The following is a 108,709-nucleotide window of genomic DNA, read 5'->3' on the forward strand; positions in this document are numbered from 1 at the left end:
GTGCTCAGGATTGCAAGGCTGGCTCGAGCGCAATCGACTCATGCGCTCCTGAAGTTTGCTAAACCTGCACCCATTGTAATGTTAACGGGCACGTGCGTTTTAAGACGGCTTTGCTTATATGTTAATAAATGTTATGTCCGCAATTGGCTCTGTCTTCTCATTCATATATATATATATATATATATATCATAGCTGTCAACTTTTCCCTTTTCTTGCGAGGAATCCTATTCGGAATAAGGGAATTTCCCTTGAAAAAAGGGGAAAGTTGACAGCTATGATATATATATTTATAAATCTGCGTCTTTTAACGTGGAATTTTATTACGTAGATGCGTTTTAAAACTGCTGGTTGCATTTTAATAAATTTTATGCTGACTTGCTTTTAATGTGTGGTTTTACCGGGGTTAAATGAATATTCCTTATTGTTTTATATAAACGGGTTAGAGGCTTTTGTTGATTAAGAGGTATGTACAGATTTTTAAATGGATAAATATGCACAATTAAAAAACATTCTAAAAGTGGGGAGGAGGAACAATGCATGCCAGTGTGGCAGCACCTCTTCATCTTAGCAGAGGCATTTCCCTGTTTCTCAAAGTGTTGGTGCTGATTTTTAAAGCCCTAAACGGCCTCATCTCCCTGTACAGTATATACCTGGAGGAGTGTATTCACCTCCATCATGTAGCCCAGACACTAAGGTCCAGCTCCAAGGGCCTTCTAGCAGTTCCCTCACTGCAAGAAGTGAAGTTACAGGGAACCAGACAGAGGGCCTTCTCGGTGGTGGCCCCTGTGGAACGCCCTCCCTTCCGATGTCACAACAATAAACAACTATCTGACTTTCAGAAGACATCTGAAGGCAGTCCTGTATAGGTAAGTTTTAATACTGCTTCTTGTTGTTTTTCCTGTGTTTTTGTTGGCAACCCAGTCAGATGGGTGGGGTATGAGAAATAACTTTTAAAATTAATATTACCCATGGTTTTTATGTTGGGGAAAGTCCTGTGAACACACCATTGCATGGTTGGTGGTGTCCCCAACCCTGAGCTCTGTATGGTTAACAGATGGGGCTTCATGTGGCCATCTGCTTGTGTACTGGATCCACTGGATTGGTGCCAAAACATTTAACCCATTGTGTGAAATTAAACCTGCATTTAATTTTTCATCTGCTGTGCTCCTGTGTAGCCAAAGGATGTGCATGTTCTTTAAAAAGCAGTGTGCCCATAAGGGAGTGAGGAACCTATGGTCCTCCAGATGTTGGTGGACTTCAATTCCCATCAGCCCCAGCCAGCATGGCCGATGGTCAGGCATGGAATTTGTAGTTCCAGCAACATTTGGAAGGCCACTACCTCCCCACTGTTGGCTTACATGAACAGATGTTGTAGAGGAAATTCAAAAGGACGAGGCTGCACTAAGAAGAGCACTAAGCAAAAGCCTATCAAAGTCCAGCATCCTGTTCCCCCTAGTGGACAAGCAAGTGCCTATGGAAAGCCACAAGCAGGACCTGAGTGTCCTGTTCCTCTCTGACTGCTGCTCCCCAACAGCAGCTATTCAGAGGCATCTGATCCTGGAGGTAACATAATACAGCTCCTGTGACCAGCATCCATTGATAGCCAATGGATTTACCCAATCTGCTTTTAAAAGCCACGTAAGTTGGCCATCAACACACCTGTGGTAGCAAATTACAATGTTCAACTGTGCAGTGGCTAGCCAGATGGGATGCTCCATTCTATCTCTCCCCAACCGTCCACCCGATTGACTGTGGTTTTTTTTCTCGTCTAGCAGCTAGCCATTAATCTGCCCTGCTTCACATACCCTACATAAGTGCACACCTACAAAGACTATTAGCTTAGTGGGCACATGGAACAGGGCCTTCTCAGCAGAGGCCCTACAATTATGGCACTCAATTTTGCACAAAGTTAGGCAGGCTCCATTCCTTAACATGTTTAAAAGGGCGTGAAGACCTACCTTTTTAATGTTGCTTTTAATCGTTAGTCTGGTGCTAGTTGTTCTGTACCTTAGTCATGTTCTGTAACAGTTAAAATGCAATGACATGTCTGTTTTTAATCTGATTTTAAAATTATATTATGGTTTGCTTGTATGCATTATTATTATTATCAATTAAATTTGTATACTGCCCTTCATCCGAAGATCTCATGGTGTGGTTCATGGCATCAAAATACAAAATAAACACACAAAATACGTATTAAAACAAAGAACAAACAAAACCAAAAACCAAACCCAACACATTTAAAAGGCCATAGAATGCTAACCAGCCCAAGGCCTGGTTGAAGAGGAACGTTTTCACCTGGTGCCTAAATAGGTATAATGAAGGGGCAAGGTGAGCCTCCCTGGGGAGAGCATTGTACAAACAAGGCGCCACTGCAGGAAAGGCCCTTTCTCATGTTGCCATCCTCCAGATCTCTCATGAAGGCACATGAAGAAGGGGTCTCAGATGATGGTCGCAGGGTCCAGGTAGGTTCATAAGGAGAGGGAGTCCTTGAAGTATTGCAGTACTGAGCCATTGAATTGGGCCTGGAAACTAATTGGCAGTCAGGCCAGGATTGGTGTAATATGCTCAAACTATCTTGCCCCAGTGAGCAACCTGGCCGCTGAATATTGCACCAGCTGAGGTTTCTAAACTGTCTTCAGACGCACACATAATGCATTACAGTACTCTAACCTAGAGGTTTCAGAGCGTAGACAGCAGAAATTAGGCTGTCCCTGTCCAGATAGGGGCACAGCTGGGCTAAAGCTGATGGGAGGCGCACTGAGGCCACCTGAGCCTCAAGAGACAGCAATGGATCCAGAAGTACCCCCAAGCTACGTATCTTCTCCTTCAGAGGGAGTGTAACCCAGGCACAGGCAAATTTGGCCCTCCAGATGTTTTGAGACTACAGTTCCTATCATCCTGACCACTGGTCCTGTTAGCTAGGAATGATGGGAATTGTAGTCCCAAAACATCTGGAGGGCTGAGTTTACCTATGCCTGGTGTAACCCCATCAAGAGCAAGCAAACCTCCCATCCATCTGATCTCGGGAACCACCCACCAACAGTGCCTCATCTTATCCGGGCTGAGCTTTAGCTTGTTATAAACAACATGTTTGTAAATCACTTTGGGAAGCATTTTGTTTGAAAAGTGGTCTATGAATCTATGAAATAATACGTGTTTCTCATAGTGACTCTCTTATTGTTATCAGGTTTCTGTGTTAAAAGAGATTTGATTTCTTAAATTAGGATCATTGCTTTGTTTGGGGTAGCTGTTTTATCCCCGAGAAGTGCCTCATTGTACACACTAATTACATCCTGTTCGTTAACAGCCTTTGCTTGAAATTAAAAAAACTGCCAGAAATAAGCTAACGAAAAGCACAGCGGAGCTGCTGCCACCGTTTATTGAGCTATAACCTGGTCCTTGGTGGGTAACTGAGGGTTATTGCCGAGAGTTACTATCAAAAAGACTGCTGGCCCAATTAATTTCAAACACTGCTCCTTGTGCCAGCATCTAGGTCAAAAAGACAACAGTGGAACTTCCAAATGGCTCTCTGGAGAAGCAGGATGCCATCGCAAGGAAGGAGAGGCAAAGTTCAGATTTGTTTAGGTGTTGTAGGCAATGCATCAATCAATCAAGAAACGATTGCATCACTTCTGTGTGGTTAACAGGGGAGCTGCTTTAGATACATTGAGGGTTTTCTCTACTGGGTGTGGCCTGGCTCTCTTCTGGGAGTCACCTTCATTATTGACCTAGCCACATATTCCATTCAACTCTTCCTGCCAGTACAGCCGACATTTCCAGGAGCTGTATTTGCCAATGTGGTAATCTCTCTTTTTTGTGGGGAGGTAAGTAGCAGTTCGAAAGCACATCAAAGTGCAAGTAGATAAATAGGGACCACTCCAGCGGGAAGGTAAACGACGTTTCCGTGCCCTGCTCTGGTTCGCCAGAAGTGGCTTTGTCATGCTGGCCCACATGACCCGGAAGCTGTCTGCGGACAAACGCCGGCTCCCTCGGCCTATAGAGCGAGATGAGCACCACAACCCCAGAGTCGGACACGACTGGACCTGATGGTCAGGGGGTCCCTTTACGTTTACCTAAGTTTAGAAGACAGGATACAGTACGCTGTATTCATTCAAATACCTGCATTATTATAAAGTACCAGATACTTTGCATTAAATATATGACAAAGGAACACATTTGCCCTATAATCTGTTATAAACCAACATTGCAAATGAGATGCCAGAGTGCACTCTAGCATTCTTCACATTTGGACTCCACACTCTTTCTCCATTGAGCTCACACAGCAAAGATGAATGTTAGGTTACTTCGTTTTCTCATGAATACAATCCTGCAAGGGCCTCCAAACAGTGACCTGGCCCAAGGTCAGCCAGTGAACATGGCAGAAACTAATGCCACCCTGTGACAGCAGTGGCCCAGACTTGCTGGTGGATAGTTTTCTTTGGAGTATGCCATGCTTACTACCAAAATTGTGAGGGGTCTGCAGAGTCATATGAAATTGTTTTGCAGGGGCCACACCAGGTCCCTGGGCTAGGACTTGGGTACCCCTGGTATACATCCACTAGTATAAATGTCATACTATGAAGCTTGTAGGACAGGGTGCAGAGTAAATATGCATTTCAACACCTCTTAGGAAGGACAAAACCATAAAGTTTCCCTTTTTGCAAGATGACAGTGAGGGAGAACGAGGAGCAGCGACTGAGGTGTGGAGTAAGGGAGACGAGAAAAAAAGCAGGATCCTGAGAGAGTAGTTTGCCCCAAGCAAATCCCAAAGGTTCCCTGATACCATAAACCAGGGTCCTTTTCCCCTTCAAGGTGTGTGTGTGTGGGATTCTTGAATATGTTGGCTGAGGGAAGTGCCATCTAAGTTACACCAGGTACTCTGGAGAAGAGCTGAAGAAAGTTCTCCTATGAGTATCTTCTTTGTTTGATCCCCAGGATGAGATGAGTAACTACGTATCAGAGACCTTTGTTTCCTTACCTGCTAATGTTTACATTTTATATGCTCTTTCATCACATTATGTAAAAGCCACTTCTGGAAATGTAGCAGAATTTGAGGAGGTTTACTACCGCTCATTTCTATGCCGTTTCCAGAAAAATCGCAGGAGATTTGCACTGCCATTTTCACATGGTTTTTCATGATTACAACTTAGCTGCTCCTGCGATGAAATCTGAAGCGGTATGCCAACATGCAGTTCTTTCCTGATGTTTAAAATTTAGTGCGGAATTCTGGCACAGTATTTTTCCGCTCCATAAGACGCACCTAGCTTTTTGAGGGGGAAAGCCTCCCCTTTTGAGGATCAGTTCAAAGTTGTGCTGCTGCTTTTGCAAAGAAAAGCCCCATTTGCAAAAGGAGCAGCTCAAAGCCCTTTCTACAGTTTCCAGACAGATCATCTAATCAGCCAGTCACATGTCGCTGGGGAAACCAACAGCCTCCTCGGCTGCTGATCAGCTGTAAAGCGGCAGCCTTTCAACACCCCCTTCTCTCTTTGTAAAAGAAAAAGCTCGATCTTCTTTTGGTCCCTAGGCAATTCAGCTCCAGGGACCATGCATTTGCTCCATAAGATGCACAGACATTTCCCCCTTACTTTTCAGGAGGAAAAAAGTGCATCTTATGGAGCGAAAAATACGGTAAATTAATCAGAAAACCTAAGTTCTGTAACGCAACAGGTATTTGCAGTGTAAAAGGAACATTGCAAATTGGGACAGAAGCTCTTTCATTATAACCAGTAAAAACGAATGCAATAAACCCCATCTATGAATGCAGCTTTAGTTTCTTTTTACAGGAATTATGTATATTATAATATGCTTGCAAGCTTCCCATAAGCATATGTTTGACCACTGTGAGAACAGGACGCTAGGCTAAATTGTCCTTTGGCCTACCTGATCTAACAGGGTCATCTTATGTTCTTATTAATGTACAGTACTGCAAGACATCCAGTATGGATCTCCAATGCTGTATAGAACAACCCTTGCCCTTGAAATACAGCAAGAACATTAAATATGTATTCTTTAATACAAGCATTCCCAAAAGGTCTCAAGTAGCGTATGCATAATCGCTTTCTTAATATTTGTTTTCTACAAAATTAGAACAAAATATACAAAGCAAATGGTGTAACATCTGTGAAATCCACAAGAATTACTATGTTCTTTAATGATACACTCACCTTTGCCCCCCCCCCCCAGTTTAGGGAGCCATTTAAAACAGATGGCAATGTTAATTTTAATTGCCTTGAATTTTCTTTCAGAAACAACGCAACAGGTATTAAAATTGCCCCTGGGGGAAAGGTACAGGATTTATACGGCTGCACTGCATTTGGGCTTCTGCATTAAGAGATGTACTTTGGCCTTTGAATCACTGTCAGTGGACTCTCTGTGTTCAATTATCTCCTATGTCCACAATGTTTTCCGCAAATGGAAACGCCAGGTGGGTGTTTGGCATTGCCCCTCCTTTGCCATAGATGAACCAAGGAGGGCACTGAGATTCCATGAGAGTTAAGTGATAGAATTCAAGCACACCAACCTTGGCAGCCACTGTGTAGAGTTCAAATTGCTAGTAAATAATAATGCTGCAACTAAAAAGAGGAATTAAAAAAAAATCCTAAATTTTTAAAAATTTTATTTTTCAATTATAATTTTTGGATAACCAAGCAGCTTTATATAGAGAAAGCACAGAAGTGTTTATCTGGCACTTTTGGATAGTACATAATAACTTTTGCCCGAACTCTCTAAAACACACATTCAGTCCACTTGCTTGGTCCATAGTCCATGTTACTTCAGCCTATATACACCATATTTACAGTCATTGCAACTATCTTCTTGGCTACTTTGGGGGTTTTTGTTTTTCCAAAGATGTCCTCTAGCCTATCTTTGCTAAACAGAATCCACAGTACACACCATAACTAGAGAACACACTGCGGTGAAATGAGGAAAGTCCCATCAGTACAGACATTTGATGGCATGCAGTTCTTAAAAGAAAATGTAAAGCTTTAGAAAGAGAAAGAAATCTGAATATTCAAGGCGCTAGCAAAAAGAAGGGGCTGTTCATTGTTTCTGTAAAAAAGGCACTTGGGAGTGGGGGAATGGAACCAGAGGAATCGCAGCTGACTTTAAAATTCAGTTTGGCTTCATTAAAAAAAAGGCTCTTCAAAATACCAAGAGATTCTACTCAGGCTTTTGTGTAGATAAAAATCAGTTGCTGAGCAGACTTAACGTCAAGGACATAAAATGTTTAACAACTACCTTGTACATAAGTAAGAAAAGCATAGTTTACGCAAAAAAAGGTTACTAAAAAGCAGCAATGCATAGCCTTCCTTGGAAATAATGCATATCGGTAGACGTCAAGTGTCAAAGTCTAATAATGAAAGATACCCTTTCAGTAGCACTGTCATGATACAATTGAATTTAAGAAAATGCAATGAAGTTTCACATAGATCCCTTTTCGGGGAAATCTGAGGTCATAATCCGCCATACCACATGCCAAACATGTCCAAATGTCCTTGATGGCTGCTGTCAAGTAAATGGAATCAAGAGTCACACTCTTAAAAGCTCTCTTGTAGGAAGCGTCCCTCGCGCGGCCTCTTCAGAGCAACTATCTGAATCTGCACAGTAATTCTTTGCACTTCCTCCATTGCCCCACCCTGAGGGTTCTCCCCCCCCTCCTTTTTCTTCCCCCTTCCACAGACAAACTGAGAACATCCGCCGAAAGAAGTATTTGGCAACTTTAATACTCGGTGGGGGGGGGGAGAAAGATGAATGGACCACAGCTCACTTTAGGTTGAACGTCATCAGTGGCCTCTCCTCTCGCTTTTGCCAAGGACTCTTTTTATCTTCTCCTTGATCGTCGTCGTCGTCATCATCCTCGTCGTCTTCATCATCTTCAGCTTCGTTATGGACAGTCATTCCGTGCTCTGGGCTCGTTAAAGGCTCTGGTGAACTTTCCACTGTTCGTTTTAGCGTCTCCTCCTGCAGGCTGGGCAGCTGGCTGCCCGTCCTTCTGCTCCCTGCCTCCAACAGGCACCTCAGAGCACTGTCTTCCGGGCTGCAAACGGCAGTACCGCATTCGCTGCCACTTTGGTCCATATCATCCAAATACACAAGCTGCGTGTAAGCTGTGCTGTCGGGGGCTTTCTGCTCCTTTTGTGGATGTACCTGAACTTGCAGGTGGGTTTGGTGCAGGGACAAATGATCTCCCCTTCCCCTTCGGGCGGATTTGGGCTCGTTCATGTCCACCCCAGAATCCAAGCTGGCGTCGTTGCTTCCGTTCCTCCCAGCTCTTTGAAGATCGATGTACGAATGTCTAACGTGAGCGTTGGAGCGCCCGTCTAGAGAAACAAACCATGCCCGAGGATGAGGTAAAGGCTTGCCTCCTCCTAACTCCATGAGAGCTTTCTCTGTAAGAAGCTGCACTTCGCTATTCATCTGCGCCAAAGAGGCGTCGTTGAGCGATGCCGGAATGGATACAGATTCAGACATGGAGACATTCTGGGTGCTCCATTCACTTGCTCCAGCTTCTTGCAAATGCTGCTGAGATATTGCTTGAGCGGCCAGCTGCTGGGGCTGCATCTGCTGCTGCGAGTGTGGGAAGAGCTGTGAATGAGGGCTCGACAGTTCCGCCTGGAGTCTTTCTATGTCGATCTGCTGATCGGTGGGGACAACCAGAGGCTGGCTAATGTAAGGATGTTCTCCAGGAAGTTTCATATAATGGCCTGGAATAACCAGCGTAGGCAATACTTTTCTGTAAACACTGTCATTAACCTGATCAACAGAATTACAGCAGACCAGCTGACCTGGCCGAGGGAAGGAAGTGGGTCTCTCGAGGTGGTCAACAGAGCGAGACATCATACATTCACTGGGCCTGCAGTCTAACAGTTCTGTTTCGGGTGCTGAAGGGATGGGGTACAGTTGCTCCTGAAGATTGTATTTGCTTCCTGTAGAAATATGGTTCATGGAGGCCTGCTCCGGCTTCTCAAATAAAGGCCGAGTCAACATTGCACTGTAACTCCTCCTGTGATCTTCTTTGTCAGGGGAGTCGTATCCTTCTGATGCCTCCATAGATTTCCTGGGGTTTATAGGAAAGCTATCCACTGATTTAAGGTAGTCTTTTCGCAGAGTGTCGCTAGAGGCCATGTTCTCTAGAGACATACGGCTCTGATCCTTCTCCTTATGGGAAAGCAACTCCTCCCGGGAACTAAACTCTTGCGAGGTGCTGTATGTGTGCTTGAGCATGGGAGTGCGCATATCTGCTTCTCCTCCCGAACACACTTTCTCCATGCGCACAGCCCCCATCAGCTCCTTGTGGCCGGAGGATTCTGTGTGTCCATTGCTGGCAACAGACAACCCGCCAGGAAATTCTGACTCACGGCGCGAAAATATCAAGTTGAGGTGGGACATAGAGGTTGACTGGTCCTTCTTAGCGCCACTAAGCGTTGAGGACAGCTGCAGTTTCTTATGACGTGGTTTCAGACACTTTCGCCTATCGTAAAAAGAGAACAAAAATAGTTAGCACCTGCAACAAGATATTGCCTTTTGTTAAGTGAATGCTCCTATTCAGTGTTCCAACCTGACAGCTCTGCAAAGAACAGGTTTTCTTAGTGGTAACTCACCGTTCATTGAATGTTCTCCTTAGAGAACGATGCCCATCACCATCTTTATCTGTTTTTGGTTGCCAGGCAGAAACATTTTGGCCCTTAATTTGTATATTTGTGGCCTACTGTATTTTTGCGCTCATCTTTTTAGTGGGGCAGGTGAGGCTGGATTTGCCTGTACATTTTACTTCTATATACAGTGGTACCTCAAATCTTCCTTCAAACGAAATCCTTTTTCTTCCACTGCTGTTCTTCCCTTTGAAAACGAGGCCCTCATTTTGACTAGGTGGATATCACATGTGGTTCCCTCGCTGCGAGAAGTGAGGTTACAGGGAACCAGGCAGAGGGCCTTCTCGGTAGTGGCGCCCTCCCACCAGATGTCAAGGAAATAAACAACTATCTGACTTTTAGAAGACACCTGAAGGCAGCCCTGTATCGGGAAGTTTTTAATGTTTGATGTGTTACAATTTTTTACGTGTTGTAAGCTGCCCAGAGTGGCTGGGGGAAATGCAATCAGATGGGTGGGATATGAATAAAGAATGCCTGAACAGAGCTCATAACAGGGAACTGAAATCCAAAGGTGTTCTTTGTTTGACTATTATGGCAGCTGGTATACCTATCAGAGCACCAACTGCAAGTGTTTGTGGGAAAGCACCATTTCCCCTCCACTTGCTAGTTCTTTGAAACCAGGACCGGTGCTAGGGCTTCTTGCGCCCTAGGTGAACCACCTTCTGGTGCTTCCCGCCAAAGCCTGCTTTAGCAGGAAGTGGGGGGGGTGGAGAGGCAAGCAGCAGTTTCTCCGCTGTAGCGGAGAGCTGCTGCTCGCCCACCCCGCCGCCCGCCCCCTGCCAAAGCCTGCTTTAGCGGGATGGTGGAGAGGCAAGCAGCAGTTTCTCCGCTGTAGCGGAGAAGCTGCTGCTCGCCCATCCCACCCCCTGCCAAAGCCTGCTTTAGTGGGAGCCGGGGTGGTGGTGTAGGGGGCAAGCAGCACCTCTCCGCTACAGCGGAGAAGCTGCTGCTAGCCCGTCCCGCCCAAGCCTGGCCAGCGCCCCCTCCATTTTGGCGCCCTAGGTAATTGCCTAGTTCACCTAAATGGACGCGCCGGCCCTGTTTGAAACCAACCCCACCAGGATGACAAAATGAAATGGCAAACAATAGACATTAAGTTGATGACTTTGGAGTGCCTCTCCTCCAGTTATACTACGATGCCTGTCACCTTAAGCAACTGAAACAGGTCGTACGGGGAGATCAGGATGTGGACTCCTGAACTGGTACCAAGATCACTATTACAAAGTGCTTCCCTTTCTAAAGATAACTGCACATGGTTTAAACGAAACTGATAACCCCCTTTTGTAAAGCTACCCTTTTGGGGGAAACGGGCGTGACTCCTAGTTCCCCATTGTGCCCCTTTTTATACCACAGAGGAAAGCAATTTTAGGCAATTTAAGAAATGGGCAACTAGAGGGTTGTACAAAATACACAATCTATTCAAACTGATCAGTTACTGGCTCAACTAGGGGACATCGGTCCGAATTAGTTTCAGATGGTTCAGAACCAATCATTCAGTTCTTGTTTTTTATCTCACTCAAGGTGCTCCTAGAGATCCAGTGGTTTTTTCCTTTTTCCTTTTTGAGAGCTTCTGTGCCAAGAGAGAGAAAATTTAAAGGATCACCCATCAGGATGGAATGTTTTTTTCCCCTCCTAGTATTAAAGCAAAATGGGAAGATGATCTCTGTACACAAACTGAGGAAACACAGTGGAGAGTATAGACTTAATTTCCTCCCTATTGGCGGCCTGCAGGCTTTGAGACAGCAGAACACTTGCGCCACAAATCCCCATCCATGCTGCAAGGGTGGTGGTTCAAAGGTACGAGAATAAGCTTTAGCAGAAAAGCTATCAGAAGTGAGTCGAGTTAGAAGGGCAGCAGAATCGATACACTTTCATAGGGACTTCATATCCCTTAGACTAAGTTGAACTGTGAAACTTCCAGAGGTCCCCAAATCATTTTGACATGACCTACTGCCTAAACATCTGTGGTCCCGATATTGTGACTTACTGCTATGGACCGTAATATGCTCAGTATACGAAGACCCTTTTAGGAAGTATGAGATGGACAATGTAGTTACACTGCAGTTTTAGGTTGCGTTTTTTTTTTTTTAAATGGATGCTTGGAATGTAGGATGGAAAATTTACTGGGAAACTCAATTTAAATCTTAATTGGTTAAAAAGAAGAAAGAGTTGCGGGGTATTGTTTAAAATATTTGGCCCTGTTTAAAGCACCTTAATACTCTGTATTATTCAATGCATTTCAGCGTCCTCTACTGTTTTGGAGGCTAATCTGGCTCAGTATTGCGATACTTAGTGCATTTTATCATTCTGCACTGCCAGGTACAGCTTAAAGTGCTTAAAGTGCTTTGCCTTGCTTAGAACACTTTACTATTCTGTACTACTTAAAGCACTTAGCGCCTCTTACAACTTGGGAGGCTATTGGGACAAACAAAACTACAAAGACTATAAAAGCTATACTGAGACATACATCGGGACACTGAACTGAGATATAAATTGAGAGACATATCCAGCCCGTTTTGCGAGAGATGGCAAGTTATAAACTGGACCTCTTAAATGAGGATAATTAAGAAGAACTACGACCCTAACGGTGGGAGAATCAGACCAACAAGCGATTTAATTGAAGACAGGACTCGGGATCAAAGATATTGAAGATTGATTTAATAGACGTACAGAGGCCTTTTCACTGTTGCCGTGGGGTCGGAGGCTTATGACCAAAGAGACGATATAGACTTCTTGGAAAAACAGATAAAGGGCGTCCATGAATTGATATAGAGCAAATTGTTATTTGGCAACCCTGGCACTGTGCTCTTTCCTAATAAGACCCTCCCCCTTCTCTACCTTTCCCACACCCACCAATTGTTTTTTTTTCCTTTCCCCTTTTTCTTTTATTTCTCCCTCTTCCCCTTTCCCCCCCCTGTTTCTCTTCTCTTCTTTCCTTTTGCTCTTCTTCTTTCTCTTTCGTTTTTTTTCTCTCCTCTTTTTTTTTCTCCTTTCTTTCTTTTTCTTTTGCTTCTGCTTAATACACATATTCCCTTTTTATTTTTTTCCCATTCCCCCCCCTCTTATCTTTTCTTTTTCTTTTTTTGGGGTGGGAGAGAGAAAGGTGCTCTTAATTTAAATCGAATGGTCTACTACAATGTCAAACAAAAAAAATTCTGTACCAATTCAGAACAGAAGAGGATCAATAATTGATTCCGACTCCGCAATGGATATTAAGGAGTTGATGTTAAATTTAAGAAAAGATATATTAGATCTAAAGCAGGAATTAAAGCAAGAAATTGGAGAAAATACCAAAAAAAATGAAGAACAATTCCAAAAAATGGGGGAAAAATTAGACCAGAATGTGAAGGCAACCGAATCCCTATCTAAACAGGTGGAGGATTTGGCAAAAAAAAATATGGAATTGAACACAACGGTACAGGATTTAAAAGGGAGGATGCACAGCGCGGAGGAAACCACAAAAAAACTGGTTCGGGAAGGAAAAGAAGTTAAAAAAGAGGTAAATAAGACCAAGAAAGAAGTCCTAAGCTTAAGATCGGAACAGGAAGCTATTCTAGACTCTTTAGCCATATTACAGATGCAAAGAAAAGAAAAAACTTTGCGTCTGAGAGGTATAGTAGAGGAAGTAGACGAGAAGCTAGAGGGGAAAATAGTGCCTATACTTGCAAACTGGTTGGACATGCAGGAACAAGAACTAGCTCTTAGCATTGAATCCATGTATAGAACTAATTCAAAAATTGCAAAAGCGAATAAATGGCCATCAGATTGTTTGATTAACTTCAGAGCAATGGATGTTAGAAATAGGATTTTACAAACTAGTAATAGAAAAAAACTGGAAATTGCGGGGAAAGAAATATCGATATATAAGTTTATCCCGAATAGACTATTAAAAAAAAGAGAAATATATAAACCCCTGGTGGAAGCATTAAAAAAAAAAGATATAAAACATAAATGGGAGTACCCAGAGGGGATATCTTTTTTCTACAAAGGTATGAGAAAGAAATGTTTGACTGGGGCGGATATGGAAAGATTCCGGAGAACTTATAAGGGGGATTTTGGAGATAATAACCAACAAGATGTGGAAGTAGGAGAGTTAGTTGATGAAGAAGAATCCAACTAAAATGTATTTTATGATAAGTATTATTATTAAGTGAAAAATAAATGATGGAACTGAAAATAGTATCTTGGAATATAAATGGATTGAATGAAAAAACAAAAAGGAATAAAATATTTCATGTGTTAGAAAAACAAAAAAATGATATCATATGTTTGCAGGAAACACATGTTTTACCAAATCATCAAAAAATCTTGATAAATAGAAAACTGGGCCAAGAATTTATCGCCTCATATAAAAAGAAAAAAAGAGGAGTGATAATGTATATACATCCAAGACTTGAGCCAAAATTTATATACAAAGACGACCAAGGAAGAACTTTAATGGTAGAAATTCAATTCAAGGGAGAAAGACTGATTCTAATAGGAATATATGCTCCAAATGAAAAGAAGAAAGAATTTTATCAGGAATTGCAAGAAAAACTACATGAATATATAGGGGAGAGACTTATTATGATGGGAGACCTAAATGGGGTAGTGGAGCCCAAGGTAGATAGATCCAAAAAAAGATCTGACATCAAACAAAGTAGGCTACCCAATACATTTTTCCAAATGGTGGATATTATGGGACTATACGATTCGTGGAGATTCAAACATCCTTCAGATAAAGAGTATACATTCTATTCACATTCAAAGAAATCTGCCGGGAGAATAGATGCAATATGGACATCAAAGGACATACTCGGGGAGATCCATAAGGCAGAAATACATCCTAATATCTTATCTGATCATAATTTACTTCAATTAGATATAAGAGGGAGGCAAATAGGGGGTAGGAGATGGAAACTGAACGAAAATCTACTGAAGGATGACAAGATCTTATCACTGGCTAGAAAAACATTAAAAGAATATTTCCAAATAAACAACAACAATGAAGTCAACATTATGACCGTTTGGGAGGCAAGCAAAGCCGTCCTTAGGGGCTTCTTCATACAGCAGAATTCATATCAGAGGAAAATAAAAGAAGGGAAAAAAATAAAATTATGGGAAGAAATAAAAAGCCATGAAAGAGAATTATTTAATGACCCAGAGAATGAGACCATCAAAGATAAAATAAAGCTCCTACAGACTCAGTTTGAGATGATAATAAACGATGAGATAGAATGGAAAATTAAATCTACAAAGCAAAGATTTTTTGAATATGGAAACAAACCAGGTAGATTACTGGCCTGGCAACTGAAGGAAAAGAAAAATCAACGAATCATAAATAGAATTAAAATAGGAGAGAATTGGATCACTGAACAAGCAAAAGTAAATAAATGCTTTATAGAATATTATACTGACTTATATAAAAAGGAGGAGGAGGAAGGGGAAAAAATCAACACATATATTAATAAAAATAAATTAAAAGCGATACCTAAGGAAAAACTGGACAGTCTAAACCTATTAGTATCAGACATGGAAATTCAACAGGCCATTAAAAAATTACAACAAGGAAAATCACCCGGTCCTGATGGACTCACGGCCCTTTATTATAAAAAACTAGAAGAAGAGCTAATTCTACCATTAAAAAATACAATTAATGAAATCCTGCTTACTGGAGAGATACCAAACACATGGAAAGACAGTTTCATAACGTTAATACTTAAACCAGATACAGACCCTACTTCAATGGCAAACTACAGACCTATCGCACTTCTAAACACCGATTATAAATTATTTGCAGACATAATAGCCCAAAGACTTAAAATAGTGCTTCAAGATACAATTCATAAAGACCAGACAGGGTTTTTACCCAAGCGCCATCTAAACAACAACGTGAGGCACATTATCAATATTATCGAATATTTAGATTATAAGATAAACAAACCAGCGGCATTAATGCTTTTGGATGCCGAAAAAGCATTCGATAAAATATCTTGGGCATTTATGTTAGAACTGATGAGGCAGATGGAAATGGGAGATAGATTTTGTAAAGGAATTAATGCCATTTATAAGGAACAAAGGGCCAACCTTATAATAAATGGGACAATAACAGGAAGCCTTCCTATATGCAAGGGGACACGACAGGGGTGCCCACTTTCCCCCCTAATCTTCATTATGGTAATGGAGATATTAAACAACCAGCTTAGAGAAGATCCAGGTATTACAGGGATTAAAAAACAAGAGAGATCGTACAAAATAAAAGCATTCGCGGACGACCTAATCCTGACGACAGAAGATCCTCAAAAAAGCATTGTGCGAGCCATCGAAATAATCGAAGAATATGGAGGCCTGGCAGGTTTTAAACTGAATAAAGCTAAAACGAAGCTATTAGTAAAAAACATGTCAGAGAAAGAGGTCGAACTGTTGGAAAAGAGCACAGGCTTAAAGGTATGTCATAAAGTCAAATATTTAGGGATATGGATCAGTCCAAAGAATATAAATTTATTTCAAGATAACTATACACCTACCTGGAATACAATAAAACTCAACATGGAAAAGTGGAATAAACTTAAATTGTCTTTATTGGGAAGAGTGGCTACAATAAAAATGATGGTGCTTCCAAAGCTCCTATTCCTTTTTCAGACAATACCGATACTGGGGGGGGAAGATAAAATAAAAGAATGGCAGAGACACATAACGAAATATTTATGGCAGGGTCAGCGTCCTCGAATAAAGCACCTCAATATGATAGATATCAAGATAAGAGGAGGACTGGCCCAGCCAGATATAATATTATACTATGACGCTGCCTGTCTAACATGGATTGCTGATTGGTGTAGGCTTGATAACCCAGAATTGTTGGACCTTGAAGGTTTCAACCTAAGGTTTGGTTGGCATGCTTACCTAAACTACGAAAAGTACAAAGTACATAAAGATTTCTCTAGTCATATTATAAGAGGCTCTTTGCTGAAAGTTTGGCAAAAACACAAACATCTTTTAGAGCAAAGGATGCCATGGTGGAACTCCCCCCTGGAGGCTCAAGCATTAAGGCGTGGAAATACGAAGTCCAGCTGGTTGACATATCAGGACTTATTAGAGGAAAAAAATAACAAATTAGAATTAAAACCATATGAGAATCTAAAAGACACAGTAAATGATTGGTTTACATATTACCAACTTTTTGAAAGGTATAAAATGGACAGTAAATTAGGTTTTGAAAAAGGGCCATCTAAATTTCAATTAGAAGTAGTAAATTCTAAAACTAAAACCCTTTCAAAAGCATATAAGTTATTATTGGACTGGACAGTAATGGACGAGCAAGTTAAGTCCACTATGACGCACTGGGCTCAGGATGTAGGCCACAACATAATGATGGTAAGATGGGAAAATCTATGGAGATCTAGTTGGAGTTTCACAACATGTAATGTAATTAGAGAGAATATGATAAAGATGTTTTATAGATGGCATCTCACTCCTTATAAACTCTCAAAAATGTTTAAAAATGTGAGCAACATCTGTTGGAGGTGTAAGGAAGTTGGAAACTGGTACCATATCTGGTGGGAGTGTGGTAAAATAGCAAATTTCTGGAATGAAATACATTCAGAAATAGAAGAAATCTTTGGAACCAAATTCCCCAAAACTCCAGAGGCCTACCTCATAGGCATAACTATACCAGACATACCGAGAAAAATGAGGAATTTTTTCTTATATGCCTCAACTGCAGCAAAAATCTTAATTGGGACTAAGTGGAAAAGTGCAATAATACCATCCAGGAGGGAATGGTTATACAAAATTTTAGAATACATAGAACTTGCATATCTCTCAGAAAAGATAAAAGATAACCCGAGAGAAAAGTTCACTGAAGAATGGAGCAGATTTATGCAATACCTAAAGGAAAAATGCAGTATTAACACAGTACTAGCTTTGGAATAACCCCTGTTATCTGGAAAACGACACAGGAATTAAAAAAGCACACAAGATTAAACCACCAAGAAATATAAGAAATAAAGTAAAAGAGGTCGGTGTCATAATTTTATTTATGATGATCAATTTTCTTACTTATTTTGATGAAGAGATTGACAGGGAAGTCAAAGAACGATATTGTTTGGCAATCTGGTCTTACCGTGGTAGGCGGAAGGCTAGGAAGAACAAGTTTATATATATATTTTAAAAAAAAAACAACAACAACAACAACTTATGTAATAAAAATATAATTGATTGAAAATGAGTTTGGAAGATGTTAAATTATTTGGATATATGTATATGTATTGGTATAAGGTATTGTAATTGTATTATTGTAACTGTAATTGTATGAATGTAACTGGATGTGTATATGTGTATGTGTGAATTATGTGTAAATGGAATTGTATAATGTATCACAATAAAAAAAAAAAAAAGAAGAAGAAAGAGTTGTTTTACCTGCAGTAGTACAAGAGGAGGCACAGTAAAACCAGAAGTATCAGAGCCATCCCTCCTAAAATAGCCAAAAGAAACACTGTGTGGTAAGTGCTTATGTCCTGGGTTACAACGGGACCTAGAAGAGAAAAAGTTGAAAAGGATGAAGAAAAGCAACCCAACCAATACAGAGCTTTCCAAATCCCCTCTGAGTGCATATTTAAGGGACTGGCTGGCTCTGGGTCCAAGTGTGCACCCCTCCCTGCCTTGGAACAGGGGTAGTTTTTGGTCTCTCAAATTTCAGTGGCTCCCTCTGTGACGCTAAAATTCAGTGCCCCCAACTCTTGCACCCCATTCTACATTATTGTTGCGGCGCCGGCACCCAGCACAGCTGAACCAATCATGCTATCCTAAAACAGTGTGGTGTAGTGGTTAAGAGCAGTAGTCTTGTAATCTGGTGAACTGGGTTCGCGTCTCCGCTCCTCCACATGCAGCTGCTGGGTGACCTTGGGCTAGTCACACTTCTTTGAAGTCTCTCAGCCCCACTCACCTCACAGAGTGTTTGTTGTGGGGGAGGAAGGGAAAGGAGAATGTTAGCTGCTTTGAGACTCCTTAGGGTAGTGATATAGCGGGATATCAAATCCAAACTCCTCCTCCTCCTCCTCCTCCTCCTCTTCTTCTTCCCTTGTAGGTGCTTCTGCAGGCAGCAGGAGTGATGCCACCCGTGCCAGACAGTGACAAGTGACCCACCATTTATACTTCCCACAATGCCCCAGAGCCAGGACCGGTGCTAGGGTTTCTGGCGCCCTAGGCAGACCACCTTCTGGCGCCCCCCGCCAAAGCCTGCTTTAGCGGGAGGTGGGGGGTGGGGTGGAGAGGCAAGCAGCAGTTTCTCTGCTGAAAGGAGAAGCTGCTGCTCCCCCGTCCCACCTCCCGCCCCCCGCCAAAGCCTGCTTTAGCGGGAGCCGGGGGGTGGTGTAGGGGGCAAGCAGCAACTCTCCGCTACAGCGGAGAAGCTGCTGCTAGCCCCCCCCCGCCCAAGCCTGGCCAGCGCTCCCTCCATTTTGGCGCCCTAGGCAATTGCCTAGTTCGCCTTAATGGACGCGCAGGCCCTGCCCAGAGCAGTAGCACATTGGGAGGGCCTTGTGGGTAATTAAAATGGCAGGTGCACTGATACTATAGTGAAACACACAGGCCCTTTCACAGCATAGTGGGCAGATATTTATGGAGCGAAGAAAAGAAAACTCTCATTTCACCTGGATTTGTGGGGGACATGGCTGCAACCCAGTATCCCAGCTGTGGGGCAATATACGTCCAGGTCATCTCATTTCCTTCTCGTTCTACGATGCCCAAGCTGCTTTTCAACCATGTTCCTGTAACACAGGGATTCAAAATGCATTTAGCAACACCATACAAGTAAGGCTTAACAACTCTGTGTACTGACACAAGTCACCTTGTGGCGAAAGGCCTCTTTTGAGATGGTTTTCGCTTTGTTTTAAAATAACAAGAGAGACCAGGGCTGCAGTTGCGTTTATCTTTTAAGTGGCCCTTCAGCCCCAATGAAAACAGTGTGACTTGCTTCTGAGTAAGAATGCAGAGGATTGTGCTATGAAGAAAAAAGTTGGCCGTGATGCTAAACGAGTCACATGGAAACACGTTAGCTGAAGAACAAGACTCGAGTTAACAGAAAATGAAGGGGGCTGAGCTGGGAGGCAAGATTAGACCCTTTCCTTGGTTCCAACCAAAATCCCAACAAAGATGGTATTGTCCAGGGAGAGACGGTCCCCAATGGCCCACACTGAAGTTTAGCAGCATTATAATCTCAATGTTTGGAGTTTATGATAGGGGCTGTAGATGCAGTTCTGGTACAAACATTTAGATGCTGGGCTGTCACGGATGCAGCGAGTGATTTTCTAGGAAGGAATTCATGGAGGAAAAGAGCAGCCCCAGTTATCAAAATCCACGTTAGCACAGGTCATTAAGGCTGCAATCTTATGCACAGTTACCTGGAAGTAAGCACAAATAAGACACAATCTGGCTTATGGGTATAAGTGTGTTCTGCTGGTGTCCCTCAAACCTCTGGAGCTACATGTTTATCACATATGAGCAACAGCAGCAAGCTTTTAGCAAAGGGAGGGTGTGCGCACGCGTCCCATTGTTTTCAATTTAAAGAATGTCTATGTGCCCATCCTAGTACAAATCAACCATCGTGACTTTTAGGCAGTGTTATTAAACGAGCGCAAGCAGTTTTGCTTTCCACCAGCAGTGGGCGCCAAAAGTAACAAATAAGGAGGGAAGCAGGCAAAGTACCTGGAGAGGAGCTCAATTCAAGTTCTGTTGTATTCATTACCCTAGTCATTCTGCTTGATTTGGTGGCACAACTCCTGCTCACTTCTCAAAAATCATATAAATGGGGGCTGTGCCGCCACCACAATCACTTGAAATTAGAATTCTATCCTGTGCTGCAATTGTATTTCAGATGGATTAACGTTACCATCCACAAAACCAGGGATATTTGAGTAACTTGGGAATGGAAAGCCAGCCTGTGCCCAGCTCCTCACACTGAATGCTGATAAGATCTCCTGGACAACCAAAGGGAATCATTAATTTTACAGCCCGGGCAAAATCTGAGTTTACGGCAGGACTGATATTCCGCCAGCGGGGGTGGGGGGTGGGGGAAGACTTGCACCCTCCCTGACTCACGTTACACTTCATTAATACAAACAAAATCCTTCCCAAGTCTCTTTTAAAAGTTCTTTGTTGCTCCCGCTGAGTGAATTTTGTCCCTGAGCAGCGCAGCCATCAAAGGAGCCAGGCGGAGGTCACACACACAAGCTTTCTTAGGTAGAGTTCAGCCGTGGTTCCAGCTGAATTAAGGAAAGGCTCAGATCACTTTGCATTTTTTGCCAACAAAAGGAAATACTGTACCCGTGGAGGAAGGAGGTAGCCAACAAAAGAGGCTGTCTTCCTGCATGTACAATGCTCATTTATTCCGCCCGCCTGCTGTTGCTCCTTAACATTTGGGCTGCTGTCAGGAACACCCCTCAGAACACAAAGCAGTCCTGGTTAGGGCAGCGCTTTCTCTGTGGGAGAGGGATTGCGGTGGGTGGGGCTGCAGCCCCCCAGGTGTTGCTAGAGTGAAACTCTCATCGTCCCTGACTATTGGCCATGTGGGCTCGGGCTCATGGGATCATGGGAGCTGGAGTCCAGCAACTGCTCTAAAATATAGAATTGTTTTCCTGCAGAGAGGGGTGAATTTTGCTTTTGCTCAAGTTTCTCATTCCCTCCCCCCCTTTAGTTCACTTTGCCACGTTTCTGCACCGGTTTGTGGATTTTTAAAAAGCAAGTCCTTGTGAAAATCCAGCAGCGTTTTAGTGTTCGTTTCTCCCAATATGCACATCTTTTTATGTAGTTTTGGTCAACATAAACATTTTGGCAGAACCATTTCCCCTTAACAAACACATTTCTGCAGGTGATTTTCACCAATCCATGCATTTTCATACAGGCTTTTATGTATTTTTTGGTACACATTCCTTGGCTTGGGAAAGTGAAAATTAAATGTCAGCTGAATTGAATTTTCCCTCCAACCCTACTTCCTTCCATCACAAAAGCTGCCTCTGTTCTTATCTAGGTATCTCTGCTGGATGCATGGAGGAGGAGACGGCAAGAGCTGGCGAGTGGCTTCCTCCCAGCTCCCAGAGAGCCCCACAATCAGTCATCCCAATTAAATCTCTCTAAGTTCCTGTAGGGAGCCACCTCCTGCCAAAAACCTAAGATGGAATCTTTTATTGTCGCCATGTTTATCTTTGAACATGCCAGAAAATGGGTCCAAAGTATAAATAGAATACAGTGAGGAGAGGGGAGGCATATTTATTTATTTATTATTATTATTATTTATTATTATTATTTTTTAAAAAACCCTTTAAATCTCTGCCTGACAGTTTTGTATGAACTAAGACACAGCTCTGGTCGTTTTATCATAATAACGCTGGTCTAAAAAAAACACACACCACCTAGTCACTCAAAATATACATTTTTATCCACATAGACAACGGAACATAAAAAAAAACACACACACACTAGAATTTTCCATGGAAGTACTGCAGCTGGTTTTTATAGGCCAATATCAATGATCATTTGGCTCCAGCAAAACCCAGATGAGATAATGCTTTCTGATTCTGCTCCAAACATATGCTATCAATATTATAATACTTTTTTGAAAAGAAAAGAAAAGTGATGTAATTGTTTGTGAGGGGACAGAGTTAGCAGGTAACATCCAACCAAGGTACTTTCCTTTTCCTGCCAAGGAAGACATTATTTGTCTCAGCAAGCCTACCCAAGCATGTAATATCAACATGCAATTTTAATGGGTATATTTTTCTTTAAATGCTGCTTTTATTTATATTTAATCTTTCTAATGTTAACTTTTTTAAATGTTTGCTTTTAATTTTTTTTTTTTAAAGTCGCATCTCATATTCTTCTTTGTAATCCGTTTACAGGTCTTCTGTTGAGATTGTGGCATATAAATCTTGTTAAATGAATAAGGGAATGCTGCTCTTGCTGCAGAGAGGAAGGAAGATTATGCAGCACCTAGGTAAACTATGGCACTTGCTCCCAGAGGAAGCAGTGATGGCCCCCAACCTAGATGGCATTAAAAGAAGATGATACAAACTCACAGAGGAGATGACTATCAATGGCTACTAGCTAGGATGGTTATGCTCTGCCTCCACAAATTGAGATAGCAATGCTTCTGAATAAAGGTTAAAAAAAAAGGTAAAGGACCCCTGGATGGTTACTGTAAGTCCAGTCAAAGTCAACTATGGGGTTGCGGCGCTCATCTCACTTTCAGGCCAAGGGAGCCGGCGTTTGTCCGCAGACAGCTTTCCGGGTCATGTGGCCAGCATGACCCAACCGCTTCTGGTGCAACGGAACACCGTGACGGAAACCAGAGCACACAGAAACACCGTTTACCTTCCCGCCACAGCGGTACCTATTTATCTACTTGCACTGGTGTGCTTTCGAACTGCTAGGTGGGCAGGAGCTGGGACAGAGCAATGGGAGCTCACCCCGTTGTGGGGATTCGAACCACCAACCTTCTGATTGGCAAAAGCCCAAGAGGCTCAGTGGTTTAGACCACAGGGCCAACTGCGTTCCACCGGCTGTTGGAAACCACAGAAGGAGAGAGTGCTCTTGTACATGAATCCTGCTTGCAGATTTCCCACAGGCATGTGGTTGGCCGCTGTGAGAACAGAATGCCAGCAGGCCCTTCTTATGTTTTTAAGAATAGCAATTTTTCTATACTGGTATTTTTCACTGGTATATTCTGCCACACATCATTGACCCAATAATGGTGCATTAAGGGTGGGTTTATATTACATATTATTCTGTTTTATTAGTTGTTCTGCAATGCTTTTCCAATGTTACCACACGGTTGCTGTTTGGAGGGAGCCCCTTGCATTATACAGTGCAGCTGGGGCTGAAAAATAAACAAGTGGGAATATTTGTGGTATAACAAGCTACAGGATTTCAGCAGGAAGTTACGGGACATGCGCTGATAGGAAACAAGCTAATGTGTCCACCCCAAAACATTTGAAGGCACAAGCAGTATTGAAAGTGGGATTGTGTAGAACAGGGACCAGCAAACTTTTTCAGCAGGGGGCCGGTCCACTGTCCCTCAGACCTTGTGGGGGGCCAGACTATATTTTGAAAAAATATATACATATGAACGAATTCCTATGCCCCACAAATAACCCAGAGATGCATTTTAAATAAAAGGACACATTCTACTCATGTAAAAACACGCTGATTCCCGGACCATCCGCGGACCAGATTTAGAAGGCGATTGGGCCACATCTGGCCCCTGGACCTTAGTTTGGGGACCCCTGGTGTAGAACCACCATGAAACCACAAGCACAAGGCATAATGACTATGTAATAAAAATGTGTGTCTGGAGGGGCTGTACATCTACATTGAGTGACTACGAAGCCCCCTGACACATTCAACAAATGTTTAACCAATGTACAAGTGATGCCTCATGGCCTCAAAAATAAAATAAAATAATAAATAAATAAATAAATAACTTGTACCCTGCCCATCTGGCCAGGCTGCCCCAGTCACTCTGAGCAGCTTCCAACAGAACATAACACACAATACACTAGACGTTAAAAGCTTCCCGATACAGGGCTGTCTTCAGGTCTTCAGATTAAGTGTGTTTGTGTCCGGGGGGGGGGGGAGGCCAATGCACACATGCATCTATGACTGTGCTATACAACAGGACTATGTACCCAGATCTTTAAACCATCTTCAGAGGCCCTTCTTCAGCAGCATGCTACCCAACAATGTGTAATGGGTGAATACTACACAGAGGGCCTTTTTGGTGGTGGCACGCTGGTTACGGAATACCTTTCCCAGACAGATTTACCTGGCACACACATTATGGATGTTTGGGCGCCAGGGAAGAGATTTTTATTTTATTTTCCAAGGTTTGTTAAAATCTTGCTGCTGGTTTTTAAATAACCTTACTTTACATTGGTTTGGCTTTATTTGTTTTGGCTTTGTTTTGTTTTTTTGTTTAAATCTTTATGGCTTAACGTTGTATTGAAAACAGCCCAAATAATTACAGTTATTGGGTGGCATATGAAAACTGTTAGTAGAAAGAAAGAAAGAAAGAAAGAAAGAAAGAAAGAAAGAAAGAGGCAATGTCCTCTCTTCTGAAAACAGATGAGCATGAATGAGGTCTTCAGGAAAGCACATAGGAAAAACTACCAAGGACATCTACGGCATAAGAACCCCAAAGGAATTGCAGAGGAGACTCTGTAGATCATGCTACCTTTCCCCAGGAATTCAGATAGAGATTCTTAGTTCTCAGAGTGGGAGGCAGGCCTCCCTAAGGAGATGTTTATAACTGCTACAGAAAGTCTGAACAAAACCGAAGAATTAAAATAGCAAAGGAGTGGGGGAGAAGAGGAAGAAGGGAAGAGGCAGGAAAAAAGATAAAGCCATTGTTAAATGCACAATTGAATGTCACTTTAAAAAATGATCGCTATGATTTTGGCCTTGTCAAAGAGCCCCACCAACCACATGTAAAAATGCCTAGGGCACAATCTTGCCAACCTCCTGGTCCCATTTATCTTGGTGGCGCAGATCATGCCCAAAGTAAATGCAAGCCTCTTGTTTTGAGAGTGGCCACATTTGCACATAATGATAAGCCGGGAAAATTGGCTTGCCTTGTGATCCTAAGACTGGCCTGGGAAACAACGAGAAGGTAGTTCATCTGCCCTGTCCGAAGCCCTACTGGTCTCTCTCCAGGATTAGAGGATCCAATCAGAAAAATCTTTATTATTTGTGTTAGCCACTAGCCATAGCAATAAAACACAATAAAATGTACTGAAGATAGAGGCGAAAACTTAACTATACAAAATACGTTTTGGGGGTTTACATCAGTAATCAAATAATAGATTTTATTCTAATTGCCCCAGTTAAAAACCTTGCGGTTTTTGCTGTCACCTGATCATCTTGATCTGTTAGAAGAAAGGGCACAGTAGCAATGCTTGAGCAACCCGGCATGGACAATAACAGAGGGGCAACAACCTCACTCCTCAAATCTTTATAAAGACTGCAAGCCAGAAGCACATGAGCCACTGACTCAATACTGCCATCTCCACACGGGCATAACCATTTTCCCAGCAGAATTTTTTGAAATTGACCCTCAAGTAGAGCCGATGGCAGTATATTCAATGTTGTGTTAGTGAAAGCATGTCTGTATTTTGGAAATGTTAAATTTTGCAAACAGGGTGCCAAAGTGTCAAAATGACTAGGTGGAAAATAAACATACCATGGACAAAATTTCCTTACTGTGGCCAAATGATTCCAGGCTTAGAGGAATGTTCTCCTGCCTCACCATAATTTTTCAGCCCAGGACTAAACCCCCCCCCCCCAAATCTCTATTCAAAGTACAGTGGCCCCTTGGTTTAAGAACAGCTTAGTTTATGAACAACTTGGATTAAGAACACTGCAAACCTGGAAGTAGGTGTTTTGGTTTGTGAACTTTGCCTTGGAAGAAGAACACATTTCGCTTCCTGTTAAGTGTGTTCCATTTGTAAATTGAGTCCCCCGCTGCTATGGAAAAGCACGCCTTGGTTTAAGCATACCTGAAGGAGCGTCTCCACCCCATCATTCTGCCCGGACACTGAAGTCCAGCACTGAGGGCCTTCTGGTGGTTCCCTCACTGCGAGAAGCCAAGTTACAGGGAACCAGGCAGAGGGCCTTCTTGGTAGTGGCACCCGCCCTGTGGAACGCCCTCCCACCAGATGCCAAAGAGAAAAACAACTACCAGACGTTTAGAAGACATCTGAAGGCAGCCCTGTTTAGGGAAGCTTTTAATGTTTAATAGACTATTGCATTTTAATATTCTGTTGGAAGCCAGCCAGAGTGGCTGGGGAAACCCAGCCAGATGGGCGGGATATAAATATATTATTGTTGTTGTTGTTGTTGTTGTTGTTGTTGTTGTTGTTGTTGTTAACACTTTGGTTTAAGAACGGACTTGCAGAACGGATTAAGTTCATAAACCAAGGTACCACTGTATTTCCCTCTCCATATTGAAAATAAAGAGGACTTCCGGCGGCGACGCAATCGCCGGGTGGTTGAGGGCTGCTTCGGGTCCGAAGCGCCCTGTCCATCCCGGGGGTTAGGAGCCCCGCTACCGCAAAGCGGGGCTCCGGTTGGGGTGCGGGAAGAGCGTCCCGCACCCTGGGCTCCCCGGCAGCGCCCGCGGAGGCTCCGAACCCTTCCCTCGCTCCCCCTGTAAAGGGGGAGTGGGGGTGAAGGGACAACGGAGCCGGGCTTCGGGGACATGCCCCAACCGGGATGCAAATGCGGCGACAAAGCCCGCGGTGAGCGTCTAAGTTCTACCTTTGAAGAATGGAGCTAAAGGAACCCGGTGGTCGTGAGTAAAGAATCTGATTAGAAATCGTGGTTTTGGAACGATCCGGGGGGAAGGAGAAAGGCAGCCTGCCTCCCTCCCTTCGAGCTTAAGAAACCAACCAATTTGAGTGACTACTGCTACAGAATTGGCTACAAAGTATTTAAAATTGACACATGAGACTGGCAAACTCTTTTTCTGGGAAGTTAACTAGAGGAAAATATCTCCATTTAAAGTTGCGGTATTTGTGCTCCAGTTCAGGAAAATGGCGACGAACAAAGAGGCAGGAGTAGAAATATGATACCCACTTCCTCCTCCTCTGCCAGTATGCTGGGCTTCGTCCTTGAACTGGTATTGAACTCTGGACTAACGGATGAACAGAGACTCACTGCCTTGAAGGTGGAACTGCTTTGTAGAAAAGTCAAAGTCTTGTGTGGGGGTCTGAAATGGAACCAATTGCCCACAGAGGAGGCTTTTAAAACTTTTGACACTTTGGAAGAAAGCCTTGCCAAGGAGCTGAGAGGGTGGATGGAAAGATGGAGAGAAATGAGTGAGCTACTTCGGAGAAGAAATTCGCTTTTTGGGGGTGGCAGCCCCAAGGCGACGTCAAGATTTCTTATATCCAGTCCCCGAGGTGTGAGCTCGGGGGCCAGGGACAGAGAATTAAGGTATTTACAAGAAGAAAAGGAATGTTACAAAGAACCGAAGAAGCTGAGAGATGATGAGATGGACACCTCTGAACTCGTGGCAAGGAGAGGTTTGGACTGTGCCTGGATCTGTGGACGTTTGGAGAGGGAAGCTACATGGAAGTTTAGTGCTGATGCCACCAGGAGAAGAATAATGGACAGAGGGGGTGTGGGGTGAAGCATTAAGTAAAACCTAAAGTAGCCTGATATGGTAAATTGAAATCGGAGGGTGAATACTGTCAACAATATTTTGTTATATTTTTTATTCGAACATGAAAGGAGATATTCCAAGCTTTTATGTTACTAGCAGTAGTCTTAAGGATAGAAGAGATAGATTTGATGCGAATGATTTGTGAAGATCTGTGAGGTGGAGTATGAGTAAAGTGAATTTAAGTGGATTAAGTTTATGGATTAAGAGGATTAAGATTAAGATGTAGATTAAGATAAGCAATCGATAAGAATAAATGAAGAAGAATTACGACGAGGTATTATTATGGCGATGCATTCTTAGTAAAATTTTGAAGATATAAGTTGAATGTAACTATACAATTGAATTTAATTTTCTTTTTTTTTTCTTAGGAGAAATGGTTATAAAGTAGATTAAGGATACAAATTCGAAGGTGAAAAGGCAGGGGAAGTCAATGGTCAAGATATGGAAATAGAAATTTTTTTTTTTTCTTTTTAGAAAGATGCAATAAGAAAACTTGACATTGTTTGTATTTGTTTTATTTGTTTTGCATTTGTTTAATTGTAGGTGTGGGTGTGGGTATATGTTGTTATAGAAAAATGCCAACAAAAAAAAAAAAAAGAAAATAAAGAGAATTGTGCTACACCAGCTCCATGAATGGTGTAGTTCAATCTCTGGTTTGTGCATGTGCTGGGGGACTTTGGACCCATGTCTTCTCCTGATCCTCCACCTGCATGCTTCCAATCCACCCCGAACACCCCCCATTTTTGCCCTTACCAATGTTGGAGCTCTAGCATTGCCAGGACTGTGGAACTTTCCACAGTAGCTGGGAGGGGGAATCCAACACCAGAGCTTCTGACCTCAGAGAAGGAGATCTGGCACATCCTACAGCCCCTGGGATGCCCATAAACGATACTGTGACTGAGGTGCATGATGTTGTATGCAGTCTGATTTTGCTCAGAAAGCAGGAAGAGGGCAGCCTTCACCAACCTGGTGCCCTCCAGCTGGAAGCTGTGGTCCAACCTCATCTGGAGGGCACCAGGTTGGCGAAGACTGGCTTAGCATTACATCTGAATCCAGGACTGCAGTTTGTTTCTCTCTAGTCAGGATTCTTAAGCCAACAGCAAAGCACGGCGTGTTGGATGTAACACTGAACTGCCCTCTTACTGTTTTGCTTACCAGCTCGTAAACAGCTATGGTTTATTATGCCAAAGTTCTTGGCTTATTGTTGCATGCAAAATGTGGCCAAATTATGTCATGCTTTTAAACAAGCTTAATGTTTATATAAATTATTAAACCTGCTGCACCTTCTTTTCTATCCGAAAAAGTTTATTTCAGCCACTGATCAAAACAATAAACCATTTTAACTTTTAGGATAAATACTGAACCCCCCACTATCATGGGCATTTAGCTGCTGTGGTATAGTTGCGATAATTGGATCACATCCAAGTTAAGTCTTAGAGCAGACAAATTAAAATGAAAGAATTTGACTAAGTTAGGCCCATTAATTTTAATGGGTCTATTCTGAGCAAAAGTTGCCTAAATACAACCCACAGCCATCAGTTTCTGCTCCTGGGACCACAGGTTATCTCACCTTCTCCCACACTGGCAGCTAGAGAGGGTGCCCACCTTTATTAGCAAGGCCTGCAAGGCAATGGCTGCAGGAGGCAGAAGTTAACAGCCTGGAAATCCAATGTTCTCTGAATGCACGAGTTCAAATCCCATTCTTCTGTGGTTTACAGAACGGGCCAGAGCTCAACAGCAGAGCACACTTAGCATGAAGAAGTTCCAAAGTTTAATTTCTGACATAATTGCAAAGGTACACATTTAGCAGGATTGGGAATATATCCTTGGGAGCTACAGCCAAGTCAGAGTAGCACCAGGGGTGGGGAAACTGCAGTCTTTCCGATGCTGCCAACGGCCAATGTTCAGGAAATATAGGAGATGTAGCCCAAAAGCATTAGATTTAGGGGGCCTAGGCCAGATATTCCTCCACATGTTTGCATGGGCAGCTGTAAGAATTCATTTTTGTCCACCTCCTGCTCCACTTTGGTGGTAGCCAGCACAACGTTTCTAGGAAACACACACAGGTACGGAGGGAACAAAAACAGAACGATCTAGCATGCAGCACTTCAAACGTTAACTCTCCACTTCAAAGTCATCTCCCCACCTTATAGGGATTAACATTATGGTCAACTTTTCTTTCATCTTTTAATTACATTTTTTTTTAAAAGAAGAAGCTTAGCACAGAGAATTCCTCCAATGCGCGTAAATTACCTTCCCCATGAAGAGTTAAACATTTATCCTCAGACCAGGCAAAACAATGCCTTGCCATCAATCAGCCGGAGAAAGCTTTCCTCAAAAAATATATATATAGGGGGTTTGTTTAGAGTAGAAAGCTATCAGTGGAGAACATAAAACACTTCAGAAGTTCCTCCTGGGCAATTACAACAGCGGCAACAGTTCAGGCCTAAAGGTTCTCCCCCTTCCCCCCCGCTCCTGTAATACATAGGGGGCTCTGACCATTGTTCTGAAGTTACCAAGCAACAGAAGAAATAAGCATATATGGTCTGAGATCATACCTTCATTACTCCCGCCTTTCATTGAGTATTTTTTCCTAAAGGCTTCCAGCCAGTTGAACCGTTTTACCTTCAGCCTGCTACCCTTTTTATAGCAGAAATATCATGGCTTGGCAAACAACAAACATAGGAAGCTGCCTTGTACCAAGTCATGGAGGAAGGGCTATCAGTGGCTACCAGTCATGATGGCTATGCTCTGCCTCAAATCACTTTTACATATCACTTGGGAAGACAGGCAAACTAATGCCAGTGTACTGGAAGAAGCAAAGATCACCAGTGTCAAAGCAATGATTCTTCAACATCAACTTCGTTGGGCTGGTCATGTTGTGTGGAAGCCTGATTATCGTCTTCCAAAGCAACTACTCTATTCCGAACTTGAAAATGGAAAGCGTAATGCTGGTGGTCAACAAAAGCGGTTTAAAGGCTCTCTCGAGGCAAATCTTTAAAAATGTAGCATAAACACAGACAACTGGGAAACACTGGCCTGCGGGCGCTCCAATGGGAGAACAGCCTTTACCAAAGGTGTCATGGACTTTGAAGACACTTGAACTCAGGACGAAAGGGAGAAATGTGCTAAAAGGAAGGAAGGCACACTTAGCAAACCATCACCGTGATCAACACCTGCCCAGAAACCAATGTCCCCACTGTGGAAGCACGTGTGGATCCAGAATTGGCCTCCACAGTCACTTGCGGACTCACTGTTAAAACCGTGTTTATGGAAGACAATCTTACTCGACTACGAAGGATCGCCAAAGAAGAAGAAGAAGCTCTGTCTCTACAGCTTGGAGGCAGCAGTGCTTCTGAATGCCATTTTCTGGAAGCCACAGGAAGGGAGCTTGCTCTTGTGCTCATGTTCTGCTTGTTGAATTCCCACAGTTCAGCCCCTGTGAGAATAGGATGATGGATGGGCCATTGGCCTGATCTACCAAGCTCTCCTTATGTTCTTAATAGATCCATCAAGCTCAGCATTGTCTACATGGACCGGCAGCAGACCTCCTGCCCTACTTGGAGATGCCGGAGTCTGAACATGGGACCTTTTGCGATTATTAATATAATATAATATAATATAATATAATATAATATAATATTTATATCCCACCCATCTGGATGGGTTTCCCCAGCCACTCTGGGCGGCTCCCAAGAGATTATTAAAAACAGAATAAAACATCAAACATTAAAAAATTCCCTAAACAGGGCTGCCTTCACATGTCTTCTAAAAATCAGATAGTTGTTTATTTCTTTGACTTCTGATGGGAGGGCGTTCCACAGGGCGGGCGCCACTCCCAAGAAGGCCCTCTGCTTGGTTCCTTATAACCTCACTTCTCGCAGGGAGGGAACCACCAAAAGGCCCTCGGAGCTGGACCTCAGTGTCCGGGCTGAACGATAGAGGTGGCAACGCTCATTCAGGTATACTTCAGATGCTCTACAACTTATCTATGGGCTTCCCTACTTTGCGTGCTTTAGGATAACCAAATTAAAAATCACACATGTACCCTTGTTCTGACACGCAATCTATATGATTTTTGCTAAGTGCAGGAAAAGATATCCCTCCCCGCAAAGGATAACCGCTTGATTCATTACTAAAATCCAAGTTGAACTTTTCATTTCCCCCCCTCCTTTGTTACCGCTGTCATTTTAAGTCTGCATTTCCGTTGTATGTTTAAATTACCTGTCTAATACTGAACAAAAGAACACAGCTCTTCCCTGCACTTAGCAATTCTAATTACATCTGAAGGAGGAGGGAGGGCAAATTATGCACACAGGTAGCTTTCCATTGTTTTTGCTCCCTAAATGCTTTTTTTGTTTTCAGGGGTGTTGGGGGGGGGGAAACTACGAAGGAAGAACTCCAGGGACTTTATATATTATACTGCAAATTACTGCTTCACGGTTGGCATAGACTATACTGCTTCCTTCTCTAGTGAAAAGAGAGAGAGAGAGAGAGAGAGAGAGAGAGAGAAGAAAATATAAATGCAAAGGATTCTTTCTCAGTTGTAACACTCTTCACGGTTAGCATTCAGGCACCACGTCACAGCCACCACCCCAGTTCACAATTCACACTGTTTTGATTAGAAGCGAAACCTATAAAGAAAGGCAGCCTCCTGGGAGATCATCTGATTTGCCTGGCAGAGGCCATAGATGCAAATCATGGGCAGGGAGTGACCGTAGCTCAGAGGAAAGGGACATGCTTTGCATACAGAAGGGCCCAAATTCAATCCCTGCCGCCGAAAAGATCTGGTAGCGAGGGATCAGCCCGTTGGTGCCAGAGTAGGCAATATTGCTAGAATTGACAAGTGAGTAGTTTGGCCTGCTAATAAGGCAGCTTCCAAAGCTTATACCCATCACTCAGGTGTACCTGAACTAATTTGTATGAAAACACCAACCTCCTCCAACCTGGTGCCTCCAGGTGTTTTACTCACATCAGTCTCAGGCAGCATGGCCAATGGACAAGGGTGATGTTGTCCGCAAAACCTGGAGGGCACCAGGTAGGAGGAGGCTTTGTTTTGCAGTGGGGAGATCCCTGTATATGCATACATATCAAAATTAAGATTTTTCAGGATCTCAGGACTGAGGAAATATTTCTGCCTGAAACCCCTGAGAGCTGTTGCCAGAGACATACTGAAATCTGACTGAAAACAGGGGGACCCGTCCATTGTAGGCTTCAGTCCCAATGCAGCATAGACATGCCTTATTTCACCTACAGCACCAGCCTCTCCAAGGCTGTTTTCTTTGTGGTGGCTGTCTACAGTCTCTGGCTCAGCTCACACCATGGTTTGCGCTAACCACGGTTTACAACCCGATGCCATGGTTTGAACTTTGAAACGTTCAACAGGCAAACCATGAGTCAGAGCTGCTATTTTGTTTTCTGTTCTTCAGCACTCAGTGTGTTATGTGAATACATTCCCTCTGCTACCATCTCCATTGTAGGAGTAGTCATAGTTGTAACTATGGTTTGTCAATTCCGAAAGAATGCCAGACTACAGTTAGCACAAACCTTGGTGCACAAATCCACTCCAACTCATGGCTTCCAGTTATAGTTTGCCAGTCAATCATAAACCAGAGTATTGTGGGATGTAAAAGGACAGGGGCAGTCAAACCCAACTTCCTTATATGGAACTCTACAGTTGGGGGTGAACTCTACAGTTGGGAGCTTCCAACTGTAGTGTATATGCCGAGTCTCCATGTCGCTGGTCAGTTGTGTTAATCTCTAAGACAGTTTAAAAGTAGCATTATTAAAATGCACCGTTGGCACTAGGCCAAAAGTAAAAAGAGGGACTTTCTCTCAAAAGGAGAAAGTCACCATATGTATGTTATTTAGTAACTTTTAAGCCTGCCTCTAGGATCCTTGTGTGACTAGATGATTACTTGTAAGTAAACGTTTTACACTTTACCAAAGACTGTGAAGTGTCTTATTGAAAGAGGGATAAAAAGGGGAAGACACCAGGACAATATTTTTAAGACTCTAGCGAGTCTATGCAAACTTTCTGCTGCGCATATGAAGTAAAAAGGGAATGTTAGCTCTGCTGATATTATCAAGCTTGTAAACGCAAGTTGGGATAGGATATCTAAAACAATATATCCTCTCCCACATCCCTCAACATTCCCACAAAGGGTTAGCGGGCCCAGAATTGCATATTTTTGTGTATTTTTAAAGGATTGCATCGGATTGCAATTTTGAGTTGAGTGGATTTTCCTGGTGAGCACAAGGCCTAAAGCATCCATTGTGCTGAAAAGGGGAATTAACTACCCCTCCCCTCCCTCAGTGTTCACAGTAATCCAAGGCAGTGAAGATTTGTTTAGAGATTTTTGCATTTTGAGATTTTTGAACATTTTTCAAAAATTTTGGATTTTAAGATGGCTAGTGCAAATTTTGATAGTGATACAAAACTAGGGATGATTGTGCTGAGTGAGAATAATTTTATGCACTGGAAGCAGCGCTTAATAGCATATCTAGATGCAAAGCATGTTTTGGAGGCTGTTGAAGATCCCATGCCTACTGGCACAAGTAGAGAGGATTTAGCCAAGATAGCAGCTTGGAAGCGCAAGAACAGTGAAGCTAGGCATATAATTCTATGTGCACTTCGCAATGAGCATCTATCATTAATAAATAGTAAAGATGATGCATCTCAGATCCTAAAAGACATTGAACGCATGTATGGAGAATCTTCCAGGAACTCCTACAGAAGCTTGATGTATAAATTAACCAGATTGAGAATGAATTATAAAGGAGAATTCACAGCACACATCAGCAAATTTACTGAGATTATTCAAAAGATTGACCTCACTCCTAAGCCTTTTGATGAAGAAACAAAGGTATCATTTTTGCTAGCATCCCTAGGACCGTGTTTTGATCCATTTGTCAGTCTAATGGACCATAGAGAAGGTCTAACTTTCAAAGACCTGACCAGTCATTTAAGAGAAGAGTGTAGAGAGAGAGCAGAGTCTCCAGTAAGAAATGCCACAAGCAAGGACAGTAATTATGCGTCCAGGCAATTTACAAAGTCCAGAGAAATGCCCAAGAAAATAATTTGCTACAATTGCAACAAGGAAGGCCATATTTCTAGGAACTGTAAAGCTCCTCCTAAAGCAAAGAATTCCCAAACCTCTCAGCCAAAATGGCAAAAGAAGGGGAAATTTGAACGCACCATGCTACTTCAAGAAAGGAATTTAGCTGTTCATAACCGTGAAAATAAACGTAATATGTGGATTTTAGATTCAGGAGCCAGTTCACATTATTCATTTAAAAGAGAAAATTTTAATGAGATAAATGAAGATGAAGAATCTGAAATAGAGATAGCAGATGGCAGAGTTATTAAAGCAAAAGGTGCAGGTTCCATGGACTTGAAATTCAATATAAACAATGAACCTGTTAAGACCAAAGTGCTTAAAGTTTTGTACGTTCCAGAACTAAGTTGCAATTTACTCAGTGTGTCCAGTTTGGACAAGAAAGGTTTCCAAATCACATTTGGAAATGGAGAGTGTAATGTGACTAAAGATGGTGAACTGTATATTCAAGCAAAATTAATTAATGGTGTTTATGAGATTGATATTTCAGAGACCCAGTCTGCAAACGTCGCGCATTCTAGCCAGAAAGATGAAGCTGATATGCAACTATGGCATAGGAGACTAGGACACAGAGACACCACCACCATTATGAACCTACAAAAAGGTGATCTTGTAAGAGGTTTACAGGTAAAAGAAAGCAAAGAGGCTCTGACAAAATGCATAAGCTGCATTACTGAGAAGGCTGTGAAACCTTCTTTTCCACGTTGTGCAGAACAAAGAAGCACTAAAGTGCTTGATATCATATATTCGGATCTATGTGGTCCAATTAATGTTCCATCACTTGGCAACAACAAGTATATTCTAATTTTTATTGATGATTTTTCAAGATATTGTGTTGCATATTTCATCAGAGAGAAAAGTGAAACAGTGGAAATGTTCAAAGAATACATTGCCATGGTCAGAAACAAGTTCCAACGTGCTCCAGCTGTGTTGATGACTGACAATGGAGGTGAGTACTGCTCACGTGAAATGCAGACTCTCATGGCCAAGGAAGGAATTGTACACGTAACTACAATCGCTTTCACGCCTCAGCAGAACTCCATTGCAGAGAGAAAATTTAGATCCATTATGGAAATGACAAGGTGCATGCTAAAGGAAGCATCCTTGCCACAGAAGCTGTGGGGAAATGCAGCTGACACAGCAGTTTATTTGCAGAATAGATTGCCAACAAAAGGAGCAGAGCGTACACCATTTGAACTTTGGCATGGCAAAGTGCCTAATTTGTCACACATACGTGTGTTTGGAAGTCTGTGCTACTATCACGTGCCCAAAGAACACAGACAGAAGCTAGACTCCAGAGCACAAGCAGGTGTCTTTGTTGGATATGCATCTGGAGGGAAAGGCTACAGAGTATTGGACTTAAAAAGTGGCAAAACCAGTGCGCACCATGCAATTTATTTTGATGAGCATGCGATGGTTAACACAAAGAATACAGTTATTGACTGTTCCAAGGAGTCAGAATGGACTCAAGAACTTATTGACTTTCCTTCTGAAACCCCAAGAAGTGCTAATCTGCGTTCTAATGTCATAGCACCCCCTACAGGGAATGCACCAGAACATGCAGAGGATCAAATTCCTACTGGCTTCAGAGATGAAGAGGACGACTTAGACATGCCACCATTGGAGGAGGATGAGGATGTTGATGCGGTTCCAGAACCAGAGATCAGACGCTCATCCAGAACCAACAGGGGTGTTCCAGCACCACGGCTGTCCTATTTTGCAGGGTCGGCATCTCCACAGGAACCTTCCACATGGGAAGAGATACAGAAAATGCCACCTAAGGAAGCTAATCTCTGGAGGAAAGCCACGCAGGACGAAATGGATGCATTGCATCAAAACAAGACTTGGACCCTCACGGAACTACCTCCGGGTAAGAAAGCCATTGGCTGTAAATGGGTTTTCAAGATTAAGAAGGGGTCAGAAGGGGAAGTTCAACGCTACAAAGCTAGACTTGTGGCACAAGGATTTTCACAGAAATATGGTGAAGATTATGATGAAACGTTTGCACCAACTGTAAGATACAGTAGCGTGAGAATGCTTTTAAGCATTGCAGCATCCAAGCAGCTGAATGTAAAGCACATCGATATTGCCACTGCGTTTTTGCATGGACAGATTTCCGAGGAAATTTATATGAGACAACCCAAAGGTTTTGTGAAACCACATGAGGAACATTTAGTGTGCAAGTTGCAGAAGGGACTGTATGGTTTGAGACAGGCTGCTAGAGCCTGGAACCAGAAATTGCACAAAATGTTAACGCAACTTGGCTACAAGCAAGGAAACGCTGACAAATGCTTGTACAGTAAGTCAGGTAATGGACAATTCTCATATATTTTGGCTTTTGTTGATGACTTGATTATCGCGACATCAAATAACAGAGAATATGTGCAGATTGTGAAACACCTCAGCAAAGAGGTGGGAGTCAAAGAACTAGGAGATGTCAAGTACTACCTAGGAATCCAGGTGGAAAGAGAGGAAGACGGATCGTTCCTTCTCAGCCAGCGACAGAAAATAAATGAACTGATTGAATGCATGCAGATGCAAGACGCAAACCCAGTTGCAACGCCCATGGCCACAGACTTTCTGAAGAATCAGCAGGATTCGAAGCTGTTGCCAGATAACAGTGAATATAGGTCGGTAATTGGTAAACTTTTGTATTTAGTTACCACATGTAGACCTGACATAGCCAATGCAGTGGGGATTCTTAGCAGGAAAGTGAGTTCTCCCACTGAGCATGATTGGGCTGGTGTGAAGAGGGTGGTGCGTTATCTGAAGGGTACAGTGAACTGTAAATTAAGGCTACCAGCTGTCAGAAATCCTAAGTTAATTGGGTACACTGATGCTGATTGGGCTGGGGATAATGCTGACTATAAATCAACAAGTGGTTATGTTTTTATGTTTGGGGATGGACCTGTTGTATGGGGCAGTTATAAACAGAACTGTGTAGCATTATCTTCCACAGAAGCTGAATATATTTCTGCATCGGAAGCGTGCCGAGAGATTGCCTGGCTCGATGAACTCATCAAGGACTTTGGTTTGGTGAGAAAGCAAGCTGTCAGTTTGCTGGAGGACAATCAGAGTTGTATAAAACTGACACAAAGTGAAAAGTTCCTTGCCAGGACAAAACATATAGGTGTGAGATACCATTTTATACGTCAGGCAGTTCAGGATGGACTTGTGGAACTGTCGTACTGCTGCACCAATGAGATGGCTGCGGACATCCTGACAAAACCCTTGCCTAGAGAGAGTTTCCAGAATATACGAGTCAAGCTGGGACTCTGGGTGGTTGAATAAAGTTGAATTTGCCTGAGAAGGGGTATGTGGGATGTAAAAGGACAGGGGCAGTCAAACCCAACTTCCTTATATGGAACTCTACAGTTGGGGGTGAACTCTACAGTTGGGAGCTTCCAACTGTAGTGTATATGCCGAGTCTCCATGTCGCTGGTCAGTTGTGTTAATCTCTAAGACAGTTTAAAAGTAGCATTATTAAAATGCACCGTTGGCACTAGGCCAAAAGTAAAAAGAGGGACTTTCTCTCAAAAGGAGAAAGTCACCATATGTATGTTATTTAGTAACTTTTAAGCCTGCCTCTAGGATCCTTGTGTGACTAGATGATTACTTGTAAGTAAACGTTTTACACTTTACCAAAGACTGTGAAGTGTCTTATTGAAAGAGGGATAAAAAGGGGAAGACACCAGGACAATATTTTTAAGACTCTAGCGAGTCTATGCAAACTTTCTGCTGCGCATATGAAGTAAAAAGGGAATGTTAGCTCTGCTGATATTATCAAGCTTGTAAACGCAAGTTGGGATAGGATATCTAAAACAATATATCCTCTCCCACATCCCTCAACATTCCCACAAGTATATCAGCCCAAACTACACACTAAACCACATATAAGGTTCCTTAACCATAGTTTGGTATGACATCAGCATTGAATCCTCATAATGCTAAACCATACATCTAACCATGCTTTACTATGATCACACCTGTCTGTTTTGTCTCTCTCTGTTCTTACAAGGGCAAAAAAAGCCACAATCCCCTACTTAGTGTTATATCAGACTCAGAGATTGTGCTACAACAAACCACTATCAAAAAGTCAAGAACAAACATCAGCTACAGATCATAGTTTACTTGAAGCAGAACAAACTATGACCCCTAGTTCAGACATAATGCTAAGCCACTGCAGTTTGTTTCTTCTCAGCATGTGGAAAGGAGCAAAAGAACCCTCTTAGGTACATTGATGGTAAATCATTAACTATGGTTTACTGTGATGTCCAAACTGGACTGCTGTGTCTATAGGAGGAGGTTGAGCTGCAAGTGCTGTATGGAACTTTGGCATTTACACCTGCACTTCAGAAAATCAACGTGTCTGCACCCTTAGCTTTTAATTGCTCCTTTCCAGTAGAACCTAAACAGAATGCAAAGTATTCAACACAGCAGCAGATCTTTTCCTCTCTACACCACAGCATGTCTGCTACCATGCAATTATACTTGCCTCCATTGCATTATGTAGTTGCTGCAATTGATTTAAAACTATTTTTTTTGGGGGGGGGGGATTTCATTTCTATAGCAACCAGTGAATACCTCACTCTTTGGAAATGGTTAAATCATGTAATCCTTGGGCAGGGTAGTCTCTCTTTTATGTCAGAAAGAAGCACTTAACAAAAGATATTCTCTTAAGGCAGAAAAGGATGTCCGAAGCAAGTTATCAGCAACTGCCAAATAAAAAACAGCATGAGCTGTGAACTTTGCAGCGGCTCAACTTCCCCTCTGTAGCTTGAAAACAATAATTATATAACAAGCAATCTGGTGTTGTTAGCAATGTCGTTTGGGTAGGCACAACAATAAACGGCTCGGCTACAGTGACTGCAGTGGTACCTTGGTTTTCAAACAGCTTAGTTCTTGAACGTTTTGGCTCCCGAACGCCGCACACCCGGAAGTGATTGTTCCAGTTTGTGAACTATTTTTGGAGCTTCCCACAGCCAATCAGAAGCTGTGCTTTGGTTTCCGAACGTTTTGGAAGTCGACTGGACTTCCAGAATGGATTCCATTTGACTTCTAAGGTACGACTGTATGGATGAAAGATAATTTCTTAAGATGTGTTTTGTATGCTGCTGTGGTCTTTTACCACAGTTCTGCTGTTCATTTGCATACGTCTGCATACATTTGTGTAGCTGAAAACTTGAACACATTCACCACTGGGTAGGTGTACACATCTGACGATTTTGAGGCTGGAGACAAATGGGAAAAAATGAAAAGCGTTTTGGGAGAGGCAGGGCTTCTCTACTACCTCCCCAAATATTCCTTTTGTCCCCAAAGCTGATCAAACAAGCTTTGCACTCCCCCCCAAACCAATACAGAATCTTCCAAAGCCTGTTTACCAAAGGCAAAAGTGGGATGAGTTGTGCTCATCTGATTCTGGCCCTTCATTTGAAGGGTGCTGTTGTGGCCTCTTTTACTCAGGCTGGAGTTGTAGCCCTGCCCTTGTAGCTGCGTTTTTATTGTTGTTCTTGATTGGTTTTATCTTAAGCTGCTTTGGGTCACCCTGTGAGAAAAGCAACTAACAGAAAACAACATGTACACCACATGCTACCTTTGCCAAATTTTGGATCGGCCAATATAAAATGTATTTGTTCAACTGATTTATTCATTCAGTTTATATCCCGCTCCTCTTTTAAATCCAGTGGGCTGTAGGACTTCCCTTCTCCACCCTCTCCCCTCGCCACAGGAAGAGGAAGTATGAAAACATGAGGCCCATCTCCAATCTTTCCTGGTGAGAATCTCTGGGGAAAGCAATGCCTGATGTTTGTAGGTCATGTACATTCAGTCCTGAAGTGCCAACTGTGCGCATTGACTCGACATGTCAAAATATGTCAGGCACTTTCTGAGGATCACCTCCAAACACTTTGTGCCAAAGTGGTGCAGGAAAGCACCTTCACGTACACTAAGCAGGTGAGCAGCCCCTTGGCGTGCAAATGATCCATCACAATTACTATTGGATTAACTGGCGCTCGGTTTAGATTTACTCAGAGGGGGGTCACAGTGGTCTGCTTTGCATGAAATAAGAGCTAAAAACATGGTTATGGTCCAGGATGTCGGCTAAGTGTTCAGGAAAAGGAGGATGCGAGCCAAGAATGGTACACAAGGAGCTGCATCTCACGGAAACCGAAGAGGAAAGAGCGCACAAGAGCAATGCACGCAAATTCCCTTTCCTATCATGCAGATGAAGACAAGAAATGCTACTTCTGATACTGCTAAGTGCCTGCAAAAGTTTTGGAGTGGACGCACTGCTTCATTCTCAAGCAATGCATGTCCCAAAATGTCCTGCTGAAATCCTGTAACTCTTTTAATATTGCAAATGTTCTGGGGGAGTGGGTGGGCTGCTCCACTTTAGTTGTGCTGTAGTGCGAGGAGAGCGCCCCTCCAGACAACGGCAATGCAACAACACTGGGGAAGTGTCGCAGAACATCTAATAAAGCAGAGTGATGCGTGGACGGCCCAGTATAAATCACACCACTAAAGCTCTATTATCGTGTTGCAGAACACACCTGCCAAAAGCAACAGCAGTCTGGAGGGGCTCCTAATGATGCTGGCACAGAATGTATTCAGGGTGAGGCACAAGGAGCAAACCATTGTGCTTGGCATGTTTGCATATGAGGCACAGCAAACATTGGCAAAGCTGCTTGAGCAGGAAGAGGAAAGGGAACAAGTCAAAAGGCCACTACTGATGGACTTTTAACAAACATCAGAAATAATTCACATTGTGCTATAAGTCGGTGAATTTCATCGAGTCATGGGGAATCTGGCAGGCTCCCTTTCTATCTCCACCTGTACATTAACATCACAGGCTAATGGATGTATGCTTACTTTACACCCTAAAAATCTAGGGCTTCCTTCAAAGGCATGACAGTACATCCCACTAAAGCATCTCTCTGCCTGCCATCTCCAGTAGAGGCAACTGCTGCAGATTAAGACATGGAGTGTATCTCTAGTTCGCGGAATAAACTTAGAAATGTCTCCAGGGCACAATTAGGCTGTTTAATTTTATCAATTATTCAAAAGGTGCCAATCCTTTAATTTAGTATGCTTTGCATCCAAGGCAGTTACGTTTTGTTTGCAATGCTTCATTCTTGCTTGGAGTAATATGGCATATAAATGGATAATTGCAAAGTAAACAATCAGCGTGGTTTTTTTTCTTTTCATTTTTCTTTAATATAGCAGTTCTAAGGACATTTATGTGGAAGAAAGAGCTATCGGTTTCAGTGGATCTTCCTACATTGGGTTACAACACATGGCACTTTCTGAGCACAGCAGCCCTAGCGATATGTGCCAATGCATGTCAATGATGAAGTCAGCTGATTTCAGACTCTGGACTTAAGTGGTCTGTCAAGTTGCCCTTCCTCTTTAGATCAGGGGTGAGGAACCTCTGGCTCATGGGCTCAATTATACCCACCAAGTCTCCCCAATTAGCCTGTGAGGCCATTTTTGCCAAGTTACACCCACCTGCCCTAATCCTGATGTCACTCACATATGACATATAAGATGTCACACGCAGGTAAAGTCAAGGCTTGGCCGAATGGGTGTTTGCAGTCATTGCTGATATGCCGATACAGCACAGGGGAAGAAAGCACTTGGGGACGAGCTTGGCAAAAAACTGGGGTGGAATTGTGAGCTGGCACATTTAAGAGAATGGTACATGAAACTCTGCAATCTTGCAAAGTTAAATACAGTTATGCGGTCCATATGTGTTGGTGCTGGAGGAGACTCTTGAGAGTCCCATGGACTGCAAAAAGATCAAACTTATCCATCCTTAAAAGAAATCAGCCCTGAGCGCTCACTGGAAGGGCAGATCCTGAAGTTGAGACTCCAGTCCTTTGGCCACCTCATGAGAAGAGAAGACTCCCTGGAAAAGACCCTGATGTTGGGAAAGATGGAGGGCACAAGGAGAAGGGGACGACAGAGGATGAGATGGTTGGGCAGTGTTCTCGAAGCGACTGGCATGAGTTTGGCCAAACTGCGGGAGGCAGTGGAGGATAGGGGTGCCTGGCGTGCTCTGGTCCATGGGGTCACGAAGAGTCGGACTGAACGATTGAACAACAACATGTGTTGGACAAGGAAGATTTTAAGTGTTAAGAAATTTGAAGAAGATTTTGGAACGCTAAGCAGGATATTATATTAGGAAATCGCTCCCCCTGTTTATCAACATTGGTAATTTAACAGTATATCTGATATGGTCCTTTGTTTACTTCTGTGTATATGTACTGTTTTGTTTGCAAACTGAAAAATCAGCTTTATAAAATTTTCTAAAAATTACAAATATTGAATTTTATGTCCTAATTATTGAAATAAAATAATTTTATTCATAGCAAAGATGCTGTTCATCATCATCATTATTACTGCTGTTATTAAGAATATTACTTATAACTATTGTCAAGTTTAATACATTTATCATGATAAAATAAAAAGTGTCCCCATGCCATTGGAAACAAAGGCCCCAAACCAGGGATGGTGACTCTCCAGGTGTTGGACTTCAACTCCCATGAGCCTCAGTATGGTCAATGGTCAGGGATGATGGGTACTGAAGACCAGTATTACTGGTACTGAGGTTAGCCACCACTGCCCTAAATTAATGTGAATATGGCTAAATTTGCCAAGGACTGTTCTATCTGTATATGCTGAAACAGATGTTTAAATACCAGATGAGGAAATTCCCTTCATTCAGCTTACCAACTGCATACTATTTACAGCTGCAGATGTAGCATTTTAAAAAAATACTCAGCAGGGAGCAATATATAAAGCAGATAACCAGAAGAGCGAGAGATTTAAGTGCCTGGCCACTGTGACTTAATGATCTAATTCAGAAAGCCTCTTTCCTCGCAATCATTTGCAAACGTATGTGCCAACCTTTAAAACAGGATACAGGAAAAGGTGGACTGCTACTTGCAGGAAATAAACCAGGCAAGTGTGAGTCAATTTTCTGTATCCCTTCACAGAAGTAAAAATGACACAATCTTGAATCGTAAATGAAAACTGAAGTAAATGGGCTCTTGAATTAATGGATTCTACATACTGGAATTAAACTAAAAGACAGCCAAAATCCAACTGGCAAACAACAATAAAGGCAGTGTCACGCTTGGCTTTGTGAAACACAAAATGACAAGTCTCCCTTATCCAGGAGGCTCCCTTAAAAAATTCTACCCCAAATTGTAAAATAGGAACTGCAAAGGAGAATTCTCATAATCAAGCAACAAAAAAATCATTCTTGAACCATCATGAATAATTGCCTCTCATTACTCTTCAGCTGTGTTCCAATCTGAGGTTGTGAATTATCTAATGAAGTGTTTGAAAATTTAGGATTAGTGACAAAAGGCTCCTTACCAAATTTTTGGTCAAACCTCCAAGCGGGCACATGGGTGCTATGCTTCAAGTTGTTGGTTGTAGGGAGAGGCACTGTTACATAGATGGGTCCATTCACTGGAACTGGAGTCCCATCGCTTCTGAGTAAGTGAACACTAACTGCAGTGACAGGAGTAAGATCATACCTAGTGTTATTTCCTGTAAGCAAATGAACAACAGGATGAAAATGCATAAAATATAACTTTGAAAGCCAATTAATACACAGAATGATCACATGAACACCCACTATTTTTTTTTTATTAACGAATCAGCTTCCTGCTACCTAAGGGTGGCATGACCTGGGCACCACTTTGCAAAATTTAAAGCATATGAGGCCAGTTACAGGCAGTGGCAGAGCCAAAATGAATATTGTGATAATGGTGTGATTAACAATCACAATGTGGTTTATTAAAAATAAAGAAGGGCTTGTGAGCCATGTTCTTGGTAAAAATCCCCCTCTTCCCATGTGACATTAGAGTAAAAAAAACCCTCAAATTGGCTTCATGATTGCAGCTGGAGATGGAAGGCTTAAACACCCCTATCCATATGGCTGATGACTACCATCCCCACAATACCCAATTTTTACTTTTATTTTAGAAAGCCACAACGTGATTGCTAATCACACCATTAACTAATGTACAGTTTGGCCTTCAGCTCATTCCAATTCAACATTACTATCCTACAGAGGTTTTAACTTCCTTGTTTCAAATAGCTTAAGAGTTTGGCCACATGCCTCTCAAATGAAAGCATCACTGATTACATTGTCTTGCTACGTCCATCCCATACACTGACAGCTTGTTGGTGACAAAGGAAGCGGCAAGCGAAGGATGACAATGACAAGCAATTGTTGTTCCCGTCATCCTGCGGCGGCAATGCTTTCTCTGCATGTGGACATTTGGCAAATAAACCCAAGGTGTGAATTGAAAGTACTTTCATGCACATATGAATGGCCTGTCAGTTTCCCCGTTCAGCTGCATCCCTTCACACTGCCGTGATCCACGACCCAGAGACCATGCACTGTGCAACACAGGGGGTTCAGAGGATGATGAAGCTTCAGCTCTGGCCTTGGGGAAAGAACAGTTAGGACTGTCTTCCAGACCCCCCTGACTGAGACATGGCACCCCGTCTCACCAGCCAATCAGGATCCAAGGGCTGCAGAATATGGTGACGGCCCCTTAAAAGCCAGTCAGCTCATCTGGGATGGTGGGGTGTACCGCACGGCAGGTCCAGACCACAGTACTTATAAGGAATCAGTTGGAGCTAGATGCTTGCTAAGACATCAGCTTGCAAAGCTAGCTCAGCAGGACCCTGGGAGCTCTCCAAAGTCCTGTAGATACTTTGGGTGCCTTGCATTCCTGACTTGGCTTCTTGGCAGGACACTGTCCAGCTTCCCTGTGAGCCTCAAGCTCTCTTAGGACAAGACCCCTTGTTCCTACAATGGCAGGAGTGCCTGCTAGGTGCCCTATCATTCAAACACTGATGCAGATAACTAGTTGCAGGCAGCCTTGGGGAAGGGAAGGGGCACAGGTCATTCTGACCTTTTTATTTTTATCCTTTTGCACTTTAAAAGGCCATAAATCAGGCCAGCGCAGTCTGTGACCCATGAAGCAGAACAGCAGAGTCCCTGGAGGGTTGAGTTCAGTTTGGTGGGTCACAAGCCTCGTAGGACTGCCACAAATGATTTTGGGGGTTGGGGCATCCTTTTTTTAAATTCAGGAAAAGAGTTAAAACAGGAAGTAAATAACGGTACTACTGGCTACATAGAATTATTACTATTCTGGTAATACTCGAACTAAACTAGTCCGACAGAACTTAAAACATACTTTAATAATCACAAGAACGAAAGTTTACCAGTTCCATTGCCATCGTATCCTTGTAAATAAGGAAAACTATCCACTTCCCAAGGTGTACTAGCTGAAGTAAGAAATGCTGTGAGGTCGCTAAAGCTGGTATTCTCTGGCAGTTTCAAGGCTCGCCTTTGAAAATGAACTTTGGGCTGGATCCGTGCACCTAGCAATAAGCAAAGGAACAGAGCAACTAAGCCAATGAATGTGACAATAGCCATCAACATGAAGCAAGTTTTCTATCTATGCAATTATAACTTTAGTAGCAAAGCCATGATATTCCCCATATTCCCCACAGGATTATATTTATGATATCTATGGGAGATAGCCAGCATTCATTGTTTGCTTAATTTAATGGATCCCAGTGAAAGCAAACAACGCCAGCAGCAATTACCATTTGACAATTAAGCAAGCAATAAGTGATACAAGATCCCAATGGTTAATTCAGATGGGATGTTTGGCTATTTCATCTAAAAGGAACCCACCACCCCTCTTCAAAGTCAAAATGTACCTTTAGCAGTGCAGTCTTATGTATAAGCAAGTTCCATTGCATTCACTGTTAAATGTGCCTAAGATTGCTGTCTAAAGTTATCGGCAGCTGGAAACGGCTACTTGTTTTAGTACATGTAAATCCTGAAGTTGAGCAAATGATCAGGCACACCAAAGTGATATTGACAGGGCAATTCAATTCAATGTACCGGTACACCTGCACACAGTACAGAGCTGCTGTTCCCAGTGTTTCCTGGAAAGGAGGATTGTTAAACTGTTATGGGAATTGTAGATATGTGATGAGCACAGAGCTCTCCTAACCATTCTCAGCACCCTTGACAAACTTCAGGTCCCAGAATTCTTTGGTGGTGGTGGGGGGAAGCCATGACTACTAAAGTGGTATAAGGTAAAAAATGTAAAGGACCCCTGGACGGTTAAGTCCAGTCAAAGGCGACTATGGGTTTGTGGCGCTCATCTTGCTTTCAGGCCGAGGGAGCCGGTGTTTGTCTACAGACATGTCCGGGTCATGTGGCCAGCATGATTTAACCGCTTCTGGTGCAACAGAACACCGTGACGGAAATCAAAGGACACGGAAATGCCGTTTCCCTTCCTGCCTCAGCGGTACCTATTTATCTACTTGCACTGGTGTTTTTTTTCGAATGGCTAGGTTGGCAAGAGCTGGGACAGAGCAATGGGAGCTCACCCCGTTGCAGGGATTTGAATCGCCGAACTTCTGATCGGCAAGCCCAAGAGGCTCAGTGGTTTAGACCACAGCGCCACGTGTAGGGGTGTGTGTGTCATTTGTTCTCCAGGTGTTTACTTGCTTTCTCTCTGGGTCTGTGCCTTCACTTGCATTTACCATCCTGCTGTAAGAAGTTACACTCCCTACAAAGGCCACATGCAGGCCCTGCTCCATGCTTTTGTACAGCTAGAACATGTCACTAAACTGCATGCATGTGGTGTATGAAGAAAAATCTCTGACTTTTGAATGGCTTAAGTACAGCCTATGGTCCACCCACTGTTGCCTATGACGCCACCCACCACTGGCATCGAGGCCCCAGGAGGATGCCTCTTGAGGGAATGTGAACATAGGGAAGCCATTGCACCATTTGCCATGCAGCATCTCTCAGCTTGAAGGCAGTTCCGGGGTGGAATCATGTCCAGAGAAACCACTATGGTCCTCCCCAGGTTTCTGAATGGCTCTCGTTCATTAAAGTCCTGCTACTTGATAGTCACTGAAGCAAGGCAGTAGTTCCAGAAAGCCAGGAGTGCAGGAGTCATTGCTGGCTCAGGTGTCAAGAAAACAGCTGTCACCTCAAACCTCCATCCTCCAGGTCTAGAGCAACTTGGCTTGATTCTGCTGAGGAGTTCAAACAATCTGCCCGTCATATACGAAGCCCCCAGCCCCTGTGGAAATCCCCTGTAGGGGAAGCCGTCTTCTAATGATTTATGCTTTCATTGAACTCTCAACCAACAATGAACTTTTGTTCAAAGCCACTTAATGGGATTGGAGGGTTTGGAGTCTTGGAAGGATTAGAGACAGCTTCATGTAGTATTTATCATTTCAGGTCCCATTAGGTATCTGCTTCTGAAGCCAAAAGCACTTCTCCACAAATTTGTACCATTAACAAAGCTTTGCAGCAAACACAGCCAGGCCCCATCTGCAAGCTTTTGCATAACATGCAAATGAAGATTTAAAACAGCTGTTACTATATTCCCGAGAGCTTCTTTTTCAATACATGGAGTGTACTTAAAAAACAAAACAAAAAAAGCCTGCCAATCAAGGATTAACTCCTTACTACAAGGTATGGTGTGTGGTTCTAGGATGACCAGCTACAGGTATATTGCTTTGGGATACTCATTCAATACATATACAGTAGCTTTAAATCTGTGTAAAAATGAGTTAAGGAATCATAATTTTAATGCCTACTCAAAAGATGAGCTTTACTTCCAACAGCTTTCTGTCATTTACACTAGATTCATAACTGAGTGCTTCCCCCAAATGAAGTAATAATAATAATAATAATAATAATAATAATAATAATAATAATAATTTATTTATACCCTGCCAATCTGGCTGGGTTTCCCCAGCCACTCTGGGCGGCTTCCAACAAAATATTAAAATACAGTAGTCCGTCAAACATTAAAAGCTTCCCTAAACAGGGCTGCCTTCAGATGTCTTCTAAAAGTCTGGTAGTTGTTTTTCTCTTTGACATCTGGTGGGAGGGTGTTCCACAGGGCGGGTGCCACTACCGAGAAGGCCCTCTGCCTGGTTCCCTGTAACTTGGCTTCTCGCAGTGAGGGAACCGCCAGAAGGCCCTCGGCACTGGACCTCAGAACGATGGGGGTGGAGACGCTCCTTCAGGTATACTGGACCGAGGCTGCTTAAGGCTTTAAAGGTCAGCACCAACACTTTGAATTGTGCTCGGAAATGTACTGGGAGCCAATGTAGGTCTTTCAAGAACGGTGTTATGTGGTCTTGGCGGCCACTCCCAGTCACCAGTCTAGCTGCCGCATTCTGGATTAGTTGTAGTTTCCGGGTCACCTTCAAAGATAGCCCCACATACAGCGCATTGCAGTAGTCCAAGGGAGAGATAACCAGAGCATGCACCACTCTGGTGAGACAGTCTGCGGGCAGATAGGGTCTCAGCCTGTGTACCAGATGGAGCTGGTAAACAGCTGCCCTGGACACAGAACTGACCTGTGCCTCCATCGACAGCTGTGAGTCCAAAATGACTCCCAGGCTGCGCACCTGGTCCTTCGGGGCACAGTTTCCCCATTCAGGACCAGGGAGTCCTCCACACCTGCCCGCCTCCTGTCTCCCAAGAACAGTACTTCTGTCTTGTCAGGATTCAACCTCAATCTGTTAGGTGCCATCCATCCTCCAACTGCTGGTAATCACCAGGGACTGGTAATCACCAGGGACAGAGCCTTTTCAGTAGTGGCACCCTAATTATGGAACAACCTTCCCAGGGAGGTACGACTGGTGTCATCTAGTGTTTCCATATTTTGAAGAGCAAAAAAGAGAAGAAGAAGAAGAAGAAGAAGAAGAAGAAGAAGAAGAGTTTGGATTTGATATCCCGCTTTTCATTACCCGAAGGAGTCTCAAAGCGGCTAACATTCTCCTTTCCCTTCCTCCCCCACAACAAACACTCTGTGAGGTGAGTGGGGCTGAGAGACTTCAGAGAAGTGTGACTAACCCAAGGTCACCCAGCAGCTGCATGTGGAGGAGTGGAGACGCGAACCCGGTTCCCCAGATAACGAGTCTACCGCTCTTAACCACTACACCACACTGGCTCACCTTTCCTCCAAGGAGCTCAATATGGCATACAAGGTTCCCCCCCCCCCTCCATGACAGCCATTCAAAACACTATGACAGCCATTCAAAGCAAATAAATGCTATTTGTCTCAAATTTTCCCCCTGAAAAAGAGGATGTGTCCTGGAAAAAGAGGACACATGGCAACCCTAAACTTAGCAGTCTTTTCAGCTCCAAGTGAAGACCTTTCTGTTCATTCAGACCTTTCAAATATTCAATGTAGTCTGGGCCTTTCAGTTTTAAAATCTGTTGACTTAACTTAGGTTGCCTGGTGACTTTTGTTTTCATTGTTATTTATGATGCTTTTGATTCTTTGTCTTATTTGTATTCTGTTTCTTACCTATTTATTTGTAAGCCTCTCAGAGAAATTTATGTTACGGAGAGAGATACAAATGCCGTAAGTGACCACTAAGGCGACAAAGTGCCTTCTGCCCCCAATAAAAATAAATTCATATCCAGTTATGTACTCAGAACTCAGAACTAGAGCTGGCAGTACAAACTTACGCCTACTCAAAATAAAGCCTCGCTGTTTTCAATGGGGCTTACTCCCAGGTAAGGACAAAATGTTGTGAGGGTTAAATGGAGGGGGGGGACACCTTGTATGCCATATTGAGCTCCTTGGAGGAAAGGTGAGACATAAATGTAATAAAAAAGTAAAATAAATAATAAACACTTTTCACTTAGAACAACAACAATGTATTGGAACAATTATAGCAGCTTTCTGAAACGCAATGCGAGCACAAACCACAGGCAGCTGCTAAATCTGGGATCACTATCAGGGCACCTTTGGGTACACACCGAGAGCCAGTGTGGTGTAGTGGTTAACAGTGGTAGATTTGTAATCTGGTGAACCGGGTTTGCATCTCCGCTCCGCTACATGCAGCTGCTAGGTGACCTTGGGCAAGTCACACTTCTCTGAAGTCTCTCAGCTCCACTCACCTCACAGAGTGTTTGTTGTGGGGGAGGAAGGGAAAGGAGAATGTTAAGCTCCTTCGGGTAGTGATAAAGCGGGATATCAAATCCGAACTCCTCCTCCTCCTCCTCCTCCTCCTCCTCCTCTTCTTCTTCTTCTTCTTCTTCTTCTTCTTCTTCTTCTTCTTCTTCTTCTTCTTCTTCTTCAATGAAGCCACTGGGAGCTTGCAAAGCCCCTGAGTCCCTCCCTGGCACTCACTATCCGTTTTGTCAGGAGCTGGCAACCCAAGACATTTCTCAAATGGTAAGAGGTCCCCTTTTAAAGCAGTCAAATGCAAATTGAAGGTAGCATTTTTTTATTTTTGCATATTAGCGAAGTTAACTATGAGAAACCCTGGAGCATGCATTGCTCCTCCATGTTGTGCAATACGTAAGTGATATTTGCTCTACCTCAGGGATAGCTCTTCTCAGTCATAAATCTCTGCCCATGCTTCTTTACATATGCATATGGATGAGTATCCACAACAAAAACAAAAGCAGCAGAATGACACAGAATAATTTTATTATCTCAGTCAACTCATTGCAAAAGAAAGGAAACCTCTCCAAGAATCCTCAGCTGCAGCTTAGACAATTCATGCTGTGGAGCAGAATCACAGTTTTGGCTCCCTCAATACAGGATGTATTGTTGCAAGGTGTTGGCTGTGGCTTCAGGCCATAACAGCAGTACAGACGTAAACCGGTTCCACTGTCACGGTTCCTTTCCCTCAAGGAATTGTGGGATCTCTTTTAAGACAGAATTTTCAGCACCATCACAAAACTACAATGGCTACAGACATCAACTGTAAACTTTAAAGAATTTACAGCTGTGAAAATGTGCACGCGTAATCCAAAACCGCTAATAAAGTCTGCTTTTTTCCTCAGAGAGTTTGCTTTATTCATATGCAGATTATGAAATTAATCAAGCAGCCCAATCTCCTGCAATTTATCTGTATTATTTGTCACCTACTATGAAAACCTCAGGGTGCTCAATTCCATCTTGGGAGACGCACAACTTAAAATCTGCTTTATAAAGAGTGAATATCTGTTTGGTTGTTTTTAAAGGGGTGAGTTGTTCAGGAGAGTTGCATCCTAGGAGCCAGGCCTAAGAAATTATTAGGTAAGGACAGTAGAGGCTTCCGCTGGCTCTCCAGATATCACCTAATCCAGCTCCACTAACACACTACAGTCTCTCTTCCTGCCACCATCAGGATGCCAAGGTGGGAAAAGGCTCAAGTCCTAGCTCTAGCTTTGGGACAGGTAAAAACTATTATGACAAAGTAAAGAAGGTCCCTTTGCACCACATACCTTGAAATCCTGAGACTATCTGTACAACATCTTCATATACCATTAGAGTGGCTGAACGTTCAGGAAGAAGGCCAAGACTTAGAGAAGAAAACACTGTGGAAGGGAAATTGGTTAAGTGCAATATAAAGTAATATTGAAATAACTCTTTCCCCCAGATCCCCAATCTTTCAAAGTTTACCATCTAATGCCTTTTTAAGGTAATGCATTTGGGTAATGCATTTTTTTCCTGAACTACTGCATCTATCAAAAATATCAACATGCATTGGCTTCAACAACTTTTGTATGCAGGAGTTCCTACATTATGTGTCCACAAGTAGAAGATCAACTTTGACAGCAAGAATGAAAGAACCCAGATGTATTGGGAGAGGAATGACGAACATTCCACAAGCGATACACCACATGTGATCACTTTTTTTAAACACAGGATGGGATATAGAGTCTCGTTGTCCCCTTGAAAAGGACTTGAAAAGTTTACATGGCAGATTTGGTCTATATAAGGATCTAGCTCAGCAATCCCTGGTGTCCTCCAGACTAGAGTCTCCCAAACTTGGGTCTTCAGCTGTTTCTGAACTACAACTCCCCTCATCCCTAGCTGGCAGGACCAGTGGTCTCGGATGATGGGAATTGTAATCCAAAAACAGCTGCAGACCCAAGTTTGGGAAACCCTGCTGCAGATATTACTGGGCTTCTGCTCCCTTCAGTCCCAGCCAGCATGGTCAATGGTCAGAGGTGATGTGGAGTTGTAGTCCAAAAACATCTGGAGAGCTGTCACCCTACCCAGTCTTAAATGCAAGTTGCACTGGAATTCAGATTCAGTGAATACAGCACAAATTTTCTAAAAATTAGAACAGAATTCAAAATCTAAGGAAATAATTAACAGAGTTCACTAAAATTTTTGCATCAAATTAAATGTTTCAGTTCCTGTAACTCCATATCTAGAAAGAAAGGAAAACATTTTCCCCCCAGAATAAGCTGGGGGCACACCCTCCAAATCTGAGGAAGGAGCTTGGTGTCAATATCACTAAGTATTAATCTGCAAAATGATCTGTATCTTCCAAAAGTCAGGAGCAGTTTCCCTGAATTCCAAACATTCTCCATGAAGTAGAGGAACTACTAGTTGTATTTAAAATAGCAGGAGATACCCGTCAGTAGTCATGTATACGTTATATGTGTAAATATTTTCTTTTAGTACTGCTATAACCACATTTACATTTTGAGAAAGCTTTGCTAAGCATTAATAAATCCACACTATAAATCAGAATCTTCTCTAATTTCAGCTGTTCCACACAATAATTTCTTTGCTCATACTAAAAGCACATATCAGGCATAAAGTACTACAGGGAGAATGAATTATGGAATAGGTAGCTCTGAAGGATAGAAATATAATAATTTATTTCTTTTTTGCATGTAATTTTTATTGGTAAGAATGAAAACCAATGCAATTCAAATAGCTTGAAGAAATGAAGAATATGTACCAATGCAGTTCCCAATTAATCAGCAAATCGAAACAAGCACAGCCTATGAATGTTCCTGAGATTTTGACTCCTTTTTGACAGTTTATTAACTATTTGTAAACATTAACATCCTAGGCATCAGTGAACTCAAATGGACAGGAATGGGCGAATTCAGTTCGGATGACTATCATATCTACTACTGTGGGCAGGAATCCCGTAAAAGAAATGGAGTGGCCCTCATAGTCAACAAAAGAGTGGCGAAAGCTGTACTGGGATGTAATTTCAAAAATGATAGAATGATCTCGATGCGAATCCAAGGCAGACCTTTTAACATCACAGTAATCCAAGTTTATGCACCAACTACCAGTGCTGAAGAAACTGAAATTGATCAATTCTATGAAGACTTACAACACCTTATAGAAATGACACCAAAGAAGGATGTTCTTCTCATTATAGGGGATTGGAATGCTAAAGTAGGGAGTCAAGAGATAAAAGGAACAACTGGCAAGTTTGGCCTTGGAGTTCAAAATGAAGCAGGGCAAAGGCTAATAGAGTTCTGTCAAGAGAACAAGCTGGTCATCACAAACACTCTTTTCCAACAACACAAGAGACGACTCTACACATGGACATCACCAGATGGGCAACATCGAAATCAGATTGATTATATTCTCTGCAGCCAAAGATGGAGAAGCTCTATACAGTCAGCAAAAACAAGACCTGGAGCTGACTGTGGCTCAGATCATCAGCTTCTTATAGCAAAATTCCAGCTTAAACTGAAGAAAGTAGGAAAAACCACTGGGCCAGTAAGATACAATCTAAATCAAATTCCTTATGAATACACAGTTGAAGTGAAGAACAGGTTTAAGGATTTAGATTTGGTGGATAGAGTGCCTGAAGAACTGTGGATGGAGGCTCGTAACATTATACAGGAGACAGCAACGAAAACCATCCCAATGAAAAAGAAATGCAAGAAAGCACAGTGGCTGTCCAAGGAGGCCTTACAAATAGCGGGGGAGAGAAGGCAAGCAAAATGCGAGGGAGATCGTGAAAGATACAGGAAATTGAATGCAGATTTCCAAAGAATAGCAAGGAGAGACAAGAGGGCCTTTCTAAACGAGCAATGCAAAGAAATAGAGGAAAATAACAGAATGGGAAAAACCAGAGATTTGTTCAAGAAAATTGGAGATATGAAAGGAACATTTCGTACAAAGATTACCACAATTAAGGACAAAAGTGGAAAGGACCTAACAGAAGCAGAAGACATCAAGAAGAGGTGGCAAGAATACACAGAAGAATTATATCAGAAAGATATGGAGATCTCATACACCCCAGGTAATGTGGTTGCTGACCTTGAGCCAGACATCCTGGAGAGTGAAGTCAAATGGGCCTTAGAAAGCCTCGCTAACAACAAGGCCAGTGGAAGTGATGATATTCCAGCTGAACTATTTAAAATTTTAAAAGATGATGCTGTTAAGGTGCTACACTCAATATGCCAACAAGTTTGGAAAACTCAGCAGTGGCCAGAGGATTGGAGAAGATCAGTCTACATCCCAATCCCAAAGAAGGGCAGTGCCAAAGAATGCTCCAACTACCGCACAATTGCACTCATTTCACATGCTAGCAAGGTTATGCTTAAAATTCTACAAGGCAGGCTTAAGCAGTATGTGGACCGAGAACTCCCAGAAGTGCAAGCTGGATTTCGAAGGGGCAGAGGAACCAGAGACCAAATTGCAAACATGCGCTGGATTATGGAGAAAGCTAGAGAGTTCCAGAAAAACATCTACTTCTGCTTCATTGACTACGCAAAAGCATTTGACTGTGTCGACCACAGCAAACTATGGCAAGTTCTTAAAGAAATGGGAGTGCCGGATCACCTCATTTGTCTCCTGAGAAATCTCTATGGGGGACAAGAAGCTACAGTTAGAACTGGATATGGAACAACTGATTGGTTCAAAATTGGGAAAGGAGTACGACAAGGCTGTATATTGTCTCCCTGCTTATTTAACTTATATGCAGAATTCATCATGCGAAAGGCTGGACTGGATGAATCCCAAACCGGAATTAAGATTGCCGGAAAAAATATCAACAACCTCAGATATGCTGATGATACTACCTTGATGGCAGAAAGTGAGGAGGAATTAAAGAACCTTTTAATGAGGGTGAAAGAGGAAAGCGCAAGATATGGTCTGAAGCTCAACATCAAAAAAACTAAGATCATGGCCACTGGTCCCATCACCTCCTGGCAAATAGAAGGGGAAGAAATGGAGGCAGTGAGAGATTTCACTTTCTTGGGTTCCATGATCACTGCAGATGGTGACAGCAGTCACGAAATTAGAAGACGCCTGCTTCTTGGGAGAAAAGCAATGACAAACCTAGACAGCATCTTAAAAAGCAAAGACATCACCTTGCCGACAAAGGTCCGTATAGTTAAAGCTATGGTCTTCCCAGTAGTAATGTACGGAAGTGAGAGCTGGACAATCAAGAAGGCTGATCGCCGAAGAATTGATGCTTTTGAATTATGGTGCTGGAGGAGACTCTTGAGAGTCCCATGGACTGCAAGAAGATCAAACCTATCCATTCTCAAAGAAATCAGCCCTGAGTGCTCACTAGAAGGACAGATCCTAAAGTTGAGGCTCCAGTACTTTGGCCACCTCATGAGAAGAGAAGACTCCCTAGAAAAGACCCTGATGTTGGGAAAGATGGAGGGCACAAGGAGAAGGGGACGACAGAGGATGAGATGGTTGGACAGTGTTCTCGAAGCTACTAACATGAGTTTGGCCAAACTGCGAGAGGCAGTGAAGGATAGGCGTGCCTGGCGTGCTCTGGTCCATGGGGTCACGAAGAGTCGGACACGACTGAACGACTGAACAACAACAACAAACATTAATATACAATAATTAAAAAATCACATTTTATTGTCTTCATATTATTAAGTTTCACAAATAACAGCATGTCCCATAGAATACATCTGTTAAAAAGTCTGGTGTTTTTTTAATTTTTACTTCCAAAATAATCTTAACGCAATAATCTTAAAAAACAAGAAAGAAAACACAACACAACACAACATGTTAACTGCATGCTTATATAAATACACAGCTGCATAATTGCACTGTTACCAATTCATTGTATGGTTATAGTATACTTTAAAATATTTAAGGCACATTGTGTATATTATTAGAGATCTTAGGTAAAGGTAAAGGGACGCCTGATCATCAGGTCCAGTCGTGTCTGACTCTGGAGTTGCAGCGCTCATCTTGCTCTATAGGCCGAGGGAGCCGGCGTTTGTCCGCAGACAGCTTCTGGGTCATGTGGCCAGCATGACAAAGCCGCTTCTGGTGAAGCAGAGCAGCGCACAGAAACGCCGTTTACCTTCCCGCTGAAGCGGTCCCTATTTATTTACTTGCACTTTGACGTGCTTTCGAAATGCTAGGTGGGCAGGAGCTGGGACCGAGCAACGGGAGCTCACCCCGTGGCAGGGATTCGAACCGCCGACCTTCTGATCAGCAAGCCCTAGACTCTGTGGTTTAACCCACAGCGCCACCTATCTTAAATTACTCTAAATCACTGAAATGTGTGCTTCCGTATTTGGATTTAGAGCATTATTTATGCAAAAACAAATGGAGACCATTTTGCAGTAAATTTGTTCCAACTTTTGTCTTCTTTCATTTATTCTTGTGTAGGGTACTAATGCGATCATGAGTGAAAAGCCTCATATTTTGTATTTCCATTCTCTTAATGTGATTATTAGGGCTGCCGCAAAACATTTTTCCACCTGGCACAAAGGACAAGATGCTGTCTGCTTCATTCTGCACCCGGAAGCCAACTGGACTGGCAGGCAAATGTTATTTTAACACCAGTGACAGAATAGCATCCACCACACTTGAAGGCAGCAGGCAAGTTTATTGGGTGCAGAACAGCCCACATGGTTCATCACACAGCTCTGTCCTCCCAGTTCTTCAACCTCATTCCCTGCCCACCTCCTCCCAGTACCTCGGAAGAATGGGATACAAATATATTACTACTACTGTCCTGGTTATTATATGGCTTAGTTGTTGGACGGTCTGGGACAACCTTCCTCAACCTGGTGCCCTTCAGAAGTTGTAGGACTCCAACTCCCATCCGCCCCTTCTGTCACGGGTAATGGTCAGGGTTGAAGGCAGATGTAGCCAGGTTGCAGAGCTCTGCTCTAGGATCACTGGCTCATCCTCTCACTAAAGGCCAAACCCAGGTCACAAAGTTAGGGAAGTCTCCCTAGTTTTCCTCTTTGTCACCAGGTTTCCTCAAGCTCTTGTACCATCCCTTAAATGTTTTCAGGGTTCCCAGTGGAGGAACTTTAATCACCAGGGTTTCTCCCACCATGGCTCACAGCTGAGCTTATGAAAGTCTTGTTTTACATCCATTCAAAGCCGTGTCCCAGTTGGCAGTATCCAAACTGAAGTAAAAGCCAGTTTGAAAATAATAATGTTTGCACACTTTAAAACTTGTGGTTTGCATTAAGCTGCATTAATTTATTATTAATCATAAAGAAGCATGGTTTTGCAACACACATTTTTCTCTCCCCCCCTCCCCTTTTTCATCTCATTTGGTCATTTATCAGAGGAGCTAAGTGCAAATAAGGGGACAAAATAATAGCTCCTTCTCACTGCAATTTGTGGCAAAATGCCTAATGAACTCCGCAGAGGATGCCCAAACAAGTGTTCCTTTCAGAAGCACACACTCATTTCAAGTGCCTTCTCTCGAAAACACACAAAAAGCCTAGTTCAGATTTCAATGACTTGTCAAAAGCTCTGCAGAACTGGTTCTTTCCTCAAAAAAATAAAACAAAATCAATATTAAAAGCAAAAAAAAGAAGCACTGTAAGGACCCCTATATACAAGAAATATGGGCTGAAATAAAAGGAATAATCTACCCTGCGCACTAATGGCACCCTCAAGTCCCTCCCACTCCCCCTGCCAAAATTTTGATTAGACATGAAAAAAGAACAACTATATTCTTTAGTTCATCATTCTTCAAATACAGCAACAGTGGCTGTGCAGAGTCCCCGGCATCTTCTGATGCAAGCAGCAGGGACACTTTTTCACTCGCTGACTAGAAAAGGGTGCAACTGTGCTTCACACATGCCCCTATGTCTCACCTGTAGGAAAGGCATAGCTCAGCAGCTTTGCATGCAGAGAGTCCCAGATTCAATCATTGGCATCTCTAGGTAGGGCTGGAAAAGCCTCCTGCCCCAAACCCAGGAGAGGTACTGCCGGTCAGTGTAGACTGCACTGAGTGAGTTGGACCAATGGTCTGACTCATTATAAAGCAGTTTCCTTTGTTCTCTTATCTCACAGCTACCTATCAGTTTGAGAACCCCTGCTCTATTTAATGCATGAATGCTCTTTTCAAGCATGCCAGGTCAGCCAATATCAGAAACGCCCCTTTTAACTCCAAAATGGAGGAAATATCGATGAGAAAAACGGGCGAGAACATCCTCATCCAGAGGCCAAAGAAAGACCAGCTGAAGTGATTCTCCCCTCTGGTCAGAAATAATCCTCTTCCCCACTGCCAGTTAGCATAGTCTGGCCCCATCCATTTGCTAGGGCCGGGGTAGGCAAGACAGATGTTGCTGGACTACAGCTCCCATCACTCCTGATCGTTTGCCATGCTGACAGGGGCTGATGGGAGTTGGAGTCCAACAACCTCTGGAGAATCAGAGATTCCTCATTCTGGCTTCACATGTCCAGCTTCATTATGATCCAAGACAAAACACTGGCGCTGAACCCAAGCTAAGGAAAGCACGGTCAAACTAAAGGCCTAACCAGGGGACTATTGGGAGAGGCACTGCTCTTACTGGGCATCCATATTCTTCTCATGTGAAAACCATCAGGTTATTATCATATTCATATCAACCACCCTGGGCCCTAAAACTGGCAGGTGAGGCCTCGTTGGTGCTGCTGCTACCAGGGGCTACTGGATTTGCACTGACCCAAGACAGGGCAGCTTGCCATTTGAGAGAGGTGCACCTGTCTCACTGACTTTCAATTTTAAAAACAGGCATTGCCCAGGCATTTATTTGATGGCTGAAAGGCCCCCCCTGTTCCTGACAACCCTGAGATAACTGTATTTAAGTGCTTTTAGAATGCTTGAATATGTGTGTGTGTGTGTGTTTGTCACCATGGGCTCCTTTGAAAGGATGGGATATAAATGAATGAATGAATGATAAATATGATTTTCAGCATTCAGGTTTTGTTTTGTTCTTAAAAAAACACTACACAGTTTTGTACCCCCCCCTTTAGAAATAAAATCTTACCTCAGAACAAAAATAAAGATCTCTTACCAGGCAATCTTATTGGTTTCCATGGTGCAGAGTTTGGCACATAAGCATGCTTAGTCGCAGTAACGATCAGCTGACTGCCCAGCTTATACTGAAACTTGATGAAGGCAGTGCCATCTGCTCCTGAGGTTCCAGAGGCAATGGGGATCTGGTTGGTAAAAATCTCAATAAAGGCTTCGGTGACTGGCTGATGTGTGCTGGCATCACTTACGTGGACCTTCAGAGTCACTTCTGCAAACAACAACAACAACAGCATAGCAGTTAACCTTTGGGAAAGCTTCGCATTCCACATTTGCACGAAACAGGTGCAAAAAATAAAAATAAAAAGGTATATATGAGGTATTGAAGGAACGGGAGTACCCATTCCAAATGATGGGATTAACCTTTAAACTCCATACGATCTTCACTTGAGCACTTTCTCAAGGTACCCTTGCTCCCATTGACGCCAACAGGAACTCCCCCTGCAAGTCTAATTCCAATAGGGAGCGGAGGGTTTTGTTGGGATGGCAATGAGAAGGGGAGAAAGACAAAAGGGGAAAGTGGCCGGTGGGGCTTGGCAGAAAGAGAGAGAGAAAAGGGGGTGGTCTAATGTTGGCTCTTAGCCTTCTGCCGGCTCTTAGCCTTCTGCTGGCTCCAGCCCTTCACACCTTGGCTACCCACCACTGCTATAAGGATGTTAACAAAATGTAGGTTGGAATCCAGAGAGATGAATGATTGAACCTTAGGGGGTTTTCTGGGGTGGCGGTGGCGACAGCTTCCCCTCCTGAAAGCTCTTCCATTCAATTCCAAAACTGCATTTTAATAATCCCTCCCTCCCTTCTTCTCTGTCTGTCTTTCTGTATCTGTGGTGGAAGTAAAACAAGGGGGGTGGGGAGGAATGAGGGGTGGAGAACAGCTTGGAGGCCAAAGAGAAATTCCACACCCTATTTTTTATTTGTAACGTTTTTGTGCCACCTTCTTCCCTTCTGCTTTATAAAAGCAGAACTGATGGGAGGAAAGAGTTTCAACAGCACTTTGACCTCGTGCCGTGAAGGAAAAAAAAATCCCAGATACAACTCCACTGTGCCTGTGGAGCAGGTGTTTTTCTAAGTTGTGGTCCCCCCAAAAGTTGACCATTGGGCTGATGGGAGCTGGAGTCTAACACCATCTGGAGGGCCACAGGTTTGCTACCCCTGCTGTAGAGGTTTTGCCTATGTAGTTCTGATTTACAACCACAGTAACTCAGTTGTGCATATCTTACTTTTAAATACACAAAATGCTGCCTTTTTGAAGAAGTTTCTGAAGAGTCAATCTGATCCTGTTCTAGAAGCTAGTGCCATTCCATGGATACCATTAGGAGCTAATAGGCCAATTAAGAATTGACATTCCTGATCTTTATGAATGCATTACACAACCCCATCCTTGCTAAAATACACTGTTATTATTTACAGCAGTCAAGATCCAAAATTCACTCTGAGAACAAGTACTTGCCGTCCAGATTTTTTCGGCCTCCCACACATGTGCCATTCTTCAATAATGCCACCATAGCAACAGCATATAATTAAAAACCCCAAAACCATCCATATCACTGTGTTCTATACTCAAGGGGGTAAATCTCTACCAATTTATGGTATTAATGCACAACTTGCCTTCCATCATATTCATGATCTTCGTGCTACAGCTCCACCAAATAACAAATTCATTTTACAGACCCTTCACTACATTTCAATCAGCTCTGGTGTGCTTAGAAATTAGCTTTATTTAACCAAATTTATATACCACTTGATTGCAGAAGAAAACAACTTTCTTTGGAAATCCTGAGCCTTGACTGTTTATATGTAAATCAATGAAGAAGAAGAGTTTGGATTTGGTATCACTACCCGAAGGAGTCTCAAAGTGGCTAACATTCTCCTTTCCCTTCCTCCCCCACAACAGACACTCTGTGAGGTGAGTGGGGCTGAGAGACTTCAGAGAAGTGTGACTAGCCCAAGGTCACCCAGCAGCTGCATGTGGAGGAGCGGAGACACAAACCCAGTTCCCCAGATTACGAGTCTACCGCTCTTAACCACTACACCACACTGGCTCTCGATGAGGCATGCCAAATTCTTTGCACCCCATTGTTCAAAAATCTGAAACCCAGGCAGCCATCATGGTGCCCTTCAGATGTTGTTGGACTACAACTCCCATCATCCTTTACCGCCAGCCATGGTGGCTGGGGCTGGTGGGAATGGTAGTCCAACCATATTGGCTACCCTCTGCCCTAGTCTGGGAAATTGCAAGGGGATGGAGCAGATTTCCCTTTGGGTCCCTTCCAGCCCTACAATTCTTTGATTCTGAGATTAATACATTGAGGTTTCTAGCTCACGCACTCAAAATGCTTCCGAAATTCCTGTCAAATGTGAAATGCTGTGTATATTAAGGAGAAACCGATTTGTGATTCGTACTTCTACATGTTGTAAAGTACTGTAAGCAACAAAACGAGCTCTTTCCCAGAATATGAAACACCTTGTACGAAAGTAAATCTCTGTGATCTAAAGCTAGATAGCTAGGGCGTGCACCGTTAGCATTCATTTTCCTTTGACTTGACTATTAATTCAGAAGAACCAGTGTAGCAAAGAATAATGTGGCACGCAAGAAACAAAAGAGTGAAGTAATAAAAAGGGCAGGTGAACACTACAGCTACAAAAGACTGTTCAGAAGCACCGATTCTAGAATTACACATTTGTGGCGGTTCGCTCAACCTGCACAGGACCCCCAGACGTTTAACGGTCCGTTGATACCTGCGCTCACCAATTTGTTAATTAACCGCTGCCACCAACCAGTTTGTCCGGTATTTTACTTCACTCAGTTCAGTCAAGGAGAATATTGGAACAACTGTTTTTATTGAAGTTTAGTACAAGCATGTGGTTTCTAAATAAACAATTCCTTTCTTGGTTGTGTTCTTGTTAACAACAGTGCCCAACGATTTCTCCTGCCCCTGTTCCTACTCCTTCCCTTGCCACCCTCCTTCCAGCCTCTCAATACCCACAACAAGCCCCAAGACAAAGACAAAGACCAAGACCCTGACAAAAGACAAGACCCCTGCCTTTCCCTGGGAGGGGTTTATATAGACCCCTTAACTCCGCCCCCTTAAGGTTCTTACTGGTTCAACCTTTTAACTCCTTCTATGCCAGTCCTAAGTTTGGGTGATCGCCACAACATTTTAAACTGAAAGAACAAACAGGCAAAGAAAACAAAACTTCCCTGTTTGGAAAATCAGAACCGTAATGTGATCTAGTATAGCATACAGTGGTACCTCTAGTTGAGGACATGATCCGTTCCAGGGTGCCATTTGCACCCCGAAAAGTCTGCAATTAGAGCAGTGCTTCTGCGCAAGCGCAGAGCGCGATAGTGCTTCTGCGCATGTGCGAAATGTGCAGGACGCTTCTGCGCGCACGGCGAAACCCGGAAGTTTGCCGCGTTCACAAGCTGAAAAGATGCAACATGAGCCTAACACAACATGAGGTATGACTGTACTGGTTAAGGTGCTGGACTAGAATCTGGGGTACCAAGATCCAAATCCTCACTCAGCCATGAAGGTCACTGGGTGACCTTGGGCCGGTCAAAGGTTTCCGGCCAAACCTGCCTCACAGGGGTGTTGTGAGGATCAACAGGGGAAGGGGGAAGAACCATTTAGCCACCTTGTACTCTCTTGAAAGGAAGGCGAGATAGAAATGCAATAATGAAATAAAGATAAATGCAAGCTGCCATCTTCACAGTAGCATCCTCGGAACTTTTAGAATATTTGGCCGTGGTTAAATATTAAGCAATCACGTGACAATATTTGACCAGTCAGCTGCCCAGTGTGTCGACGTAAGCTACAGCACTGCGGAGGAAGACTGTGCACTTGCAAGGTGCTTCTAAAGCCACAGAGCACTTTTAAAGAAACGAAACCAAACCATCAATATGTGGGCTACAAATAGCAAGCAATATTGTAGGTCGGCAATAAAGGAAACAACCCCAGAAGTTACGTAGCATTTAGTGGTTTCACAAACTACACATACTTCCTACCATTTACATCCCTTCTCCTTCAGCTCCTTGGGAAATTATACCCTACTTGTTTTTACAACTTAGACGGCACACCAAACTCACTGGGTTTGGGTGAAATACAGTCGCGCAAGTATAGCTGCCCTTTCCTATTGCTAAATTTGTTCTCTCATATAAAGAACAACGAAACCACGGTGTGGGTTATCATTTGGGAAGAGGTAAATGCAAAACAGGCCACGATCCAAAACCTACAATCCTTTCTGCATTGTCAATGTGATGTTTTAAAGAGTTTAGGGAAAACCTACATTTGATTAGACGAATCCTCGCTGCTCCATCTGTTTTGGCAAACTGAGATTTTTTCCGCTGTTTAAAACACGTTTGCTAAAAAAGAAAGGCTCTTCCATGAAATGTCCCAAAGCAACAACTTGAAATAGTCACTTGGCAAGCAGCTAGCTTTCCTGGCTGCCAGACAAGTGCTGATCTAGGGAGGATGGAGCCATTAGCTTTCACTGTCGGCGCAGAATGTGTTTGGATAACAAATGTTCAACATGATGCTTGCTTTAAGACTTTCCAGGTGGGATCAATCCCGATTTCCAAATGTACTTCTTTGCTGAGGCTGAGAAACAGTGGCATAATCATGGTTTAAATCAAGAGATACCCAACACGGTGCCTTCCATTAGACTACAACTTCCATGGCTCACTGGGCCAAATTTCCATTGCAGTCCAACAAGTCATTTTGAGTGTTATTTTAATATAAAAGGGGGTATAAATATCTAATCTAACACCTGGAGGGTACCGCATTGGCTATTTGTGGCTTAAATGTTGGCTGATACTACCTCTTGGTCCAACTTTACTCTTCTCCCCAGAATCCCTTGAGCAATAGCTCTGAAAGATACACTTCACCTAAGAATAAGATGGCCATAATTTTTCTCAGTTCCTCATCTCTCAAGTTTTCCAAACTTAGGTTCAATCTGTCCCACTGCTGCATCTATTTGCCATTTTTTAAACAGAAGTCAACATAAGAGAGCCAGTGTGGTGTAGTGGTTAAGAGCGGTAGACTCGTAATCTGGTGAACCGGGTTCACGTCTCTGCTCCTCCACATGCAGCTGCTGGGTGACCTTGGGCTAGTCACAATTCTTTGAAGTCACTCAGCCCCACTCACCTCACAGAGTGTTTGTTGTGGGGGAGGAAGGGAAAGGAGAATGTTAGCCGCTTTGAGACTCCTTCGGGTAGTGAAAAGCGGGATATCAAATCCAAACTCTTCTTCTTCTTCTTCATAAGCATTGTCACAAAGTTCTTTCTTTGCATCTGCCCAAATAGACACATTTATACACAATTTTTGCCTAACACAGCAATTTTGCATGCACGTTCTCCATACAGAATACACTGCATTGCAAAAATTCAGAGAAGAGCAAATTTCGCAGGAGAGGGAGTGGTGCTTTGAACCAAATCCCCTTCCCCCATCCCCATCTAACATTTTACCACATCACCAAATAAATTTAATGCGAACACCACTTGATCTGAACTGGCCAATTTCACAGTGAGGAAAAGCACAATGCAAAAGGAAATGTCAACCTGAATGGGCATATATCCCATGGCATTTAATCTGTAAACACAGAATGGGCTTTGGGAACATGTTGGGCACAATCTGGATTGGTTACGCAATACATGAAAATATTCAAAAATAATTCAAGCGCTGCTACCCAAAATAAGTGATTGTTCTATAAGGAACTTAATTAACTCCTACGCTATCTCCAATGGCAACTAGCTGCCAAACTGTTTTGTCACCAAGATGGAAAAATACTGTAATATGGTGCCCATCTGTAAGAGGGGAATTTCCAAATCCTACACTATGCGGTCCCTAATATCTAATTTACTGCAAGCCCAGCAGAATTCTCTTTTAATTTTTAAAACCAGAAGGTGGCATAGTCTGTGGATGTCCTTCTGTTGTGTGATTAAAACCACACTCATAAATAACTTGAAACAAATAGTTATAGCCACATTAATGGTCTTATATTTGATCTTTTTAGATGCCAAACCATAATGTCTTTTTCAACAAACTGCTTTGAAGTTTTGCTTTACAATCAAGTGGTATATAAATTTTATGGAATAAATAAACATGTATTTTATATCTGTTATTGCAAGATGATACCATAAGAAAAAACCGGGCTGGATGTCCTGAACTTTCCCCGTAGCATATTTTTAGAAAGAGATCCCTTTAAAATACAATCTGTTTCTCGAAAAATAATTAAAAAGATATGAGAAATCGACGGCAACATTTTCAGAAATGAGGCATTAATTTGTATGCATATTACCAGATAATAAACTCTAATACGTTTTTCAAATTGATAATCTAGCAGTATTCTGTAATAACCCACTCTACAGTGGTTTTTTTTTAAGCCTTTCCCTACTTAAGAAAAAATATTTAATAATTAATCTGCACATGACTTCCAGCACCAGTAAAGTCATGTGTATGTTAAATACCTAGCAGAAGTAAAGCTGGGTCACAAGTTGGAGAGGAGTGAGGGAACACTGACGATTGAAAAATGTTAAAGATCTGACACTTGTAGGGGTGAAAAACGGAAAGCCACATTTGGGAAACTTTAGGAACCTAGGAAGTTACTTTGTACCAGGTCAAACTATGTGTTGATTTACCTCACTGCTGTCTACTCTGACAGGTAGTGGCTCCTCAGGGCCTCAGACTGAGGTCCTTCCCGTCACCAGCCACCTGACCTTTTAAAGTAGAGACAGCAGGGGTTGAATTTGCAGCATTCTGCATGCAGAGCGTGTGCTCTGCCACTCAGCTACGGTTCCTTTCCTTATCGCTATTGAAACATACCCATTCTTGCTTCGATGTGACTCAGAAGCAACCCATAAGGTTGCAGAACTTATGTCATGGGTCCACAACACAGTGCCCATGGGTTATAGAATCACAGAGTTGGAAGGGACCACGTCGGTCACCTAGTCTAACCCCCTACAATGCAGGAATTATTTTGCCCAAGGTTGGGCTCGAACCCACAACCCTGAGATTAAGAGTCTCGTGCCCTATGGACTGAGCTAACCAGCCAGTGGCCTTCCGTGGTACGTATAGGGTTTGTTCTCTACCCCACTGAAATTAGACCTTTCAAGCATGGGAGGGGGGGGGGCTGTTTACACCTCAGGAAAGAAGAATTAACTCCCCTTTCCCCAGTTGCGACCCTAAACCACAAACACCGAGCCAACCCCATGATGCAATTACATCTCAAAGATGCTTTCTATTGGTTATACCTATTAGGTTTCTTTGAAGCCTGATTACAATAGAGGAGAGGCCTTGTAGCTGGGTAGGGACAGGGGCATAGCTAGCTCTTCCGGTACCACGGGGCCAGCTGCTGCCACGAGCCTGAGCAGACTGGGGGGACAGCGATCTGCCGGGGGGGGGAGGCAATTTTGTCACCCTCCTTAGGCATGACACCTCCACCCCCCTTATTCCTACGCCAGTGGGTAGGCAAGGGTTACACCTTCCCTGGCTAGCAGGAACCGCTCCCTGCAAATGCCACCCCTTCTATTGCCTCCAAACCTAATTGTTGTGGTCGATGTGTGTGATATCTTCCTGGAGACTGCAGTAAGGGAGGTAAGGTTACCTCTTGCCTCCCCAGCTGAACTCTCCAGGAAGACCACGCCCCCACCACCACCATGGGGAATACATCTTTCCAAGCCCAATTGATGGCAGTGGCAGGTGGGTGAGGAAAAATTGTGGGCTGGTGGTGGTTGCGTGTGCATAGTTGTGGTATCCATGGCAGTTCCTCCATTTTGCAAATGTGATGGCCGGCGCCAAAAGCACCTGCGTACTACCACAAAGATAAAACCTGCCTTTTAAGATGAGGGAAAGGCACACAGGAAAAGAAACCTCAGTGTCATTCAGGTGTCAAGAAGCATCTCGGAAAATTAACTGATTCCCTTTCCACAAATTATTATAACACGCAACGCTGAGCTGATAACGTTTCATTGCCAGCACTGTTTCTCCTTGGCAGAATTTTCTGTCTCGGCCCCAGAGAAAGCAGGTAAAGTACAGCACGTTATTTCAGCACACCTTCCAATGATGCCAGGAATATACTTTTCAGTTATATGCAACAGAGTTTGCAGAGAGTCAGTCTGGAGCATATGCCTTTACCCTCCCCACCCCACTCCTTTCATTGGATTTATCCAGTTTATTTTTGTTCTCGTATCAGATCTCGCTCACCTTGCTTTCCTACCTGCACATGCTCCCAGCATTTCTTAACATAAATGCTTATATTTGCACTCTGCCATGTTTATGTCTCCTTGTTCAATAGAAAAATGCTTAATTAAACTGCTGCACAGCCCCTTTCCAGATAATTAATAGAGACAATAAATTACAGGACGGGGTGCAGAAAACCTATTTAGCCGTTACTATAATAAAACTCCTCTAGCATAACCTACAGTCATTTATAACAGCTATCATTTATTCCTCCATCCTGTTTTCAATGTCAGACAGGCCCCCGTTTGCCTCCAAATCATTCTGAATTATTCTTCAGATGAATACTTCCACCCAGGCTCCGTACTACACAATGCTCAACAATGATCAGGGTAACTGAAGAGATAATTTTTAGACCCAAGGGGCACACTAACAAATTATTTTGATCTTGCATCTTGGAACAGAAGATAGTTAAGAAAAAAATGTAACCATTTCCTTGCTGGAACAGGGCCTGGGGTGGGGTGGGGGGCAGGAGAAATCAATGGATTTTAAATGTAATGGCCACCAGGGTCAATGAAATTTAGCAGTTCTTACCCTACTAATGGGACACGGGTGGCGCTGTGGGTTAAACCACAGAGCCCGGGGCTTGCTGATCAGAAGGTCGGTGGTTCAAATCCCCGAGATGGGGTGAGCTCCTGTCGCTCGGTCCCAGCTCCTGCCAACCTAGTAGTTCGAAAGCACGCCAAAGTGCAAGTAGATAAATAGGTACCGCTCCAGCGGGAAGGTAAACAGCGTTTCCGTGCGCTGTTCTGGTTCGCCAGAAGCAGCTTAGTCATGCTGGCCACATGACCCAGAAGCTGTACGCCGGCTCCCTCAGCCAATAATGTGAGATGAGCACCACAACCCCAGTCGTCTGTGACTGGACCTAATGGTCAGGGGTCCCTTTACCTTTACCTTTTACCCCACTAATATTAACGGGCATTGAAATATTTATTAGCTGCCTCATAAGAAAATCTTTCCTCATATGGAGATGTTGCTCCTTCTCACAAAATAAACAAATCCTTTATTTATTGCCTTTATACACCTTTTCTCTCTCTAAGAAACTCAAGGAAGTGTATATGGTCCACCTCACAACCCTGTGAGGCAGTTTAGGCTGAAAGACTGTTGCAAATTATGAAAACTTTCAGAGCAACAACTGTGGTCTTGTATACGCATTCAGCTGGACACATGAAAATGTGTAGGCAGGTCCTATTTTAACAGGAGGAGGAGGAAGCACTATGCCCATAAACCTTTACCATAGCCCATCAAACTCAACAGGTTGAGGAAATTCACCAGTGGGATAGACGAGAGATAACCATCCCTTTTAAGAACAATACTTATACTGTACTCTGTAGTGTCAGACTACAGGGTGCAGGTCTGGTGCCTTGTTGCAGGTCAGCTTCTTCTCTATGACCCCAGAGATTCCCTGGTACAACAGCAATAAGCAGCTTTCTATGGAGACCACAAGTTTTTCTCCTTGGTTGTTTACAGTCAGTCAGAGGCACACCATTTTGTACCTGAATTCGGCATCCTTAGCAATTTGGCTGCCTCACTGTTCCAGATCGTTTATGAATTCTGTAAATATCTCTAGTCCTCCTAACAGAGGTTTGTAAGAACATGGCTATGTGCTTCCCTCCATTGTTAAAAACTCCAGGTTTAGGAAGTGACGAGAAATGGAAGGAAGAGTAAGAAATCACAGGAGCACTATGCGTTGGCAAATGTGAATTATGAGTGAACAAATATGTTACAGGCTGTGTCCACATCATACATTTATAGCATATGGCTTCCTCCAAAGAATTGTGCTAACTATAATCTACCCCTCACAGAACTACAGTCCCGGCACCCTTAAACTATAGTTCCAGGGATTATTTTGAAGGGAAACCAGTATTTTAAATGTATGGTGTTTATGCAGCCACAGTAAATTGGAGGGGAAGCAGAGTGGGCAGCTCCCCAATCTTTGCTCCCTAACTATTATCTTATCCAATCACTGTCAACTCTCTTTAAGAGCCTTCAGAGAGTATCTCCATATTAGAATGTTTAGCCCTTGGATATTATCCACATGATGTCTCTCCAAGAGTTCTAATACACAAGTTTCCCCCTTTCCGTTCTATACATTTTAACCCCAATTAGGAAAAACAAGTCTAATACACCATGACACCAATGGAAACCAAATAGTACAATTTTGCTTTATGGGTCTTTTTTGGTTATTCTCATCCATACCCAGTTCAGCATGAATAATCTACAGCTTTTACTCTATTATATGGATGGATGGTGCAGGAGGAGACTCTTGAGAGTCCCATGGACTGCAAAAAGATCAAACTTATCCATCCTTAAAGAAACCAGCCCTGAGTGCTCACTGGAAGGACAGATCCTGAAGTTGAGGCTCCAGTACTTTGGCCACCTCATGAGAAGACTCGTCCCCTTCTCCTTGTGCCCTCCATCTTTCCCAACACCAGGGTCTTTTCTAGGGAGTCTTCTCTTCTCATGAGGTGGCCAAAGTACTGGAGCCTCAACTTCAGGATCTGTCCTTCTAGTGAGCACTCAGGGCTGATTTCTTTGAGAATGGATAGGTTTGATCTTCTTGCAGTCCATGGGACTCTCAAGAGTCTCCTCCAGCACCATAATTCAAAAGCATCAATTCTTCGGCGATCAGCCTTCTTTATGGTCCAGCTCTCACTTCCGTACATTACTACTGGGAAAACCATAGCTTTAACTATACGGACCTTTGTCGGCACACAGAGCTCCTTTCATTTCACCCGTACTTTGTTAAAATCTCAAAACAACAAAAACATAAACAAAACAAAACAAAAAAACCATACCTCTCTGAGCATCTGTGCCTCTTCATATATTATTTAAACTTTTACAAAACACGGTAATGGAATATAATGGAAGAGATTTTAAACTAGCATTAAAGCAGCCTGAACAGTGAGTTAGAAAACTGAGTGCCTCTCCCTTTTATAGATAAGATCAATCACGCACATGCACAACACAGCTCATTATTAAGCTGTTTCCCAAGTGAGGAGAAAACAAGTCTTCAGTTTGTTCAATGGCATTTTAAAGCTGAAACCCCTTGCCTGCTTATCAACCAAATGGGACTTACATCTGAGTAATCATGTTTTAGGATTGTGCTGTTATGCCTATTATTGCCATGAGCATTTTGGCCTTTCAGTATAACATTAAAGAAAAAAACACTTTAGAATTTCACTGTTGTTTAAGATGCATTTGTATGATGCATGTAGTAAGTTCAAAATTGGCAGCAGGTGAGACAGGAGGTCTGTCAATGGTAGGAATTGTAACTTTTTGGAAGTTGGCCAGCTACTATCCTTTGTTTCAGAACTTACAATCCATTGTGAACCTGCGACTCTAGAGACGTCAATTGCAATTATGGCATTCTGCACAAACCTATGTTTCTGTGTGACAATAGAATAATTGAGCGAATTAATTGAAATATAAAAAAGAAATTAAAAAATTGTCCAGTGGCACCTTAGAGACCAACTAAGTTTGTTCTTGGTATAAGCTTTTGTGTGCATGCACACTTCTCCAGACACACTGAAACAGAAGTCACCAGACCCTCATATAAGGGTCTGGTGACTTCTGTTTCAGTGTATCTGAAGAAGTGTGCATGCACACAAAAGCTGGCCAACTTCCAAAAAGTTACAAAAGCTTATACAGCGGTACCTCTGGTTGTGGACACGACCTGCAACAGAGTGGCGCTTCTGCGAAGTGTGATAAGAGTGCTTCTGTGCATGTGAGAACTGCACCGAACACTGCTGCGCGTGCGTGCGTGGCGAAACCTGGAAGTAAACACTTCTGGGTTTGCCGCGTTCTTAACCTGAAAAAACGCAACATGAAGCGTTCGCAATAAGAGGGATGACTGTACCAAGAACAAACTTAGTTGGCCTCTAAGGTGCTACTGGACAATTGTTATAAATTTCATCTGTGTCAGACCAACATGGCTACTTACCTGAATCTTGAGCGAATTAATGTTTTGATAAATAATGTGATTGTAAGTTTTCCTGTGAATTCTGATCAGAAAACCAAAAACTCATGTAAAAAATCTTACTTTTGGCTAACTACAATGAGGGAACTTCTGAATTTAGGAAAAAAGCAGCAACAATTTGCAGGGCTCTACAATTTCAGTAGCCACACTGGCCAAGGTGAGTGCTCAGTCTCCAACAAGCACCATGAGCTCATGGCTTTCCTGCTCACCTGGTGCACTTTCCCTTCAAATGATGCCTGGGGTTTGCTGGCTCTGTGCTCGGCCAGAGTCTCAATGAATGGCAAGCACGGAGTCAAAGCAAGCCTCTGCCTATCCTCTCTGGCTTCAAGCTGGAGGATGTCAGCATTGGCACTTGGAGTACACAGCAAGTCCTTCACATGTCTCACCCATCTCTGACCTGAAGGTTGGTGGCACAGGTGAGAGGCCTGCTCTCTTAGCAAGGGCTTGGAGAGTGGAGGGCATCGTCCCTCACCTATATTTTAGAAGTACAGTCATGGTCCTGATGTTGGGTGTGCCACAAAGGCCAGCCAAACTTTGTGGAGCTTTGAATACGAGTATTTTAGAAGTGGAATCACAACCTTACAAAAATGACCACAACGCTGGGGTATTGGTGGGATGGTCTGGTGATGAAAGGACACTGAAAGGAAGACACAGAAGGCTGTTTAAGGGCCTATGGCTGGGGCTTATGTAGGACAAGTAAGGGGAGAGGCACATGCTCAATGCACATGCATGCAACAAAAGAAAAGCAGCTTTGGCATGGAGATTTAGAGTACAGCACCTTGCATGTTACATTAATATAGATATATAATCTTATTATTTAAATGCATATATGCCCACTTCTCCACTTCAAATTGTCCCTGCTCCCCCCCCCCCGCCCCCTTTCCTATTGGAGGGTTTCTAAACATATGTTTGAAGTGGTATTTGCATGTTACACATAGATAGACCTTAAATCTGCCCTTGCCTTCCTAGTCTCTTCAGAGTTCAAAGAGGGGATTTTGACAGTTTGACAGCTGTATGTGTGTGTGTGTTACTAGTCCTTGAGATTGCATTAAAAAAAATGTGTGCCTTTTTTTTATTACACTGTGACAGGCACCACGACCTTAAAGGGATTTTCTCCCCCCTGCAAAGCTTTTGTTAACAGCTGTCAAATGAACTCACAACAATGGGCTTACAGCACACATAGTATGCATGGGGGTTCCCTATCAGTATACAGATAAGAACCAAGGTTTATTCTAATGGCTTTACTTTAAATTGAACCCTCCTTATCCTTCTGTACCTCCTCTCACTAAAATCCCACCAGCCCGTCCTCTGTCCCACCGCAGCATTTGGTGACTACACAATATCTCAAACAATTTTGGTAGCCTATACTCTGTGCCCCTCCAATTTATTTTCTCCACTTGCACCCTAACTCCTCCACCCCTTGTTGAAAGGTTCCCTTCTTTCATCCTGCTCCCTTTTTTTCCTCTGGCCCCAAATTGTCTTCACATTCAGAGCTAATTTTTCTACCCAACGTTCATCTTTATGCTTCCCCACCTCCTCGCCTGGTTTCCATCATAGCAACTCAGGCCAACTATGAAAGAGGAAGGAGCTTGCAGGTGGACAAGCTAGCAGCCACTGTCTTGGATCCAAAGAACTACGAGCAGAAAGATAAAAATATATTTATACTGTTCTGTGAACTCTTGTGCAAGCCAAAGCAGAAGACTTGGCCAGAGTGCAATGTACCAGCATTTCTAGAGTTTGCATTACTGTACAGCAGGAGTGAATAAAGATGACGCAGGCAGATAATAAATATGATCCAGTGCTGTCTTTGCCAACCTTGCCCAGCCAGATGTTGACAAACCACAAAGCTCATCATCCCTAGCCAGCATGTCCAATGGCCAAAGGTAATATAATCCAACAATATCTGGGGAACCAATTTGTAGGAAGGTTGTTCTTGAGGCCTATCCCCCCTCAAAAAAAAAAAAAAGTCTTGCAAAGACCAACTTTTCTGGATTAGATGTCACTTTTCTCACCCATGATCATCTGTTAAGCTACAAACAGGTCTTCCAAAAGTGGAAGCGGCTTTCTACTAGCACAAAGAGAGGAATCTCAGGCCCAATGGTTGAATGAGGCCCTCCAGGATTCTCTATTTGGCTTTTAGGACTCTCCATAGCCCCCTCCCCAGAACACACATTTCCCTGGCTCTGCTCTGCCTGCTTCCCCAGTATTTTTGCCTTTTTGTCCTTGAACTGTGACAATACCTCTTGCATGCCTGGATGGAGAAGTGTGTATACAGAAGCCTCTGGCTTTTGAAGGCTGAAATGTAGCCTATGTACCAAGATTCACGTCCATTGTTCCGCCCACCATCAGTGGCAGAGCAAGCCGATCAGGTGCCTGGGGTGGCGCGCGTGCCCTGTGCCTAGGGGCGAGGCCGGCCAGCCGTCCGCGGTGCAGGGAGAGCGGGGCAGGATGTTCCGCGGGGCTTCCGATGAGTCTGCCTCCCTCCTACTACTCAGCTGCCCTACAGCTGGGGGGGGGGAGTAGGCAGCCGGCATTTTGTCGCCCTCCTCAGTAGCGACACCCGGGGCGGACCACCCCCACCGCACCCCCCTTCCTCTTCTCCTGCCCACCACTGCATCTAGCTGGGACCCCCCACTGGAATAGAGCCGCCAGAAGGGAACACAGCCCTCTGACTGGAAAAGTTTAGCCAGTTCTGCACTACCTGAGTTTTGCATCCAAGTTTACTGCTGTAAGAAGATTCATAAGGTGCACCACCAGGAAGAAAGGCAGTATAGGAGCCATTGATTGACAAATGTATTTAGGAAATACGCTCTTACAGGAGCCATAGCAATGTGTAGCCTATGCACTTCCCCAGTCTGCATCTGTACTGGAATTGTTTCAAAGATGCTTTTAAGATGCTTTATTGCTTTTTGTTTGCCACCCTGGGTTCCTTTGGGAGGGAGGGTGGGATATAAATTTAATAAAGAGCAACGTACCAACCAATTGACCGAGCAATTATAAAAAAAATTAGGCTAGCTCTTATATAAATGCATAAACGATAAATACTTTATAGAACTGAAGAGGTCTTTATACTCTTGTCAAAATAGCGCGCCTTCTCAACATGAAAGACCTAGACTTTAATTCTTAAGAATTACAAATTCTAGGGGGGAATATCTAATCTCTTTGCAATGTGGCCTTACAAGAAAAACACGATTAAAATACATTTTTTTTTAAAAGAAAAGAAAAGCCAGCATTAGTCATCTTTAACAAGGACCCAAATGTCTTGGCAGACTGTGCTGGTGCCTACACAAAGAACAGAAGAGATCCGAGATTATCAAGTCCAACGTCAATTTCAGGCAGTTTGCTCATGCACAGAGAATACATCAGCACAAAGCACAATACAGAAGTATCACAAAACTTCATTATTCAACCATTCAACTCATACCACTTGGCAGCCATAGCTATACAGCATATTTGGAACAATACTTATTCTCACGTATTATATTGAAGATCTTGGAGCATATTTCACAGTTACTATTTGTTTACAGTGTTGTGGGTTTTTGTTGTTGTTGACAGATTTGAATTCTCCAGCATCACCTTCCCAAATATGTATTAACGGAAACAAACTTAACATTTCCTAAACATGGTACAAGAAGCTGGCATCATCATCATCATCATCATCATCATCATTATTATTATTATTATTTAAAAAGCTTAGCAAAATGTGATCCCCATATTTTTCCACTGCTGACTAATAAAACAACTCAAGGAGTACAGTACCTGTCATTTATAGCCTAAATGGATGACTGCATGTCTTAAGATCCAGAAACAACACACACATAGATTACACACTTGAATGTCCACATTCCATGATATCAAGCAAGAATACGTTAGTATTAGAGGATGCAAAACTAGTAATAATTCATCAAGTCAAATGAACACAACACAAAACAAGAGTCTTTCACTGAAGAGAATATCTCTGCCATATACTACAAGTAGGCAGCATAGAGATGGTAGATGTAATTCAGGGGTGGGGGACCTGAGGCTCTTCAGATGGGACTACAACTCCCATCATCCCTGACCACTGGCCAAGCTGACTGGGGCTGATGGGAGTTGTAGTCTAGCAACATCTGGAGGTCTAAAGATTATCCACATCTGCTTTGGAATGCTAATCAATCTAGAATGTTATTGTTACCATACATTGCAATTAAAAAGTACTTAAGTATTCTATAATAAGGTGCAACATTTGATCTGTGTCTAGGTATACTAAATTGCATTATACACATTTTCCAGTTTATATTTTAATTCCAACTTGGAATTCTAACTCTAAATTGAGATAAAGCCGGGGGGCTGTTTTCTGTTCTTTAGGTAAGAACAATAAATAGTAAGATGAAATCAAATTCATCAGAGTGAATCTTTTTTCCCCCTACAGAAAGTTTATGTAAAGAGTATATTATCCAATAGGATTTCTACACGGCACAATATATTGCACTTAGCAAGCTGTAGATGTAGCACAGAACTGATTCATTTATTGATTTCTGCTTGTGTGTTAGATATGGGTTTTAGTCACATAAGTTTAGGCTCGGAGGGAGCCAGAGGTTAGGTAGAGTCCACCTGACAGATCTGGTGTGACAGAATTCAGTCAGTGTCTTGACTGGCAATATTCCAAGAAGGAAATTGCTGTAAGGACGTGATGCAGATCCATTCAAATAAGGCATCTAGCACTCTCCCCACAGCTAATATGAGCACACCACATCAACTGGTATGGCACAATAAGCACATTGATGTGAAAGTCCGAACATTATTATATCTAACATCTGCTTTGTTTGCTTTTTAAACATTCTAGTACAGTTTTTGAAGAGCAGAGAGTGTCAATAAACTACTAGGAAAAGTGCCCAATATTCAACATTTTATAGTTCAGGTTCAATTCAAGTTTAGTCCATTTGTTGCATTACTATAATCAAACATCTTCCCACACAACAGTTCCCTAGTATATTCCTACGTGAATACATTAGAACATTAGGATTCTTTACATGATTAAATGATCATGTATTGTACAAATAGGCATTATCACATTAGTGATAAATGCATTTGCTTTACTGGTGGAACTGTACACATTTATTTACAAGATTTCTCTCTCGACACCATTCAATTGATCCTCAAAGTGACTTACGATAGATGGAAACACATTTATTTGCCCAGAAATTTATGCCGTCCTGTTGCGTTTTTCCAGCCTATAGAAGAAAGATGCTCTGTAGCTTTAGGGTTGTTTATGATAGCATGTTAAATATAGCTTTTGGTTTTTTTTAATCTTCTCTGCACTGTTTTCATTTTTGTGTGTTTTGTAACCCACCCTGGGATCAGCAGACAAACAATGGGCCATATTTTAAACAAAATATAATGGTATAATAGGGACACATTAACACCAGAGCCACACATCCTAGCAGGCTTTAGTTCCCCAGACCTGAGGTCCCCAATGTGCTACCCTCCAGATGTTGTTGAACTCCAATGCCCATCAGCCCCAGCCAACATGGCCAGTGGGCAGCGGTGATGGGAGCTGGATTCCAGCAACATCTGGAGGGACTTGTGTTGTCAACCTCAGTCCTAGCCAATGGTTGAGTCCAGAGTATGCTAACTGGCAGTGGGGCAGAGAGGTTCTCCCCTCGACAGGATGGAGTGGGGAGCAAGCTCATCTCAGCTGATCCTTCTTTGGCCACTGAATGAGAACAGGGTGGCTTCACCCTTGCCATCTTAGTATTTGTGGGCAGCACAGCTGCACTTATGACTTCTATTTGCATTTCTGTTCTATTGAACAACACAAAATGACAAACTCGAAGCATAAGTTGCCGGATTAGTTATACCCTTAGGAGCCAAACACGCATAAATAAAATATGCTACAAACCTTCTCCAAATATAAACCGATCCCTCCGCACATGGAACATTAGTATATCAGGCAGAAGGGTTCAAGTCCAGTCTCTTTCTTGACATACTAGCTTCCTAGTTACAGGGAGTGAGGTGCATAATTGCACCTCCTGAAGCATCTCATTCCATGGTATTGGGACCACTACAAAAAAGGCCTTGCTTAGCCAAAGATGACTAGCATAAGTAGCAAAATTCAATACGACACCTCAACTTGTCCAAACCCAACCCTTAACATTTATATCTCTAGTATCTGTAAGACAAAACACGTCACTGCTTCTATATATAACGACTCCATTGAAATTCACCCCACAAGCCACATGATGACTGAGTATGTTATAATAACTTAGTTTAATTCTTTCTTTCTGTGATCTATGCAAGGGCAGGGTTTTTTGGGGGTTTTTTTTTTAGCTTGCTAATTTTTTAGCTTTCAAACCCATTCAAAAATCAGGACCCCATTGGTATTGTGAGTTTCCATCCATGGGCTAACTGGCTGGCTTCTCTCACGGAAGAATTTGATTGCGCTTCCAAATATAGAGCAAAATCCATATGGAATTGTAATTGTGAAACTGCTAGTATAAGCACACCAAGTCAACTTGCATGACATTATAAGCCTGACAAAGTGAAAGGCTGCACATTACTATTTCTAACATCTGGTTTGTTGTTTAGTCTTTTTTTTGTTTTAAAAAGCATGACTTAAGTACAGCAGAAACTATCAACAAACCATGAGGAAAAGTACCCAATATTAACCATTTTTTATTTAACAGCTAAAAAGAAATAAATAAATACTACAACTTGTTTCATTGGAAACAGTTTTGAAGGTTAAAATCGCTGAAAGAAGCAGTTGCTCTAGAGCAGGAGGGGGAAACTTGTGGTCTTCCAGACACTGTTGCCCTAAAACTCCATTCATTCCTGACTGTTGACCTTGCTGGCTAGAGCCGATGGGAGTTGGGAGGCCAGCAAGATTTGGAGAGCCACAACTTCCCCTGGGGCCAACTGGGACATGCCTATTTGCCAGCTTCTCAGACACACACAAAAAAACACCATATACAAAAATAAATGTATGATTGCTCCATGTACACACAAAAATTGGACCACGAGCAAGCCTGCAACACACTAATTTCAGCTGTCTAAAACGCTATATGTGAATGTCTGAAAAATGTCCAGAGCCAAGCAGTAAATCAGTTATACTCGAGGGTCTGAAATGTCAAGTTCAAAGTCATTCCAAGACTGTTGTGACATATATGCAACATTAGAATCAATAATATGGGGCCTGGCTAATCAGTCTGAGCCGGGCTTCACCATCCTGGTGATCTCCAGCTTTCTGAGACTACAACTCTCAGCAACTCTAGCCAGCACAGGCTGGTCTAAGCCATTTGTTCCACCCAAGTCACTTCATTTTACTGGCTTGATCTGGACCTCCAGCATGTCTTAGACCACCTTTTCCTCCTCCAGTCCAGAAATGGAGATCCTGAAGCCCACCAGGAGTTGCTGGATTCCAACTCTCATCAAGTCAACTAGCATGGCCGACGATCAGGGATGATGGGAGACAAACAACTGGAGGGCCACGGGTTTCCTATCCCTGCTCAATGAAATGAGTTAGTTATTTGAAGTTATAAATAAGAATAATAATGATTGATGGGAAATTAGTTACAAAGTTACTAAAGTAAATTAGAATTGAACGCAGTAGAGAGAACGGGGGAAGTCCCCTATTTAAGATTTGAAATTAGAGTTAAACAATAAGTATATAATGTTCCTGTGTTCGTGTGTTAGGTCTGTATAAGTTTTCTTTCTTTTTTTATTTTTAGTTTGATATTGTATTTGTAGTGTTTTAATTGTATTTGTGTGATGTATTTCTGTGTTTTTGTTGTTTAATGTGGAAAATTAATAAAATTTCTATTAAAAAAAAAGAATTCCTATCCCTGCTCCAGTTCTTAGACCCCTCGTCTGCTTACAGTAGACCCAGATCCCCCGTTTTGTCAACACTTGACAAAGGGGGGAGGGGAATATTGCTACCTTGACACCCATCGCTTGCATTTTTCTCTTGTCATTGTTAGGAAAGGGTGAAATTCCTCTTCCTCTGTTATTGAATCAGCAACCACAGAATGCTTTTGATAAAGATTAGCCCAATTTTATTTCTTAACATAAAATCAACATTTTAATTTGATCTTATTAAATAAAACAAAATTAAACAAAAGCCCATTCAGCATTTCTGGTCATCATAGTGACGCTCAGTTGCATCTAAGACCGATGGGCTTAAACATTAAACGGAGCAGGCAGGTATGACTACATGCGTGATAGTGATCAACAGACTGTTACCAAATTAATTTTTATAACTGTCACCTGAGACGATGCCGCCTGAAGGGATGTGCAACTTTGATAATGAACTTGAGTTGGCCATTTGAGTTTAGCTTGTATAATGATGGTGAAGATCTGCAGGGGATTGCATTGGGCAGATTGACTTTAAGAAGGCCCCAATCCGCCTCTACAGGAGTCAGGGCTGCAACTCCAAGTCACATACACAGCCTATATTTAAAGCACATGGCTTCCCCAAAAGAATACTGGGAACGATAGTTTACCCCTGACAGAGCTACGATTCCCAGCACCCTTAAATTATAAACTGAGGAAGAGAGCTGGAACCTGTGTGAAGGGCCAAAGCCCCCAGAAAGCTGGAGTTACTGCACTCTTGTCTATTGTGTTGGCAACGGAGAGTCACATTTGGGACGTGTTCGCCCATGAAGCATGTTGCGTTGAATGTGGACACCCCTAGGGTTGGCTCTCAAGACTGTTTTACTGCTGCCTGCTGTACTGTTTAGTTGGTTTTCAGTTTTCTTATGATTTGTATCATTATCGTAAGCGGCTTGGAGTTTGAATGTTATCATAGACAAGATACACATATCCACAAATAAGCAAACAAGCAGAAAACAGTTAACAGGTTAGAGAGCAGCTCTCGGCATTCTGCTTTGGGTCTATCTCAATGAATGAATTTTTTTTTTTACGATGCCCACTTCCTATGCAGGCCTCTTAAATGAACATTAAACAGAATGTATCTGTGTGTGAATATGAGGAGCCGCTTGCTATTTTAACTCCCTTACTGCGAAAATTTGCTGACTTATTTCCTATCCTTTGTTCTGGGCTGCCTTCTCCTGTGACTACTTCAGGACAGTTCATAATATTCCGCATAAAGGTCTCCACATTCCCATCCCCTACCAAAACCCTTAAGGATTTCTCGCCTTGAGAGAAAGAAAGAGCTTCCTGTTCGGCAAAGCCCTAGCAAACACAATGTGCGTTGGAGAGCTCTCTAGTCCTTCTCCAGGCTCACAATGGTTGGCACCAGACAGCGTGGGGCAGTGACTAGAGCAAGGGGAGGGAGCCTCAGACCTGGGGGGTAGGGGGTCAAATGTGGCCCTTCAAGCCTCTTGGTCTGGAGCTCTTCCCAGGCCATACCCCTCACTGACTCTGCTTTGTACCTCAAGTGTTTTTGCCTGGCTTGTCTGTATCCTTGAACTCTGATGATGTCTCTTTATTGTCTGGATAGAAGACAAGAAAGGTGTGTATGGAAACTAGCCTGACCGTTGATTGTTAATTGAAACAAAGCATGTTTTCTATGCGACATCGATCAGTCAAGCACCTACAAAAGAAGATGCTTTGGGGATGCTTCAGTTATTATGGTGTCGGAAGCCTGCAGCCAACAGACGGAATGATGCGCTCACCACAATATATTGAGGTTCTACGAAAGAGAGTTTTATTCCAGAGCTGGAAAAGAAGTATCCTGACGGTACTGGGATATTGCAGCAGGACCTAGCCCCGTCACACATCGAAAGTGGTGAAGAAATTCACAACAGAGCAGCAAATACAGGTACTTGATTGGCCAGGGAATTCCCCAGACGTAAATCCCACTGAGAATTTGTGGGCTATATGCAAAAGTCGCCTCTGTGCTGTAGACTGTACGACCATAGAGGAGCTCATTCAGGCGCTGATTCAAGTGTGGTACAGGTATCCGAAAATCAACAGTGACTGTTTGAAACTGGTAGACTCCATGCCAAACCGTGTTCAAATGCTGCTTAAAAACAGCAGAGGTCATATCTGTTAATAATGTATGTATATGTGAGTTTTGCACAATTACTGCACTAAATTCAATGTTTGTTTGCATATTTGTTTGCATATTGTTTGTGGGTGCTTGACAGACTGATCGATGTGGCATAGAAAACATGCTTTGTCTCAATTAATTTGCACAAGGGTGTACAATGTGAAATTTACATCATTTGCTCCACCCGCTATTGCCTCTGTCCCTGAACCACCACTGGAATGTGGTCATCAGAAGAGAACAGTGCCTCAAGGCTGGAAAAAGTCCCCTATCCTAAGAGTGTCAGACATGGATTGGGGGGACCCTGGTGCAAATCCCTACACAGTCATGAAACTCCCCTGCTCTCTTCTGGTCAACCTTACCTAACAGACCTGTTGCTGAAATAAAATAAGGCAAGAGTAGAATAGAACCAAGTGCACCATTCTGACATCCTGGGACGAAGGATGGGCAATAAAAAAATATAGAGACCTCAGCCTGTGTGTGACTAAGAGACTGAGGCTAGAATCTGAGGCACACTTTACTTGGAACCAAGGGGCTGTGTTCACACAAAGCCTTTGAATCATACAGGAGTTGTGTTTTTTCACACTGTGCCTTCAGGGTTTGCCATTGTATACAACTTCACCAATAATGGCCTCTAAAGCAGCAGCCACTATTTGTGTTGCTCTCAGGGGCATACCTAGGGGTTCACCAGGTTGACCCCAACCAACAGCGCAGGCCCAGGGGCCGCAAGAATTGCATGTCTCCACTCTGGCTCGGAGTGGGGGCCATCGCAGAAGCCCTATGGAGCTTGCTCCCCAGTCAACTGGTGGCACAACTAGCACCTTGCAAAGGGAGCCCAGGTACACCTCTGGATGTGTTTTCAAATTCATGTACCAGTGTCCTCTATTCCCCTCCCCTCAATTACTGTTTACACACACACACACACACACACACACACACACACGAGAGGTACTGGAAAGTGGTGTGTTGATATACTGATTTACAGAGGATATATATGGGTACTGTATATAGATATGGATAAGTTACTGTACACCCTAGTAAACACGCATAGGATCCCGTCATAAAGTAAGTTGACAAGGACACTACAGAAAAGGCTTACCAGGGCAAATACAGAACTCACAGGTCCAGCTTTTTCTTTCGTTCTCTCCCAAGATTTGTTCTCTTCTGCATTGTCCCCCACACTTTATAAGACATGTTCAAAGAATAGGGTCTCATCATATGAACACTCGCCATGAGAAGAGGCGGCAGAAGAAGAGGATAAAAGCCAACCTATTTTTTTATTTTATTTTTAAGCAAGAGGAATAAAAAACTATGGACCAGACAGACACCAAACTGGCAAATGTAGAGAACCCGAACTTAGTAGAATATGTAAAGTCAGCCAAAAACCTTCAGGAAATGAGGCATAAGACTGAACACAGCAATTACATTTCCCAGAGGGAGAAAATATGCAGTGAGGAAAGCCAAGGACAGGGCCTGAAGGCAATCCGGTGGGGTGGGGGGGGAGAGAGATGGATGGAGATAATACACTCAGAGCACCGATTAGAAAAATTAAGGGAAAGCTGGATGAAGTAGGTTGATGTGGTAGAGACACCAGCAAAATCCTTGAGGTGCTCATATAGCAAAATGATTGATAGAATTGCAAGCAAGGCACAATGACTGCAGAAGACCAGCAACAGAGGAGGTCACCACTGGGAAACCGAAGGTCATACTTCATGCCTCACATGTCTCAAAGAGAGACTGAAAGCAGCTAACATGGTTGTGTTAGGATTTAGGAAAGGCCGCAATAGATAACACCCTGCCAATCCATGCTGATATGATAAGAAGTCTAGATAACCTTTGGAACACAACATCATGGATTAGGGCACAGCTGGCCCTACCATTAGGCAGAGCAAAGCAAGCCTGCCTCAGGCAGCAGATTGGAGCCATTGCTAAAGAACAGCAGGCTTTAATCTTGTCAAGTTTTGGTTCTTGTATTTGTAGTTTATATGTATCAGTTATATTATTTCATTGTAACACTGATTTTGACATGCTGGATTTCTTTAATTTTATTGATACGCACATAAATAAGTGCATTAATTTGACGGAATTTCAGGTAACTTGCACAAGGTGCAAGCCTCTATTTGGAAACCACATTGATGACAGCTATGTCTTAAAGTCACTGTGGGTCACTAGGCGAATGCCGTGGAGAGCTGTCCAAGTTTCCATAGAGACTGCTTATAACGTAACTGGTGAAGCCATGCTTAGAGAATTGCATGGTTGGACCTACAAGCAGCCAACCCATACATAGCCACATGATAAAAATGCATGTGAGCTTCTTTTAAGGAAATGATTTAGATGGTCACACTGCAGTTCACTGTGAGCTGCTGCAGATTATGAAGGATAATGTTACAGCTGAGCATTAAGAAAAGCTGCATTCATTCTTTTACACTCTTTACACGTGGGAATGGGGTGGCGAAGACCCGGGACTTGCTTGACAGCTGTTGTTTCTGCTTTGTGAAATGCTTAAAGCAGGTGGCATGCTGACCTGGCCAAAAACCTGTCTTGGTCTCAAAATCTGGTGCCATTGTTGATGAAACAGTTGTGAACTTGGTTGGTTGCTGTCTCCATTTCACTTCTTTTCACTGACTTGGGGGGAGTCAGTGTTGTTTCAAGTCATAGAGATAACTGCATCACTTACAGTCCATACTGTTGTGGCTTGAGGATCCCACCCTTTGGTTTAATAGCGTTGCCCGAAAGTGGCGGAAAAAAATATTTCAGAATTCCTTGCACCAGCCTGAAATTTTGGGCAACCACAACCAAAAGGTCAGACAACAGCCTTTTTATTGGGATAAAAAGTGTTGAGTAGTGGGTCGATGGATGAAGACACAGCTCTTAAAACAACCAGCTCTTTATTTCAGCTCCGAGTCCTGGACTGAACAACAGCTTAGCCGCCTGGCTTATATAGCACTCAGTAACTTGCAACTGTAACAAACTCCCTTTAGCTGCCCAATCCATGAACAGCACACTCAATTCTTCATTTGCATGTTGGGGGGACCTGAGTGGAAACCGCAGCCACTGTGGGCAGATTGAGAACTGCAGTTAAACTTAATACATAACAAAAAGAAAATATTTCATGTAACGGCATCATATGCCAGGGCCTCAAGACCGCTGGGATATTTTTTTGACCCTTCAAAGTTACATTTTCTTCTTCTTCTTCTTCTTCTTCTTCTTCTTCTTCTTCTTCTTCACAGATATAATTCTGGGTTTTCAAGAAGGAGGCAAGCCTCTGGAGTGACAAGATTGTTTGATACATGCATATACGTTTGATAATCATCAGTTTCTTCTTTCTACCCTGGCACAGGATATCTGCAGAGCTACACTTGGCTTACAGTGATAGCAGAGAGGTCCAAGAGATGTGCAGGTCTTCCTCAGTCCAGGCTGTCAGTCTAAGCCATGAGGTAGGAAACTTGCTTCAGCGCAAGGGCCACAATTCTTCAAAAGTGAAGTTCCAGGGGCCACATGCCAGTGGCAAAATCGGTAAAATCAATGGATGTTACTCTTTGTCCAAAAACTACCGTACATTTGAGTCACACAGAGGTTTCAACACATGCAAGCACACCTCTCTATCTTCCATCCAGACAAACAAGAGGCATTATGGCAGCAGTTTAAGGGCACCTTCCCATCAGGCAAAACACCTGAAGAAGCTTTAGAGGTGGGACAATGAGGTGGTGTAAGAGAAGACATATGGCCAAAGCACAACATTCCCTCTTTCCCTCCCAGGCCTCCTCCTCTAAGCAGGAATGGACTGTCCTATCTCTCACTGGCCACACTGCAGTTGACTTGGTACTGTGTCTATTAAGACTATTATTAGGGCTCAGGCACAAAAAGGCAACTTGAAAGACCCCCTACAACAGATTGAGTGTGACTTTATGTAGGAGTTTCGCGTAGGCTGAATTCCAAGCCTGTTTACAAGCCATTCGTTAAGCGCAAACTGGAACAGACTTCAGAATATTAAGCTATTAGAAAACATAAAAAATCCGTAGCTGCTGAGAGGGGAAAGAGGATTTTTCAGAAGCATTAAAGGACACTTCTGAAATCTCTGAGCTTTGACATTTTCTGCCACCTAGGTAAGAATTAATGGGCGTAAATAAAGAAGAATTATCATTTCAGAATGTTCAGAGCAGGCAGAACTTGCTTCAGCTTCTAGAAATGCAGAGGTAAATCCCATTGGCATCACATCTGTGGCACCCACGCCTAAGCAACTGCAGGAGAATGTCGGTAAATACTCTCAGCTGTCGTTTGTTCAGCAGATGCATCAAGGGAGTAAAAGGTGCACTAAAGGAGGAAGAGGAGATTGCACAGCAGCCAAATGATTTCCCCACCCCCACCCCCCGCATCTGTCTTCACAGTGGTAGATACAGGGCACGTCCCTGCACCTGTGCGGAAATTTTCAGGAAGGGAGTCTCAGGAACTGAGGCAAATGGTGGTGACAAGAGACAAAATTCCAGGACTTATTGACAAATTAAAAACAATCACCATGTCCAGACTGGCATCCACCCAAAAGTCCTGAAAGAACTCAAATGCAAAACTGTTTACCTGTTAAATTAAAAAATATTAATGTCCCTGTGATCAGCTTCCATATCCAAGGACTGGAAAGTGAGCAATGTAATTTGTTTTTAAGGTATGCAGAAAGGATCCAGGAAATTGCAGGCTGTTTAGCTTAGTGTCTGTTGCTAGAAAACGGGTGGAAAGCATAGTTAAAGATGAAATTACCAAGCACATAGAACAGGGGTCAGCAACCTTTATCAGCTGTGGGCCGGTCCACTGTCCCTCAGACCTTGTGGTGGGCCGGACTATATTTTGAAAAATAATAATGCATGAAATCCTATGCCCCACAAATAACCCAGAGATGCATTTTAAATAAAAGCACACATTCTACTCATGTAAAAACACCAGGCAGGACCCACAAATAACCCAGAGATGCATTTTAAATAAAAGGACACATTCTACTCATGTAAAAACATGCTAATTCCCGGACCTTCCGCGGGCCGGATTTAGAAGGTGATTGGGCCGCATCCGGCCCATGGGCCTTAGGTTGCCTACCCCTGACATAGAAGAACAAATCATGCTGAAGCAGCACGGCTTCTGCAAAGGTAAACACACTCTTTTTCAAAACAATACCAAGAAAAAAAGGGGAAAAAACTCATTGGTTGTCGCCAGCTGCTGTGCATTACCCCAAGCAGCAAAGTTTGCAGTCTGCTTCTGGAAGATGCTCAAGCTCTGGCAAACATCTACAGAAAGGGAACAGCCAGCAAACAGTTTTCTGCATGTTGTTTGCTCTAATTTGCCACTCCAGGTACTACGCTACTGATCTAAGAAATCATGACAGAGCACAGAGGAAGAGTTTTCTAAGTTATGCTGGGCCAAAGCCATACAGGACGCCCTCTCTCTCTCTCTCTCTCTCTCTCTCTCTCACTCACTCTCACTCTCTCCTAGCACCATGGAACTCTGTGCAAAACACTATAGCTAATATTGCTTTAAGGGACCACAGTGACCCAAACCCCATCGGCAATGAGGATGTTGCATGAAGCCCAGAAGTCAAATCACCAAATATCTCGATCTGAATAAACAGAGACACATTGTCCTAAAAATAGAATAAAGGAAGTATCAACTGTGTCTGCTCAAAGAAGCATGCTGGGGTTTATCACAGCGATGTGAAATTTTCTGGGGTAATCATCGAGCGAGTTCAAGGCATTTCAGTTTAGATCAACTCTAATCTCAGAATGAACCTATAAGAACCGACATTAAGTTAGACTGCATGTCTGCGGGGCTGGGGGGGGGGGGTGGTGGAAAATCACCATACAAATTAAACAAATTCTGTCAAAGTTTGCATTAGCCCTGTTAAGTAAAGCTGTACAAACCAAGTCCTCTGCAAAACCCACAAACACTTCAAAGCAGCTCTTATCACAACATGTATTTTAGTATTCCTTTCCATGTTTATGTTCACATTACAAATACAATAAATAACAATGAAGATCAACCATAAGCAGCAGATAGCTAAAAGCTTCCTAGCAAATATCATGGAGAAGGCACCGGGTGCAACTTTCTGGTAAGGCTCTTCCATAGCTAGCTAGGGTAGCACTACCCCATCTAGACTGGTTTTTTTGGAGTGGGGGACGCTAATAAATTGGCCTTAGATTTTATTATACAGGTAGCCAGAAATCTGCAACCTCCTCAGCTTGTCTGAGAAGTTGTTTTCATAGGTCCAAAGAGTCAGCTAATCAAATAAACAGAAAGTAACAAAACCCTCTGCCCTTATCAAACCCATACATAACACAGAAAGCTGCCTTGTATTAAGTCAAAGCAATGGCCCATCCAGCTTAGCACTGTCTACACTGACAGTCAGCAGCTCTCCAGCTTTCCAGGCAGAGGACATTCCCAGCCCTACCTGGAGATGCCGGGGATTGAACCCAGGGCCTTCTGCATGCATGGCAGATGTTTTACCACTGAGCTATGCAAGGCCCTTCCCCAAGCGCAGCAATATTTACTCTGGCTGGCAGCTAGTGGTTTTGGATTGGGGTCTTTACCCAACCCACCTGATGCTGTTCACTGTTCCTGGGTTTTGAACCCAAACTCTCCTGCATGGGCTCTTCTATTGAGTGTACTACATATTACATATACCACTTCTGGAAAGGGAGCCCCAGTCCTCCAAACTGTTGTGTTGACCTTACCTAATGAAGCTGGACTAAACAGGAGTACCAACATATATAACAGATAAACATGGGTTCCCAAATATAGGAATGAATAAGTAAGAACTGGATTATAATATCAAATAGATGGCACCTCAAAACAAGGCTACTGCTTGTATTGCCAACACTTTATCCACCACCACCCCTTACAGCTGATACTACTGGTAAATCACTCTATAGAGCTTGCTCAGTGTATAAATCCATCTATATTAGGAAGTACAGTAAAACAAAAAAAAAATAATCCATTGGGTTTGGTATCTTGACAAACCATACAGCAGTAAGCCCTGGATTTTCAACTACTGATGACAGAACTTGACCACTCTATTCACCATAAATCAATGTTCTCTGCTCACTCAAGGGTGACATAGCTGAAAGCAGAAAAGAGGTCAACTTTTCAAAGAGGAAGAGAGAGAGCAAGTCCTCACGACAGCAGCTAGATAATAACAGCTGACTCTCCATCTTTAAACCTTTCCCTTGATTTACAAATCAAGCTATTCTGTAGCTGCTGCATTTTATAGTTCCTTTGTCTAGATATTGGGTTAAGCCAATCTTTAAGTCATCTTAGCAATAAGACAGAAGCCTGAAGAGACACAAGAAACTGTAAAAAAAATTTTTAAAGGAATGATCTGGCAAATGTATCAAGAATTCTATAGGAATTTAGCTACTACAGTCATAAAAGAATTCTGCGGCGCACATATTTTCCATGTTATCATTCATTCGATAACCAACAACCTGATCCTATGAGAATAGGAAACAAGTATGTCAATTGGACTTACTCCCACTCAAGAACGACAGGATGTACTTTCATTCCACATTATGGTATAAATTTTAATTGCAAAATCGTGAACATAGCATCACTTAGGCCTCTTAGCCTTACTTCACAGTCCTTCAACAAGTTACAAATACCGCAGCTGAGATGGGAAATCCCCTCCTTACAGTGTTGGACCACAGCTCCCATCATCCCTCACCACTGGCCATGCTGGCTGAGGCTGATGGGAGCTGGAGTCCTATAGCATCTGCAAGAACACAACTTCTTCACCACTGTACCACAGTATCCCAAGTCATGTTTTATGGGAACCTAGTGGCAATATGAATTTTACGTTCACCAAAACAACGGGCATTGATTAATGTTTCCAAAACCAGCTAAAAACCCAATTGCCACAACACAGGGCAGCTATGCAAACTCCAGTCCCACTAAAATCAACGGGGCTTAAGTTTACCTCTCTCCCCATGCTGCATTGTTACATTATTGTGCGTGTGAAATGAGAATATTAACACCTATTTGCACAGGGCATATCCAAATGAGTATCATTTATAAACAAAATCTGGTAGATTAGCAATTTGTTTCAACTCATTGATCAGTTTTTCAGTCATAATAGGAATTCTTCACACACAAACACACGCAAGACCACTTTGTGGAGTCACTAAGAAAGCAAAACAACAAAAGCAGCAGTCAAAAGTTCAAGAAGTCAAAGCAAAACTGATCTTGTCAAAATAAGAATCAGACCACAGGGCTAGAGCTTACGGGGTTTTTTGGGGGGGTGGGGGTGGGGGAGGTTAAGAGTGCATAGAGCAGAAGGGAGGGAATGATTTATTCAGAAACAATGACAGAACAGTAGTAAAAGCACAATTGTAATCTATCTTTTATTGGATATAGAATAGCGTCACTTAAAGGTCACTTGCCTTTACATGCATACCCACCAAAAGTGGAGGCTGGGACTGTTACCATGGTGCCACTTGCTTTCTCATCCTTATTACTGGTGGGATGTTATTAGCCTGCCTTGATGAAGCTTTTTTACAAGAATAAGCACAAATGCCCTTGATGGTTTCATTACCAGCTACTTTGCAGTCAACCCTGCAGCAGTTAATTAAACTAAAAAAATGAACCCTTCCCACCCCTAAAAAAACCCCTAGTTTGCTGCAAGTTAACATAAATATAAGCCACAGCAGATCACAGGCTTTTGAGAGGGTCTCTTTCTAAAAGATGCAAAAGGAAGCCTGGGGAGAAGGGAAAACATTCTTGTAACAATGAAGGATAGATATGCACATGGGACCTTGACGGGTGATTGAGCATCTCTCCCACCTCCAGCACTGTTTGTGGAAGTGGCAGGTTTACAGCACACAGGTGCATTTTGTGGATGGAAGGATATGCAGCAAATAGGTTAGAGCTGCTTTACTGGGCAAAAACTGGTTCCACTAATAATAAGGCCTAATAAGTGCTAATCTTACAGATTTGGCTTCAGCATCATCTATGCTCCCTCTAATCTTAAGGCTTTTGCCATATAGGATTATTTGTGCCGGTGGTAGGGAATGGATAAAATCAGCATGGCAAGAAATGAGAATCGCATATGGTCACCTCTGAACAGATGAGCCCAAAGCGTGACTAGCAAGCGACACACGCTGCTTTTGTATTTGCAAAGCCTGCAAAAAGGGCCCTGTGTAAAGACTACAGGACGGGCAGCTCTCTGAAAGCTGCTTTCCCCAGGGGAAGAATCTTAATAGAGCCAGGCGGGAGAGAAGAGAATCTAAAAACCTTCGAGGGCAGGGGTTGTCGCTGCCAAGATGGGTCCATAAAAGATAGCCAATGCCACCAAAAGAAAGGTGTGTGTGTGTGTGTGTGTGTCACACAACCTGAAAGGCCACAGGAACAAAACCAACCACAATACAACAAACACCTGGTGGAGCGCGAAGAAAGGCACTAAGTGGCAGCAGGAAGGGGTTTTAGCAAGAAGCGAAGCCCTGTGGAACCAGCAGTGCAGAACAGTTTGTCAAGGGGTCTTTTTCCGGGGGGGGGGGAATTCAAAGGTTTGCCAGATGGCCCTTCTTCCCCCACGTTTTTTGGGGAGTCAGGCAGCCCCTTCTTGCATAATACAGCAGATAATTTTATTTCAGGACCTTGTGAGACCTGCAGAACAGAAAGGCTCCCATTCGTCCTTATTTCGATTCAACCCAGTAACCCCAGAATCGAAGCAGCCCTCCCACTCCAGAAGAAACATGCACGCAGAGGCCAGCCTAAGACCAATCCGAATCCTCAAAGAGGAAGCAACTGGCCGGGGGGGGGGGGAGAGGAGAGAAGCGCCCATCACCGTGTCAGCATCGCGACAAGAGTCAAGGGGGAGGAGGGGACTCAAGACTTGCGCAGAAAAAGCCTGCGAAGGGAGGCAAGGGAGGACTCGGGGGGGCGGGGGCGGGAGAGAAGGCGGAAAAGCAAAGCGAAGCGTGCGGAAAGCACAAAGCCGAAGCGGAGGCTGCAGTAACAATAGCCTCCGGGGCGGCGGATTCCGAGCCAGGCGCCCCGCCGCCGCCGCCACCGAGCGCCCCGCAGCTCACTTCGGCGGCGATGGGCGTCACGGTGGGCGCCGCCCCCTTGCGCCGAGAGAAGCAGCTACCTCCGGCGACCGATCGGGGCTCCTTCTCTCTATGCAGCAACCCCCGGATCCCTCCAGGCGCCCCCCCGGTCCGCCCCCCCCCCAGCATTAATGCAGCCCGCCATCCCGAGACCCTTCCCGGGGTGCGCGCTGGGCGCTGCGGTTCGCCGTCGCAGCGGCACAAAAGCGGGCCCCCCTCGCACCGACCTTGAGCGGCGCCGGGCGCTCCTAAGGTTTTGGTCACCGCCTTCCACACGTTGCAGCCCAGCAGGCACAGCAGAAGCGCCGCCGCCGCCTTGCTCATTTTCCCCCGCCGTGGCAACAGCGGCCGCCGCCGCCGCCGCCACCGGGAAAGGAGGAGGAGGAGGCGGTGGAGAAGGAGGAGGTGGGAGGGAGGGAATTGCCGGAGCCGCTGCCCAGCAGAAGGGGGAGGAGGAGGAGAAAGAGCCGCATCAGGGGCTGGCCCGCTCCGCGCCTCCCTCCGCGCTGCCCGCTGCCGCCCCGCTTGCCCTCTCCGGTTGCTGCCGCCGCCGCTGCTGCTGCATCGTTGCCCCTGCGCTGCGCCCCGGCAGCATCCCGCGCGCCTTCCTCCCACCACTGCGGCTGGGTGGGCTGCGAGGGGGAGCGCACGGCGGGTGGGTCTCCCTCCAGAGGCGTCGAGGCTCCTCCACCGCCACCATCAGCTACTTAACCCCTTCCTCCCTCCCTCGCTCCCTTCCCCAGGCTCTCTCCCCGGTTTCCAAGAGCGGAGTCCGGGGGTCGGAGCTCCACCTGGCGGCTGGCGAAGGGCTTGCTTCCGCCCGCACAAAAGCCCGCTTCGGATCGGGGAAAGGGCTTGCCGTTGTTGCCCCGGGGAGGCAGGTGGTCGCCAGCCCCCGCCGGCCTCCCTGACCCTCGGCACGCCTTAAAGATGAGTCCCGCTATGAACCTGCGCGTGAATAGAGATCGTTCAATGGATTCCTACTCTGAAGGAAGCCCACACCCCAACACCTTTAACAGGTGAGGGAGGGGGGATTTTGACCCCCCCCCCAGGTTACAGAAACGGCATTACTGATCAAGGGACCAGCATTATCAATCATGTTAGGTGCCAATTGAAAATAAATAAATGTTCAGGCCTCTGAATGCATTTACATTTTGCAGAAAAGTTCTCTTTTCGCGGTTGCTATCACAAACCAGAGTTTATGCTACACTCAACTTTTGATGGGGGAATGCCACCTGAAAACCTACTTCTTGAAAAAAAAAAATCTGGAGCAGAGGTGGAAAAGCTCCGACCCAAGAGCCCAATGCATCCCTGTTGGCAATAATAATAATAATAATAATAATAATAATTTTATTATTTGTACCCAACCCATCTGACTGGGTTGCCCCAGCCACTCTGGGCGACTACCAGCATATACAGAAACACAATAAAACATTGAAAGCTTCCCAACACATTAGGGGCCTGGGACACACACTTCTCTTCAAGCCACAAGGCTTGCCAGCCCAACTTTGCCCCCTTGACTGACTGTTTTTACCTGACTGGAATATGTTCTTGTACTCTGATAAGGCCTCTTGCTTGCTGAGATGGAGGATAAAGAAAAGTGTATGTGTGTGTGTGTAAAACTAGACTTAAGGCAATATTTGATGCTCCTGTTTTTCCCAGTGTACACCCACCACTGGCATGTGACCTAGGACTGCCATATTTCAAACAGGAGACAGAAAAGTTGTTGAGCATTTTTTAAATAGTTTTTTTTTTATAGTTGTGCTGTTTTTATGGAACGTTTTCCAGGACATTTGGCCTGATGTATTCCGGATATGTGCGGGAAATTCTGGACGTATGGCAACCCTAATGTGACCTCTTAATTTTGCTCAGAAGGAAATGTGAAAAAGGTCCCCCACTTCTGATAGAGATGATGGCTGAATTGCTGATGTGGGTGGGCTCTCTTAGTCTAAGGCAGGGGTTGTCAACCTGGTCCCCACCGCCCACTAGTGGCCGTTTCAGGATTCTAGGTGGGCGGTAGGGGGTTCTACGGCAAAAGCTGAATCCTCCTTCCATTGAGCACTGGTGGGCGGTAAGGAAATTTTACCATCAAGAAAGATGCATTTGTGGGCGGTAGGTATAAAAAGGTTGATTACCCATGGTCTAAGGTATCTTGTTTACCTTTCATCCTGTGAAAACATAAGTCAGTTTTCCCCCACTGGTTGCCAAGGCATGGTAGAATGTGTGGCTTCTGGCTTTGAGTCTCTATGCCGGGCTTGAACTCGCATCTGCCCCAGCCAGTATCTCCAGTCTGCCGGTGGTGGAACACCCCTCCCGCCCACTGGTGAGAAAGAGGCGTTTCAGCCCATGGCTTAACCATTCATTTTCCCTGGGCAGAGAAGACAAGCAGGCTTTGGGGCTCTTATTTGAGTCACCTTTTTAGTGGGTTGAGTTGGATCTGCCCTTTTATACATATTATTGCTGAGCATTTTAGGTTGTTTTTACTCTAGTTTTTACTCTTGTTTTTAATATATATTTTTCAGTAACTTTCGTGGGGAAAAAAGGAACTAAATTATCACAATAAATTAACACTGCATGTTGTTACCATGCAGCAGAAGCACCAATAAACAAGCTTCAAACCCCCCCCCCCCCAGTGAAGCCCTCTTCCCCATCTAGAGATCCATTTGGATATTTGCTTTCATCTTCCTCTTTGCAGGAACAGAACTGTAAGGAACAGGAAAAGTTCTGTGTCTGCCCGAAGAGAAAAATGGATGACCTAAGAGCAAATGCCAACTGTGTTGCATCACAGAAAACAAAGCTGTTCAATGTGCTCATGAAATCGAAATTACAGGTGTGTGCCAGCTTAGCTCCTGACCCTTGTTAACACATTAAAACACACACACACACACACACACACACACACACACAAACACCCACCATTAATACATTATCTGACTGTAAATGTGTCTGGCTGTTTTTGTCAAATTGGTGCAGAATGTCCTCTGTGTACCAAAAACTTACCGGATGGTTGAAGGGCAGGGTGAAATGTTTTCTTTCAAAGCCTACTTTAAAACTACTGTTATTGTGCCCTGGGTCACGTAAACAAGCTCAGCACTAATTGCAGTGAAACTTTCTCTCTCTCTCTCTCTCTCTCTCTCTCTCTCCCTCTCCCTCCCTCCCTCCCTCCCTTCTCTCTCTCTCTCTCTGGCAAATGTTTGTGGGAAAGCAGGTGCCTCTCTGGGAAGACTGCCTAGTATTTGAATTGCAGTGAGATGCCCAACATCATTATTATTATTATTATTATTATTATACTGCCCTTTATCAAAAGATCCCACCTAGAGCAGGAGTATCCAATGTGTTGCCCTCCAGATGTTGTTAGATTACATATGGCAGTATCCATTATCATTGGCCCTGCTGGCCAGTGCTGGTGGGAGTTGTAGTCTAATAACATATTGGAGGGCGCTATGTTGGTTATCTCTGATGCTCAGGTTCCTTTCCTCTGATGTTCAGGTTCCTTCAGTTACAATGAGGTAAAGGGACTCCCAAGGGAGGATGTATCATAAAGAAAGGGCATTCTGTTCAGGAGAGTCATACTTTTTCATCAAGAGCACAGACAACCAACCAGGGTAGACTGGCTCCATGATTCTGTGAGCAAGGCATATAAATTTTATATATAAAACCTAAAGACACCATCTTTTCCTTCACCTCAGGCAGCAAAATGTCACTGTCTGGGCTTGACTTCAGTGCCAGTCCTACCACACCCTGGTACAAGGTTCTCCCCCAGCTCCTGGCCCAGCTTCTCCCCCAGCCCAGCTTTTTCTCTTTCCAAACACTCCTTAGTTCCCACATCTCTGGTCCTATCTACAACATACATTTAAATCACATGACACCTCCCCCAAAGAGTCCTGAGCACTGTAGCTTAACCCTCACAGAGATATAATTCATAGCACCCTTAACAAACTACAGTTCCCTGGATTCTTTGAGGGGAAGCTACCTGCTTTGAATGTATGGTGTGGATGTGATCTCTGTTTTTCTCCTTCCCTGCTGTATCCACTGGCTCGTCCATCTGGCTTCAGTTCACTTACCTGTTGGCCTTGTCCACCATCCAGGCCATTTCCCCCTGTCCTGTGTCTCCTTCCCCAGCCTCTGCCTCTAGACCCCACTTCTGGCCAACTATCTCAGCCCACAATTTACATGGAGACTTTTGAATTCTTGACTTTCAAACCTACTACGAAGCCTACCAACCCAGGCAATCACTTAGTCGCATATAGGGTTGGGTAACGATGCAAGACTATGGAACCCAGCTCCAGTCCTTGGAAGCTGGTTTGTTACCATTCTTCAAAGCATATACACCGTACATTTAAAGCAGCTCTTGCAAATGAATCCTGAACACTGCTTTTACCTTCCAGTGAGCCTGCAATTCCCAGCAGCCTTAACAAACGACAGCTCCCAGGACTTGGGAAAGACCTGCTTTGAATGTGTTTTAAATGTAGAGTGTATGCAGCCGTAATTCCTAATCTTTTCAAAAGAGCAACTTCGAAAATATCAAGAATGTGGGCCAATAAACGAGCCCCTGCTCTCTCTTCTTTAATTCCCATTCTAAACCCCTTTTTCTAAGGACTGAAATCATTGCAAGCAGTTGGTGGCTTGGACGAGCAAGAGATTATATAGACTCAACAATGTGCTTCTTCATAACCATCCCTTTTCTGAACAGCTGTTGACACTGTCTTGTGCAATACTTGTCTTTGATGATTTCAGACACATCAAGTGTGACATATTAGCACTAATCCTGAGACATAGTCTTCAGAATATTATGCCCTCACCGATTCTGAATAATTAGTTTCCATCTGCATAGTTCACAAGGTTTTTGCTTTTTCTATATTAAATGTATTAATTAAAATCATGGGCTGGAAATACTGAAGGACAAGGGGAAGGAAATTTCACCTGAAAAGTAGTCCACAGTATGGATTAAGGAATGGAAAACGGAGTTCACTAAATATGACCACTGCTTACCTTGACACCTGCTGGCTTCCACTAGTGATGGAGAACCCGTGGACTCCATATTGTTGGACTCCATCTTCCATCAGCCCCAGTCAGTATGAACAGCCACCAGGAATGATGTGAGCTGCAGCGCAACAATATCTGGAAAGCCACAGACTTCCCACCTGTATTTTAGAACAAAGTCACAATGGAGAATGTCACATTTCAAATACGTTTATCCAAATTCTGAACACTTTTATGTGAAGTGGTACCAAAAAAAAAAAAAAAGTCATGCAAGGTCATGCAACCACCCACTAAATATGCTGCTTCTTTTTTGGATGTTGTAAAGTGTTCTTTCTCCTGTTGTTTATATTGTGGATTTAATCTCCTTAAATAACCTTGTTGTCTATATTGTGAGCCAAAGGAAATACTTGGGGGGGGGGGGTTCTTTCTTTTGCTTAAAGAGAGTTTGGGCTGTATTCGAATACGAATAAAGTTTATTGTGAGGACTAAGCCTTTACACATATTATCTACATAATAATGTTAAAATTTATTACATGTAGCCTTAACAATGGCTTCATCAGATAAAAAAGATACAATATAGACAGATTATGGAGACGAAAAAGGGACCTTATCCTTGTCAACCAAAAATATTTTCATGGCCTTCAACACGAAAACCGCTGCCACATGAGGATTGGCATCAGCTAACAAAAATTTTACACGATCTTCAGGATTACTTATTGAGTTGGGTATAGTTTGCAGAATCCCATCTCTAAAGCTCGAATAAAGAGGACAATGAAAGAAGTAATGTGGACTGTATTCAACTAACTTTAACTCAGAGTAGACCCCTTGAAATGAATGGCCATGACTAATTTTGGTCCATTAATTTAAGTGGGTCTGATTTTATAAAAGTTGGCTGAAGATCACCCTTTTATATGCAAAAAGTTGGATACATACATACTGGTACATACATACATACATATACTTTAAGCATAAGTTACTCTCCCATTAGTTTCAATTGGGAACTCTTAATTTACATAACCCTTAAATACATATAGTCGATTCTCTGATATGAGGATGAGCAAAGTCTTAGTCCAACCTGGCACAAGGCAGCTTCCTGTACTGTTGATTTCCACACTCCATACTTCTACCTATGCAATATTGTTTATAGTCATTAAGAACCTTAATTACCCACCTCCGGCCACATCCTATTTTTTTTAATTAATGGGTTTAAATAATATGGTTATTTGATATTGTTTGTAGATGACCCCATGGCTTGAGGACTCTGCAAAACTTCATTCACTCTTCGTCACAAATTTTTATGGAGTCTCCTGACACCAGACTACATAGGGACTTACCTCTAGGATAATTTTGACTCAAAATTTGTGTTGGTCTTCCCATTTATTGCTTATCGTTATCTTCTCTTGCCAGTCCTTATTCAGGTTAGCTGGATTCTGTGACACCTGTAACTGCTATGAATTGACACAAGGCACCTTCTCTTCAGTGCACAGATATGATGAATGGCAGAAAAAACTTATTGTGATATTTAGGTAGTTAAAAGGTTGCGTACATCAGCTGAACTCCAACCCAACCTAAATTGGCTATTTAGACCCTACCAGTAGTTCAGCCAAGTGAACAGTAGATGGTGATAGTGTACTTTCAACAGATTTTAAATGAAGCGATGGCAATGATACCAATCTTTCAAATATGACTACTATCGGTCAATGCATATGACATTATTATCATGAGAAACAATAATTGTTGGGAAATATCTGGCATTATAGGTACTTATTACAGCAGGAGAAATCAGAAATGCATTTGCGTTGGCTGCCTTGGAAACATTTGTTTTCTGCTTCCCCTGTAAATGCTTTTTTTTTGTATGATCAGGAAATTTAAGTTCTCCCAAAAGCAAATGTAGCCTTTGAAACCAATGCATTACAGATGTATAGAAAAGGATGGGTCAGCCTATCACCAATTCATTTCAATCCACATGTGTTCATTCATAAGTTGGTTTTGTCCTGTTTCCATATTAATCCACAACTATTTATTTTTTTTAAAAAGCAAAAACTTTTAAAACATCACATTGAGCATTTCATTGGTTGCCCTCAGTCTTTTCGCACTGCTATTTTTGGCAGAACATATGCATGATTACTCCAAAGTAAACCCCACTGTGCTCAGTGGGGTTTAATCCTAATTAAGACTGCATACAATCCTATGTACACATACTTAAGTGTAAACTCCATTGCAAGATTATGTTGCACGTGTGCTTTTATTAATTATTGTTTGAGGGCTTTATCTTTCATTTTATTTCATGCATTTTATTTTAAACACAGTATGGCTGCAATCCTTTATTCAACGACTTGGGAGTAAGTCTCACCAAGCTCAATAGGATTCACTTTGATTTAATCTGAAATGATTCTGAATTTAAATCTTAGAAGAGTCTGTCTTTTGAGAAAGAATTCTCATGACACACATTTTTTTGATCTGCCCCCTACCCCAAAAGAGTTTTTTTTTTTTTAAAGGAATATTTATCATGGTGTATTTTGTGTCAGTACAGACTTCCACAGCCTTTTCCATATAAGTAAGTAAGTAAGTACCGGTAAATAAATAAATAAAATGTCACAAAATGCTGCTGTAAGGATACTACTTCTCCAGCAGATGTATTTGAGAATCAGAGCCATTTGTAACAATCTGTTACTGTGCAGAGTCCTGTGTCATCTCTCAGAAGCATTTCTCGAGATTCACAAGTGCAAAATGTACAGCAAACTTCTCTTTCTTTTGCGCAGATAGTACATGCACTAATTTAAAGAGACTCAGCAGAAACAAGAGAACAGAATGTTTTATCTCTGGGTCGGCATAAGGAATCAATTTTGTCCTATTAAGTCATGAATAAGGAAGCATTTTCATGGCTGAATAAAATTCAAGCCCTAAAGGTGGGAGTTTAAGACTCTAGGTAGAGAGTTCCTATGAAACAATGTACAGTACATGGGTTTGTTGTGTCGTCAGGGTAATACAGCACTGCAATGTGGTTTTCTCTTAAATTAACAGGCAATCATTTCATGAAGGTCAGTGCTTCAAGGCTGTGGTAAGTTTAGGAAGAAGAAGAAGGAGGAGGAGGAGGAGGAGGAGGAGGAGGAGGAGGAGGAGGAGGAGAGGAGGAGGAGTTTGGATTTGATATCCCGCTTTTCACTACCCAAAGGAGTCTCAAAGCGGCTAACATTCTCCTTTCCCCTTCCTCCCCCACAACAAACACTCTGTGAGGTGAGTGGGGCTGAGAGACTTCAAAGAAGTGTGACTAGCCCAAGGTCACCCAGCAGCTGCATGTGGAGGAGCGGAGACACGAACCCGGTTCACCAGATTATGAGTCTGCTGCTCTTAACCACACCACCACACTGGCTCTCATGCATTTTATTTTAAACACAGTATAGGAACATAGGAAGCTCTCTTATACCGGGTCAGCCCATTGACCCATCTAGTTCAGTGATGCCTACACTGATTTCTTTCTGAGGAGATGCCAGGGACCGAACCAGAAATCTCATGTATGCGAAGCAGATGTTCTACTACTGAGCTACACCCCTTCCTAATGAAGGGTGTTTGAAGGATTATCTTATCTTACTATACTATATTTGTACTTGCCTGTCGTCATGCTGGCGACCCAGTGAATATGTACAGCCAAGTTTAAACAGTGCGAGGGGAGCTTGAGAAACCCCAGGTGTGTGAGCGAAATCAGTCCACTTGTTCTGGAAATGAAACTCAGTAACTTTTCCTTCTAGAACAGAGGATCTGGTGAGGAATGGCATCAGTGGTTTGGTTTTTTTTTTTAAAGCAACTCCTGCGTGCCTTCCACACCCTGATTTCCAAAAGCAACAGGCACTGACCAAGGGTGGCCCATCCTATTTTGCCACCTGAGGTGAAATGACAATGTCCTGCCCCCTGGAAGAATGCTCTCAACAAGAGGGGATGTTCCACCACTGGCAGAAGCAGTGGCGCAGGTGGGGCACTGCCTCTTGCGCTGTGATGCCTGAGGCAGCCGCTTCACCCAGCCTTATGAGCCCTGGCAATGACTATCACAAAAGCCATGGTTAGCTTATGTGGAATCCTCCAAAGTTGTTGGACAACAACTCCTGCCATCCCTGACTGTTTGTCCATGCTGGTTTAGGCTGATGGAAGTCATAGTACAACACTGTCTGGAGGGTACCATATTGGCTCTCCTAGATATAAGCATCATGACTAAGAAGGACTCTGTCAAATCCAAGATGGCTGCCATTTTGTGTTGAGAAGACATGGTAGATGTCCAGCTAGCCTATGAAGTATTTATACTGAAGGACAGCATAGACATTTCTACCCATATAGCATCAATAACATTTCTCTCTCTTTGAGATGAGTGGGGGATTTGCTTGAATGGATTTCTGGACTTTCTTTGAAATAGTGCTAAAGTACTCAGACACTGTAAACTACTGTGCAACATTCAAAAAGTTTCTGCTTGTGACACCCAAAACTCTTGCATGGAAGATTAGGGCCCCCTCCAAAACAATGTATGATGGGGCAGGGATGTATGGGAGGAGGAGAAGGTTGGGAAAATTTCTCCCCATGAACTTCCTTTACATATCTTACAATCCAAGTCCAACTCTAAGGGATTTCAGAGTCCCCTGTGCCCCAACACATATGGTACTGTTCAGGAGGGCGACATGACAACGCATAGATGCTTTTTTTTGGGGGGGGGGGACATGGATGGCTGCAGGGGAGAGGGAAGGGGAGATTTTCTTTCCAATAACTTCTTTCAATTAACTTACCTTAGGATCCAAGCCTTCATAAAGATTTATGATCTCAATGGCAAGTTATTTCTCATGTAAACTATCTCATCTGCTGAAATACTTAGATGAATGGAAAATCTTGTGTTTGTGCGTCCCCCTCCATTCAAAGCCAGCAAACCTCAGCTTACAAAGAGTTCTAATTTTAAGGTGAAAAGTCCCTGTAATTAAAAAAAAGACCCTTAATTAAGTTTAGAAGTTTTTACTAGACTTTCTTTCATGTGCCATTTCCAGCAGGCTTTTAGTTCATCTGGTGTGTATGTGTGTTTGTTTTGTATCGAGGAAAGGCATTAGTGATAATCCATGAAAGATTTCTCCAATGAATTATAAACACACACACACACACACAAAACCAGCACACCATAACAGGGCATGGCAAAAACAGCTGAGCCAATCTGAGGTACCATCATAATGGCTAGTACATAAAGTGTTCATTCCAGAGACTGTGTCCAATGGACAACACAATGGTATGATGTAATTGGGATATGTTTTTGCATCAGATCCAAATTTAAATGATAATTTGTGGCTGACAGCATCCAGCTCCTAATCTCTCTGCATTAGTTCCCCTGTTTTTGCATATGCAGCTGCATCCAGCTATGGGTCTGTATGTAAGGAAAAGCTGCTCTGTGCTCTCAAAGCCCTTACTGGTGGCATAGTTGTGATTCTGGGAGTGCAGAAGTTCAACATGACAGTCTTCAACCTGAGCTTCAACAAGTGATCTCCAGGCAGCTGCAGTGCAACTGAATTTTAAAAATGCAAACAGCATTGCAAAGAAGTAGGAACCCCATCAAAGAAAGGGAGGGAAGTATCTAGCCTCTGCTCAATTACTTTGCTCCTTTTCTGACTTTCTCGGTGCTTACTTGCCACAAAGTTGAAAACCTTGTTATTACCTCTTTCACTTGCCAGAGCAAGGCATGCCAAGGGTCTCCTTGAGCCCAGAACCAGCCATGCAGAGCAGTCCACATTTACTGAATAATAATAATAATAATAATATTTATTATTTGTACCCCGCCCATCTGGCTGGATTTCCCCAGCCACTCTGGGCGGCTTCCAACAGAAATCAAATACAAAAATATCAAACATTAAAAACTTCCCTAAAAAGGGCTGCCTTCAGGTTTTTTCTGAATGTCAGGTAGTTGTTTATTTCCCTGACCTGTGATGGGAGGGCGTTCCACAGGGCGGGCGCCACTACCGAGAAGGCCCTCTGCCTGGTTCCCTGTAGTTTTGCTTCTCGCAGTGAGGGAACCGACAGAAGGCCCTCGGCGCTGGATCTCAGTGTCCGGGCTGAATGATGGGGGTGGAGACGCTCCTTCAGGTATACAGGACCGAGGCCGTTTAGGGCTTTAAAGGTCAGCACCAACACTTTGAATTGTGCTCGGAAACGTACTGGGAGCCAATGCAGATCTCTCAGGACCGGTGTTATGTGGTCCCGGCGGCCACTCCCAGTCACCAGTCTAGCTGCCGCATTTTGGATTAATTGCAGTTTCCGGGTCACCTTCAAAGGTAGTCCCACATAGAGCGCATTGCAGTAGTCCAAGCGGGAGATAACCAGAGCATGCACCACCTTGGTGAGACAGTCCGCGGGCAGGTAGGGTCTCAGCCTGCGTACCAGGTGGAGCTGGTAGACAGCTGCCCTGGATACAGAATTAACCTGCGCTTCCATGGACAGCTGTGAGTCCAAAATGACTCCCAGGCTGCGCACCTGGTCCTTCAGGGGCACAGTTACCCCATTCAGGACCAGGGAATAGAATGCAGTTCACCTTCGTGTCTTGGAATGCTGTCTTGTTTGGAGGAGTGGAGACAGTAGGAAAACAGTGAGCCTGGACAAGGTAACATGCAACAGAAAAGCATCTGAGCACCTGAGAGATGGGACTTCACATGCTGAAAAATACATGCTGAAATTGGAATAAATCCACTAATAACATACTGTATTAAGAATGTTAAAAAGATTACAGCTATGGTGGATCACTGGGATTACAGGGTCGAACATTGTGCAGAGATATCTATCTGTCTCACTATCTGTCTATCCATCCCTCCCAAACAAAAAGCAGCTGCTTGTGGCTGTTATGAGGAGTATGCTTGGGACAGAGTGCATAACCCTTTCCCTACCGTCCATTTTCCCTCTCAAAAGTGCTCCCAGCTGCTTTCCCCTCTTGGTGGGGGGAATAGAGCTTCTGTTGTACTGAATCATCTTTAAGTAAAGACCTGTCTTAATTGCTCCTGATATTAAGAGAGATTATGAGTGCTACCATTTGACTTACTACTAAACTTCAAAATCTTAGCCTATGGTTTACCAGGTAGTACAGGGGTAACCAATGTTGTCAACTAAAACTCCCATCATCTGTAATCTTTGCCCATGTGGCTGATGGGAATTGTAGTCCAAAACATCTAGCGGACATCACATCGGCTACTACTGGGATAGTGGCTCGATTTCTTGGTTATCCAAAGAATTTTTCAACAAAGTGAGGAAAGGGACAGGCATGTGTGTGTGAAAAAAGCACAGCACTTAAGAGGGAATGAGATGGCCTTATGCACCCTAAGTTACTGACTCATCTTATGCACAAAACAAAACACTATTCTGCATTGGGAGATTTGACATTTATTTCAACCACTTATGCTTGTGCTTTTGGAGTGAACATCGGTATTTTATTTACAGAACAGGATATTGCTCAATTGCTCTGCTTTTTATATCTCCCAATCCTACCATCATGAGCAATCCTAAATTGTTGTTTCCAGAGGGGCATTCTGCTTGTTCCACTTAAGCCTTAGTTGGCTCAAACACTTCCATATTGGAACAGTTTTGTGGTCCTCCTTTAGGGATGAGGAATAATGTGCTTCACAGAACTAGGATGTTTTGCCTTTTTTTTGGCTATACTGACCCAAAGAAGTATCTAGCCAGCCTTCAAAACCAACAGTGCTTTTGAAATAAGAGTCAGAATTAACTTTTCGAACTATCCATACATAGTTTTGTATATTGATGAGCTTCGCACAGAGTGTGTTAGGCCAGAACACCAAGGCGTGCAACAAGCAAGGCAATTTGCATCTGGAAGCCTTCATCCACCTGTGAGCCATGCTTGGTTTTGGAATCCATATGAAAGTTTTAGGCATACATTTTATCTTGTTGCTTATTTAATTGCTTTTCCAGCCTGCCTTTCCTCAAAGAAAATTCATAGTATTCCCCTATTTCATACTTGCAACAAACTGCTGGGATAGATTGGGCTGAGAAATAGTGACTGGTCCAAGGTCATCCAGAGAGCTTTGTGGATGAGGAGGGAGTTGAACCTTGTAAGAAGATCCCGGCTGGATCAGGCCCATGGCCCATCAAGTCCAGCACCTTGTATTAAGAAGGATACTGCCTCCAACCATGGAGGCAGAGAGTAGCCATCATGATTAGAAGCCACTGATAGCCTTTACCTCCATGAATTTGTCTAATCTTTTAAAGCTACCCAAGTTGGTGGCCATCACTGCCTCCTGCATGAATAAGTTTTGGGAGCTGCTTGAAGAAGTCCTTTCTTTCATCTGCCCTGAATCTTTCTAACATTCAGCTTCATTGGGTATCCATGAGTGCTAGTGTTGTTGTTGTTGTTGTTGTTGTTGTTGTTGTTGTTGTTGTTATTCCTGTTCCTGGGATGTGGCTTTGACTAGTCAGCTAAACCAGGTAGGGGAAGCTGATGGATCTCAAATCCTCGGTGAGTTAGGGACTTCCCCCGCATGTGAAGAAGACAGGCTCTGGCAGATTGAGCGGATGAGACCAATAGTGGATCCAATGGTCAAGAAGGCAGTTTCTGCACGTGCTGTGAGGGGCAGATGGGGCTTGTCAACATTGGAAGGTAGCCCATCTAAGAGAAGGAAAACTCTGGTCCTATTATTATTATTATAATTAATTAATTAATTAATTAATTAATTAATTAAATTTGTGTACCACCCTATAGTCGCAGATCCTAAACCTCCACTGCCTTGCGGGATATCTTCAGGAGAAGAAAAGGCTACGGTGCAAACCCTACTCAAATCTGGAGTAGAGTACCTAAGATGGTTGGATGGTGCTTTGTATGCCTCCTTCTGGCAACTCCTGCAGCCAAGCTGGTGCCAAACATATTGCTTTGCTTTGCTTTGCTTTGGATCACATTAGTGAATCCAAGACGGCTGTCTTGTTGTCCGGGCAGCCTAGGATCTCTATATATACTACTCAGGCTTGCACCCCAGGGGGCACACCCCATTGCACCCCTGGAGGCACATCCCATTGTCTCTTGAGACTGATGGATGCCATCACCACCACCACCTCCATCTCCATTCTTCTTCTTCTTCTTCTTCTTCTTCTTCTTCTTCTTCTTCTTCTTCTTCTTCTTCTTCTTCTTCTTCTTCTACTTCTTCTTCTTCTCCTCTGTCTTTTTCCCTGACAGAGACTCAAGGCAGCTTACAGATAAAATGTCATAAGAGAGGGAGAGAAACTATTCTCTGTCTACTTTCTCCATGCCATACATAATTTTATGTAAAGTTCTTACACACTTTTTTCTCTAAACTAAAGAGTTCTACATGCTAGACTTGTATAAAACGGTTGGTTTTATGCTGAGATCTGCACAGTTTCAGCTTTCAACCTGCCATCCATGCAGAAAAGGGGAATACTTTGCTTTGGTTGTAAATCACTTCAGAACTTTTTACTGCGAGAAGCAATGTATAAATTGAATGAGCCTAACCCGCTGGCAGACAACTGAAGGAAGAGAATGGAAGAGAATCCTATGAGCATATGGCCTAGAAAACCCAGCAGGATACATAGGAACACAGAAATCTGCCTTATACCAAGTAAGGAACATTGGTCCATTTAGCTTAGTGTTGTCCAGATGTATGGTCCATCTGGCAGTGGCTCTCAGGGTTTCTACAGGGACTTTCCGCAGGCAAAATAGATGCTCTACCACGAGCTATGGGCCTTCCTTTAAACACACAGATGTTTGGGGAGAAGGATGCATGCTGGGGAGGAGATATTATTTCTGTTGAGGCACTTGTCAACAATAAAATATTATTTGAGAGGAACCTCCATTATCAAGCCATTTGGGTTCCATCATTTACATTATGATGTTATTTATCCACAGAGAAAACACTTTAATTCTAATAAATATCACAGATAACTCAAGATGGAAATAAATGGCTCAGGAAGATCAAGACTAAATACCTTGTAGAAAACAATTAAGACAATGTTTCTCAAACTGCGCTCCCATTTCTAGGAGACCACTTGAAAAAAAAGGTGTGGTGCCTTCAGAGCTACATCATCATCTAACCAAAGACATGGGAACATAGGAGGCTGCTTTATACTGAGACAGACCAACGGTCCATCTAGCTCAGTACTATCTACACTGACTTGCAGCAGCTCTCCATGGTTTCAGGCCCTACCTTGTGATGCCAAGGATTGAACCTGGGACCTTCTACATGCAAAGCAGATGTTCTACCACTGAGCTATAGCCCTCCTGTGTGGCATGTTATGAAAATCATGGCTCCTAGGCCAGGTCACTGAGAAGGGTTCATTCATCTGGTCATGGAGAAAATTGTGGGCCCTTAGGGCAAAACCTTGTCAGAATTGCTCTATACATCCCTGGTAAAAACGGCCTTCATCACCACTGTTAAAGTGCAGGGTCAAGGTTAATTGTCCCATAACCTATTGGAAGAACACCTGAGCAGAACTCAAGGAGGACAAGGCTCTTCCTTGTGTGTGCCTTTAAAAGCACAAGAAGAGTCCTGCTGGATCTGGCCAAAAGCTCATCTAGTCCAGCATCCTGTTGTCATAGTGGCCAACTAGGGACCAATGGGAAGCCTGAAAGCAGGACTAACACTCTCCTCACCTGTGATTCCCAGCAACTGGCCTTCAGATGTATCTTGCAAAAGTAAGATAAATATGTGGTGGGGTTGTTGTTGTTGTTATTTTGCACATTTCTGAATTTAAGCCTGTTCACAAGCTTCTATTTCTATGGAGTTTGCACGGGAGAATTTCCCAGTGGATTGCGTCCAAACTAAGCTCTCTCTACTCAAAGACCATTCCCTACAAACCTTGTTAGTAAAAGAAATGGAATGTATCGGTAGCTACCTCTTGGTAGTACCAGCACACATACCTCTTTGTGTGATCTTGTGTTGTGCTAGAAAGAGAGAGAGAGAGAGAGAGAGAGAGAGAGAGAGAGAGCGCTACACATTTCGAAGCCAATCTTTTATAAAAAGTCAGTGTTAACAAAAAACCATGCAGTAAAACTAAGTAGAAAACAAGACACCAGAAAAGGAAATAATGGTTTTGAGATTGAAATCTAATACAGAATGGAATAAATCCTGGCTTTCTTTGTGGATTCCAGGGCCTCATGAATACACAATCATGCCAGCTTTGGCCAGAGGCTATTGTAAAGAGGTTTAAATCTCAGGAACCCAGATAGGGGGGGAAATGCAAAAATATAATCACTACTCTGATTTAGCTTTCATCCATAGGTTGCATTTGAGAATGCAAAGAAGGAAATGATCTTTTAGGTTAGTCCTCCAAGCATTTAAAGTTTTCATGTTTATTTTGGGAGCCAGAGTTCTTTTCTGAGATCTTTATGCTCCAATAAACTAGGTGTAACTAATATAAAGAATGCA

At 43.2% G+C, this 108,709-nt stretch overlaps 1 protein-coding gene across 3 annotated transcripts; it reads right to left on the bottom strand.

Annotated features, from left to right (window-relative positions):
• Positions 1-7,735: 7,735 nt before the first annotated feature.
• Positions 7,736-92,863, bottom strand: FAM171A1 (family with sequence similarity 171 member A1). Of its 3 annotated transcripts, none has more exons than XM_033164956.1 (8): positions 92,561-92,863; positions 60,040-60,267; positions 52,267-52,359; positions 46,212-46,370; positions 44,343-44,480; positions 19,286-19,402; positions 18,054-18,168; positions 7,736-9,475 (listed from the first exon to the last, which is right to left on the bottom strand). In XM_033164956.1, the coding sequence occupies exons 1-8, from the start codon at positions 92,655-92,657 to the stop codon at positions 7,768-7,770; spliced, it is 2,655 nt and encodes an 884-aa protein (XP_033020847.1). In that variant the 5' UTR covers positions 92,658-92,863; the 3' UTR covers positions 7,736-7,767. The 3 variants fall into 3 exon arrangements, with proteins under 3 accessions (XP_033020847.1, XP_033020846.1, XP_033020848.1); XM_033164955.1 differs by having other exon boundaries at positions 44,343-44,519; XM_033164957.1 differs by lacking the exon at positions 92,561-92,863 and having other exon boundaries at positions 44,343-44,519; positions 60,013-60,117.
• Positions 92,864-108,709: the final 15,846 nt, after the last annotated feature.

Source organism: Lacerta agilis, chromosome 12 (assembly GCF_009819535.1).
Source record: "Lacerta agilis isolate rLacAgi1 chromosome 12, rLacAgi1.pri, whole genome shotgun sequence".
Classification (NCBI taxonomy): domain Eukaryota; kingdom Metazoa; phylum Chordata; class Lepidosauria; order Squamata; family Lacertidae; genus Lacerta; species Lacerta agilis.

Excerpts from the sequence above, each read along its gene's own strand:
- FAM171A1 (XM_033164955.1), bottom strand. The coding sequence starts at position 92,657 with ATGAGCAAGGCGGCGGCGGCGCTTCTGCTGTGCCTGCTGGGCTGCAAC. Across the intron at positions 44,520-46,211 it reads ATACGATGGCAATGGAACTG|GAAATAACACTAGGTATGAT; the intron begins GTAAACTTTCGT and ends ATTTGCTTACAG. Across the intron at positions 19,403-44,342 it reads GAGGTTTGACCAAAAATTTG|GAACATGGTTGAAAAGCAGC; the intron begins GTAAGGAGCCTT and ends CCTGTGTTACAG.